The 144,179-nt window shown below is 41.6% G+C and overlaps 4 protein-coding genes and 2 non-coding genes across 10 annotated transcripts; 5 read left to right on the forward strand and 1 right to left on the reverse strand.

Moving 5' to 3' along the window:
- Window positions 1–9,171: 9,171 nt before the first annotated feature.
- Window positions 9,172–9,470, forward strand: LOC146652132 (signal recognition particle RNA). The gene has a single exon (XR_014907760.1).
- Window positions 9,471–9,848: 378 nt separating this feature from the next.
- LOC146652133 (signal recognition particle RNA) lies at window positions 9,849–10,147 on the forward strand. Its single transcript, XR_014907759.1, has one exon.
- Window positions 10,148–14,810: 4,663 nt separating this feature from the next.
- Window positions 14,811–19,846, forward strand: LOC146652134 (angiopoietin-related protein 1). Its single transcript, XM_085382109.1, has 9 exons — window positions 14,811–15,005; window positions 15,286–15,532; window positions 15,930–16,145; window positions 17,162–17,281; window positions 17,390–17,504; window positions 17,600–17,737; window positions 18,556–18,772; window positions 18,867–19,062; window positions 19,135–19,846. The coding sequence occupies exons 2-9, from the start codon at window positions 15,377–15,379 to the stop codon at window positions 19,279–19,281; spliced, it is 1,305 nt and encodes a 434-aa protein (XP_085238235.1). The 5' UTR covers window positions 14,811–15,005; window positions 15,286–15,376; the 3' UTR covers window positions 19,282–19,846.
- Window positions 19,847–21,217: 1,371 nt separating this feature from the next.
- On the reverse strand, window positions 21,218–37,500 carry snx9b (sorting nexin 9b). 4 transcript variants are annotated; one of them, XM_085381765.1, is made up of 19 exons: window positions 37,183–37,500; window positions 35,718–35,804; window positions 33,817–33,891; window positions 32,781–32,906; window positions 32,186–32,263; window positions 31,022–31,184; window positions 27,826–27,964; window positions 27,477–27,561; window positions 27,111–27,236; window positions 26,841–26,958; window positions 26,631–26,761; window positions 25,625–25,728; window positions 25,419–25,522; window positions 25,168–25,245; window positions 24,863–24,939; window positions 23,789–23,878; window positions 22,923–23,037; window positions 22,744–22,835; window positions 21,218–22,550 (listed from the first exon to the last, which is right to left on the reverse strand). In XM_085381765.1, exons 1-19 carry the CDS (start codon window positions 37,192–37,194, stop codon window positions 22,503–22,505), a joined length of 1,848 nt encoding a protein of 615 aa, XP_085237891.1. In that variant the 5' UTR covers window positions 37,195–37,500; the 3' UTR covers window positions 21,218–22,502. The 4 variants fall into 4 exon arrangements, with proteins under 4 accessions (XP_085237891.1, XP_085237889.1, XP_085237893.1 ...); XM_085381763.1 differs by having other exon boundaries at window positions 27,477–27,564; XM_085381767.1 differs by lacking the exon at window positions 32,186–32,263 and having other exon boundaries at window positions 37,183–37,499.
- Window positions 37,501–43,491: 5,991 nt separating this feature from the next.
- moxd1l (monooxygenase, DBH-like 1, like) lies at window positions 43,492–55,189 on the forward strand. Its single transcript, XM_085382071.1, has 13 exons — window positions 43,492–43,792; window positions 45,527–45,673; window positions 49,133–49,285; window positions 49,368–49,451; window positions 49,669–49,824; window positions 50,405–50,507; window positions 51,468–51,637; window positions 51,713–51,801; window positions 51,899–51,995; window positions 52,088–52,147; window positions 53,528–53,646; window positions 53,740–53,818; window positions 54,451–55,189. Exons 1-13 carry the CDS (start codon window positions 43,523–43,525, stop codon window positions 54,604–54,606), a joined length of 1,683 nt encoding a protein of 560 aa, XP_085238197.1. The 5' UTR covers window positions 43,492–43,522; the 3' UTR covers window positions 54,607–55,189.
- A 123-nt stretch (window positions 55,190–55,312) lies between these two features.
- On the forward strand, window positions 55,313–84,671 carry rps6kc1 (ribosomal protein S6 kinase B1). 2 transcript variants are annotated; one of them, XM_085381580.1, is made up of 16 exons: window positions 55,313–55,480; window positions 56,772–56,807; window positions 57,883–58,003; window positions 59,459–59,574; window positions 59,651–59,744; window positions 59,857–59,910; window positions 60,384–60,806; window positions 61,121–61,245; window positions 61,465–61,563; window positions 63,266–63,313; window positions 63,841–63,973; window positions 71,984–73,621; window positions 76,274–76,363; window positions 81,793–81,875; window positions 83,596–83,691; window positions 84,476–84,671. In XM_085381580.1, exons 1-16 carry the CDS (start codon window positions 55,379–55,381, stop codon window positions 84,575–84,577), a joined length of 3,360 nt encoding a protein of 1,119 aa, XP_085237706.1. In that variant the 5' UTR covers window positions 55,313–55,378; the 3' UTR covers window positions 84,578–84,671. The 2 variants fall into 2 exon arrangements, with proteins under 2 accessions (XP_085237706.1, XP_085237707.1); XM_085381581.1 differs by lacking the exon at window positions 60,384–60,806.
- Window positions 84,672–144,179: the final 59,508 nt, after the last annotated feature.

Here is a 144,179-nt window from a genome sequence, read left to right on the forward strand (position 1 = left end):
AACAGGAAATGTCATGTTTTACACTTTGGGGTACAGTATAGTGATGGGTGACATCTGCAGCCTCAAATTTCTCCAGGAAAGCCTTAAGGAGTTGGTCTTGGGTTACAGTGAAAACTGTGAGTTTTCGCGAAAGGGTGTGACCCCAGCAGCATGGCGAACTTTGATGTCACGCCATGAAGAAACAAATTAGTATAACTCAATGAAATCCAGTCTGATCAGTACCAGACTTTACAGTCATGATGTCAGACCCGCACTGAACAGATTGATGTGCCCATTGTCGGAAATACGGACAGCGCCACCTAGTGGCAGCAGGAAATGTCATGGCTTTAATTTTGTTGTACTGATTTTCACAGGTTCATCGTGGCCACCTCAAAAGCGGTGAATATCACCATCAGTCCCTCGTGATGCTTCAGTGCAAAAATTGTGACTTTAAACTGAACGGCGCACCCTGGTGACAACGCGGTCCACCATGAAAGATGAAGTGGCTTTTGAGGGTCTTGGCAAGTTTATAGAGGCTTGAAATTTAGCACACACCTCCAAATGGATGAAGGCTTTGTTGGCATGTGATCATTTTCATTGAATAGCGCGAAATTGCTCCACAGCGCCCCCTACAAAATTTCAAAACCACAGCCCCTGCTCTGTGTTCTATGTATGATTCTGAAACCTGGTAAGCTTATAGGAGATATCAAGATGTACAAAAAAGTCTCTTGGTGCAATATCCCAAATCCAACAGGAAGTCAGCCATTTTAAAATTAATGTGTAATTTTGGCAACATTTTCCCCTCTTTCCAGGCACCATTCTTTGACGAACTCCTCCAAGGGATTTCATCATATTGAACCAATCTCCAGTGTGTGGAATCTAAAGACCTTTGTGATGTTCAATTGCGAAGCTTTTTACGTTCAGTGAAACGGGGTGGTTATGGTGGCACTTAGAGTTTGAATCATTCGCCAAAAAGCAGTAATCTGCTGTCACTCAAAAACACAATGTCCAATCTCTCCCAAAGCTCATAGGCGTGATGAGACTCGAGCTCGGAAATGTCTGTTATGCCATTTGTACATAATGGTTAGAGCGCCACCTAGTGGAACGACTAACTAATCATGAATGAATGAGTTGAAATGTTAGCTGGTGGTTAAATGCATGAATTCCATCAATGTGACATCAGATCAGAGGTGCTGGTTTTAGGTGTTGGGCTTGGCTCGACGCGCCGGGGGTGCGAGGGCCCTCGTAACGCTGCTTGCAGCTTTAATTAGGGCCCGAGCACCGAGAGTGCGAAGGCCCTATTGTATCTGCTCCGTTTCTTATTATTATTATTATTATTATTATTATTATTATTATTATTATTATTATTCACCCCAAACAAGGGCCTTTTTGAGGGCCTAAACATGCTCAAAAACTCATGAAATTTTGCACACATGCCAGGATTGGTGAAAAATTTTGTATTTTAATGGTTTTACATATGAGCACTGGGAAATGGCTCTACAGCGCCACCTATGCCTTGTTAAATGCAGCCCTACGACCACATCGTTTGAGCTACATGTATGAAATTTGGCACACATGTGTATCATGCCAAGACGAACAAAAAAGTCTGTGGGCCCATTGACGCAAACCCAACAGGAAGTCCGCCATTTGGAAGAGAAGGTGACATTTTGGCTCTAATTTTGCCATTTCCATGCCTCGAACTTTAACGAACTCCTCCTTGGGATTTGGTCCTATAAACTTCAAATTTGGACAGTGTCAACTACACCCTTGTGCCATGTTAAATTGCGGAGCTTTTGAGTTTTCACAATACTATGAGGCCGTGGCGCCATGGCGAATTTCGATGACTCGCCATGAAAATCTTATTGCCTCTCATTTTGTCATACATTTTCTGACCTTGACCAAAGTGAACACATATGATAAGGCTCCACCCCTGAACATATTTCAACTGCCATATTTGACCTCAAGGACAGCGCCACCTAGTGGGAACAGGAAATGTTATGTTTTACACTTTGGGGTACAGTATAGTGATGGGTGACATCTGCAGCCTCAAATTTCTCCAGGAAAGCCTTAAGGAGTTGGTCTTGGGTTTCAGTGAAAACTGTGAGTTTTCGCGAAAGGGTGTGACCCCAGCAGCATGGCGAACTTTGATGTCACGCCATGAAGAAACAAATTAGTATAACTCAATGAAATCCAGTCTGTTCAGTACCAGACTTTACAGGCATGATGTCAGACCCGCCCTGAACAGATTGATGTGCCCATTGTCGGAAATACGGACAGCGCCACCTAGTGGCAACAGGAAATGTCATGGCTTTAACTTTGTTGTACTGATTTTCACAGGTTGATCGTGGCCACCTCAAAAGCGGTGAATATCACCATCAGTCCCTCGTGATGCTTCAGTGCAAAAATTGTGACTTTAAACTGAACGGCGCACCCTGGTGGCAACGCGGTTCATCATGAAAGATGAAGTGGCTTTGAGGGGCTTGGAAAGTTTATAGAGGCTTTAAATTTAGCACACCCCTCCAAATGGACGAAGGCTTTGTTGTCATGTGATCATTTTCCTTGAATAGCGCAAAATGGCTCCACAGCGCCCCCTACAATATTTCAAAACATCAGCCCCTGCTCTGTGTTTCATCTATGAGTCTGACACTTGGTAAGCTTGTGTAAGATATCAAGATGTACAAAAAAGTCTCTTGGAGCAATATCCCAAATCCAACAGGAAGTCAGCCATTTTAAAATTAATGTGTAATTTTGATGACATTTTCCCCCCTTTTCAGGCCTCATACTTTGACGAACTCCTCCAAGGGATTTCATCATATTGAAGCATTCTTCAGTGTGTAGAATCTAAAGACCTTTGTGATGTTAAATTGCGAAGCTTTTTCCGTTCAGGGAAACGGGGTGGTCATGGCGGCACGTAGAGTTTCAATCACTCGCAAAAAGCAGTAATCTGCTGTCACTAAAAAACACAATGTCCAATCTCTCCCAAAGGTCGCAGGTGTGATGAGACTCAAGCTTGGGAATGTTTGTTATGCTATTTGTCAATAATGGTTAGAGCGCCACCTAGTGGCATGACTATAATCCTGGTTGAATAAGATGAAATGTTAGCTGGTGATTAAAAGCATGAAATCCATCAATGTGACATCACATCGGACGTGCCGGTTTGAGGTGTTGGCAGTGGCTCGACGTGCCGGGGGTGCGAGGGCCCTCATAACGCTGCTTGCAGCTTTAATTAGGGCCCGAGCACCGAGAGTGCGAAGGCCCTATTGTATCTGCTCCGTTTCTTATTATTATTATTATTATTATTATTATTATTATTATTATTATTCACCCCAAACAAGGGCCTTTTTGAGGGCCTAAACATGCTCAAAAACTCATGAAATTTTGCACACATGCCAGGTCTGGTGAAAAATTTTGTATTTTAATGGTTTTACATATGAGCACTGGGAAATGGCTCTACAGCGCCACCTATGCCTTGTTAAATGCAGCCCTACGACCACATCGTTTGAGCTACATGTATGAAATTTGGCACACATGTGTATCATGCCAAGACGAACAAAAAAGTCTGTGGGCCCATTGACGCAAACCCAACAGGAAGTCCGCCATTTGGAAGAGAAGGTGACATTTTGGCTCTAATTTTGCCATTTCCATGCCTCGAACTTTTGCGAACTCCTCCTTGGGGTTTCATTTCATAACCTTCAAATTTGGACAGTGTCAACTACACCCTTGTGCCATGTTAAATTGCGGAGCTTTTGAGTTTTCACAATACCATGAGGCCGTGGCGCCATGGCGAATTTCGATGACTCGCCATGAAAATCTTATTGCCTCTCATTTTGTCATACATTTTCTGACCTTGACCAAAGAGCACACATATGATAAGGCTCCACCCCTGAACATATTTCAACTGCCATATTTGACACCAGGGACAGCGCCACCTAGTGGGAACAGGAAATGTCATGTTTTACACTTTGGGGTACAGTATAGTGATGGGTGACATCTGCAGCCTCAAATTTCTCCAGGAAAGCCTTAAGGAGTTGGTCTTGGGTTACAGTGAAAACTGTGAGTTTTCGCGAAAGGGTGTGACCCCAGCAGCATGGCGAACTTTGATGTCACGCCATGAAGAAACAAATTAGTATAACTCAATGAAATCCAGTCTGATCAGTACCAGACTTTACAGGCATGATGTCAGACCCGCCCTGAACAGATTGATGTGCCCATTGTCGGAAATACGGACAGCGCCACCTAGTGGGAACAGGAAATGTCATGGCTTTCATTTTGTTGTACTGATTTTCACAGGTTCATCGTGGCCACCTGAAAAGCGGTGAATATCAACATCAGTCCCTCGTGATGCTTCAGTGCAAAAATTGTGACTTTAAACTGAACGGCGCACCCTGGTGGCAACGCTGTTCACCATGAAAGATGAAGTGGCTTTTGAGGGTCTTGGCAAGTGTATAGAGGCTTGAAATTTGGCACACACCTCCAATGTGACGAAGGCTTTGTTGTCATGTGATAATTTTCATTGAATATCCCAAAATGGCTCCACAGCGCCCCCTACAAAATTTCAAAACCACAGCCCCAGCTCTGTGTTTTATGTATGAATCTGAAACCTGGTAGGCTTATAGGAGATATCAATATGTACAAAAAAGTCTCTTGGAGCAATATCCCAAATCCAACAGGAAGTCAGCCATTTTAAAATTAATGTGTAATTTTGGCGACATTTTCCCCTCTTTTCAGGCTTCATACTTTGACGAACTCCTCCAAGGGATTTCATCAGATTGGACCGATCTGAAGTTTGTGGAATCTAAAGACCTTTGTGATGTTAAATTGCGAAGCTTTTTACGTTCAGGGAAATGGGGTGGTCATGGCGGCACTTAGAGTTTCAATCACTCACCAAAAAGCAGTAATCTGCTGTCACTCAAAAACACAATATCCAATCTCTCCCAAACGTCGCAGGTGTGATGAGACTCGAGCTCGGAAATGTTTGTTATGCCATTTGTCAGTAATGGTTAGAGCGCCACCTAGTGGGACTACTATAATCATGATTGAATGAGATGAAATGTTAGCTGGTGGTTGAATGCATGAATTCCATCAATGTGACATCAGATCGGAGGTGCTGGTTGTAGGTGTTGGGTGTAGCTCGACGCGATGGGGTGCGAGGGCCCTCATAACGCTGCTTGCAGCTTTAATTATTATTATTATTATTCACCCCAAACAAGGGCCTTTTTGAGGGCCTAAACATGCTCAAAAACTCATGAAATTTTGCACACATGCCAGGTCTGGTGAAAAATTTTGTATTTTAATGGTTTTACATATGAGCACTGGGAAATGGCTCTACAGCGCCACCTATGCCTTGTTAAATGCAGCCCTACGACCACATCGTTTGAGCTACATGTATGAAATTTGGCACACATGTGTATCATGCCGAGTCGAACAAAAAAGTCTGTGGGCCCATTGATGCAAACCCAACAGGAAGTCCGCCATTTGGAAGAGAAGGTGACATTTTGGCTCTAATTTTGCCATTTCCATGCCTCGAACTTTTGCGAACTCCTCCTTGGGATTTGGTTGTATAAGCTTCATCTTTGGTCAGTGTCAACTACACACCTGGGCCATGTTAAATTGCGGAGCTTTTGAGTTTTCACAATACTATGAGGCCGTGGCGCCATGGCGAATTTCGATGACTCGCCATGAAAATCTTATTGCCTCTCATTTTGTCATACATTTTCTGACCTTGACCAAAGTGAACACATATGATAAGGCTCCACCCCTGAACATATTTCAACTGCCATATTTGACACCAGGGACAGCGCCACCTAGTGGGAACAGGAAATGTCATGTTTTACACTTTGGGGTACAGTATAGTGATGGGTGACACCTGCAGCCTCAAATTTCTCCAGGAAAGCCTTAAGGAGTTGGTCTTGGGTTACAGTGAAAACTGTGACTTTTCGCAAAAGGGTGTGACCCCAGCAGCATGGCGAACTTTAATGTCACGCCATGAAGAAACAAATTAGTATAACTCAATGAAATCCAGTCTGATCAGTACCAGACTTTACAGGCATGATGTCAGACCCGCCCTGAACAGATTGATGTGCCCAATGTCGAAAATACGGACAGCGCCACCTAGTGGCAACAGGAAATGTCATGGCTTTAATTTTGTTGTACTGATTTTCACAGGTTCATCGTGGCCACCTCAAAAGCGGTGAATATCACCATCAGTCCCTTGTGATGCTTCAGTGCAAAAATTGTGACTTTAAACTGAACGGCGCACCCTGGTGGCAACGCGGTCCACCATGAAAGATGAAGTGGCTTTTGAGGGGCTTGGAAAGTTTATAGAGGCTTTAAATTTAGCACACACCTCCAAATGGATCAACGCTTTGTTGTCATGTGACCATTTTCCTTGAATAGCGCAAAATGGCTCCACGGCGCCCCCTACAATATTCCAAAATATCAGCCCCTGCTCTGTGTTTTATCTATGAGTCTGAAACTTGGTAAGCTTATAGGAGATATCAAGATGTACAAAAAAGTCTCTTGGAGCAATATCCCAAATCCAACAGGAAGTCAGCCATTTTAAAATTAATGTGTAATTTTGGCGACATTTTCTCCTCTTTTCAGGCCTCATACTTTCACGAACTCCTCCAAGGGATTTCATCAGATTGAACTATTCTTCAGTGTGTCGAATCCAAAGACCTTTGTGTTGTTAAATTGCGAAGCTTTTTACGTCCAGGGAAACGGGGTGGTTATGGCGGCACGTGGAGTCTCAATCACTCGCCAAAACGCAGTAATCTGCTGTCACTCAAAAAAACAATGTCCAATCTCTCCCAAAGGTCGCAGGCATGATGAGACTCGAGCTCGGAAATGTTTGTTATGCCATTTGTACATAATGGTTTGAGCGCCACCTAGTGGAACGACTAACTAATCATGAATGAATGAGTTGAAATGTTAGCTGGTGGTTAAATGCATGAATTCCATCAATGTGACATCAGATCAGAGGTGCTGGTTTTAGGTGTTGGGCGTAGCTCGACGCGATGGGGTGCGAGGGCCCTCAAAACGCTGCTTGCAGCTTTAATTACAAACTATATTTGCTTTCATACCTTTTTTCATGTCGCTTTACAAACACATCATGTTCACATCACAAAGTCACATACCTCCCAACACTACCTCCTGTCTACCACCACCATATTCAACCATCAACACCTACCCTGCATCCTGTCAAACTGTCACATCACTCAGTCTCAGCTCTCAGCTTCATGCTAACATGCTGGAAAAAGCTTCTTAGCATTATGCCAAATGTGAAGCTGTCTTTGTCAGGTAATTAAAACTGTTTTTTCATGTGTTGTTACTGATATACAGTCATTTTAAAGGCTGGCACATTAGTTTAAAGTTTCGACAAATGAGTGTACTACCTTACAATACAATATGTAATTTATATAGCGCCAAAGGATTTGGCGCTATATAAATATAAAATCAAGCAGCAAACCTTGACCTCTCCCTTTGCTCTTCTTGATATTGTCACAACATACACTTGAAATTTGGTTGAACCACGAGGTTTCTCACAACTTGCTTATCACAGTTGTGCACCGTTCATCCCTGAACTGTAGTGGATTTTATAATGATGTACACTGTAAAAACATTCTACATAATTCTAATAAAATTCACTACAGGAAGCTGATTACTGGTGCACAACTAAATGTGTGCATCTTTGAATGTGCTCACATTGACACTGATCTGCTAAAAACCTGATTTTGTGAAGTCAAAACTTTCAGCAAGTTGAAACAATCTTTCTTATTGACTCCAATTAGCCTAAAATAAGGACTGGTCCCATCCCATGTCATGGCATGAAAATATGACAGGCTGTCATCAATTCAATCAGATACTTGCAAAAATTGTAAACACTGAGTAAAAATTCTTCAACATTTTTATTGTATTTCTGACAGTGTACACACAAAACAATAATATACAAACACACACGTACACATACGCTGTCCTTCGGCTTATTACAGTTTTTCTCAGTCGCTTTGGTGCGTTTCTCAGATCAGAATTGAAATTCTCATAACTATTAGTTCAACCTCCACAACACTCAGTCATTTGTGCACATCATAGTAGCAATTTCTCCTCTCTCTGAACAAACTGCAAATGATTTTGGACATGAATCAGTTGCTTCCATACATTTCCCTGCTGCTTTCTGACATTTCCATTTACTTATGTCATGTCAGTCAAAAGTAATCATACCTATGGATGCTGAATAGTCATTCCCAATAAAACTAATAGTCATACATCCATTGCTTAAGTCATCACACACAAAATTGTTGAACTAGTTATCACATGCCAAATATTGGCCATCTGTCAAGCAAATCCTATACCTTTCTGTATCATTTTTCCTGGAAATGTCTCCGAAATTGAACAATTGATCTCAGGTGAATTACAGCTGTCACTCATGAGGAGGCTCTACCAAATTGGTGATTTTATGTTTACATGTATTCTACAGTGAACAAGTGACTGTAGCATATTTTTCTTTTGCACAATTCTGTAGGATTACAAACACTTCTACACAATGGAAATGTGAAACGTACGTATTCAGTGTCTCAGTTACTCCCAAGACTCCCATAACATCTACAGTGACTTTACTGCACATTTCAGATGGCTGTACAGGTAGGCCATAGTGCTGTCGTCAGCATTTTCAGGTGTCACCAATTGTTTTTGCAATGGGAAACACTGAAATTATAAACTGTCATAGTGGAAACATGACAATGCCATTTGACTATCTTGTTCATAAAGATGGTGTCAAGACTTTTCATTTTGATGGCACTGACAGTTTCATTGACATGGATACTTGCTTTTGAGGTATGGATAATCAATTCTGTGCATGTGACGTGCTTTTGCAGGCTATCCACTAGGTGTTGCAGTTTGCACTAATTGTTTTGGGAAATGCACTAACTGCTGTGCAAATGTTAATGGTGTTCTGAGAAACGCACCAAAGCGACTGAGAAAAACTGTAAAAAGGCTATGTCATGTTTTTGCTTTGTCAAAAAAAAAGAAAAGGCCAACATAAAACAACAACCTGTTATTACTGTGCTGACTTCCTCATTTTGAAATGATTAGGTTTTTTATTTTTACAGCATTTCATCTTGGCTGATGATGGCCACTAACCTGATGAGCTCACATGAATGAAAGTAAAACTTCCTGTGAACGTAGCTGCTTCTCGCCGGGTGCGGTGGCGCGTGCCTGTCATCCAAGTTACTGGGAGGCTGAGGTTGGAGGATCGTTTGAGCTCAGGAGCTCTGAGCTGCAGCAGGCTGTGTCGATCGGGTGTCCGCGCTAAGTTCGGCATCGATATGGTGATCCTGGGGGAGCCCGGGACCACCAGGTCGTCTAAAGAGGGGTGCACCGGCCCAGGTCGGAGACGGAGCAGGTCAAAGCCCCCGTGCTGCTCAGTAGTGGGATCGCGCCTGTGAATAGACGCTGTAGCGCAGCCTGAGCAATTCAGCGAGACCCAATCTTTATACACACCATTATACCTGTCTCTACCTCACACAGCAGCCTCGTCAGCCCTTATTTATATTTTTAATTGACGTCAAAAACACTCACAAACCTGCTGCTCTGCTTGTCCTGCACCACCTCCACCTGCAACTACATCCTCCACCCTAAACACTCCTGCCGCCCAGCAGGTGGAGACAAACTAAATCAATCAATCAATCAATCTATCTATCTATCTATCTATCTATCTATCTATCTATCTATCTATCTATCTATCTATCTATCTATCTATCTATCTATCTAATAACTTATTGCATTACAACTTGGCTAATGATGGGCAGGAAGTTTATGTGATGATGTCACCTCAGACATAGTTAAAATCCTTGTTAACGTAGCTACTTCTCGCCGGGTGCGGTGGCGCGTGCCTGTAATCCAAGCTACCGGAAGGCTGAGGTTGGAGGATCGTTTGAGCTCAGGAGCTCTGAGCTGCAGCAAGCTATGTCGATCGGGTGTCCACACTAAGTTCGGCATCGGTATGGTGATCCTGGGGGAGCCCGGGACCACCAGGTCGCCTAAGGAGGGGTGCACCGGCCCAGGTCGGAGACGGAGCAGGTCAAAGCCCCCGTGTCGCTCAGTAGTGGGATGGTGCCTGTGAATAGATGCTGTAGCGCAGCCTGAGCAATACAGCTAGACCCAATCTTTATATACACCCTTATACCTGTCTCTACCTCACACAGCAACCTCATCAGTCCTTCTTTGTCTTTTTAATTGACGTTAAACACACTCACAAACCTGCTGCTCTGCTTGTCCTACACCACCTCCACCTGCAGGACAGCTGCAAATACATCCTCCATCCTAAACACTTCTGATGCCCAGCAGGTGGAGACAAACTCAAACTAGGAAATTCATTCAGGTAACCTTTGGGTTTAATATTTGCATCTTATGATCACAGCTTTGACTGTCATGTAAAAAGGGGTTTTTTTGTTTTAGAAGTGAACTGTGCACAACTTCAGTACAGGCATGAGTCAGGATTTCAGGGTACATCATTTCTTTGAGTGTATGGTGAAAGATTGCCAGGGAAGGGACTGTGTTGCATTTTACTGGGATAATTTCTCTATTTTTTTAAATAGATATTTCATCTTATAATCAACAGTATATAAAACAGTGTATATATATATATATGTGTATATATATATATATATATATATATATATATATATATATATATATATATATATATATATATATATATATATATATATAAAAACACCCAGCACGCCCCTGCGGGCGGTTTATCCTTCAAGCTCGGGTCCTCTACCAGAGGCCTGGGAGCTTGAGGGTCCTGCGCAGTATCTTAGCTGTTCCCAGGACTGCGCTCTTCTGGACAGAGATCTCCGATTTTATTCCCGGGATCTGCTGGAGCCACTCGCCTAGCTTGGGAGTCACCGCACCTAGTGCTCCGATTACCACGGGGACCACCGTTACCTTCACCCTCCACATCCTCTCGAGCTCTTCTCTGAGCCCTTGGTATTTCTCCAGCTTCTCGTGTTCCTTCTTCCTGATATTGCTGTCATTCGGAACCGCTACATCGATCACTACGGCCGTCTTCTTCTGTTTGTCTACCACCACTATGTCCGGTTGGTTAGCCACCACCATTTTGTCCGTCTGTATCTGGAAGTCCCACAGGATCTTAGCTCGGTCATTCTCCACCACCCTTGGGGGCATCTCCCATTTTGACCTCGGGACTTCCAGGTTATACTCGGCACAGATGTTCCTGTACACTATGCCGGCCACTTGGTTATGGCGTTCCATGTATGCCTTGCCTGCTAGCATCTTGCACCCTGCTGTTATGTGCTGGATTGTCTCTGGGGCATCTTTACACAGCCTGCACCTGGGGTCTTGCCTGGTGTGATAGACCCCAGCCTCTATGGATCTTGTACTCAGAGCTTGTTCTTGTGCTGCCATGATTAGTGCCTCTGTGCTGTCTTTCAGTCCAGCTTTGTCCAGCCACTGGTAGGATTTCTGGATATCAGCCACCTCCTCTATCTGCCGGTGGTACATACCGTGCAGGGGCCTGTCCTTCCATGATGGTTCCTCGTCTCCCCCCTCTTTCTTGGGTTTCTGCTGCCTGAGGTATTCACTGAGCACTCGGTCAGTTGGGGCCATCTTCCCAATGTATTCTTGGATGTTCGTTGTCTCATCCTGGACTGTGGTGCTGATACTCACCAGTCCCCGGCCCCCTTCCTTCCGCTTAGCGTACAGCCTCAGGGTGCTGGACTTGGGGTGAAACCCTCCATGCATGGTAAGGAGCTTTCTTGTCTTTATGTCAGTGGCTTCTATCTCCTCCTTTGGCCAGCCTATTACCCCAGCAGGGTACCTGATCACGGGCAGGGCGTACGTGTTGATGGCCCGGATCTTGTTCTTACCATTCAGCTGACTCCTCAGGACTTGCCTGACCCTCTGCAGGTACTTGGTGGTTGCAGCTTTTCTAGCGGCCTCTTCATGGTTCCCATTCGCCTGTGGGATCCCCAAGTACTTGTAACTGTCCTCTATGTCTGCAATGTTGCCTTCTGGTAGTTCAATCCCCTCAGTTCTGACTACCTTCCCTCTCTTTGTTACCATCCGACTACACTTCTCCAGTCCGAACGACATTCCAATGTCATTGCTGTATAGCCTGGTAGTGTGGATCAGTGAATCGATGTCTCGTTCACTCTTGGCATACAGCTTGATGTCATCCATGTACAGGAGGTGGCTGACAACTGCTCCGTTCCGTAGTCGGTATCCGTAGCCAGTCTTGTTAATGATCTCACTGAGGGGGTTCAGGCCTATGCAGAACAGCAGTGGGGACAGAGCATCTCCTTGGTAGATCCCGCACTTGATGGTGACTTGTGCTATGGGCTTGGAGTTGGCCTCTAGTGTTGTACGCCACATCCCCATTGAGTTCCTGATGAAGGCTCTTAGGGTCCCATTGATCTTGTACAATTCTAGGCATTCCAGTATCCAGCTGTGGGGCATTGAGTCATAGGCCTTCTTGTAATCAATCCAGGCAGTGCACAGGTTGGTCAGTCTGGTCTTGCAGTCTCGGCTGATTGTTCTGTCTACCAGTAGCTGGTGTTTTGCGCCTCTGGTATTCTTGCCAATTCCTTTCTGTGTCCCGCTCATGTATTGACCCATGTGCCTGTTCATCTTAGCCGATATGATGCCTGACAGGAGCTTCCATGTAGTACTGAGGCAGGTTATTGGTTGGTAGTTGGAGGGGACCGGTCCCTTCTTGGGGTCCTTGGGGATCGGCCTTCGGTTAGCCATTCCGAGTGTCTCTCGTTAACTAGCAGCTGGTTCATTTGTGCTGCCAGACGCTCGTGGAGTGCAGTCAGCTTCTTCAGCCAGTAGGCGTGAACCATGTCGGGCCCTGGTGCTGTCTAACTCTTCATACTGGAGACCCTTTCTTGGATATCTGCCACTGTGATGGTTACTGGACCCTGTTCAGGGAGGTCGCTGTGGTCTGCCCTCAGATCCACTAGCCACTGAGCATTGCCGTTATGGGTTGCGTCCTTCTCCCATATGCTCTTCCAGTATTGCTCCGTCTCCAGCCTTGGTGGTGCTGTTCTCTTATTATTATTGTTCCCTTGCCACTGAGAGTACACCTTTGCTGGTTCTGTGGAGAACAGCTGGTTTATTCTCCTGCCTTCTATCTCTCTGGTGTACCTCCTCAAGCGGCTGGCCAAGGCTGTGAGTCTTTGCTTGGCAGTTTCCAAGGCCTCAGGTATGGACAGCTTGCTGTATTTCTTAGGCCCTACAATAATATAAGAAAACAGAAAAAACCCAAACAATCATATGATGATGATGATTTATTTATGTAGCTTTAGGTATTTTTTTATTTATTGTATTAATATTTTTTTTATTTATATATAGTAAATCATAAAAGAATATATGTGACAATTGTGGTACTTGTATCAGCTAGTACCGGTACTTGTGAATGTGTTGGGGTCCCGGTGCCTGCCCAGCTGTCCCAGCGTGGCCACAAGTGGCTTTCCCCCCACTTGTATATAGAGCACTGTGTTGAAAATAAAGTACTGTTTAACTGTTATTCTCAAGTCTGCACCTGAGTCCTTCCTGCCTGCCCTGATAGAATGATTCCTCTTTAATCTTAATCATCCCTGAAGATTAGAGAGCATGATGTGAAATTGTCTGCATTTCTTTCCACACTTTGTAAATCTGCTGACCCCGCACTGTTTGTATGTTGCAAACAAAGAAGAAAAAAACTCCTTTTCAGGGTGATGAATGGACACTTAAAAGCTTTGCAATGCTTAGTGTTCTGTTGTTTACATTACGCTTGTAGCTTATCTCTTTCTTCAGTGCACAGTCCTAATCTCTTGTATATGTTGTAAAATGTTTCCCATCTTGCCCTTTTTTTGTAACTCTGAGTAATTTTTTTTAGTTTGACATGTGAAAGGTCAGTGAGCTCTGGAGAGGCCAGCAGATAATAAAGTGGTTAAGTGGCACCACCATGTGGCCTTACAGACATCATTTTGCTGACATATACAGCAGGGACACATCTAGTTCCTGAGAGTTTCTATGTGGAATTCATTTGCATTTATTACATCTATACTTGGAGGTTAAGACACTGCCTTCTCTTCTGTGTGATTTGCTAAATTCTTTGAAAAGACCAGGTGAATGACTGATCAGACAATTTGCAATGCACGAGTTCTTCAACTGATACAGTATAACACAGTTGCGAAGACTGTTGGGAAAAGATTTTTTCAATTGAATAACAGCTTAATGAAAATGCAATAGAGGGTATGATTTGTAGTTCATTTTCTTCTTAATGAGACCGTGCATGCTGAGCTGCAGTCAAAGGTATAAAAATATAAAGACTTTGATACTGTAATAGGATCAGCACCCATCATACCTCGACGCGCATCATCATTTATTACTAGCTCAGAGCGGGATTACTTGTGGGTGATGTTTGTTTACTGTGTGTGCTGATGCATATTAGTTACATTATGTTCTCTTCTAAAGTGCAAACAGTCATTATGTGCACCTCTTACAGCAATCCTTGACCGTGTGGGTCTATAAGATGATCATTTTTATTTATTTAATAATTAAAAACAAAAATCTATAACCATTAAATGTAACAGTTCAGCGCACATTCTGCTCTGCCACAGTTTGTTTGATGTAATCAGGACAAACAGTAATTTAACAGAAAACATGGATATTTCTAGTAAATTAAAAGACATTTTTTCAGCTCTTGGCACATGTTTGGCTTTTACCCATAATTCCATTATCACTTCCCTCTATGCCTGCCTCCTTCCCACCCCTCAGTCATGTGAATCCTCTTAGAGGTGGATTACTGGACTACGATGTCCACATCGAGAAGGAAAGCGAAGGCGAGAGATGGCGAGAGAGAAAAGGAGCATGAAGCGTCCAGAGTGAGAGGAACACGCAACAAAGAGAAGAAGAAAAAGACAAAGACAATGGAAAGGACCCCTTGGCCCCATGCAAGCCAGGAATGGGGTAGAAGGTGGTGTTTAGCTAGGGTGAGAACATCTACTTTTCCACAGGTGCTACTATTTGTTTGTTTTTTCATATCTTCTTTTTAGTTATAGGTTATGTCTATAAAAATAGTGGATAACTTTATGACTTATCCACTGTAAGTGAGACACTTAATGAGTGGTACACTAAGTTGTCTGACTGTTGCTTGTCTGTCAAAGTAATCATATCTTAGTGAGCTTAAAGTGTCTTTATGGCTTTGTGAAATATATATTCCTTCCTTTCTATATTCTGTTTCTGTTTTCTCGTGGAATGATAATGCCCGTGTTGTCTTTCTTTCGCTCCTTGCAGACAGAGCCTCACATGGTGAAGCGCACAGTCTGGGTGTCCCACGCCCACTCTTGCTGACAAGGCAGGGAGAGACTAACAACCCGTGGCAGCAATGTCGCTCCTGTCCTTAACTGCCCCTCCCGGCTGGAGCATGTGCTCTGCTCTTTATATCCTCATTGTGTTGCTCCCAGAGGCCAAAACAGACAGCTTGAACGCTACCATTATCCGCAACGGTGGGGGCTCCCAGTGTGGGGAGTACACAAACCAGGTGATTACAATAACCATCTTGCAGTGATGTTCTCCAGACAATAGTAGCACAGCCTTATCACTGCAACAGCTTGCTACTTTTACCGTACACCAGAGATCCATCAGCTAGGTTAAGGAGCTTTCCATCTGAGCAGAAATCAGAATAATGTTCTCATCAAGTACATTTGAAATGCATAAAAAATATAAAAAAATAATACACTAAGGTGGCAAGACACCTATTATTTTTTTTAAGTATATATATTTAAGAGATTTTAGGGGGGGAAATCAGATAATTTAAGTGAGGAAAAGATAACACTGTTAAGAGTTGATATAAATCTGAGATTATGTATAAGAGCATTGACAAAAACAAGTGAACAAAGACAGCGGTTGTTTCGGCTGTCTGGACCTGTCCTCAACAGGTGATGGAGAATGGGATGTGTCGCCTGGTGGCCACACTGCCTCAGCTGGACGAGCGTAGATGCCCCGATATGTTTCGCTGCACAGACGAGGTCTCTTACTGGCTGCATGAGAATGAGGAGAGGACGCAGCAGATCATGGCGCTGAAAGAGACCATCTCTGAGCTGCAGGAGGAGCTCAGGAACCATCGGCATCGTATCAAAGTCCTCGAGCTGCAGGTGTGATTTCCATTTTTATACTTAAGTAGGTGGGAGAAGAGGGGATGCTATACTTAGCAGACTTGAGTCAACCATCAGCAGCAACCCTTTTAGCTTTGATAGCTACATGGAGAATATTGTGACAGTGTGAAAACATATTTTCTTGTTTTATTTTTAAGACTATACCTGTAGTGGCTCACTTTTTTTGCGCTATTATAACTTAATATGTTCTGTCTGTAGTATTAAATATAGCCACATGTGATCAAATAAGCCTTGATTGCAGTTTTATTTGAAATAAACATGTCCGCCTACGACAGGAAACGTGCTGCAGTTCTTTACTCTGATGTGGTGCTTGGTCATCAAACTGGCTTCTCTCCCAGCATGCCCTTGACCTTAGTCACTAACAGGATTACTCTACTCTTGCATGTGTTGCCTCATTCGTCTCAGTGTGAGCTTAAACAGAGACACTGGTCGGTGGACACAGATGAAGTAGCTCGTGCCTTGTGTGTTGCACAGGAAGCACAGGACAGGGGAGAGGGCTCTGGAGTTTGTGGTAATGGGAGTTGGTGGTGGTGGTGTGTCTGAGCTCTGAATAGATTAATCTGTCTTTAAGTATTACAAGTGGACTTGCTCCACACGTTTCCTGTGTGTGGTGTTCTGGGCCTGTTATACCCAGAGGAGGCCCTGGGGCAAACCCAGGACATGCTGGAGAGATTATATCTTTTGGCTAACTTGGGAACGTCTCAGTGTTCCCTCAGATGAACTGCAGAGGGTAGCTGGGGAGAGGGAGGTCTGGGCTTCTGCAGGCCCCATGACCCTTTATGGATGGATGGATGGATCTAGATGTTGGTTTGGCAGATATTGCATGTCTTAACATGTGAATGAAGGGTTCCTGTAACAGATTGGTATATCTGTCACAGGAATGTGAATGATTTCTTTCCTTTATTTTTAACTAATTTAAAAATGCACTTGTCTCAGTTGTTGAACATCCTTTCATTCACATGTGAGTCTGTGTATTTCTATTTCAATGATTTCAGAGTGAAGAGAGGGTCCACTTGAACATCTCCTTGGAGCAGCGTTTTCATGAGTTGGAGCTGCACTACGCTGAAGCCACTACCCTGCTGCACTTACAGGGGACTCTGATCCTAGACCTTCAGGTTATTACCATTTGGGGATATTTTGTTAGAATTTCTTCTCTCTTTTTTTGTCATAAATGTTAGCAAAAGTGTTTTTGAGTGTTGGCCTCTGTTTGTATTTATGTTTAGAACCAACTACATAATCTGACACTTTTGGTGGATAAAGTAAAAAGAAGCCCCGGCTGTTTGATCAACATTGTCCGACCCAATCCTCTCATGAATGCTCACGATCGGCTGCACCCAGGTACATACTCAAGCGATGATGTTCCAGCAGAGGGTGCCAAATACCACTTGTTGATTTTCTCTGACACTTTCTTGCCTGTTTTACTCTTCTTTCAGAGATCCAGCATGTGAGGAACTGTCCTATAGACTGTGCCTCTATCTACCACAATGGTGTCAGGAGATCTGGCCTTTACACTGTGGTGCCATCACTGGCAGGGATGCCTGTGGAAGTCTATTGCGATATGGACACAGATGGTAAGTCATGTGCAAGCGGTCCTGATTAAAGGGAAGCTATGGTGGTAATTTTCAACTCCATGTTATTATTCTGGGACTCTACTGCAGTAGCACTGCATGATTTACAATCTCACGCTCATCCTTGGCAAAGTCCCTGAGTTCATTTCCTGTCTAAAACAGTTTGCTTTAACCCCCACTTCCTCCTCTCTTTAAGCCAACTTTCTTCTGATTTGCTGCCCCTCAAAACAAAAGATTCGAACAGCAGGTCTGTGCTGACAGCCAGAGCTGTGTGCCTGAAATGACCATATGATCATGTCTACTCTTAGTGATATCATACAGAGCCAAGGGTAGAAATACCTGACTAAAACAGAGTATTTGGAGCAGTCTAAAGCCTGAGCTTTAACTGTGTAAACCCTCATTATTTGAAAACTTTGGACATGATTAATGTGACCATACAACACCAAATATTGTTGTTCATGTGCATAACTTCAAAAGCAGTGCCATAGATCATCCATTAGTTATTTTCATCCAACACATAAATGCAATACCATTTTTGTGACCAAACCTCCTTTAAAACCAGTTCTACTTGGTACACTTGCATGAAGCCTTCACAGTTTGTCTATGGATTTAGGCTTTCTGAGCTGATACAGTCACTTTATTTAATATCAGACCGATTACTGAGATCAGAAAAATGGCCAGAGTTAAAATATGCACTGCCATTTATAATAGCTACTTAATGTTTTCATCAAATTGTTAAGTATTCTGTACCTGACCTATAGTCATCAGCTGAGCAGATGATAACCCATCAAACATGGAATGAATTTTACACTTTCTCCCAGGTGGCGGCTGGACTGTGATTCAGCGGCGATTTGATGGCTCAGTGAGCTTTGACCGCAACTGGAGGGACTACAGGGATGGATTTGGTGAGCTGCACTCAGAGTTCTGGTTAGGCAATGACCACATACATGATCTGAGTGCCCAGGGAGACTACAGCCTGCGGATTGACCTGGAAGACTGGACCAGCAAGCACAAGCATGCCCTCTACCAGAGCTTCAGGTTAGTGTCAGATAACCAACTGTGCAGACTTACATTGGGCTGGATACTCCAAAACATACACAAGCAACTGTGTTCCTTACATAATTTCTTGCAGTGTGGAAGATGAGGAGCATCAGTACCGTCTCCATGTGTCAGGCTTCAGTGGTACGGTTCAGGACTCTTTCAGTTGGTACCACAATAAGCAGGGCTTCAGTACACCAGACAGTGGAAACATCTGCGCTGAGATCTCACATGGCGGTTGGTGGTATAACCAGTGCTTCTACGCCAACCTTAATGGAGTCTATTACAGGGTAAGGATACACAAATTACCCTGCATTTTACATTTTTAAAGACAAATTCTTATCTTCTTCTTCATCATACAGGGAGGCCATTACACTCCCAAAGGGCGAGGGCCGCTGGGTCCAGATGGAATTGTTTGGCACTCCTGGAAAGACTCTGATTATTATTCCCTACGCAAAGTCAGCATGATGATCCGGCCACGCAGCTTCCAAAGCCGCTCGTCACCATAACAATGGTGAGGACACGGGAACTGGCGTCCTTGGCAGCATTTGTAGGGATGAAGATATCTGATGATCAGGACGATGATGATTACACTTTATTGTATGCTCAGGAAACGTTTTGTGTGTGGAGCAGACCTACCCGGTAACCTCTTTGCTTTTAAATCTTATGTGACTGCGGCTGATATCCATGTTGTATTGTGTGAATATAAACATCATCTTGTTCACTGATTATTTCTTTCCTCCCACTCACTCCTGGTAAGTGAATTCTTCCTTGTTTTATACTTCTTTTTGTACTATAGTTTGTTAATGTTGACGTGTAAAATACCAGCCAAAATGTATTTGTGTGATGACAAGGTTGTCTTCTAGCCACCATGTGGAGACAACCTGCAACTGGAAAGAATCACATGACACAGTTTGCTGAACACTCTGCATGTATGTGCTTATTTGTAATCACTCTATTGCCAGTTTTATTATTTTGGAGTTCTTCTACTGTTTTAATCAATGGGGAAAAAAATCATTGAAATAAAAAGGGTTTGATATTACTAAACAAAGTCACTTAATATCTGATACGTGCTACTGTCTCAAAGTATTAGGTCATGTGCTATCTGAAGACTCCATATAAATACACATTAATGTATTAATTGTGCAATAAACACTATATATACTTAATAAAATGTGGCTTAAAGACATGTTTCATATTCAGAAACTACAAGCAGAGCATCCCCTCTCCCCAACTCTCCATCAAGGTCTTATCTGTAATGCATTATAAGCATCTTACATCATGTGCAGGGCATTATAATACATTTATAACACATTCCACAAGTGTTTAAATTGACAGCTTTTAACGAGGTCTAGAAAAAAAATTTACCATCGTGGGTCATACTTTTTTAGAACTTTATAATGCTTTATACCTTCATGCCAAACATTCTGCATAGCATGCAATAGTGTTATATGGAGTTAGAAGAGACATTACATGACTTTGTCAGCTTTAAGTGACAGCACTGTGTGCGCTTATTAAAAGCTGTCAATAACACAGTTATGAATGCTTACACTTCTTTTTTTGGGGGGGGGGGGGGATGCAGTAATTACAGCAAAAAATAAAATAAAATAATGTAATTGCCAAGTGTTTGTTTTCACACCACATGCCATAAAAAAGTGACACAATCAAATCAGTCTCTGTGGTCATGGTGCCAGAAAGAGGTAGTACTGAGCAGCAAATGTGCAGCTGAGCACATGAGCAGGATGTAGCTCATGCGAGTTGGAAATTAGACTGTGTAATGCAGGACTCAAACTCCTACAGTTGGCACTTTAAAGCACTGAGTACTAAATGCACGGCACTTTCTATGTCTTGTAAGTTATGCATGACTATAGACATATTTTTAAATGGCATGGCATTCATTGCTGTATAATCATTCTACACATAACACATTATCTGTGTTAGTTACTTACATCGTATTGATTTAAACCTGGGGTTTCCACAGACCAATAGCATTTGATGTTACTATAGTATGATAATATGGTATGTGTTTAGCAGATATATTCCCAAAAAGCCTCGGGATTGCAAAATATCAGTTCAATTCTTGCAAAAACTGGAAAATAATTCTGTAAGCTTTCTATATGGTCTTGTGAAGCAACAAACACACTGCGGGTGATTCCATTGATAAGGCCACTGTGGCCTACATGAACAACTGCACCTGATGGCAGCGTGAAATGAGAGCAGGGTAAAAAGGGCTCTTTCACTTCCTTCACAACAAGAATTCACAAAATGCACTCTTCACACAAGCTGCCAGCTCATTCCCATTCCTGTCCATATCTACGCAAGAATCTGCTGCAGCGAATAAAGGCTTTAGTGTGAGGAAATCCGGGTGCGTAGTGTGCCGTCCCCTCCGAGTCAGAACACAAAACACACAAAGACACACACACATACGCAATAAATGACATCCTAATGAGTACAAATCATTGTTTAATAAATCAAACTGAACTTTTGCTTCTTTTTAAATGACACGTGTATTGCAAATAGTTCTATACATAACATATCAATTACAAGAAACCCCTGATAGGTGCAGTAGAATTTATATTTTCTAACAAAGAGTGAACAAGATTACAGACTGATTTGAAAACTGGGCGGTGATAAGCAAAAACAAGAACACATAATTCATGGCTCTTCCAAACTCCTCTAATAGTACGAATTCTTACAGATGACTTTATTCTTGTACCATCATGTCAAACACAATGACTGCGTCAAACAAGGGCAAATATTCTTTCGAAGTACTGAGAGAAAGTTAACTAGTGTGACAGGGAAACACTGATCCAATGACTTTTAGTTTAAATGTCTTAAAAAAGAAAAGAACAGAAAAGGAAAAAAGAAGAACAGAAAAAAGACTCATTCCAGATTCTGTTTCTTAAAATGCAAACTGCAGTGTGTGAGTATGCAGGAGCTTTGGGGTGCCAACCAGGTTGACCACTTCGATTTTTGTCAAAAGGGAAAACAGGAAGAAGGTGGAGCTTCCTGTTCGCTTTTGAGGAAGTGTGGGATGAAGGGGAGCTGGGAGCTGCGAGTGGCGGTCATACACAGGGAGGACGCACACACTGCCTTTGCTAACTCTTTCAAGATTTGAATCCTTAAAGGAATGCTTCTGCTAACAATAGTGAAAATTTCTTTTTACATATAAATACTATATATGGTAACAAAATTATTCAAATGAAGCTACAGTAAAGCTTGAATATATCCTGGCTGTCCTTATTGGCAGAGCGGAGAATAGCTTTGGTATTTGGCGCCCTTTCCTATATGACTATTAACATGGAATAAAAGTGAAAAGCTTCAGAGCGTTACCTTGAGATAGATGGTTATGTTTGCACGTGAAGCTGTACAAAAAAAACAAAAAAACAAAACTGTATCACGTTAAAGAATTGCCAGGGTTTGATTTCATCGCCACTGTAACTACAACATGGATTTTTTTCCCTGTCTGTGTTAAGAATTACAGCTGCTGTCACTCTTGAAGCCTTTTCAGATGTCGTTCGTACTCTTTAACATCGAAGTAGCGGATACCGCAAAGCAGGGACTGCTGGGATGAGTTGTAAGAAGAGGAGATGAGGTAAGAGAAAAACAGAAGTGAAATTTAAATTAAAGAGGACAGGGGTTGAAAAATGCAAAATAAGCAAAATTATTTTGGATCTTGAGCTGGTTTAAATCTTCTCGTCTCTTAGTGCAAGACAGCCAGCGGCCGCTTTCACATTGTAGTGAACTGACTGTGCGCTTGTCTCAGCTTCGCTGCGATCTGGGGGTGGGGGGTGGGGGTGGGGGGGTGCAGAGGAAGACAAACGAGCATTAATACAAAAAGGTCATGTGACGCCTTCATATCGTCACTTTGGTATGAAACTACTTTCTTTCCAGGTAATAAGGAAGTGAAAAGGACAAACTGTTTCACAGTCAAATTTACTGTGAGAAATGCTCTATTAAAATGCCTTTACCGTCTCGTAAAACTTGACTTGCTCCTCCAGGTACAACTGCATGACCCTGTTGTAGTCATAGATACGGTTGCTATGGAAATGGTTCATTTCAGCTGCAGCACAAGACAAGAGAAACCACAGTGATCAGCCTGCATGCAGTGATAAAGCAAATTACTTCAGTATCTGTGACCGTGCTGTACCTTGTAATGCGTAAGACATGGTGCTGGCACGTTTAGCCATGGTGACTTTGTCCTGCTGAGTAATTTTACTGGCGGCTACCAGCTTGTCACCCTCCTTCACTTTGTCTATGGCTGCCTGCAGGGACCAAAAGTAAACAGAAGGCACTTTAGTTAGACTATTTAAACCTTGTATAATAATATGCACACACTGCTACTTGTTAATTTTTGCTTCTATCTGATAAAGGGACAGTTCAACCATAAAATCAGATATGCATGTTTTTCCCCTGCTGTGCTATTTTTACCCTATCAGAGATTGTTTGAGTGTGTGTTGAGCAGTTTTGGGAACTTCCGCTATAGTGATTTCTGCAAATAGTACAGGTCCCAGACATCAACAGTCAGGGGCTTCAGAGTTTTCACTTTGCAATGATAATAACTATGAAAAACAGAAATTGCTCACACTTTAGTATGGAGTGCATAGGCAATTTCCTTCTATATTACTTAGAAAATACTTTTTAAAAAAGCACTGGGTCCCTCAAAAAGACTGTACATGCAAAATGTGTGTGCATACACATTCCCAAGTTTTTTGTAATCTTAGGCAAAGAAAAGGGATAATAATTAACTTGAACACTTGACATATATTGTAAAGGTGTAGTAGTGATATAGAGGCGGTGACATATTTTAAACAGGTATCCTTATACTGTAGTTGAAGGTTGAAAGTGTATGTGTTAGCATGTGTATATGTAAATGTGTAAATAAAGGAAGATGTTGGTATGGTGTCTGTACTATCTATATTGTGGCACGCACAGCACCTCTGTTCCTATCAGATACCCCATAACGGCAAATTATCACATTCCAGCCCATTTCCTGTGGCATGGATGTTAGTGTACCTTATGGACTCCAATGGTATCTGGAAAACATCCAAGTAGTCCTTTGTATTCATTGTTGGTCTCCATGACATGGTGGAGGTCTTTCCTGGGCTGAGAGAAAACAAAAATAGACACAAACATGAACTATAAATGTAAAAAGGTAAAAGTCACCAGTACTTAAAAATAGAAGAAAGTAAAACAGAGCAGGAAGGAATGCAAGAGGCTGATAAGAGAAAATACAATGAAGCCATAATTCAGTGTAGGGTTTTTTTTGTGTTTTTTTGTGTTTTTTTTTTTTTTTTTTTTTTTTAAATAGCAGTACTATATATAAAACATCATGTATTCAGAGGAACATCCAACAGGGAGACACACTGGGATGAGATGGCACAGAAATAAAACAATATTTATCCAAACTATCATTTTAAATTGTAGTGCCAATTCCTTTGCTCACTATTGACCTTATTCTGCAGGGGAGTGCTGTTTGCATCCATTTTGGATAACATCAGATAAATTGGACTGGTTCCTTTTGTGCCCTGAGATGAATCCGTGTCTAGTGATCGTATTTCTCCAACACTAAACCACATCACAGGTTTCACTCAACTAAAATCAGAATTCTACCAAATCACTAACAAAGTCTGCCTGGAGCAGGACGAGCTTACCAGACAAATCCTTCCTCTGGAAGCTGCTAGGACATCAAAAAGGCCAAGAATGGACTTTATTACTTTGCACACTCATCGGGTCATTCAGTCAAAAAAAACAAAAAAGCCACATTGATACATGAGTCAAAGCAAAACTAAGGAAGCACTAGGAATAAGTTTGCCATAAGCCTCTTCCTGCACAGATAGAAACTGACGAGCAGGACGCTGGGTCAAAGAGGTCAGCAACAGGGGAACTGGGAAATGCTCACAGATATTGAGACATGCAGTGAACACAGATAATGGCCACAGAAAGATGTTGCCCCACCCCTCTCTCTTTATGGTCTGTGTGTGAGTTTCCAGACATAATCACAAGAGGAAAAGTAAGGGTAGACACATTTCTCTTACTTTTAATAGCAGTCACATTAGATTATTTTACAGCAGCGGTCAAAGTACGTACCTGCTCTGCAACCAGCTGAGCTATCTCTTCGTATGTCTTCCCAGCTGCTGTCATGGCATCAGTTAGGGCTGACTCACCTGCAGCGAGAAACACTGTTAAAATACATCCTACTGTTTCCCAACAGTAAATAACGAACACTCGATTTCAAAACCAAAGTCCACATTACAGCATAGCTCTGATTGCTCCAGATGTCTCCAGCTGTAACCTGAGACATCGGTGTGACAAACCCAAATCCTTACACCCAGGAAAATGCCTCAAGTGCTCCAAATTACACATGACGCTGAATCGATATTTGTACTCCGTACCTTGGTATCCGCTGCTGGTGAAGACAGAGGAAAGGTTTTGGAAGGCTTTGCCGATTCTCTGATACTCTTTGGGCAGAGCTATGGTAAAACAAATGAACAAAGTAGCAAAGACATTTTCCCCCCAATCTTTCTAAGTTGACAAAATATTCAGAATAATGAACATTTAATGTAAATAGTAATTACAGCACAGACTTAAGGTGTGGCCTAGGTTTGCTAAACACTTATTTAGCTTGAGTGCAGTGTGAACATACGGCCTGTGCATCTCTTCCAATGTTCATGCCCCACTGTGAGGATTTCCTTCACCCCGTCATCCATGGATTTGGTAAACCTGCTAAACTGCTCACATTTCTGTTCTCTGTGAATGAGGAACACCAGTGGCATGAATTACGCAATACAGTACTACACACAAGTTACATAAACACTTTTTGGTGCTATAGTTTCTCTTGGTAAAACTCACACTTCTATCAGGTCCAGGTCTGGAGCTTCAGGCTCCATTGTGGAGAAGACCATCACTCCTACCGTCTCATCCTTCTCTGCTTTTCTCTTGCCCATCTTCCAGTCCTGTAACAATCAATTGTTTTAATTAAAAAAGAAATAGTTAATGCCACAAAATAAGCCCCAACCCTAAACTATTAGTAATAACAATCTTAGTTTTGCTCGGCAACATTTGGCTGAAAGAAAGTAGAATTAACTTCCTGCGGTTGTTTGCTACTGCTTTGCAGTTTATAGTCGTGGCCAGAAAAGGGTTTCTGCGATACTTTATAAAGTCAAACTGAAGCTGAGTTTGCACTTTTTGAACAGACATTTCAGTCTGGTGTTGTAATAATTAGCGTAATAATTATCAAGTTATGGTCAAAATCATAACCGGCAAATTCAGTTCATTTGGGGCACAATTAATATTTGTGACAATTTTAAAGAAATTCCTTCATGCCTTTCCAGAGACAAGACTTCCATACAGAAGGCTGGGCAACCGGACAACTATGGGAGTCCATATCCAGCTGTTTCTGCATGATTTTCATTAGTTTTTGCTAGTTAGGCAGTCTGTCTAGTCTAGAATTTACATCTGTGAGCAATTAACTGATTAAATGCAACTGCTGAACAGCACCACAAGGTGATGCCTTCCTGTGTGGAGGTCCCAATCCTGGATGAATGGGAGGATTGTGTCAGGAAGGGCATCCAGTGCAAAATCTGTGCCAAATCAAACATGCAGATCCATCACTTGGGAAATAAGGGCTCAGCCAAGAGTACCTTTTTAGTTGTACACCAACATGGACACACGTCAACTCAGTCAACTGACAATAGCTAGTTATTCTGTAGTTATATATTACATATTCTTTTGTTACATTAGCTTTAAATAACTAACTGACACCTCAAATCATTCATGTAAGACTGATTTCAGCAACACAGTCTTAGAACACATACTCAAAGACCTTAAAAGATGGGAAGTGGATGTATCAGTTTACCTTCTCATCCTTGTAGGTGACGAAAAGTTGAAATACTTCACTGCTGGAAATAACGGGGTGCCTGCACATCCTGGTCATCCAACCCTGTAACCGCTCCATACGCATCTTAATAAACTCTTCCTCGAAACGGCCTTTTAAAAGAGATCAATGCGTAAAGAACGGAAAAAACAAATATATTCAGCCATACGCATTTATTGGCTAGTTACCTACCTGTAACCTGCTTATCTGGTAAAGAAGGGATGGGAATGGCTGACCCAAATTTTTCCAGAAGCCTTTCATACAACCAGTCAAAGTGTTTATATCTGTGATTGACAGGTCGGTTTGTGGTCTGCATGCCAGGGGGGGGGGGAAAGTACAGCTTCCATTAAAGGAAGTAAAGATATACATTTCAGTCCTTCTTATATTTATTTATGCGTCTAAAGATTAGCTTAGTGCATTTAGTTGATTTGATAACCTAAAAAATAGCTCTTGGATACTTACACTGGGTGTGACTTGGTACTCAATGTAGCTCTTGAGGCCATACATCTTTGAGCCTTTTTTGGGATCAGCTACAACACAGTCTAGCTGGGTTTCTGGGTAAGACCACACTGGACCAACTTCTCCCATCTGAGCACAAAACATGAAGGTTCAGAAGTCTACTGCGCCAGACAAACATATGGCAAGCTGGCAAAAGATGCTACAATACTACTTTATATAAAGGCGAATATTCTGACAGAAATAATTTAGCCATAGGTTTTTAATTATGACTGGTGACTTCTGTGTAATAACTTAATAAGAAGCACGTTGATGTTCTAACAGAACTAAAGAAAAACACACACAAAAAAAACATTTTTGGAGATGACCTACATAAATTGGAAGTCTGTCTTTGCCCTTTACAAGCTGCTTGCAAAGGAGGTAAAGCTCCGGACCCGACTTGGAGAACCCAGGGAACCTGCTCAAAGACACAAGACAAAATTTCCTGATTAGTCTTGTGTAGAGCAGTTATTTGATACGATGTTACCATTATTAGAACAAGATTACTCTGTGCTGCTGCAACTCCGTTTATTATTATCTACAGTAAGAGCCTGAACACACTTTGGCTGAAGTAAATTCTGCTGTCCAAACTCTGATCAGCAGCTCAAACTGTACAGTGCAGCTTATTTTATGTTAAAAGCTGATTTGAAGCCAGGCACATTACTGACTTATTAACTCTTACTTGTTGAGGGAGATTTTCATTGAAGTTGCATGTGATCCGCCCCTCTGCAGTGCTCCACTTTCTCCGGCTTCTGACTCAGCATAACCGCCAGTGGATTTCATGTCATCCCATTCATCGTCCCACTCATCATCCTCTGCCCCTGAGGTAAGATTCGTGTACACCAAGTTGTTTGTTTTCAGATCACATGCACAAAAAAAAAGCACTGTGTACAACTATTATACTGCATTTATAGATGTTCCTACTACAAGAGTTGTGTGAAAATTCACACCTTAATGCTTCACTGAGCTTTACTTAGTGTGGGTCTAAATATAACATAACAGATTTTTCTTGAGATAGAGGAGTCAGTTGTTTGAGCATGAGGGCATGCAGCACACATCTATATCAGAAGCAATGCAAATCTATTAATGGTTCTCATGCTTTAAGATTTTAAGCATCATCACTCTCTTTTTCAATTAAATGGCTAAAAATATTACACACTGCAAAGCTTAAATTTGTCCTTCAGTACGTCTCATTTGTGAAAATAGTGCATGCATACTGAACCAGACATGATATCTAGATCATTGCTTTTGTCAGAAGCTGCACACTTCATTTCAAAACAGGTTTCAAAACGCATTGACACAGTTCAAAGCAAAAAGGGCTGAGCATGATTTGTTAGGATTGGTGCCAGCCAAACCATTAAAGTCTGAATCAGGCAGCAGGCGGTAAGAGAAAATATTTCCACATATACATATAGCTGCACTGTTCCAACACTGCCTTTCAAAGCCAGACTTGGAGACTATATAATAACTTAGTTAAAACTGAAACTGGCATGTAAAATATCATATTATACTAACAAATCACACTGGATAAAACAGCAAAGAAAATACACAAAAATCCCCCATAAATTACAGCAACTTTCATTCTATCTCCATGTTGGCCTGCCGAATCACATTTACTCATTAATTTTCATTTTTGTTTTTTTAAATATATGTGTCCTTGTGTCTGATCAGTTAGTTGAGACGTGTGTTGTGTATGTGTGCCTGTTCACTGCTACTGCTCCAACCCACACAGACAAGCACAGGAGGACAAGCCCAGACCCAGTTCAACTCCTTTTTACTGCAATCGGATCACAATCAAACTGAAAATGAAACACTACAAAAGGCAAAGCAAATGTGCTGCCGTGGTCTGCCACCTGCTCCAAAGCGAGTTGACCAACTAGGGGTAAACACTTGGGGTATATTTAACCTGCTAGTAAGCCACAGCCTCAGCCATTCTCCTCCGCTATCTATCTGTAAATTTAAAATGCCATAAAGGTAAACAATTAAGAAAGGCAGCAAAGGTAGTCCTGCCAAAAGTGTTTTTGTATAAATCTACAAATGTTTAAAAGTTTATTCCTGCACCACTCACCAAAGTCTATAACTGAAAACTATATCTCTGTTTAGTTACTGATCTCTATCTGTGCAGGGCGTCTAACAAAGCTCCTCCAACCTCCTCTTATACAAAGATAATATTGTTAGTGTCAAACTGTACACACATGCTTTAAAAGAAATGTTTCTTTCTTCATATTATTGGCAGTTCACACACAAAAATGAGCAACAGGCTTCCAAAAAGCAATAAATGGAATACCTGTGTAATCAATAAGGTAAGGATATGGGTAGATGTCTTTAGCAAGAGAGAAACAGAGGAAAAGTCTGTTAATTTCCCCTCTGACCATTTTTCCAATGTACAATTTTTTTTATGTATTTGGGGTTTTTTTTTACAAAAGAAAGTGAAGAATTTAAAAAGCAGCTCAAGTAATATATCCTTCTGAGTCATGAGTGAGGCACAATTTTCCACAGTCTAGAGAAAACAGAATCATGATTTGACCGTTCTGTCCCCGTGCTGGAGCTTCTCTCTGTGGCGGGACTGCACAAGTAAGAAAAACCACATCGAGGAGTTACAGTCACTGCAAATCTGTGAAAATCTGAGTCGCGTAGTATTTTCAAATACAGTATGTGGAGTTCAAGATTACAGGTCCTACTGTACATAACATGCATTTCTGTTCATATCAGATAACATGAAGGACAGGATATATATGACGCAAACACCTTTCACTGGCTGCTCAATGAAAAATCATAATTGCAATTTTAAGATTTGTTTCCATAACATCTATTTCTCACGACACGGGAAAAGAAACATCCAAAATATACATCTGGGTGTTCTTCCTACATCACATATTATTGATTTTTCCTCATACACTCAGCCAGAAATCCTTATTCAGTAGCACTTTTTTCACAGTAGGACTTTTTCCATATATAAAAAGCCTGACCTCTTGAACATCTTATCACTGAAAACAAAGAGTCAATGGACTTTTTCCAACTACTGACAGCAGTTTGTGATTTGTGGAGTAATAAAAACACTTGGTATATCAATTTGTCGCAACAATAGTTAAAGAACTTTAAACACCATGTTATCCAATGGCCTGAAAAAATATGCTAAATTAAACACATAAAGCCTCACTTGCATATCTAAAAATGAGATTTTCAGAAAGCATGATTCAAAAACAAAACACTTGATATCAAGCATGAATCAAAAATTTAACACAAAGCTTAATTTATCTTTTGTATTACCACAGAGGCATTCTCAAACTCGCAAGTTGTTGTCTGTTTGTAATTCAAACACCTTTAACCAAACGTCAGCCGAGCTCACAAACTCACGCAGAATCACTAAAAAGCACCAAAGGCTGTTTGAAGCAACAACCTTTATCACATCAACCAATTGTGATTGCAACAAAACAACCTAACTAGTCAACGTGAGCCTGACTGTTTGATGCATTAAGTGCGAGGGACTCTGAAGTCACTCGTGTTTGTAGAACTGCTCCCTCCCCTGCAGCCATATATACAGTACAGCTTATGCAGAAGAACAGTTTAACAAGTAAAGAGTGAGCTAAACTGTTTCACGAGGTAGTGTGATGAGCCAAAACCATTGCATGACTTTACCTTTCCTGTAACCACATTAAGACGTTAAAAATTGCTTTGAAAATGTAGCTTACATACTTCAGAATGACATAAACACAGTCGTATGAGAGTATTGCTACAAAAGAGAAAGTTGAAATTTCAAACTGTCGAAAGATATTACAGTGATTTTTATGATAATAAAAGGTTTACATTATACTTCTAATAATAGGACAACCATGGTTCCTGAAGCTATCTCGGGGTTTTTTTTTTTGTTTTTTTACCTGGGCCTTGGTAAGCCTGAGGGTGACCATGTGATACAGGGGGCCAGGGGTCAGGAGCGCTCTTCCCAGTCTGTGTGCCCTCTGGATTAGATGCCCAGTTGTTGGTGGAGCCCCCTGATGGGTCCGCGTTCCACGCCGACCACGGATCATTACCATTAGTAGCCTGCAAGAGTGAAACAGAACTTGTGAGGAATGGAAGACGGGCGGTAATAACAGATCAAACGCGAGAAGAAGAGAAGGAGCAGAGTCAAGTCCAGTCCTGTATGGAGTCTGTTTAATGAGAAGTTGACAGTAGTTTCAAAACAACATCCTTTTCCAAACATTTGATGAGGACCGGGCTTCTCTGAGGGAATCTGCTGAGAGATAAAGCAGCCCGGCAGTGAGTGTGTAGTTTGCATATGCCGCTGTACAGAAGGGTTAACTGAAAAGATCAAAATAATACCCGATAATCTGGAGAAAGAGGCACATGCTTGCATACAAAAACTTCCATTTGTGTTTTTACACAACCTGTTTTTGTTTTTACAGTATTTAAAAATGCTCAAAATGCAGCATGCCATGCTTGTAAGGCAGGCATATACACAATTCTAACAACTCGAAGGCATGCAAAAACACTGCTGTTGTGCGTTTCTCTTCTGTAGGTTAAAAAAAAACAAATCACCGAAAAAAATAAACAGGCAAACTACTCAAATGACATTAACAAGCAAGTGCATTGAGGAACAACACTCTAAGAGCATGTGCTTTTAAATTTTGCAGCTCTTATACTTCTCATTACAGAGCAGCACTTAAAAAAAGTGATTATTACTGATATTTGCATAATTTTCATCATGATTTCTGGTACAAGCGTGTGTTCTGGCCTGATGATTTGTCAGTGTGATTAGTAAAATACATGTGGGGATCATGAACTCTTTTACCACCGATTCATACAGTTTTTCTTTTCTTTTTTAACAGTGTGTGGGTGCTGATTGGTGGAATGTCTTGTCTTGTGCTGAATTGCAAGGTGAATGGAGAAGTTGAGCTCATGCTTTTTGCAGGCAGTAAGGGTTGCAGGGGAATTTGCCAAAGCAGACCAATCAGAGAGGATCGCTTGGGCAAAGAATGAGTGAGGGCGGGAGGGCTTGGGTTCATGCTTTTAGGCCACTCCCACCACCCCAAACTCACGGTTACCTCATCAGGGGACGAAAGGTAGGGGGAAACTGGGGTGTCGGGGGTTTCCGGCTGGGGGCTCAAGCCCCCAGCATCCACCTTGAGGGGAGGGGGAGGGGGAAACAAAGGTGACATCATCACAAAGCGCCAGATGTGACAGTATACACTGTGCAGTGCTTTTTGTTAAAGTGATATAGATGTGTCAGAGGAACAATAGCCGACACATTTCCTGCTTTACCTCACTTGCTGAGCCGCAACATATTTTTACTGATCCAGCAGTATGTTCACTATTGTGGAACTTCCTGCCTGCTAACTGAAGATTTTGGTGGACTGCATATCGTTTAAAAATGACATGACAAAGATTAATATCTCCCACACCAGCTGGTCTCACTTCTGCATCTCTGGGGTTGACGGGATGCATTAACGTCAGTACATTTTTGCCATCGCTCACTTCTGCTTTTTGATTGTTTTCTGTAGCGTAACCCTACCATATATCATTTTTGAATAGGAGAATGAAAGCACGACAGGTGCACCGCTCTATATTTTGTACACCTACTTACCCAGCATTGCACTAGACTTGTGAAATTGAGAAATCTTCACTGGCTGAATGCATTACCTGGTTTTGTGCAGGTGTTGATGCAGGTGCATATGCATCAAAGAAGGACAGGTCTGAAGCTGCAACATTTCCTAAACTTGGAGTAGGTGCTACAGCTGATGGGAACACAGAAAACTGCTTATTGAGCTGCAAATCAAGAAAAAAAGAAAAAAGACAATGGAAGAGAGAGAAAAAAATTCCCATTAGTGAACAGATCCAGACATTCCAGCATGATCTAATGATTTTTAAAGGTGCATCCTCATGCGGTAATGTGATCGTCTCATTTTTCACTCGTGGCTTTGTGAAACAGGGTTTTAATTTTATCAATCTTTCCAAAAAACAGCAGTGTGATTGAAAAACAGACTGAGTTCTGGTGTTTTTCATGAGGCATTACATAAGCTACAAGTGCAATTGTCATCTGTGGGTTTTATATGATTTGGACACAGAATCAAAACAGTCCGGGAGCAGCTGGGGAGGTAACTCAAGGTCAGACAAACAAGCACGCACCCACCAAAATTTGCAAAGTTAAGCAGATGTTTAATATCAATGCCTCTCACCCTCACACACAATCGTTAGCTCTTGTGTGGCAAGTGTTTACAGTGATGTTAAGTTGTTAACATCACAGACTTTAGTTTTAAACAACTCTTTCTGTGTCTGTAAATTTCTTCAGAGTGAATCATATCCTCCACATGAAGTCAGAGTTACTGGATCGAGCCATACACGCACGCACGCACGCTCGCACACACAAACACCCAAATCAGCAAAACCCTGAATGAGGCACATCCTGTTGTGACTTTAGTTTCACATAAGAGATGGCACCACAGTATGCAGATACATCTTTGTCTGTGACGAGGTGTCTATGAAATGTCTAGCTGATTAATGTTCCACTGCACCCACGGTACATCATGACCTCGGTACAGAATGTTTTGTTTTCGTTTCATTTTTTTCTTGCTTAATTTTATGTGAATTAAAGTCTTTTTGAATATTCTATGGGGTTTGAAAGCTCTGCTGGCATCTCCTCCATACTCTTCACATCAACAGACACAATATAACTCACTTCAATGTAGTCTTCAGGAACCAGTCCCACCTCCCCTCTTGAGTTCTGTGCTTCCACCCAGCCACCTCCAATACTCTGAAAGAGAGACCCAGCTGCATATTAGTTACAGGAAAAAAAAATACAAGGCATGTACTTAGGTATTTCTCCCTTCAGGATATTAGTTTAATAGCCAATAATCAGATAGATTTTTCATTTTACTAAGTCAGTTAATGTTTTAGTTACTTACTTTTTAAAATTTGTATTAAGTTACTGGAAATTATTTGAATCACATTTACAAAGAAATGTTTCAAAGTACAAAATGTTTTGTCTACAATTTTTCTCTCCGACTACTACTTCTTTAAATGCCACATATTTGTGTAATATGTCCAGTCCTATGGTCAGTTGTTACACTGAGGCCACAATACCACAACATAAAGTTCTGAAGAACATTATGTTGTGGTATCAACATTTAAGGAAATTCTGCTTCACATTTTTAAGTAACCTCAATGCCAAAAACTGAAAACGAAGGTAATAATGTAGCACATAGCTTCTGAACGGCTTCTGATTTACTTTTCTTGCAGAGGTCGTATTACTAAAAAAACAAAGAGAACCACATCTTTCCTTAAAAATATCCTTTCAATGCAACAAATGTTGCTTGGTTGATATGAAGCTCGCACATTTTTTTCAGTCCTGCTCGACCCACAGACAAAACGTGTACTTTTAACTTGGAAGTCTAACTCTCCACTTACCTTTGCGCACTGGATTAAGGAGAAGTTATTTTATATACAAATGGAAGAATCACTTACCCATAAACCAAATACTCCAGATAGATTTAACAGGTGACCGGGGCTTTCCTTTAAAGACACCATATTATCTCTATATTTTCTCTCTGCTCAATAGTGTGTGAAACTTTATATTGATTTATATTTATTTATATATTTGAGTTATGTTTTCGTAATGTCAATACTGTCATTTGCATCATCTTCAATTCCCTATTTATATTTTAAGCCTGGTAGCCTCCTGCTTATTTTTTGTGTTTGTGTCTATTGTGGCAACATATGTATCCTTAACTTTTTCTTTTTTTAAATTGCTTTGATTAATATCTTCATTGCTTACAAAGCTGTCCTGCAAAAACTTTATCCTGTACCTTACATTTTTAAGGGAAGCTGTATGGTAACTAAAACAGGCTCAGTAATAACTTGTACATATGTGATAGCCTATACACAAAAACTACATGTCACCTGTGGGAACCCAACAGATTGTTTATCAGTCACACTTGGATTTGACTCATTGTGAGTCAGATCTCGAGCTTACCATTTAAACATCATTTTAATGTTTAGTACCAAGCAAAAAAGAAATAAACAGGTAAGCCAGGTATGTATGTACACACCTGAGACAAATTCCTCATCAGTGAAGTTGATGAAAAATAAAAGTTCTGATACGCTGAGTCCTTGATAGCCATGACAGAGACATCGATTGGAAAACTATGTAGGACAGCACTTAACCAGTGACCTTTGAACTGTTTGTGGCTGGCAGCAATGACATCATGTTTGCTTTCTGGTTTAGTTTTTTTTTTTCACCTCTTGTCCTTCCTTCTTTTGTCCACATTTGTGACATACATGACAACGTGAGGTCATGTGCTTTAAGTTTTTTGTTTTTAAATTGGAAGATCCGCACTAAACATTTGATCCTGGACTAATGTCTGCAATGTTGTTGTAGGCAAAGTAATTAAAAAATGATGGTATCCACAACACAAGCAAGTTTTATGATTTAACGATTACAGGCAGATGCAAAAAAAAAAAAAAAAAAAAAAACTCATATCGTACACGTCACATCTAGACAGCTTCTTTACAGCTGAGAGTGTGAGACTTTACCCCTGATGCTAAACAGATGAAAAGTAGAGCAGTGTTTGTATTATTTACCTGATTGGTGATGGTAATTGTCTCGCCTTCTTTCACTGACAACTCATTGTTTCCAGGCTCAGCAGTGAAGTCGTATAAAACCTGTGCCTGCAGACAACAACAACAACAAAAAAGTTCTAAGGTTTACTATATAACTGATTAACAAACTTCAGACTTATATGAGGCCATAGTGAAACAGGCCAAACTTGTTCTTGGTATGGTATGCTTACTCTCAACTAAATTCTTGCATCAACCAAAACACGGGCAGACCCACAACGTTACCCAGTTCAGCTTAATACAGGAGCCAACAAGGTCTCTCACAGTGACCCACATGTACTAATCTGTCATTCCTCCATGGCCCCAAAGAAGCTCAGACACAGACAGACACACACACACACACACACACACACATTCATCTATACTCAAATGAATTTGAGACAGTAGACGGAAACCTTTCCAGTATGTTGAAAGTTAAATAAGCACAAACCCACAAACAAAGTGTGTGGGGAAATTGTTCATTAACCATTGAGATGGAATGCAAGGCTATTAGGAAGCCATCAAAATAACATTTGTTTCAGTGTCCACCAACCACCACCCTGCAGTCCAGGAAGCTGAATGAGGTTTTTGAACAGAAGCATATTACCAGAAAATGACAATAAATGTTTTCATGTCTACTGATGATCTTAAAAAAAAAATTAAACTGAATTATCAGGTCGTTCTGTCGTTGGTCCCTCACATACATGTTTTTTACTGTGCTGACTGCTGCATTTTTTATTAACACCATTTATTTTATTTTATTTTATTAAGGATTACTTAAAATAAAAAGCAGACCTGTGTTATTATTCTCAGTAGGATTTTTTGCATATCATAAACCATATCTAGAGTAGAGGGGATATTTAAGTTCTTAGTTTTACGTACGGTTTATCTTTATACACACTCTGCTTCACGTACCATTTCCGGTTCCCCTAAAAGAACACTCATTAGGTCCAAATGCGAACAATACTATGAGCAAAATTATCGTGTTTGCAGTGCTGCAGCTACATTTATGGCCCTGTAGTCCTCACCTAAGGTAAACAGTAGTCACATATGGTACGAACAGTGTTTTGAGAAAAGACTACATTTCCCAGAATTCCGCGGAGGCAGCTATGACCCACAGTGGAAAGGTAGTAAAATGTCACAAGACACTTCGTTAATGAGACACATTTTCCATGTATAGCAAAAGCATTCGTTTCTCGCTGAGCGCATACAGATGTGCGACAAGCGGCCATAACGCTTTTAAAGCAGACTCCCTAAATGCTTTCAGCCTTAATGCGGAGCTCACCGAGTGAAGTCTTCACTGTAAAACTAATGCGAGAAACTACACTTCTGACTGTCCAAGTCTACAGCCCTCAGTATTGGTGGAAAAACAAGCTCCAGGGGGAACCCAAGAAGCCAGCGTAGTCGTGCTGGGGCTTTAAGAGAAGCCCAGGAAAGTTGTCAAACCCACCTTTTGCGCCATTATCGAAGCATTGATCAATCATTACAAAAACAGGCCCTGTAGTTTTCAGGATTTCCAGTCCTCAGCTGGACATTTCCTCCGCGCTTCTCTTCAACTGGAGGCGAAGCAAACACGATAACTCCTCCCGGTGGAAAGCCGCCGCGACAAATGCATTAACACATGACTTAAAAACAGTAGGTCGTTTAAAAACTCAAAAATCCGAGAAAACGAAAGGTGGGAAGGAGACCAGCTGAGTGCGACTACCAAGTTTGAAGCGCGTAAAGAGCTGCTGACAGTAAGGAGGAGGGAGTGACCTGCAACGCGCACAGAAACCGGAAAGGTAGTCCAGGTCCGATATGGTGGCTCCTCCAGAGAGACTACACGACTGTTTAAAATCGCAAATAATTTTTTTTCAATATGAAGAAATAAAACACTTCATAATTAAACGATGATTAAAAAAAATACAATACAAATAAAACGTGGTAACTAAAATTTTTAACTTGTCGGAAAAAATAAGTAATAACAATAATAATCAAAATAGTAGTAGTAATAAAAGAATTTCTACTATTTGCGGGATTTTTTTACATTTTCCAGTGCGTTTTTTAATTGTGTGTTTACTCACTATGGGCCTGACAGCTCAGAGGGAGTGACCCTGAACCTAAACTTATGTTTACTCTTTTGTTTAAGTCTCCCTCTGCTGGCCTCATTGTGCAAGTGCGTTTTTATTGTTGGTGGGGTTTTTCTTAATGTTTTCAATAACAGCTCAAACGCCTAGCACATGCCAGCAGCATGACATCTGTAGTCCTTCTCACCCATTATCACCTTCTCATATATCAAATATTTATTCGAGCCAAAATAATTCCGTGGTTCAGGACTGTGAATAGTGTGGTTGTTCTCTGAGTATTGTATTAAAATCCTAATCTCTGAAGGCCACAAAGAGTTTTTGTTATTCAAAATTTCAGCTACAGTAAGTCTTCATGTCTTTATTTTTAATATCTGAGTTTCAGCTTTAATAGATTTTCAAACAAATCCTAAACCCATGGTTTGTTCTTTTTGTCCAGCTGATGTTTTGTAATTTGAGCTTGAGCTAACCTGAGGAGGGGCATCAGTACTGCCAAATCAGAATACAAGAGGAGAATAGAGGAACATGTTAACGACCCCAGACAGGTGTGGAGGGGCATACAGACTATTACCAACAAAGGATGTCCTGTGACATCTGTCCTGTGACACTCAGATGCAGGGCTAGCAGAGGAGCTGAACAGCTTTTTTGCCCGTTTTGAGTCTCAAACACTGCACTCAGCCACACCATTCCAACAACCACTACAACCCACACCAGACTCTAGCAACCCCCCACTGACTCTTGAGACACAGGATGTGAGGCATGTGCAGTAAACCCCAGGAAGGCTGCAGGTCCCAATGGAGTACCTGGGAAGGTGCTCAAGGCATGTGCCAAGCAGCTAGCGCAGGTCTTCACTGGCATCTTCTTCAACCTGTCTCTGGAACATCCCACCTGCTTGAAATCTGCCATAATCATCCCCATCCCTAAAAAGTCACCCACAACCAGTCTCAATGACTGCCGTCCAATTGCACTAACCCCTGCCATCACCAAGTGCTTCACGAAACTGGTTCTGGGGCACATCAGAACCTGTCTCCCCCCCGCTCTGGACTCACACCAATTTGCATATCAGACTAACAGATCCACCGAAGACACCATAGCCACTACTCTCCAAACAAGTACTGAGTCACCTGGAGCAACAGGAGAGCTATGTCAGAATGCTCTTCACTGACTTCAGCTCAGCCCTCAACACAATAATACCGGACATTTTGATCACCAAGTTACTCAACCTGGGGCTCCCCCCACCCACCTGCTCTTGGATAAAGGACTTTTTAGTCAACAGATCCCAGCGGGGGAAACTGGATCCTTGCCTCTCCTCCTCCCACACTCTCAGCAACGGCTCTCCCCAGGGCTGTGTACTAACCCACTACTCTACTCCCTCTACACATCTGAGTGCAGTCCTGCCCACCCAGAGGACATCATTATTAAATTTGCTGATGACACAACGGTGTTGGGGCTGATCACAGGGGAAAATGAGGTGGCCTACAGAGATGAGATCCTGAAACTGGGAGAATGGTGTGCATTAAACAACCTGGCACTTAACATCACCAAGACCAAGCAACTCATCCTGGACTTCAGGCGGAACAAAGCTGCCCCTGCCCCCCTGCCCATCAACGGTGAGCGAGTGCAATCCTTCAAATTCCTTGGCATCCACATCTCTGCAGTTCTCTCCTGGTCAGTCAGCACCACGGTGCTAGTCAAGAAGGCCCAGCAGTGGCTACACTTCCTAAGGGTGCTCAGGAAGGAGCAACTAAACACCCCACTGCTGGTGACCTTCTACATATCCATCGTCGAGATGGATGCCGTGTGGCACGCTAGCTCCACGGAGGCAGACAGGAAGAGACTGCAGAGGTTGGTAAACACAGCACAAAAAATCGTCAGCTGGCCTCTGCTCTCCTTGTCTACCATCTATAACTGCAGTTGTTTCAGCAGGGGCAGAAACATCTTTAAGGATATCACCCACGTCGGCTACCATCTTTTTAACCTGCTGCCCTCTGGCAGGCGCTTCAGATCCATATGGGCCAGAACAAACAGACTCAGAGATAGCTTCTTCACCATACTCTGTCTCGGTGCTGTGTATTTATATTATGTGTATAGTTATATTATTGTATAGTTTTTTATAATATGCTAAGCACTTGTACACTTTTATGGAGCTGTTTTAAATCTCATTATACTGTGCATAATGACAATAAAGGCTTTCAGTTCAATTCAATTCAATTTTTGATACCTGTCAGTTACAATTATCTTTTATTTTGTCTCCTGATTTCCTGGGTTATCATTATTGGTAAAGACTTACCATGGTTCTCAGCCGGAAAAGGGTGGAGTGCCCACCCCGGGTCGGGGATGAGTTCCTGCCCCAAGTGGAGGAGTTCAAGTATCTCTCTTGTTTGCAAGTGATGGGAGAAGGGAGCCGGAGATCGACAGACGGATTGGGGCTGCAGCTGCAGTAATGCAGACGCTGCACCGGTCCGTCATGGTGAAGAGGGAGCTGAGTGTAAAAGTGAAGCTCTCAATTTACCGGTCGATCTACGTCCCTACCCTCACCTATGGCCACGAATTGTGGGTAGTGACCGAAAGAACGAGATCGCCGTTACAAGCGGCAGAAATGAGCTTCATCCGAAGGGTGGCTGGCCTCTCCCTTAGAGATAGGGTGAGAAGTTCGGCCATCCGGGAGGGGCTCAGAGTAGAGCCGCTGCTGCTCCACATCGAAAGGAGCCAGCTGAGGTGGTTTGGGCGCCTCCTGGGTGAGGTGTTCCAGGCATGTCCCACCGGGAGGAGGCCCCGGGGCAGACCCAGGGCACGCTGGAGAGATTATATCTCTCGGCTGGCCTGGGAACGCCTTGGTGTGCCCCTGGATAAGCTGGAGGAGGTGGCTGGGGAGAGGGAGGTCTGGGCCTCTTTGCTTAGGCTGCTGCTCCCGCGACCCGGCCTCGGATAAAGCAGATGAAGATGGATGGATGGATGGACTTACAGCACTGTGTAAAAGTCTTTTTTTTATATATATTTTTCTCAGAAATTGCAGTGAAACAAGTGCAAGCATACATAGAAATACAGGACAAAAGACAAAAACAGAGCTTGTACAGTTCTAATACACTTGAACCTTTATTCTTTAACACTTGTGTGGTGTTCATATTTTTGTTACTCAGCCAGTGTTCATGGGTCTGGTGGACCCGCTAGAGTTTTGGCTTTCCAAATTAACACTATCAAACAATTTTATGTTAAATTACTCAACAGATGTTTACTTCATCCCAATTACAAGCCATATGAACAGCAAACATGGTTATTTTTTTCCCTTTACCTTTGTTAGATCACATTTATGAATTAATGTGCGTCTCGTTTTTTTTGTGGTTTTTTTTATAAAATGTTATAAAAAAAATAAATCAGTTATAATCAAGTGGAGTGAGTGGAAAGACACAGCACATTTACACGTGAAGCAATATGTTTCACAACTAAATGGGATCAGCAGCTCATCAATGGTGACATTAGGCCCAGGGTTGTAAAACAGGGGGAGGCGGTGCACACACTTATCCCACACTGTCCTGATGGCAGCTAGCTTGTCTCTCTGCCGTCGAGCTGGTCTGTCGTCTCGGTTATCAAAACGGATAATCCTGGAAATTTGGTGGAAGACATTGATGCATGGAAAGGTTCTTGCCGGTTTCTGCATCCCACAGGGATTCTGTGGATTCCCCTTTGGACCTGAAAACTCCTGCAAGGATAAGAACCCCAAAGTAGGCCTTTGGGGTTCTTAGATGAATTTGGTCCATCTCCTTCCACCTCTCTCCAAAAACACACCTTCCTTCTAGATTACTGCAATCCAGAATAATTTTCTGGATGGAATCTGGGATGAAAAGCTCAAATGAAGACTTGATGTCCTGCACATGAGTAACTGTCAGCCGTGTTGGCCCTGGCTTATCACAGTAGCAGCTCTGCAGGGTGGCTCATTTCTTGGGCAAGAATGGTAAATGGTAAATGGCCTGTATTTATATAGCGCTTTACTAGTCCCTAAGGACCCCAAAGCGCTTTACATATCCAGTCATCCACCCATTCACACACATTCACACACAAGAAGACCATTCAATTTCACCAGTTATTGACATCCATATTTCTTCACTTGCTGTCTGGTGGGCTTGTTCTGGTCCTGGAGCTGGCTGCTGATGGGGCACTCGTCTTCATTTTGTTACTAAATGGTGCTCAACCTCATCCTCTTCTTCAAAGTCACTGTCAGACTGAATTTTCAGAAATGTGAAATATTCTGAAACCTCTTTGTCAACATCATCATCCGAAGCCCCTCTCTCTTCCAAAATCAATTGGATGGCCCTCGCAGCAGATAATCTTTTGCCATCTTGATCAGTTGTGATAAGGAACCACACTGGCAAAGTCTTATTTATAGTATTATGCCCCTAATTTGCAGGTGGGACAGGGTATGAGAAAATAAAATTTGGATCCCTCAAGAAAGAGGGTAAAATGTGCGGGAATGTAAGAGCAGACGGTGTTGATAGTTGAACTTTCAACAATGTTGCAACTTTGTGCGGGAGCAGAAGGGGAAGAAAACACTATCAGCAGCACCAGAGAGGAGGAAGACAGTGTGGGAACACAGGACCTACACTTTCAACACTTTTATTAGACCTGGGTCCAGTGGACCCGAACACCTTGTATGTAATGTAAATGCGTGGGGGGAGGTACAGAAAGTCCAACAAACAATAAATTCTAGCATGCAAAAACTTCTATGAATATTTGTTTGCAATGATCATTGCTGTCAACCAGTTTATCACTGACAATGATGACGATGACTAAAGAAATCTTCCTCTCTCCTTATGTGTTCAAGATAAGAAAACATTGCATATGTTGGTAAAAAACCAAAAAAAACCAAAACAAACCTAGACTGTGCAACTGAACCTGTGAACAGGATGAGTTGCACAGTAAAATGACCAAAGAAGTGTCATGTGTAAGAGCACTCAAGTCAGTTGTTATGTAAGTTGTAACTCTACTTGAAGTGAAGTGCTTTTCCTTAAAATATTAGATATTTGTTCAGCCACTGCATAGAAGAAGAATCTCTCTGAAATGTTCGCTAAAGAATATGAGACGGTTAAAGATTGCACACTGTAAAAAATAACACATGAACAAGGAAATAAACCTAAAACTTTTGTATCTTAGGATCTGAATGCAGCACGCAGAGACTAACTACACAATTCACATTCCTGCGCCATGAAATTCTTTTGACTCGACTCAAGCCTTTGACATATGAGAACGTGACAGTAGGTGAGAAGAAAGTATTATACATTTCACTTCTCCTTAGCACCCATTCATATGTCAATCACCTGAGCCTGGCAGTTAAAAAACAAAACAAAACAAAACAAAGTGTAGGTGAAATCTTCAGCCTACCTGTGGACATTTTAGTGCTGTATGAAAAGCACTGTGGCTGGAGACTGCTAGTACATAAAAGATTCAATTACGGATTTAATACTAAGACTTTAAAGAAGTTGAGTTTGAAACTCTTGTGAGGTTTTACAAGGATGAGAATGTGACAGGGAGCCCAGTTTTTATTGTTCAGCAAGGGCAAACAGTAAATGCCTGAGCACTTTACCCCCCCCCCCCCCCCCCCCCCCCCCCACTATCACTTGAGCTGATCTCGAAACGCAGGTGTGTCTTTGGATGGTGGGAGGGAGTTTGGCAGCCCCGCTAGTATTCAGCTCAGTTTGAAGAGTTTCAGCTTTGCAGCTTTGCAGAGGCATCATGTGCTCTCCGCTTCCCTTTTTCTCCCTGCTACTGATCTGCGCAACAGGGTCATGGGCGATGGATGTCACAATGCCCTTTATGGAGTACCTGGACCAGGAGCAACTGGTGTGCCTGAAGTGGGGCTTTGACAATCCAGCAGGTGACATTACATTCCAGCTGGCGGTCAACACCACAGGCTGGGTGGGTTTTGGTTTGAGCCCGAACGGAGACATGAAAGGATCAGACATCGTCATAGGAGGAGTTGGATCCAGTGGAAGCTACTTCTCGGTTAGTTATGAAATAATTATAAATGAGCAGCTGTTGTATTTTTACTTATTTAGTATAAACAGCTGGAAGCTTTCATCCTCATTCATCTTGTTTAATTTAATTTTGTGTTTTGGTTTTCTTTTCAGTTTCATATCAGTTGTTTTAGTTTGGATTCTATTGAAAATTATTAATTTTTGTTTAGTTTTTAGATTTGCATAGTTTTAGTTTTTAGTGTTACGGTGTCCTGTTTGGTATTTGTCAAGGACAGAAATAGAAAAAATAGATACAGCGGTGTGAAAAAGTGCTTGCCACCTTCCTGTTTTCTTATTATTACATGGCCCTGTGTGAAAAAGTGATGGCCCACACCTTGTTAAATCACAAATTAACTGTGATTAACCACATGTTATACAAAGCTGAGTTCAGTGTCACTGCCACACCCAGGGATGATTACTGCCAGACCTGCTGAATCAAGAAATCACTTAAATGGAACCTGTCTGACAAACTGAAGCGGGCTAGGAGATCTCAACAAAACATTTCATGATCCAAAGAAAAAGCTGAGAAACAAAGTCACTGACATCTATCAGTCTGGAAAGGGATATAAAGGAATTTCTAAGGCTCTGGGGCTCCAGTGAACTATGGTGAGAGCCATTAGCCACGAAAGGAGAAAACTTGGAACAGTAGTGAAGCTTCCCCAGAGTGGCCAGCCTACTAAAATTACTCCAAAAGTGCACTGATGACCCTTCCAGGAGGTCACAGAAGAAACCAAAACAACATCTAAAGACCTGCAGACCTCACTTGCCTCTGTTAAGGTCAGTGTTAAGGTTAGTGACTCCACTAAAAATGGGGCTGGGCAAAAGTGGCCTTCATGGCAGAATTCCAAGATGAAAACCACTGCTGAGCAAAAGGAACAGAAAGGCTCGTCTCAGTTTTGCCGGAAAACATCTTGATGATCCCCAAGATCTTTGGGAAAATATTCTGTGGCCTGATGAGTCAAAATTAAACTTTTTGGAAAGTGTGTATTCTGTTACATCTGGTGTAAAAGTAACACAGCGTTTCAGAAAAGGAACGTCATACCAACAGTAAATTCTGTGGTAGTAGTGTGATGGTCTGGGGTTGTGTTGCTACGTAAGGGCCTGGAAGACTTGCTGTGGTAAATGGAACCGTGAATTACAGTCATCTGCTCGTGACCTCAAGCTGAAGCACACTTGAGTTTTGCAGCAGGACAGTGATCCAAAACACACCAGCAAGTCCACCTCTGAATGGCTTAGGAAAAACAAAATGAAGACTTTAGAATGGTCTAGTCAAAGTCCTGACCTGAATCCGATTGAGATGCTGTGGCATGACCTTAATAAGGCATTTCATACTTGAAACCCCTCCAGTGTGGCTGAATTACAACAATACTGCAAAGATGAGTGGGCCAAAATTGCAGTTGTTGCTGCTAAGGGTGGCCCAACCAGTTGTTAGGTTTATAGAGAGGAATCACCATGCAGGTTTTGATTTTCCCCTTACTAATAAACAGCTTAATTTAGAAACTGCATTTGTGTTTACTTGTGTTATCTTTTTCTAATATTTAACTTTGTCTGATGATCTGAAACAATTAAGTGTGACAAACATACAAAAAAAAAGAAAAGAAATCAAGACGTGGGCAAACCCTTTTTCACACCACACAACTTTTGTAAGTGATCTTTCAAAAGGACACACCTAACAGTGCCAGAGACTAATGTCTGGCTTTCTGCTGTTGTTTTTTTCCATTAGGATCGATACGCCACGGGCAACTCCATGCCTCTAGAGGATGCACAGCAGAGCTACACTCTCCTCTCTATGCGGGAAAATGAGGGGCAAACCGTCATGACCTTTAAGAGGCCTATTAAAACGTGTGATGATAAAGACTTCCAGATCACTGTAACTATTTTGTTGCTTGTTTCTTTTCTTTCTTTTTTTTCTTTCCCCTTATCACAGTCTGCATGTGTGGGATTAGTGTGACACAGCCATCACAATTATTATTTTTATTTTGTCTAATGAAGGTTTTTTGGTTTTTTTGTTTTGTTTTACAAAATAGTTCCCATAAAAACAAACAAGTGAATCATGCTGAGAAGAGGTGCAACGTTTCTCTCTTCATACCACATCTATAGGTCTCATATGACACCACAATTAGACTTTGTTGTCTAGGCCTGAAACACAAGTTAAGTCTCTTTGTTGTACCCTTTTCTCTGTTTTCCTTCTTTGTTGCCATAGATGTAATTCTCTGGCTAATGCTCAAGTTTCACAGTCTACAATCTGCAATTCCAGTTCTTTTGTTAGGCTCCCCGGGCTTTTTTTCCTCCACACATTGCCCTGGGTTTCCAGAAGAATACAATGGCACACAGCAAATCACTGGAGTTAAATATTCTGGAGTTAGGCATAAAAGTGCGCAAGAGTTACATTCCGGGAGTTTATTTTTCACCTTATACTACAGTCAGTGTTGGGGAGTACTCTAAAGCGGTGTAATATTTAGGTGTTCATTCACTGGGTGCTAAGGAGTCTAATTCAACACATTGCTGGTGTTGTTTGTCTGTCGACCGTTACAGCGCCTATCTGTGTTTCTTTCTTGGACTCCGACATGTAGGAGGTAAAAATACTTTATTTACTTTGGAATTTTCTGTGAGTGTAGTGATGTTATTTATATATATATATTCAGTTACATGGATGCACAAGTAAAATATAAAGTTAACTAACTAGCACTACATGTGTTTTCTGTATGTTATGCTGATTTGGAGATAGCAGCTAGGCTAATGCTAGTCAAAAGTTAGCTAACTTACTTATCTTACTGTATTTTAAGATACACATTTCACGTTGTCAATGAAAACGTTTATTTCTATTTCTTAATTTTAACACCAACGTTTAATTTAACGTTAGCTAACTACAGTAATATTCTGTTTAGACTCATGGTAATGGCCGTATTTAACCAAAGAGAGGTGCAGCCTGCACTGATGAGATGTTGAGGTACCATTAACATCAGTTAGTTAGTCCTGCTGCACACTGAGACATGCACACAACCCTGTCTCCAGAACTGTAAAGACAAGGACACAGCAAACATGCAGTCACATTGTCTGCTAAACCAGCCTAGCTAAATAGATTTTAAGCAATATTTAGTGTGGACAGGCTAACTCAATGTAAGACAGTGTTCGTTGATTAAGTTATACACAGTTTACATAGAGTTACCATAAACAACCTCTTCTTCTTGTGTTGTGTTTCATAGTAGTAAAGGTATTTTTTTCCGTAGGTGGCCAAGATGTTGATAAAAGTAAAACACAGAGAGACAAAGAAATATGCAAAATTGGAAGAAGTCAGCTTCACAGATTTTGTGAGAGCAGGTAAGTTATGGTTTGTACTAAGTCATTAAAGAAGAAATGATAATGTTGTTATTAACTAAGTGATGATTTTACTTCAGTGCAGCAGAAGTTTCTCATACCAGAAAATGCAGCACTGAAAGTCACGGATGAGCAGGGTATAGAGGTGGATGAGGATATCTTTCCTGAACTTGCAGCAGTCAAAGAGGTGTGTTTTGTCATCTATACAGCTGAAGGTAAGTAAATATATGCTCTGATAGATTTTGAAGGATTTGATTTGTACAGTTACTCTTAAATAAACATTTTTAATTTGTCTAATATCCTGTGGTAACAATCACAAAATGCTGTTTTCATGGCTCAACAGTAAGTTGGATTTATCACATGCATTTCAGACATCCTGGAAACACAATCATCCAAGAAGCTGCGTGACTGCTCAGACCTAACACACTATGTGACACTCACACCTTGTGGTATGTAAATTGTATATTACCATAATAAAATACAAAATAACCATCTGTTCTCCTGGGAGAAAGTATAATTTAATCAAACCGTGCAATTTACTGGCCCTGTGTGCATAAATGGTATCTTTGTTGTGTTGTGTTTTTGATTGTATATACCTTGTATTCTAATATTTTTATTTGTCACCCTCAGATTTGACTGTCCTGAAGCAACATGTGGAAGAGCCCTCCTCTCCAAGTCTAACAGATACATTGTCTGTCTCAACCACCAGCAGTCAGAGCAGTGACACAAGTGATGCCGGACTTCAAATGGTTCAGCCTCTATTGGACAGCATACATGAAAGAAATGTAGATACAGTACTTAATTGACTTATACTTGACTCTTTAGTTGCCATTACTTGAAAAAGCTTAAACACGAAGATAAAACAGATTAGAGAAAAATAATTTAATATAGTATTTCATGTAGTTTGCTCTGCAACTGTAGTGTGTAATAAGACTTGCTCTCTCTCTCTCGCTCTCTCTCTGTTTTTGTTATGCATGTTAACCATGAAACGTGTTTCCATGATCAGTGTCCTGCTTTTCAGGTAAATGAAACCATTTTTAAGAAGATACTGGTCCTAGAAAGGGAGAAAGTAAGACATTTCAAATGTTTTGATGCCCAAATGTCATATGGGTGTGATTCACAATTTTATGTTCTGTGAGAGAGTTGCATTACTTAATTTGTTGGCTTGATGGAGACTTTACAGAGTCTTCCTCACGTTAACACTGCATTACAAGAAGTGCTTATTCTGTAGTCATTTTTTTCCTTTAATTCTGTTTTTTTTTTTCTTTTCGCCCAATGTTAGGCCTTTCTGACCTCAACTGTTTAGCTGCCAATAATGGTGGATATTATGCTATTACAGTACTGTTACACAGAATGTATGTTAATCCATGCAGCATTCATATTTGAATATGTTATTTTTGATAAATAAAATCCATACATTCATAATAATCACTATTGTGTTTTTGTAGTAATTTGCACCAAAAACCTAAAACTTTTTTCAATTGATGAGTAACACTACAAAAGAGTTAATATCAAACTTAACTCTAGTTATGAGTTAAATTTTACTCTATATGGTAGTAGAAATTTCACTCCGTGAGAGTTTAGTTTTAACTCCTATAAAGAGTTGAAAAATCAACTCCCGGAAAAGAGTTACTCTAACTCTGCACTAGAGTTCATTCGATGGTCACGCATGTACACTCAAATGTAGTTAATCTGAACTCCCTGAGAGTTTATTCCAAAGACCAGAATTTGCTGTGCATGATTTCATTTTGAACACATGAAATGCTACACAGTTCCTAGTAACAAGACTCAAAGACTATAGTACACCTTTGCAGTAGCACAGAAATCTACACAGTCAGCGCATTAAACCACTTTATGTAACATGTTAAGTTATTTTACAAGGTATAAAAAGATATTAATAATCAGAAATGTCTCACAATATCACCTTCCACAAGAATGTATATATTACTGTATTGCTTCTATGTGTAAGGGATCATATTGCCTGACCTAAATTACCATCTCTCTCTCTCAGGCTCAGCCAATCAAACTCATCTTTGCCTATGGGAAAACAGATGAGATCTCTTACCACGTGTCCAGACGAGGCACCAAAGAAGTAAATCTACTGAACTATATGCCAAAGTCCATCCCAACCAACTCCAGCTATCTTAGTGCTACGGTGGACAACGTAAGAATTACTGACAATAACAGTCAGATCAGAAATATCGTATTGTTTGTTGTTTATTTACCTTTATATTTGTTGTTTACAGATCATAGTCCCTTCCAACACTACCTACTATCACTGCAAAGTTATGCAGTTCCCAAAGTTAAATACAAAACATCATATTTACCAGGTAAGCATTATTTCTTTATGTTTCTGTCGTCACTGTTCTTTCATTTGTGTCTGATTGGGTAATTAAAATGCATATAAAAGCACACCCACATTGATGTATGTGTAAGCATAAATAAACTAATAAAAAAAGTGTCACAACCAAGTAGACTTTATGAATTTATATGCTGTCATTGTGATTTTTATGTTTATTTCAACCTCGTTCTCCTAATTTACCTCAGATCGAGCCCGTGATCGAGCACCTTGACCTCATTCATCATATGCTGCTGTACCATTGTCCCCCCAAAGTGACAGAGCCTTATGACAAGCCATGCTACATTGGAGACATAGGAGACAGCTGCTTTGGAATAGTGGCTTCTTGGGGAGTGGGAGGCGGGGTGAGAGAGACTGTACACTGTAAACCTAAAGAAGTTAGCAGAAGTTTATTAACTTAACAGTTGGACCTTATCAGAACTCCAATATTTTGATTGCATTTGACATGTACCTTTTGTCTAAAATAAAAGTAAAATTGTTTAATAATTGAATTCATAAATATTTAGTAACAAGAACTTAGTTTTCGTTTATGACTCCCGTGTGAATAAGCTGACATAACTTACGAGGAACGAGTACAACAGAGTCACTGTTTCAGTTTAGCAAAACTCAATATTTATTGTTCACTTTTATAATCGTTTTTTTAAATAAACAAAAGTCAAACATCAACTTTGAAAACTCAAAAACAAGTCAGACAAAATGTAAAGTTTATTTATATTTTTATATGTAGCGGGTACTTAATATCCAAAATAGTTAAAGTTCATCTGAACTGACTAAAATGAGAGAAAATATTGGATTAACTTGAGTTTGTGGGACTGTTTTTTTTTATTTTTATTAAATTTACATCACATCATTTTTTTTCTTGTGTGTGTTGTTTCTGTGCCAGTGTTACATCAGTTCTCCTACAATTCATCTCTAAATCTTCAGGTGTACGAGCTTCCGGAAAATGTGGGAATTCCCATTGGAGGAGAGAAGAGCGATGCATTCTATAGGCTGGAAATCCATTACAATAACCCAGAGAGGAAAGAAGGTAAATAGTGAGTTCATTAAAACTAAGGACAAGTTAAAAGAGAAATATGACCCCTTGACCTCTGCAGTGAGGTTGCCGCATTGATCTGGATTATTTTAAAGTGTCACTGAAAATTAATCCAGAGTTGTTCAAAATGTTCATCTTTCACTATGATGAAACATTTCTGGCCTGATAGAAGCCTTAATTTTTGCCACAAACCCCTTCAAACACCATTTTTGGTTTTAACCTTAATTTAACCAGAAAGGAATAATTTTGAGATTTAGAAATTATTCTGAAAGTGTCTTGGACTATGTGGCACGGTGGTTAGCACTGTTGCCTCACAGCAAGAAGGGCCTGAGTTCAATTCCACCATCAGGCCAGGGTCTTTCTGTGGAGTGTTTGCATGGGTACTCTGGCTTCCTCCCACAGTCCAAAGACATGCAGTTTGTGGGGATAGGTTAATTGAAAAATCTATAATAATGCCCATAGGTGTGAATGGTTGTCTGTCCCTGTGTGTTGGCCCTGTGACAGACTGGCGACCTGTCCAGGGTGTAGCCCGCCTCTCGCCCCATGACAGCTGGGATAGGCTCCAGAACCCCCCGTGACCCTGAAAAGGATAAGCAGAAGCAAATGGATGGATAGATGCCTCAGACTAAAACGGGTAGCATTAATCTTAATCTTACATACCAACGCTGGGAGAAAACCGGCTCCCAGCTAGAGTGGGGGGCACCTGGGGAGCCATGTTTAAATACTGCGGCACAGATGTGTTATGCTGTGCTTTCCATTGCCACCACCAAAACACCCAGTTAGGTTGGCGATCTAGTTAAAGTGTTGAGGCACTTTGACACCCAGTATCCAACTATGTTTGTCAAAAATTTAATATGCTTCCTATGATCTTGAATTTATTTACTTAACTTTAATATCATTATTATTATTAGTAGTAGTAGTAGTAGTATTTGACTGTTCTTTTTCTCTCTACAGGCATTAAAGACAGCTCAGGATTAAGATTACACTATACTGCAAAGCTACGGCAGCATGATGTGGGCATTATGACTACAGGTGTCTTACCAGGAAGCGTGAAGTACGATATCCCTCCAAAAGCTAACCAGTTCCACACCTACGGCATATGCAACACTGCTTACTTTTCAAAGGTATGCACCTCTGCAATATGGATTCCAAGATGTATTTAAAAAGTCTGTAAAAGTTTTTTTTTCTCCTTCCCATAGTTTTTGAACCCTGTGCCTGATCTTCAAGTGTTTGCTGTGTTCTTGCACACTCACTTGGCTGGGACGAAAGTCAGAGCTGGCCACTTCAGGTAAAAAACAAAAAAAGGCAGACTCTATGCAGCTCAACAGCAATCAATGTCGTCTGCATGAATTTAGAGTTGATTTTCCCGGTGCATCCCACTGCAGAAATGAACGACAGATAGATTTTTTGGGCATAGATGAAAACTACAACTTTGATCTACAACAGGCTGTCAGTTTGGGAAGCATAAAGACAATCAAGCAGGTAAGGGTTCATTACTTCCATGCACATTTATGAACACAATAGAGAAAAATGGAAAACAATTAGCTGTCTATGGTTTTTTCCTTCCACTACAGGGGGATGAAATTGTAGTGGAGTGCACCTACAATACTACCAATCGTGCTTCAGTCACTAAGGTGGGTTAGTAGTGTATGACCTTGTGTCATCATATGGCTTGAATGAAATCAAGACTGCCTGAGTGAAACCAGAAAAAAATGTAGCACAAGTAATCTTAACCCTTGTATGGTGTTCGGGTCTGTGAGACCCGTGTTCAGTTTTTTTCAAAAGAAAAATTAAACAATTAATTATTTTTTCACGTGTAAATGTGTTGTGTCTTTCCACTCACTCCACTTGATTATAACTGATTTATTTATAACATTTTATATAAAAGAAAAACGAGAAGCACATTAATTCATAAATGTGATCTAACAAAGGTAAAGGGAAAAAATTAACCATGTTTGCTGTTCATATGTCTTGTAATTGGGATGAAGTAAACATCTGTTGAGTAATTTAACATAAAATTGTTTGATAGTGTTAATTTGGAAAGCCAAAACTCTAGCGGGTCCACCAGACCCATGAACACTGGCTGTGTAACAAAAATACGAACACCACACAAGGGTTAAACAAACAAGTGGTTTACTAGTTTTTGCATCCATATCTTAGAAATGACATGTAATGCACAATGTTCAGCTGTGATTATGACTGTTAAATATGTACTGCTTCCCATAGCAGCAAAATCCTTGTATCAAGAAGCATACAGATATGAACACAGTGTTCCTTCCTATTCATTATAATAATATCAAAAGATATGTGATCTGTAGTGAGGATAGGGAGTCAAGCGGAGACCTGGAGGTGTGCTCTGGAGCGAAGATGAATAAAAAGAAAAAATATCTGTAAATGAGAGGGAGACATTTGTAACGTGTGAAACTGCAGGGAGTAGAGGTAGTGAAAATGAACTAGCTTAAACACCTGGGGTTAACCAGGAATAGAGGGCAAGTGGGGTGGAGATGAGTGTCAGGAATGATTTGTGATTGAAGCAACAGTGAAAGGGAAAGTTTACAGGATGGTAAACCTTGAAAAGCACAATCTTCAAACCATACATCATAATGAGGCCTGTTGTCATGTATGGTTTGGAGATCGTGGCTCTGACAAAAAGAAAAGAGCTGGAGCTGAAGATTCTATTATTTTCATCAGGAACCACACTGGACAAGATTAGAAATGAGTACATCAGAGAGGCAGCTCAGGTTGAACAGTTTGGAGACAAGGCTGAGATGGTTTGGACATGTGCAAAGGAGGGACAGTTGATTTATCAGACAAAGGATGCTGAAGATGGAGCTGCCAGGAAGGAGAACAAGAGAAAGACCTCAGAAGAGATGCAGAGGGTTGGTGTGACAGAGGAGAATGATCCACTGTGATGACTCCTAAAGGGAGCAGCTGGAAGAAGAAGATCTCGCAATCATTTTACACCATGAAAGCAAGTTAGACTGCATTGAATCTCTAATGCATGCTCCTTTCAGATGGGGTTAGCAACTACCAATGAGATGTGCCTTGCTTTCCTGTTCTACTACCCTGTGATCAACATCACCTCATGCGTTAGCATTCCAGATACCAAAGGAGTGCTGATAGACGCAGAGAAGTAAGCTCTGATGCAATGCTTCAGCCACCCTTTTGATTTTTTTCCCCATACATATGCATTTGAGTAAACTAGCTATATACTGATTTTTGACAGAATACCCATGGATAAGATCACTGAGTATGAAATGATGTTAAAGAAGGCACCGCAATATCAAGCAATCATAAACAGTAATGTAAGTATCAGTCTTAGTTATTTGATACTGTTCTTTTTTTCCTGTGGGATTTAATCAAATGTTTTTGAAGATTAAAAGATAGATACTGGCACCGACAACACGTTATATTTTATTATTTATAGGTTATATAAAATGTTTATATCAATAAGCTTGTTTCTTTACAACTTCAGACATATAGTGGCTGGGTTATTAAAGTACAGGAAATAATATGAATGTGAACGTGATCCCATCATTAACATTTGACCTATTGTTTTTGTTTTTTACATGTATTTATTTTTATCTAACATTGTTTCCTCCTCTACATCTGTTCTGTATTGTTGCCATTTTGCATTTATGCTAAGCATCTTTGGAGTGTTAATTTTTATAATAATATTTGACTGGCCAGTAAGCCAGGCTTCTATACTGTCACACACATCTATGCATGCGTATTTAAGATTTTATAAATGGTTCTTATGGTTTATGATCAAAATATGATAAACACAGCATAATCACAAAGTTGGAGCTTTTATTTGTCTTTCTCTACAGTATGTGGCATTTAAGTGGAAGTCACTGACAAAAAAAGCAAGATATTTCATTGTTTTTTAACTGCAGAAAAAAAGTGTTATTGTGATTATCTTTTTTTTTATTTGCAGCACAATGCAAACCTTTTCCCAAATGGCACTGTAAGGGATCTGATGAAGACACCTGCTGCTTGCCAGATTAGAAACACTTCAAACAGATTCAGCACATCCTGGATTGTGAATCTTGCAGGAATCATACTTGTGCTACTCTGGATTATATTAATGTAGCCCAGGCATTGGCAATAGAGCCAGTTCCAATCCCTATAAAGGAAGACAGAGTTGTTCAAATCTTTACTGTATCGACATTACATCAGATTTTCCAAGCTTTTGGTTTCTCTTTTTATGATATCATTTATCTTTCTTGTTAAATTTTAATCACAGTCATTTTCTTTAGCACCTGATTGATTTTCATACTAAGCACAGGGACAGGGATATTTACATTACACATATTAAGCCATTAATACTGAAGCACAACTTCAGTTTGTAAGCTGGGATACTGTCTCTACCACAGCAGCAATAAAAACATTTATTGTTTCTGAAATGGCAATAATAAAAGTTTGCATGATTTTCAGTATGAATGCAGTTTTTTTTTTCCTTTATTGCATTACTATTTGCTAATTGAGTAGATCAGAACTTTCTGTATTATTAAATCCAAATGTTGGTTGTTAAGATTAACAGTTAATTACAGATCAAGTGTACATGACATAATATGCTTCCCATGTTGCACAAAAAATGACTTTCTGTTTGGTGACATATATTCTATTGATTTAATGTCTAATTGTTAATTTCTGTGTTTAAAAAAAATCTGATCACTCACGGAATAAAGAAATTCACCGGTAGCAAATTGAACTGCCATTCCCGTAGACAAAGATTACAGTTCAGTTGCTTTCCTAAAGGGGGCGCTCTGATTTATTTGTCTGCATGTTACTGACTGTGCAGTCAGAGAATGAATGTGTACGGCTAGCCGGCTGGTAGCTTCGGCAATGTTGTCAATATCAGAATGATATCGCAGCGGGACAGAGGAGAACTTGCTCGGTTTTATACTGTTACAGATCCCAAGAAGCACCAGAAAGGCTACACTGTGTACAAAGTCACTGCAAGGGTAAGTAAATAGACGATGAGCACTGGGAAGGCTAGGCTAATGCTAGGTGTCAATAGCTAGCAGTGTTAGCCAAGCTGTTATGATTATAAAGAGACCCAAATAAAAACGTCAGGTTAACCGTGTGGCGGTGAATTAAAAGTGGCGACAGCTTTTGAGAACATATGTGTAGCTAATGGGCACATTCATACCCTCTCTTGTTTCAAAATACATGCTTTCTATTTGCTAACTTACACTGTCGATTTGAAGCGAATTGAATGTGACCCAGAGTTAACCCGGGTGTTAATGGTTTGATGCTAAACTAAGTTAATGTTATGTATAGTGTTGTGATACACAGATATTCAGGAGGTGGCAACTCGTTCTTTTGTTTCGCTACATTTTCAGCTAACAAAACTATTTAACACTTCTGTGTTAAAGCCGAAGTACTTTATGATCCGCATGTTGAGCAGAACCGAAACACAATACGTGTGTACGAATGAGGAGGAGGCAAGTGTAACAGTGAAGTAAAAGGTGGATGAGTTTAAATACCTGGGGTCAACCATCTAAAGCATCTGAGTGCAGAGTGGGTGGAGAGTGCCAGTGGAGATTTCTGGCAGGAGGATAGCAGTAAATGTCAGAGGGAAGGTTTAGAAAGTTGGAGATTAGGTTTAGGTTTAGGTTTGGAGACAGTGGAACTGACAAAAAGAGAGAAGGCAGAGCTGAAGATGTTAACATTTTCATTGGTAGTGACCAGGATCGACAAGATTAGAAATGATTATATCACAGGGACTGACTAGCTTGGGTTGTTTAGAGGCAAGGCTGAAATGGTTTGTACTTATGCAGAGGAAGGATAGTGGATATATTGGGCAAAGGGTGCTTAACTTAGAACTGCCAGGCAGGAATAAAATAGGAAAACTACAGGAAAAAATTAATGGATGTAGTGAAGGAGGACATGCAGAGGGTTAGTGTGACAGGAGGATGCTAGGAATAGGGTGAGATACGTAGAGCAGCGTGCCTACTGATGATTGAGTTTATCTGATTATTAATCAGCACTTATGCGATCACATTGCTACATTCGCATTGTAAAAACTGGACTGGGGCAGGCTGAGTGTCTTTGTCTGGCTGCTGTCCTTGTTATGACTCTGGGTGATGTCTCGTTCTAACACTCGAGACTTCCGTCACTGTACATAATGCCGTCATTGTGACACTCAGAGCCTTGTCCCTGCTCATACTTGTGACAGCCCTGCAAGGAAGTTGCTCTAGCAAGAGATTGGGATCACTCACATGGATTTTCTCTTCTCCCTCTTTTACACAGATAATCTCCAGGAAGAATCCAGAGGATGTCCAGGAGGTAAGACATGCAGCTTTTTTTCAATCCATTTTTTGAGTGGTCAATGCTTCTTTACCTTTGACAACTGAGAAATACCAAGACAAGGGCTACTGTATTTCTCATCCAAAAATAATGGCAAGGAGATATTTCAGTTTCAGATATTTCGTTTTACTCGTTTTAATTCATGAATTTCAGAATCTGGCTTTATGGCTTCTTTACACATTATATCCTGAAACCGAAGCTTAGGTCTTTTAACCAGAAACATTGTGAAATGTAGTTTACAGATAATTAGGCCTACACCTGGAAACTTGTTCATATCTAACTTTTGCACTATTTATTTTAATCTAAATGCTTACTATCTATATATGCCTTGGTATGGACAGAAATCCACCGAAGTTACTCATTAATTATTCTGCTCATTTTACACGGTTTTACAGAGTATTTAAACCAACCATACTTGTCTGTGTTGTGCATGCATGCTGTCTTACATTTCAAACACACTGAGGAATGCAGTTAAGCCCACAACCAGTGCTAATGCAACAGGCATGATGTCAATTACTGTATGTGTTTCTAAGAGACAGAGAGATGTTTTGCCAGAAACACACATACCTCCATTACTGAGTAATCTTCCTGTTTGGAGGATGTGATTGGCCTAGTTTTTCCCCACACCATCCAGCAGCCTAAAATTTCCGCACACCACAGTAGCATCTCAATATGTGGCCATTATGCTTTTCTTTATTCCACTAAGTAACTGCTTCATTCTGGTTGTTGTGGCTTGTATTTAAAGTTTCGAAACACAAGATGACAGCAAAATGTGGACTACATTGATTTATGTTTTGGCCTAGTAGCAGTCACATGAGGGAAAAGTCTCTGGAGTTAAAGGCTGTGGAGTACTCTGGTTGTTATGTTAGCTATTTTTGAGTTTAACAAGATAGCATTATCGGTGACAATGAGCTTGCATTTACAAACAAGTAGAAAATCAGCTGCTTTTGTTCAGTCAACGATAATAATCATAATCCATTCAATTAAAGATAGATAGATCTTTAAACCCCAAATGATTGATTTATCTGTGTCTTCTGTGTCTGTCTTTCTGTAGATAACAGTGTGGAAGAGATACAGTGATTTCCGGAAACTCCATCAGAATCTCTGGCAGCTGCACAAGAATGCATGTGGCCAATCAGAGCTGTTTCCTCCCTTTGCTAAGGCCAAGGTCTTTGGTAAGAAGATGACTTTCTCTATTCCCCTGTGTCACACATTTGCCCTAAAATTATCCAGAGCGAAAGCTTGTCTTGATTGACAGAATTACTCCTCTACAGTTTTGTTCTTCTGTGAGATTTCTTTCGATTCTACAGTACCTCATCTTTGAGTTGTTGAGATTTTGAACAAAGAAAAATGTGAATGTTAGACTCTGTAGTAGGCGTGCAACTAAAGATTATTTTGTTAGTCGACTAATCTGCCAATTTTTTTTTTGATTAGTTAATCGGTCAACAATTATTTCAATAACTCTTATTCCCGCTGTTACCCTGTTGTCTCGTCCCAAAGCAAATTAAAATAATGACACAGGAAACAAAGGATTTTGAAAATAATCAAATGTGTTTAAACATTACTCAAGAGGAACTCCGTGAGAATAAAAATTAAATAAATAAAAAATTAGGTAATACAAATTAAAGTGTTAGTAGTATTTTGGCAAAAAAAAAAGTTATGTGCAAATAGGAAACTAAAAATGGCTTCTGTCCATAAGTTTAAATAAAGCTTAAAATTAAATCATAAAGATTTTTTTTCCAGTCCAAAATGAAAAAATTTTGCAAAGTTCACAGATGATTTAATTCATGAATGCACGATTGCAGTGAAAATGCTCTGGACTGTTATCTTTGAGATGATGTCCCCAGCTGCTGATAATCATGCTGAGGATCCTCTCTGTCATGACTTCAGTCATTTGAGAGGTGCAAGAGCCTCTTCTCAGGACAAACTCATCTATACGCCTTTGCTTAATACTAGGAAAGCTGAACAAAACAGAATTGGAAATAAAACCAAATTTGTGATTTGGTTTTATTTCATAGTTTCTCAGATGGTGTAGTGATCAATACCAATTACACTGTTTAATCCTGATATTGATGTGAGAAAGAAACTAGGAGACAGTGTAGCTACTGCTGTTTAATGGTTTTCTATCGCATTTCACTTACTAGCCAACAAAACTGAAACAGTGTTCGCTTAGCAAGCATCATCCATGAAAAGTTTCCGACAGGTAAGCTAATATAAACATTACTGTACACACATGAACACAAACAAGGTATTAACGCAATGCACTAACTTGACTGCTTAAAACTGACCCATTCAGAGTCGACGTCACAGCTCCAGGGTGCCGGTGTTGTGTCAAAAACTGATTTCCAGATTTTTCCATGCGTTTTATATGTAACGTCTTTAGTGCATGGTTTTAGAACATGATGCGTCGAGAATAAAATTCCACGGTGACAAATTTTCATAGTTGAAGTCATCAATTATATCGACGCATCGTTGCAGCCCTGCTTTGTAGAGATGGATTTGCCCACTTCAGATAGCTTGGTGTTATTATACTGTAAGCAGGCACTAGTTATAATAAATACAGTATAATCACTTGCGTAATGGAAGCATCACTTATGTATGTTTTTTGCATCTGTGTGTGCCTGTCGTAGGTCGTTTTGATGACTCGGTGATTGAGGAAAGAAGACAGTGCTCTGAGGATCTCCTGCAGTTCTCAGCTAATATCCCTGCTCTTTACAATAGCCAGCATATCCAAGATTTCTTCAAGGTATTCTAGTACACATTGACAGAAACACAAGAATAATCGCAAAAAACTTTTGACTGAATTATTTTTTATTGTCCAGGGTGGTGAGGTCCATGACGGCTCAGAGCTCATTGGACCAGCGGAACCCTTTTCTGAGTTCCTGGCTGACACTCTATCAGACTGTAGCTCTGATGGTAGGGTTGCACACAGAATGTCTTTCCTGTTATTAGTCTTCCTTTCAGCTTAGGTGCTGATTAGTAGGTGCTAATTCAAATTTGCTTTGCGATGTCTGGATATGTTTTTCAGTTCAGAGAGATATCAGTGGGGCAGAAGATTTGACTCTCACATCAGAGTATGGAGGTATGTACAATAAACTTGCACACTTTAAATATTTTGGGATATATATGGATCTAATAAATGGTGAGTGTAAAAAAGAGTCAAGACAGGATGGAGAGGGTGAGCATGGGTGATTTGTGACAGAAGAGTGAAACTAAAGATTTATAAGATGGTAGCGACCAGAAGAGACAGGATTAGAAATGAGTACGTGAGAGGAAGAGCTGAGATGGTTTGAACATGTGCAGAGAAGGAATAGTGGACATTTTGGACAATCAATATAGGGCTGCCAGGCAGGAGGAAAACAGGAAGACCACAAAGAAGGTTCGTGGATGTAGTGAAGAAGGACATACAGAGGAGGATACTAGGGATGGGGTGAGATGGAGAGACAGGTGATCTACTGTGGCTACCCCTAAAGAGAGGAAGATGATGATGTAGTTTTGTTAAAGGTTTATGTTTGTAGCTGTCCGTTATGACTGCGGGATTCCTGTTATTCCTAGGCCCATCCAGTGACAGCGACTTGACCTCCCTTGCGGTGGACACAGACTCTTTGGCTGAGTTGGATGATGGCATGGCCTCAGGTCACACCTCCCCAAACCAGCCACAAGGGGGAGCCACCAACATTAGCAGCAGCTGCAGCCCTCGCTTGCCCTCCCTGCATGTACATCGCACTCCATCACCTGCCCCGGTCCCTGCCTCCTCAGCCCCTAACCCAGAGGTTAGCTGGCCAGGTCGAGCACCGCTCTTCCCCAGCAGTCTGAAAAAATCCACTGGCGGCAACCTTAAGGACGTTAATTCAGACTACTTGGACAAAGCCAGTGAGCTCATTTGTTTTGCTGTCCAAAAGGAGAAGGAACAGGACTACCAGGCAGCTTTTTCATACTATCGCAGTGGAGTTGACTTGCTGCTGCAAGGCGTGCAAGGTTAGTTTGACCAAGAGCTCAATAAATTTCTATATGGTCTCATAGTAGTTGAGTGACACTTGGGCTCAGGAACTTACCTAGAACTCTTGCTTTGATGTTGTAGACTGGCAGTTATTGAAATGCAGAAAAAGCATTGTCCAGAAACCGTCCAATTTGTTAAAATTTCACTACAAATGTACCTTAAAAAGGATCTATTAAGCATAAATGCGTCATTTTTACTTTGTAAGCCATTTAAATTCCATGCTTTTAACTTTAGACTCCACTCTATTCGATCTACTTTGTTAAAAAAATATTAATTACATTTTTTTCTTTAGGTGAGCCAAGTGCTACACGGCGAGAGGCCGTGAAAAAGAAGACTGCCGAATATCTGATGCGTGCAGAGCAAATATCTAGTCAGTATCTGAGAAGCAACATGGGTCAAGGGTCAACACAAACAGTGGTGAGTGGGAGTGAAATGCTGGTTCATAGGCTTTCTGTATTGTATTACACAAATGTTCTTTATATGCATGCATCTACCAGGTTCCTCACACGCACTGCAGTGAAAACATCATAAGTTTGTGAATGAATTGATTAAATGATTAAAGGAAATAAGTTTATCTTTTTGAATGAATGATTTAATTGCATATGTATGAAACACTGAAAGGTTTTTCTTTTCAAGGCCTTTGGGGTACAGTGCTGCTCTTCTTTGAACAGAGGAGGGCAGCAGAGTCCATCTGAGGAGCTGAGAGCTTACAGGGTGTTAGGGGTCATAGATAAGGTATGCTTTCAATTTACAAGTGTTGCATCCTCCAAGCTGACTGTATGACTTCATTTAAGTGTTGTTTCATTCACCCAATCACCAGTTTGCCTTTTTTCTACCAAGTAATTTTTTAATGAAAACACATTTCATTAAAATACACATTCATGTAATTTGATAGCAGAATTCTCACAAAATAATTACACTCAGGGCTAGCAGACATTCGTTAATTTAATGATGACTTCGACCCAGAGTATGGATGTTATCCAACTCCAGATTTCTCTTCCTTGTGTGTCCTTTACTTCTTTGACCATCTCTTTTATCAGGGGTAATAAAACACAGTAGATTTACTGGATGTATGGTAAGGGCTGAGTGTGTGTATGTTTAGCATCAGTTATGACTACCACAAGGTCAGTTTGGGTTGCTGGTCCTCTCAACCAGCTGCCGGCGAAGCAACTTCTCCACTCAGCCATGAAATGACTTGGCAAGCAGCTCAGAGAGCGACACACAACACTGAATCAATGATGCTCATCCTACACACTCACTCAGACACACGCACACACAACAACAAACCCTAAGGAAAACGTTGACACAATACCAACATGTATAACTCCACTGAGGTGCACTCAAAATACACAATATGTCAGAAGTCTTTGAGGCGTTAAAACAAAAAAAAAAAACCTCAATCAAAGATGAAGTTATCCAGCAGTGGTGTTTTCTTTCCTCTTATCTATTTCCACCCCCTCCTCCTTCCTCCTTTTACTTTAAATGGGGACAGCGGGGACAGATAGAGAGAGGTCCTCACCCTGCTGCCCCCACCAGCACCGCCTCACCCACCCCTCCTATCTATCTCCCCCCTTCCCTGATGTTTGTTTCTTAATTATATTAGCACCCTGGCTAGCACCGCCACTCTGTTTACTCACTGCTCCATTCATATCCATTTAGCCTGCACCTGTTTGGTCCCAGTCAGGGTCACATGGAGAGAACGCACTCTCAAAACATACACATGCACCACACACACACACACACACACACACACACACACTGGGTCGCACACATATGCTCAAGCTCTCCCCTGAGACAGGGAGGGAGTAAACGAGCGATGGAGATGTCAGAGAGGAAAGGAGAAATGAGGAAGAAGGGAGAAAATGAAGATCTCAGGAAGGAAAAAGGGGGGAAGTGAAAAAGAACAGGGAAATTAAATGGGGAAAAAAAGGATTTGCTTTCCCTTTCTGTTGACATCTGACAGTTTAGTGATGACACTGCTAGTAATTACTGCCTCTGTCATGACAAATTGCATAGCTCTGTGGTGACATGTTTTAGACAGCACATGTTCTCTAAAATTGATGCTCAGTCTTGTATATAAACAGAGTTATAAGTGACTCTCACTTTGTTCTGAATGTTTTTTTAAGGACCAAGGAATGGCCAGATTTGCTAGAATATTTCCAAGAATATTTAGGTCTTTTATATCCTTTAAAGCTCTGTTGATTCTTGTTTTTCTGTATAATATCACTGAGACTGTTTGGTTGGCACAACAGGATCTGACATAGTAGTGTCAATTTAGTGTAATTTAGGGGCCTGCAATAATCTCTTAGTAAACCTTATGTGTGTCCTGACCCGGTCATTAAAAAAAAAAACTGCTTTGGAGGACATAACCACTACATCATCTTAGTCTGCATATGTCTCTTCGTGTCCTGCAATTAATGGTACTCTTCTATTGCAGGTTCTTCTGGTCATGGACAAGAGAACACAAGAGACTTTCATCCTGAAAGTAAGTCTAGTGTGTGTGTGTGCGCGCGCGTTATGTTGTGGTGTGGGTTTTTTGCCCTGCATCCTCCTCGTCCTGACTGTAAGTGTGAAGTGTGCCAGAAGCCCCTGTGTGTGACTGGTGTAATTGATTCTAATGGGCCTGTCCCTGTCAGCTCCTCTGCTCTCAGGTGTGAGACGTGTGCCAGATGCCAACGCACCGCGCAGGCATAAATGACTACACACACGCGTGCGCACACGTGCATGCATGCATACACACTCTCACACCCGATGTGAACTTTACATGTAGCGCTGATAGATTTGTGTGGCTCTTGTGCTGTATGTAGCTTGATGAATCCGGTGACTTTGGGTTGCCACAGGGCATAACTAGCACTTGGTTAATGGGAAGTTTCTCCTTTGCCACATTTTTTTTCCTCCTATTCATGCATACTCTTTTCTTATCTTCTACTTAAATGCTTGTTATTTGAATCAGTGCATATGTTCCCTTTAATGACTCACCTCTCATCTTTTTTTTCTTTTTTTTTATTGCAGGGTTTGAGGAAAAGCAGTGACTGTGGGCGGACGAAGACGAACATCATGCCTCGCTCTGTGCCCCACATGGTGCAGCTGAGAAAGTTTGTTGTCTCAGAAGACACAGTTTTTCTTCTGCTGCAGTATGCTGAAGGTAAGGGACACATTTCAGTCTCATCTGTTTCATCTTCGCTCATTTGTCTTCTTTACCTCCACCTCTCTTTTCCCCTCCTTCTCCTGACTCTCCGGTCTCCTGCCCCTCTCTGTGCCCTTGTTCCAGACAGATGTTTGATAGAGATGGGTGTGTGTCACAGGTCATTATTCTGAATACCAGGTGGCGCCATGCTTCATTAGCTATGCCAACACCTGGGCATCCTTACATCCCACTCACTCTAGGATGTGTGTGTAGACTGTGTGCGTGGGTGAGTGCATACTATGAATGGCAGCCATATTTTTTAACGCCCTGTAACCTATTCAATCTGGTGTACTCCATAACCATCCTGTGCTAATATTAGTGGACAGTATTGAATTTCATATGGGATGTTCAGCAGGATTTGATAAAGCCAATCAGAAACCGTTTCACTCATTATGACTCACTCCTGTTACACGAAAAAATCCCGTAGTAGTCCTGCTTTTATAGTATTAACATGGAGGTAGTTGATAGGCGGAGGGCGGTGCACTGTTGGACGGACCAATCGGAGTCTGCGCTGCGGGACTGTTTTGATCACGCGGACTGGGAAATGTTTCACGTGGCCGCCAGAGACATTGATGAATACACAGACTCAGTCTGTGGATTTATCAGGAAATGCGTGGAAGATGTCGTCCCATCCAGAACAGTCAAATCCTTCCCAAATCAAAAACCCTGGATTAACGGAGATGTTCGCGCGGCACTGGCGGCACGGAACACCGCCTTTGCCTCCGCGAACACATCGGACTACAAACACGCACATTACCAACTCCGGAAGACGATCAAAGCAGCCAAACGTGAGTACAGGGACAGGGTGGAACAACAGTTTGACAACCCTCGGAGTATGTGGCAGGGACTAAACACGATCACAGACTTTAGAGGGAAAACCAGCACACCGCAGACCACGGCCTCTCTGTGTGAGGATCTAAACGTATTCTACGCTAGATTCGACACAGCGAACACCATGAGACCGGACAGTGTGCGCACCGCGGATGACGTCAGTGCGCACACTGTGTCTGAGGAGGATGTGCGGAAGTGCTTCAGGAAGGTGAACGCACGCAAAGCTACTGGTCCGGACGGGATTCCCGGCCACGTCCTCAGGTCATGCGCGGCTCAGCTGGCTGGAGTGTTCACGCACATCTTCAACCTTTCCCTCTCTCTGTCTGTAGTCCCAGCCTGCTTCAAAATGGCCACCATCGTCCCTGTACCCAAATCCTCCACCATCTCCTCATTGAACGACTGGCGACCTGTAGCCCTGACCCCCATCGTAAGCAAATGCTTCGAGAAGCTGGTCAGGGACTTCATCTGCTCTGCACTACCTGACTCACTGGACCCTCTACAGTTTGCATACCGCCACAACAGGTCCACTGATGATGCCATAGCCCTGACACTACACACTGCCCTGTCACACCTGGAGAAGAGAGACACGTATGTGAGGATGCTGTTTGTAGATTACAGCTCAGCATTCAATACCATCGTTCCCTCGAAGCTGGACAGGAAACTGCAGGATCTAGGACTGAGCAGCTCCCTCTGCAGCTGGATCCTTAGCTTCCTGTCTGACAGACGCCAGGTGGTCAGACTGGGCAGCATCACCTCATCCCCCATCACACTGAACACTGGTGCTCCACAGGGGTGTGTACTGAGCCCTCTCCTGTACTCACTCTACACCTACGACTGCACAGCCACTAACAGCTCCAACATCATTGTGAAGTTTGCGGACGACACTACAGTGGTGGGTCTTATCACCAACGGTGATGAGACGGCTTACAGGGAGGAGGTCAGCGCCCTGACCCACTGGTGTCAAGACAACCATCTCACCCTCAACGTCGCAAAGACAAAGGAGTTGATAGTGGACTTCCGGAGGTGCAGAGAAGTACACACCCCCATCACCATCAACGGCGCTGCTGTGGAGAGAGTGAGCAGCTTCCGGTTCCTTGGCGTACACCTGGCTGAGGATCTTACGTGGTCAGTACACACAAACAAAACAGTGAAGAAGGCCCAGCAGCGCCTCTTCTTTCTCAGGAGACTGAAAAGATTCGGCATGAGCCCCCGCATCCTCAGGACCTTCTATCACTGTGCCATTGAGAGCATCCTCACTGGATGCATCACCACCTGGTATGGCAACAGCACCGCCTACAACTGCAAAGCTCTCCAGCGAGTAGTGCGGTGCTCTGAACGGATAATTGGAGGTGAGCTTCCCTCCCTCCAAGACATCTACAGGAAGCGGTGCCTGAGGAAAGCGGGGAGGATCATCAAGGACTCCAGTCACCCCAGCCATAAACTGTTCAGACTGCTTCCATCAGGAAGGAGGTTCTGCAGCATCCGGTCCCGTACCAGCAGACTGAGAGACAGCTTTTTCCATCAGGCCATCAGACTGCTGAACACGTCATAGACACCTCAGCTTCACTACTGGAACTTCAACATTTTGCACTCCACACTGTATATAAATGCCACTTGTTTTGCACATATTCAACTCTGTATATTTTATATATTTTATTATTATTATTATTATTATTTTATTTTATTTTTTTACTATTTAATTTGTAAAAATGTGTATACACACACACACACACACACACACACACACACACACACACACACACACACACACACGTAGGAAAATATTTAGTATACACATCCAGAAATGCATACACTATTATATATTGTACATATATTTATTAGTTTCAGGTTGGCCATTCTTGTATTTTGCTCGTTTGTGTTGTTGTGTTTGCACATCTCTGTTGCTTGTGGGGCTCGCACACAAGAATTTCACTCGCATGTGCTGTGCCAGTGTGCCTGCACATGTGATGTGACAATAAAAAGTGATTTGATTTGATTTGATTAGGCTGAATAAGGATAGACGGGCAGACGGAAAGAGGCAGTGACCTGAGTGACATTGGACAAAACAACATGTGGATGGTTTTACTTTCTAAGCCATCGAGCTGCCCCGCTATCATTATCATCACTGTGAACTTCGTATTCATTCTAATTGCACACAGCAGATGCTAGCTCCCAATTACTTACACTACAGCTGCGTGTGATACGTATGTATGCCTGTGTGTATGTAGCCACTCTTTTTTTTTTTTCTTTTTTTTTTTTGATGTAGCATTTTCAGATTCAGAAAAGTGAGATGCTACGGAGCCCCGCAGGGGACATAGGAGGAAAAAAAAAAACTCGGGATCTCGCAAAACTTTCTCGCGAAAGTTGAATTCCAACAATGGCGGCAGCTACTTAGTTGTAATATTACTCTTTCTGGGTCACAAAATACACTTTTAAGATATTTTGAGGCGTGAATGTAGTTGTGTAAACGTCAGATACCTGCTCGGTTTACAAGACATCACATATTTGCAAAAGTGCTCCAAAGTTTTTGGAGATCTGACACCCACTAGCTCGAAGCTAACGGGAGGTCGAGACCTACTACAGCCGGGAGGAACACCGCTTTCCCGGCACATCGTGCCTCGACCTCCCGGTCGGCTTCGAGCTGGCGGCCTCCGAAGAATGCGGCTAAAACTTTTGCGAGATCTCGCAATACTTTTGCGACATCCCGAGTTTGTTTTGCGAGATCTCGCAAAAGTCCGTCTTAATTTTTTTTTTTAACTAATTTTTTTTTCTCCCATGTCCCCTGCGGGGCTCCGTAGATGCACATCTGGAAAATGGTGTCAAAAAAATGGGGATTTCTACCTGCATGGAAATCCCCAAACTCTCAAACTCATTTGTGTGCCAATACTTTGTTGTACTTAAGTCAGTTATTAATTAATCAGAATCAGAATACTTTATTGATCCCTGGGGGAAATTATTTTTTGTTACAGTGCTCCATTTTAAACCAACATTAAGACAAGACAGACAATACACTAACTAAGAATAGTACAATATATACATATATATACATACATACATACATAAGTCACTCATAGATAAATAGTTGGAAAAGAAACATGTGTAGTTGTAGCAGCAAACAGTGTGTTAAGTGGATGCGTTGTACAGGGAGATGGCCACAGGCAGGAATGATTTCCTGTGTCGTTCAGTGGTGCTTTTCGGTAATCTCAGTCTCTCACTGAACGTGCTCCTGTGACTGACCAGCATGTCATGGAGTGGGTGGGAGGTGTTATCCAACATTGTCTTTATCTTGGACAGCATCCGCCTCTCCGACACCACCTTGAGGGAGTCCAACTCCATCCCCACAACATTGCTGGCCTTACGGATTAGTTTATTAAGTCTGTTGGCATCTGCGACCCTCAGCCTGCTCCCCCAGCATGCAACAGCATAGAGGATCGCACTGGCCACAACAGACTCATAGGAAATCCTCAGCATTTTCTGGCAGATGTTGAAGGACCTCAGTCGCCTCAAAAAATAGAGACGACTCTGGCCCTTCCTGTAAAGTGCTGTGGTGTTTTTAGCCCAGTCCAGTTTATTGTCAATGTGTACTCCAAGGTATTTATAGTCCTCCACAATGTCAACACTGACCCCCTGAATTGAAACAGGGGTCAAGTGTTTCCTGGTCTTCCTGAAGTCCACGATCAGTTCCTTGGTCTTTGCCACGTTGAGCTGCAGATGATTCTGCTCACACCACGTGACAAAGGAGTCGACCACAGCCCGGTACTCTGTCTCATCATCCCTGCTGATGCATCCAACCACCGCAGAGTCATCAGAAAACTTCTGAAGATGGCATGTCTCTGTGCAGTGGCTGAAGTCTGTGGTGTAGAGGGTGAAGAGGAAGGGGGAGAGGACAGTCCCCTGTGGTGCCCCTGTGTTGCTGATCACCTTGTCAGACACACACCGTGGGAGACGTACATATTGTGGTCTTCCTGTCAGGTAATCAACAATCCAGGACACCAGAGAAGCATCCAACTGCATCGCTGCTAACTTATCACCCAGGAGGGTCGGCCTGATGGTGTTGAAAGCACTGGAAAAGTCAAAAAACATGACCCTCACAGTGCTCGCCGGCTGGTCCAGATGGGTGTAGACACGATTGAGCAGGTAGATGATGGCGTCCTCAGTTCCGAGACGAGGCTGATAAGCGAACTGAAGGGGATCCAGGTGTGGTCTTACTATGGGTCGCAGCTGGTCCAGGATGAGCCTTTCCAGGGTCTTCATGATGTGGGAGGTCAATGCCACGGGCCTGTAATCCTGGGGGCCACTGGGACGTGGCGTCTTTGGTACAGGGACGAGGCATGATGTCTTCCACATCACCGGGACCATTTATGAAAGACTCCACACAGCTGGGGGGCACAGGTCTTGAGGACAAGGGGACACACTCCGTCTGGTCCAGCAGACTTGCCTGAGTGAAGTCTCCTCATTTGCATCTCAACCTGGTATTGAGTGAAGGTGATGGGTGGGGGAGGGGTGTCAGGAATCTCACAGGAGGCAACAGCGCCATGTGAAGAGAGAGGCTGGCACAGTGGTGTGGTTCTGGATTCCAGGCTGACTACAGGTGAGGTTGTGGGGGTAGGAGCAGACACTGTGGTGTCGAATCTATTGAAAAACAGATTCAACTCATTGGCTCTATTCTCACCTCCCTCAGTTCCCCTGCTGTTGGTTGGCCTGAATCCAGTGATGGTCTTCATGCCCCTCCACACCTCTCTCATGCTGTTCTGCTGGAGTTTCCACTCCAGCTTCCTCCTGTAATTGTCCTTAGCCTCTCTGATCTTGTCCTTTAGTAACACCTGGATCTTCCTCACCTCCTCTTTGTTGCCCCCTCTGAAAGCCCTCTTCTTGTTGTTGAGGAGGGCTTTGATGTCCTTAGTCACCCACGGCTTGTTATTTGGGTAACAATGAACAGTCTGAGCTGGAACAATGGAGTCGGTGCAGAAAGTTATGTAGTCTGTGATACACTCAGTAAGCCCATTGATGTCCTCGGCGTGAGGCTCACAGAGTGTTTCCCAGTCGGTCACCTCGAAACAGCCCTGTAGTTCTGCTAAGGCCTCCTCTGACCACCTCCTGACAGTCCTGGTGGTCACAGGTTCCCTCCTCAAAATTGGCACATAGCGGGGGGTGAGGTGAATCAGGTTATGATCTGACCTACCAAGTGGGGGGAGGGAGGAGGAGCTGTATGCATCCTTGACGTTAGCATACAGTAAGTCTAAAGTTTTCTCTCCCCTGGTGGGACAGTCCACATATTATTTGAATGTTGGTAGTGTATTGTCCAGTGATACATGGTTGAAGTCACCCGAGATCACAATAAAGGCACTCGGGTGCTGAGTCTGTAGCCGAGCTATGGCAGAGTGGATAGTGTCACATGCAGCTGTGGGGTTAGCAGAGGGGGGTACATAAACAGCCACCAAGATGACGTGAGAGAATTCCCTGGGTAAATAATACGGCCTGAGTCCAACAGCACACAGTTCAGTGTCCGGGCAGCAAATCCTTTCTTTGATTGTTATGTTGGCAGGGTTACACCACCGGTTGTTAACTAAAACAGCAAGCCCACCTCCTTTCCGCTTACCGCTAGCGATGCTGTCCCTGTCCGCCCGAACAGTGTGGAAGCCTTCCACGGAAGCATTCTCATCGGGAATGTCCTGGTGCATCCATGATTCGGTGAAACACATCAGGCTACACTCTCGGTATTCCCTCTGACTCCGTACCAGTGCTGAGAGCTCGTCGATTTTAATTGCCAACGATCGCACATTACCCATCACGATAGACGGCAGACACGGTTTAAACCTCCTCCTCGCTTCGAGCCTCCGCTGTCTCACCGTCACCTTTTTTCTTCTCTTCTGTCCTTGACCTCTGCATCCCCGATGTGTTTTCCTCCAAATTTCAGCTGGTACTTCTGCGGGCCTGGCCAGCGAACCGGCCGGCATCAGGGCGATCAGCTGATCTCTGGAGTAAACAGTCCGTGCGTGTAGGAGATGTGCCGCGGTCCCGTTCCTTGATAAAAGTAACAGTTCCACGGCCACCAGAAGAACAAAAACTCTCTCAATCCACATGATTGAGTAAGAGATAGAAAACGGAGGATACGTAGGAAAAAAAAAGCTAAACTAAGAGAAAAGCAGGAGCGACTGTAACAGGCTGCACGCTGGTTGGCGCATGCGCACTAAGTACTTGTTAAGTAGTTAACAAGTACCAGTAAATTTTAAGTGAAGAATGGAAGAAGAGTGTAGAGGCGTAGAATCAAAGGTGTTTCACATCCAATGTAAAATTTGATGTTATGGTTAGCTTAGTCACCTGACCTCTCCACATAGACGATCTGTAATGTGTTCTCTAGAGCAGTGGGCCCCTGTTTTATCATGAACTAGAGGGTGGCAGCTTGTAATGCAAATATAACTATCGCACTTTATATTATGCACTGTCAATAATTATTACATGATTATCACATCAATACCAATTCGCCATAATGCAGAATCAGTGGGAGCCCAGAGCTTGTTTCATGGCTTTATTAGCTAGCTGGGCAATATTATACAGAGTAGATGTGGAGCGTGTGAATCACCTGTTGCGAAAGTTGCACCTGAAGCTGCAATTTAAATGGGATTCTTGACATTTTCTTTTAAATACAGTTTTCTTTCCATTGTCCTCAGCTTTTTGTGAGGGTTAGCTTTCAGAGTTACTGATGCATGGGGGCAGAAAAAAATCTCAGAACTAAGTTAAGTGCAGGAGTTAAGTCCAACTCGAAAGTGGCATTGTTTGGAAAAGTAAAAATGTCTGGAAAACTGATAAAAAATAAAATACATACAATTTTAAGCAATTTTCTTCTGTCTTTGCGGCCTGGTAGCAGTCCTCAGGCCAATGGTTGGGGAATTCTGGTCTACAGGAAGATAAGTTGTTATTGTTAACGCTGGAGCAGAAATGTTTTAGATAAAGAAAACTGTTTCCTAGGAACAAGATTATGTGTTCATGATAATAATCACAAAGAAAAACAGGAAAGTGATTATCTAGCTAATATTGGCTCATTTGTTTCTGTCTGCTCCCTAAGTTCTACTTCTGATACCTCTGGTTCTCCCCATATTGTGCACTGTTTTCTTTTTAATGCTCTGCTTTTTTCAGGTGGGAAACTGTGGTCTCACATTGGAAAATACATGCATAACTCCAGCCCAGAGGACAGCTTTGACATCCCTTTCATCCAGAAAAGTCACACAACTGCCGTGCGCTCTCCTCAACATACCATGCCACAGCTGGAAGTAGATTCAGCCAGCTGTGGTTCGGTGCCTGTTGCTGATTCAGAGTCTGTCTCTGGGCTACAGAAGGAACCCGAGAGCCTCTTTTCTCCTCTTAAAAGCGTTCTTCCTCCCAGGCTTGTGGAGCAAACTGACTCTGGAGCCACTTCTGAAGAAGAGTGCACCAACAGCTATTTGACCCTTTGCAATGAGTATGAACAGGAGAAAGTAGAACCGGATGCACTGCAGGAGGAGGAAGAGAAGAGCGAGCAGGAAATGCTCTCATTAGAGGTACCTAATGCAACGACCACCACATCGTCACGTAGCCGCTCACTTCTCAGCAATGAAAGCCTTTCTTCACCAATCAGTTCTCAGGAGCTTGGCTTCTTCAGTGAGTTGTCTGATAAAAGCGGTAATGCCCAAGACAGCGATCAAAACCGCGGTGAGGGACAGGATCACAATGAAGTCTTTAGTCCTTTACGTTCCCCCGCTGTGCCTCTGTCTTTAGATGAGTCCAAGAACACGCCAATGGAGTTTTTTCGTATTGACAGCAAAGACAGTGCAAGCGAGGTTATGTGCCTTGAACTAGGAGAGCAGCGTCCCTCTCATAAACAAGTCCCTTTCTTTTCTACGTCCGACCTGGACTCAGGTGTAACTGAAGATCTTCCAGAGCTGGCTCAGGAGGTCAAAGGTCCCGGGTTGGATCTTTGGGGTTTGGACTGTAGTGATAAAGCCTCCAATGAGTCAGTGCCAGTGATCTCATTTAAAGAAGCAGTAGTGGAGGATGAGGGGCATCCACCAGACCTTTTGGTGAACCTCCCTGTAGTGAGCGGGACTGCAGACTCTTTACAGGAGGAATTGGAGACTTCAGGAGTGTGTCTGGGCCTCGAGGTCACGGCCTCTCCTCAAAAGTTCATCCAGCCAGATGTCTTACAGCTTCATACTCAGCCTGAGGAAGAGGAGGAACAGCCACTGGAGCAGGACCTTTCATCTTTATGTACAGCCTCTGCAACTTGTGACACGAGTGTTGCATCTCCATCTCCATTCAACTCGCTTTTGGATGACTACAGTCTGGCATTGGGACAAGAGGCTTCTGACAAAATGTTTATCCACTCTGAACGCCAAAATAATGACCTCCCTCTTGACACAGGCATTCCAGACACTGATTCTCATAGTGAGAAACTAGAGCCCAGTGCAAGAGTAAACACAGACTTGGTTCCAAACAGCACAGGCTCTGACTCGGCCACAAATGGCACAGAGGCCTGTGGAGCGGTTGAGAATTTATTAGGACTTGATGACGAATCATCAAGAGTTATTAGTAATACAGGTGGCAGCGAATTTGATAAAGAAGTATCCCGGCTGTTTGCCGAGCTGGACAAGCTGTCGTTGGCTGCTTCCCAAGCTCGTATCCCGGAGGAGTTTGTACGGTGCTGGGCAGTAGAGATGGTGACAGCCTTGGATTCTCTACACCAAGAAGGGATCATCTGCCGGGACCTAAATCCCAATAACATCCTGCTTGACCACCAAGGTCAGACTTTTTTTTTTTTTTTTGTCCATACCCTTTATAATTGTGTTAAGGGTTTTGTTTTTATTCTGTCGGGCATTTAATCAGTCCTTAAAGGGGAATAAGATCAAAATTAATATTTAGTTATGTTTGATAAGTAAAGAAAGAAGGATATGCAGTTTAATGACAGAATGTTAATAATTAGTCTAGTTTACCATACTTTTCCAACCTTGGTAATAGCTACCCCAAGTCATCATTCCCGTCACTTCTTGGTGGATTACTGGGTACATGGGTAACATGTATGTTAAGGACTTTTACACATGAAACTAGGGCTGTTCAATATGTGGTGTCGCAAAATAAACAGTTTACGGCAATATTTTTCATCGTTTTGATGGTCACTGTAGTGTAGGGCTGCTCAATTAATCGAATTTTAATCTCGATTACGATCTGGGCTTTCAACGATCATTAAAAATGACTGAGCCGATTATTAGCCCCTCCCTCGTGCTTTACTCTCGCGCTGCTCCGTGTGGAAAATCGAGCGCACCTCTCTGCATTTCGAACACGTGTCACAATAATTAAGAGCAGCGGTCCCCAACCCCCGGGCCTCGGACCGGTACCGGTCCGTGATTCGTTTGGTACCGGGCCGCGAGAGTTGAGGCTCAAGTGTGAAATGTATAGTTTTCAGGGTTTTTATCAGTTTTCAGCGTTATTTTGTTATCGCTTTTATCGTTAACTCGGTTTCCCTGGGTCTTTTCACGTGTGTTATGAATAAATCTTCTTTTTTTCGGTACCGGTACTAGTTTTATTTTGTTGTATTTATCCGCGACACCTTAAAGGCGGTCCGTGAAAATATTGTCGGGCATAAACCGGTCCGTGGCGCAAAAAAGGTTGGGTACCGCTGATTAAGAGGACCCGAGGGAAGCTCGGAAAGCTAAGCAGAAGTTATTTGGAGAGGAGAGTGACTGCCGTTGGTTGAAAAGAGAGGTAAAAAAAAACTAAAGTGGTGTGGAAACATTATGGGTTTGCGGAGTCAGACGTGGATCAAGTAGACATAGTGTGTAAACTTTGCTACGGTGTCGTAGCTGCACCACAGAGCAACAATGCAAAGTTTACTAAACATAGATGTTTACATTTTTCATTTATTTTTTATATTGCAAACATTTGCACTGTTATCAGTATTTGCACACTATTTTATATTATTTTTTGACAATCTTTAAAGTCATTATTCAATACATTGTTATTGTTAAATAAATATCGTCAAATAATCGAGATCTCAATTTCAGTGAAAATAATCGTGATTATCATTTTTGCCATAATCGAGCAGCCCTACTGTAGTGGCTATATTAATTTCTTAAAGTTCTCTCTTTCTCTTATATTTAATATAACCACACTACTGACGGACAAGCGCCTGTTTTTATGCATTGTCGTTAGCAACAACGATGGTAAAACCATGGCATGTCCGCTTGTTTAGTTTCCACATAAATCCTTCACAATAAAGCTCAAGATCCTGTTGAGACTTTTCAAAATAAACGAAATCACGTGAAAAAGTATGCAGAGTATTTACGGATGAGAAGCAAAAAAAAGAGCCGTCAGGTGCTAAAAAATAAACCTTAGACTCAAACGTTAGAACAGGCTTTTCCCTGCAGCACGGCGTGTAATAAATACTCACAAAGAAAACAGCGGCCGTTACAACCTATGTCTAAAAATGTGTAGTTTCTTGCATCATTTGAAACAGTCGACTCCAGGTACACGACGCCCAGCTGGAAACACTTCAGCTACCCGAGATTCACAGAATTTACAGAAAATGTGATTTTTATCGTTATCGGGACGATAGATGTTTTATATCGGGATATGAGATTTTAGTCATATCGCACAGCCCTACATGAAACGATAAAATGCACTAAAACAAGAAACCAGGGAAGCAATTTAAACCTCTAACAGTCAATATGAAAATTAAATGCGCACTTGATTAATCTAATCTTGATTAAATTTACCAGAAGCTGGACAAAACCAGGTTTAAAAAGAGATAAATAAATCACCATGAAGCAGCTACTGTATATAACAGTTGTCATGTTTAATTTGCCCTTTTTTCCCTCCCCAAACTGGATAACTTGCATTGTAAAGATACAGTCCACAGCCTTCATCAGTCAGCCGTGATCTAATCTGTTTAGCAGAATGAAGTCTCTCTGAGAAGCGAAAGCGTTGTTTTACCATGAGGTCACAGATTCCCCCTCAACTTCTTCTTTTGTCGTCCTACAATCATCTCTCTCCACCTCGTTATCAACAAGCATCTAATTAGCTGAGTGGCTGTTTTCGTCTCCCTGGTGGTAATTATTGTTCTAAAGGGCCCATCAACGGCCTAGTGTGGTGCATCAGTCTGGCTAGCCCAGGCTAATGGCCATGGCTACCTAATGACACCATTAGTTCTAATGATAGCGTTAACGGGTACCCGCTAAACAGGAGTAATCGCTGGGGCTGTGTGCTTGAAAAGTTCAGAGGGATGTAGAGCGGCAGAAAGGAATGGAGGAAGGAAGTGCTTTAAAGGTGGGGTGAACAGTTTGAAAAGTTGAGTGTCTGGGTGACACTAGACGTGTGGGTTTGATGAGAGGCAGAGCAACAGATTTATGTTTAACAGACTCCAAGCTGAACGCTTTCTGTCTTTTCTTCTCATCTTAGGTCACGTTCAGCTTACCTACTTCTGCAGCTGGAGTGATGTGGAGGAATCCTGTGACAAACAGGCCATTGCCAATATGTACTGTGCGCCAGGTGAGACATATGCAAAGGTTTCAGTACATTTTTCTATTGATTTCTTTCATTTTATCAGTTAGTGGGTATATTTGCAGTTAATTATATGCTGACTTTTGATAATTCCCACCACCATAATACTCAAAGGAGCTTGCAAAAAAAGCTCCTTTTTATATAAACTAATGAAATATGAAGTATTGAAAAACTAACAAAATAAAATAAATGTACATAAATCTTTCATGGGGTTAAAATACTTCTTATTCATTTTATTTACCTGTCTAATTGGTCAGTATATTAAGAATAAATAAGAAACGCCATTCATTTTTAACTCTTCCTCCACAAATGTGAGTTGCTGAATCTCGTTGTAGTTGTTCTGATGTCCTGTAGAGTGCGCTGTTGTGCAGCAGTCAACTGGTAGCACGGCGGGCCTGCTTGTGGCAGCTCTGGCATGCTGTTTAAAAGCTGCCTAAAACAAACTGGTGCTAGACTACAGCACCGAGTCCCTACTTAGCCCTTCAGCATGCGTGGTTGGGCATTTGTACATGTATGTGTGCCGTCTAATGTATTGGTCCTTTAAGCAGGTGGCTTCACACTAAGGCTGTCAGGCAGAGTGTGCGTGATGTGTTTAATCTTCTCAAAATGTTTTAGCGGCTAGTTGAAAACACTGGATGCATTCTGAGACACTCACAATGACCCTCACACCCATTCACTCTCCCACACACTTATATTTAGCTATTCTTTCATATTCATCCTCTCGCTCAAGTCAGGAAGGTCACTTCAGATTTAAATCCTCCTTTTGTCTAGAACGTACAGTGTCTCACTTTTGTAATAAATCTGAAAGGAACAAATGCTCTCTTTAATATCCAAAGTGTTCATTTTTATTCCCTTGGCAGCAGCTTGTTTAACAGCTTACTAATAGAAGTGCATACATTTTGAGACATGTGTTGTGAGTGATGTGGAAGCTAGCTTAAACTCTTAAATGGTGAGCAAAGACATCCCACTTGTTTATTTTTCTTCAGTTATTGTAAGCAGTGGTAATTTTTACACTAGTCTCAAATGCGTGGTTGATGAGTAAACTGTAATATGCGGATGATGCTTATCCAGTAAATATAGCCTCATTAAAAGATTTTTTTAATGCATTGTATTTTATGCAAGCTTTTTAAGTTCTATCCTCATGTATTTTTGGTACATGTTTGGTACCCATAAATATATTTCATTTAAAATGATATCAAAATGTTTCAGTTAAACCAAAATTTACAGTTTTTAGTTCAATGGAAGTCATCCTTGACAGCGTGTTTCAATGGTAAGAGGCGCAGGAGACAGCAACATAATGACACCTTTACTTCATCTAAGCCATCTGCAGTTCCTCCTGAAAAAATTATGTGTTTGGCTCACATTAGTATAATTCATGCCGTAGCATCAAAAACATTTTACGACAATATGTGACCGGGAAGAAAATGTGGTTCTGTGATAAAAGGCAGATGACCTGTGAACTGAGCTGAAACTGAACCCACCTCGGCCTAAGTGTGAAAGGTCTAGTTAGTCAAACAAGTTGATCCCATGTGAATTTAAGGATGTAATGCATTTTAGCTGCCAACAGGGGGTGTGTTACGCTGCTGTTAAATGAAAAGACTGCTTCAACATATATCGACTGTCCTACTCAAACGCTGGCAACTTTCTCTCTCTTTCTAGCGTCTCGTTCTGCCTCATCTTTATTTAAAATTCATCCATAAAGACACATTAAAATGTAGAAGCTGTCACACACTTTGTTTATTTATTTATGTCACACCAGTGTGTGTGTGTGTGTGTGTGTGTGTGTGTGTGTGTGTGTTTGTGTGTTTGTGTGTGTGTGTGTGTGTGTGTGTGTGTGTGTGTGTGTGTGTCCTGCCCTTGTTATGCATTGCTGTTTATCCAGACAGGGTCAACTCATGCAATGGCTTCATTCCTGATGACAGATTTATGAATGTTTGCCAGAAAGCTAGCAGGGGGCCTGCTGTGACTGTGTGTGTGTGTGTGTGTCAGAAGGAGAGAAACATGTTTTTAAATAACACATATTCACACCCAAAAAAACACAGGAGTGTTCTTGGAAAATGCATCGGCAGCAGGGCATTAATCCGTTTGTCCAGCACTTCTGCTTATTTATTTTCTCACCATTTTTTTTCTTTACTGATAAACATCAGATGGCTAATGTTTTGTTCCTGGTAAGAAAAAAAAAAAAACGCCTTTGCGCGAACACGACCTGATTTGAGCAGAAATGGGAATTGTTTATTGTTCTGCTGAGAAGGAAGCACAGCCAAAACCGATTGTCTTCGATTTCTAAGAAAAGGGAAATTAAATATTCTTCCTCTCTGAGGTGACAAGGCAGTTCCTCAGGACACGATCATCATAACCACTGTTTGTTTTATTGTTTTTGTTTTGTTTTGTTTTTTTAAGTCCTTTTACCTACTCAGCCACGCCTGATCTGATTGAAGTTACAGTTTAGTTCTCCTTTTGACACAGAGCCATCATCTCATTATTTTTTGAAAGGTTATACAAAGAAGAACATGTACCCTGAAGCCTTAAAGTACTTCTGCTTTACTATTTCAGTGTGTTTACTCTGCTTGTAAATATGCCAGGAATCTTGATGTGGACATGAACTCTGAGCTACATTAAGGCAACTGCAAATTTATCGACCAGTCACCTCTAGATTATATCATGATTTACCTTATCTTGGTATGTCACTCTAACAAGTCAGATGAAAGACCAGATTCTGAGTGACACTGTCATTGCTCACATTTTTTATGTATGTCAAATAATTCAGCTGCTAATGTTTCCCCAGGCTGAGAGGCTATACATGTACATGCAGATGGAAAAAGAAATTCACCCCCTGCCCCCTAGAGTGGAGGTGATCTGGTGTCTTTGTTGTGATATGGGGTCATTTTACTGGCAACATTTGAGTATATCTTGTCTAATTAGAAGAAACCTTCACTACAAATCAATTCAAAGTTGTTTGGACTTCACAGCTACTGGTTCCAAATGTTGGTCGGGGCTTTGGACCCGTGTCATCATAAAATTAAGGGTCAGATTTACTAAATGGCGCAGTCAGTTCATTTCATTATCAAGTGCAAAAAATAAGATATCCTTTTTTCCCAATGTTAAATGTATTAATGGTAGTTGCAAACGTTAGTAGATCTTTTTGTGCGTTGATACCTTGAGAAAGGAACTCCCAGAAAGACATCCTAAGATTTGTTTGCTTGTTAGTCAGATTAGTTAAAGGATTTTATCTGCTTGGCCCAACTTACACGTGATTAGGAGTTTTCAATTAGTTTATCATTGAGATTGCAGGCAAAACTGGACACTGGTCAAAAGTTCACAAGTGTGTGTATATTTGTAGATGTTCGTGTTGATCTAAAGTTCCTTCTTAATCCAGAGATTCCATTCATGCACGGTGTAGGGTCTTGGCCTTTTCTTTTCTTTAGTTTTTCCCATAAACTTGAAGTTTATTCACAGTCTCTTTGTGGTTTCGTCGTATCGTTTTTATAATGGAATCTTTTTATACAAATGTATTTATACCTTGCATGTCTTGTGTAAATCTCTTTGTTTTAAATTGTCGAGAGATCCTTTACACACAGTGCTCGCCTTGCCTTGGAACAGCAAACATCAATCCTTCCTTACTTCCTACCTGCATATACTTGACTTCCTCTTTTGGTAATGACTGTCGGTTAAGTTTTTAGGGAAGTCAGACCGAGAGGAGAAGAGAGAAAGTTCCTTATGGCCCCCAGGAGGGAGGAGATGAAGTGTGATTAAGATACAAAGTAGGAGGGAACTTCATTGTTGAGGGGAAAGGGAAGAAGAGGCCATGAGGTGAACACACTGTATTGTTGTCGCGTTGGAGCTGAACTTGTCTGTATCCCTTTGTTGTCTTAGAATTCTCGTGTGTTTTTTTTTTCTTCTTCTTCTTTGAGCTGTTGAAGAAATACAATGCAAAGTTAGTTTAAGTATGCTCAGTGTGGAAAATGTGCACATCGTGTAGCACACCGTAACACTGGGCTTTGCACGACCCATGGCCTGTGGATGCAGTTAATTCGCCCATCCTCTCCTCTCTTTCTGCATCTCCCTTTCTCCTGCCTCGCTCTGACAGAGCGGTAAGTGTAGCCAGCTCCACTGTACTCTCCCTGCAGCTCCTTAGACATTAATCCATTGTGATGACATCGACCTTGCTCTGAGACGTTCGCGTGTGTGTGTGTGTGTGTGTGTCCAGTATTTTCCCTCCAGCTTATAACTACACAGGTATCACTGGTCCATTCAATGACGATCTTCTCTCCTTGGCTGTCAAAACAGTAGTCCTGGGGAGCCCTGAAGACTGGTTGCTCAGTTGGCCGTGCGCGCGCGTGTGTGTGTTTGTGAGTATATGAAACATGCAAGTCGTATCATAGCCCTCTCTAACCTTGGCTGCAAGAGAGCTGCACAGTCCCCTGGAGTTCTCAGCAGCCTCCAGGAGACGAGGGGTCTTTGTCTAATATCCTCCTCCAGCTGAGGAGCCAGGTCCCTGGGCGCACACAACCATGACCCTGGGTCCCGGCCCAGTGGGCGACCAGACCCCCTCCCTCTGGACAGGAGAGGAGAGGGACACTAAGCGGCACAAGAGGCCATCTGGTACCCAATGGAGCTGCCGTACACGCTTGACTTTTGCAAACAAGTGTCACTCTTGTTCTCTGTGTCTTAGTTAGACTTGTGCTGCGGAGCCTGCCAGATGGGTTGTAGATCAGTTATTTCTGTCAGGTTTTTGAACAAAATACATAATTTTGGGATGTAAGTAAAATAGGAAACTAGTTTCTGACACTTTACGGAGCAAAGAAATACTTGAATGAAGAATTTTTTTTCTTCAAACAAGCTGATGTCATTAGTTTTAGCCCTGAGCTCAACTAAAAGAAAATGTGGGAGTAAAGAAAAATGAACAACATATTTTACTCTTTTTTTTTTCCTCAAGTGTTCCTGCTTTATCTTTCTTGATTTGTGTGTGTGTGTGTATGTGCTGCCTGAGTGTCTGTGTGTTGCATGAGTGTGTGTGTTTGTGTTTGAGGTCAGGTCATGCAGATGGCGTGAAGTTGCAGCACAGACGGTTTCCTCAATTTAACTGCTTTTTATTATGCAAATCACCCTTTTATGAGACACACACTTTGTGTGTGAGTGTGGCCACGTTTTTGTGCTCATTTCGAATTGATTGCAACAATTCAGCAAAATATTAATCCAAGTTGTTACTCTGAAACGGTGGCACAAAAGCAAGATCCTTAAAGTTTATCGTAGGCTTAAGATCAACGACTCCACGTCTGTATGGTTGATCATATCCCGACTTCACATTTGTCACTAGTTTATTATTGCTACCTGGGTTCCTCTCCCACACACAGATGATTTCTCTGCTTTTTAATTTATTGATCATTTCTGTCTCTCTCCTCTCGCTCTCGCTTCAGAGGTGGGAGGTATTGGTGAGGAGACTGCATCGTGTGATTGGTGGAGTTTGGGCGCCATCCTGTTTGAACTCCTGACAGGCATGGTGAGTCAAAAAGTACAAAAACTGTTTTGTTTTGTTTTTTTATCTTTGTTGCGAAGGTGTTGTGGGATGTCTGTAGGTGTCTTGGCTTTCAACTCTCTCACACTCTTTATGGTCGTGCCAGGTTGTGTGTGATTCTGCGCGCGTGTCTGTATGTGTTTGAGTAGGTGGAGGTTGTTGTTTTGGTGTGTGCGTGTTTGTGCGAGGTGCGTCTTGGCTGCAGTCTCTTACTCTGGTTCTCAGGGAGTGCCAGGGGTGTCGGTGTGACTTTCTCCCCCAGCCTGAGCTCCATCTGCTGGGCCATGGGGTCAGCTCTCACCGGGCCTCTTTGCTGGCTCCTAGAGCAGCGCTGGGCTTGGAGCACACCGACCTTAGATCGCCGTGGAAGGTGAAGACCAGGGCAGCTCTCAAGGTGCTGCAGCTCGGCTGGTCCAGGATCAGAGGGGACCATCTTTTAAGACCAGCTTGGGAGAAAGGGGAGAATCTCAGAGCCTTTTGTTTTGAAGATAACGGATACATTTATAGCTGTTATGCATGTACACAAACGCATGCTAATTATAACTTGCTGCTCTCTTGAAGGACAAATTCGCACACGGATGCAAGCACAAACGGCCAGTGCAGGTGCAGAGCGTCCCTTCAATTTTTCATTGTCTATTAAATTTCAATAAATTCTAACTGATTGCCAGTGGGCACATTTTCATATCAGCCATCAGCGCTTCTTTTCAGTGGCTCAGACATGAGTCGGGGTGTTAGGTTAGGGCCATTGTGTTGGAACAATAAACAACTACTTACCTGGGTAAAAAAAAGAAAAAAAATCCCAAAACAAATAAATAAACAAAAAGCAAACTGAGTGACACAGATGTCTCCTTTGATGATTATGTCTTGGTACAGTCCTGGCAAGGATACACTCACACAGGCACACATAGTGTCTCTTGATCCTTGCAGGATAAGATCTTGCCTGGAGCAGTCTTGACTGCGGCTAGGAACGCAGCCAGAACTCCTGCAGCACGTATCAGGAGAGAGAGAGAGAGCCAACCGACCTAACTGATGGAAAAAACACACAGCCCCCCCCATACAAACACACACAGTTTAAGGCTTTTGCTTGGTGCACACATTTTGCTCTAGCATTTCCAGCCTGTCAGTGAAGATGCACTGAGAAAAGTGCTTTTACAACAAGCTGCAATTACACTCATTATTGTCAATTATTTCAACAATTGGGCTATATACTGTGGTTAGGAAAGCATTTGGAGGTCTTACTGCTTACTTTTTCTCACTTGCAGGATTAGGTTTGCTTTATTTTCCTCTGAGTGAACTGATAATTTGACCTGATCAGGTTTTACCTCTCAAAATATAAAAAAACGTTTCGCATTTACCGGTGATGAGCTGCTGTCCCTTCCAGGAAGCTTTCTCTGTGTAAGCGAAGAACAAACGAACCAAACACAATAATGTTTTTGTCATTCTTTCTTTTTCCTGTGATTTTCACTTCATGTGACACACACAGAGGGACGGCTCCAAGAAAGAGCAACAGTGCTGAAATCATTAGCTTGTTGCAGTTGGTGTGATCAGTGTTGTTTCAGGTGCTCTCGCTCTCTGATCTCCTCCCTATTTGTCCAGTCCTGGTGCTTTAACATTGACTTGTGCTCTGCGGGTGTCCGTATATTCTGTGTGTTTACATGATGGTTATCTACCTCTCTTCTTTCCACTCCTCCTTCCCTCTGCACAGTCTCTGCTGCGCTGCCATCCAGCAGGAATCGGTCGTCACACAGCGCTCAACATCCCCGAGTCTGTTTCGGATGAGGCCAGATCTCTGCTAGAGCAGGTGAGAGTCTAGTGTGATTACTACTAACTTAAATGCTGTACACAGAATTAGGTTTCCCTCCTAAACAGATATTGAGTAGGGCTTTCCCAGGAACAAAGGAAGAACAACTAATAATTTCTTATAGTAGTGCTAGTGGTTAGTATGCAACAAATACAGTGGAAGAAATGGGTTGACATTCACTGATGTTTTCCACCAGACATGTTAGTAATCTCTGAGAAGTGCAATGACACAACAGTGAAATCTTCAAATATATTTTTAAAAAAGCCAAGCTTCACTTTAACGTCATTAAATGATAAGGAATATACAGTATGCATTTGTCAGTCAGATTATGGCAGATGAACATGCACTACTGATGATGGACATGTCCTTAATAACACAGCTGGCACTGTGCTAATATCTTAGAGCTAATTGCAAATCCTCAAAATTTGGTAATCTTTGGATATATATATTAATGTGGTCAGCCTGGATTTCTCTCTGCTTAATGTAGCATGAAGCTAACAGTAAGCCAGTGTGGCTATGCCTACAAGGTGACAGCATATACAGACTGTATACCGTATTTATTGGATCTGCCTGATGTCTTGATTTTGGTATCATCGTATGCAATACAGTGCTTATACTTTCATAGGCAACAGCTAGTGGTAGTTTGAAACTGTCAGATGTACTGTTTTTAACTCAGACGTTGAGAAAGGCTTTTGGAATAATATGGTTTATTTGTGTCATTTAAATTATTAGTTTCATTAATGTTTTTTTTTCTCTTCAATTTCTGTCTTGTGCTCCTGTGCAGCTGCTCCAGTACAACCCGACAGAGAGACTGGGGGCAGGTGTGGGAGGTGTGGACGATATCAAATCCCACCCCTTTTTTGCCACAGTGGAGTGGCCCAAATAGACTCACCCCATTGTGGAAAGCAGAGTCGCTTGTCGTCAAAAAAAACCTGGCTGTTCTCAGTTAACTTCCTTCTGACCGAACACACAAATACAAATACAGTAAACTGAACTTTGACCCCCTTTTTTTCCCTCTCACTACAGCCACGCAGCCCCCATGTCTGAGTTTTGCCAAGTGAGAGTTTGCTCAGTGCTCATTTCTTTATCTCATTTACTGTGTAACGTTTGGTGCAGGGAACCCTTAACACGTGTGGTGCAATAATTTACGCAGTAAGTGTTTGTACAGAGCGATGATCACTGCAACACTGTTGCATTTCCACTCTGCGCATAGTAGCTGTAAGCCAAAATGATCTAACTGAGAGTGAGAGGTGACATTTTTGTTCCCTCATTGAGTACTGTAAGCTATTCAGTCACTTGAGTCAGCTTTCTTAAAGACCCATGTGCAATACGCTCGGTTTGTTTCCATAGACGACACTTACATCATTCCTCATGGAGCCCACTGAGATTAGCTGACATGAGGCTGTGTGTTGTATAATATATGATTACCTACTTTTTTGTGCGTGTGTGTGTGTGTGTATGTGTGAAATCCTTTTATTGAAGACCAGCCCAAGAACAGTAAATGTAAAATAGACTGACACTATGCAAGGCGAATGAACAAAATAGTTAAGTGATATGAGTTGAGTGGTACTGTTATATGGAGAATTTAGTTACCATGAGATTAAATTATTTGATAGACTGTAACTCTGTAAGGGCCGGTTGGCTTGAGCCTCCTCCCTGTGTGGTCAGTAACGCTTTCAGTGAAGAATGAAAAAGGGTGAGGCGTGAGCTACACATTTAAAACCAGCCCTTTTGCAGAAGGTTGTTTTTATGATTATCAGAGAAAACTCTCTCTGTGTTGTACAACACTGCATTTTGTGCATGTAGGATTAGGATATTTAATACTATAAAAAAATATATAAATAATGCGTATCATGTAAATATACATTTTTAAGGATCCACTGATAAACAAAAGGACACCAGGTGTCAAAGTTGTGATTACGTTCAAGCTGTCAATCATTTTGGCTCAGTTAAATCCTTTTTCTTTGTGTGCGTTTTGTGGTTGAGCAACACGTCTACTAACTTGCCACAGATACGTTAGCGCTGCCTATGTTGACAGATTTACATTTTTATGGTCACGTGCCATGTATCAGATATAATCATACAAGGCTTTATTGGAGCATTTTCGATACATTTAATACATTTGTCTAATCAATATTCGGATAATCACTCAGCTGTTAGATGCTGCACTCTGTTTTTGCAGTATTCATCCATCTATTAACCATTTTGATGAGACATAAACATAAATGTGACATTTTTTTTGTTTTTCTAATGCTCGCTCTTGTCTGTGGTCAGTGTCGTATCAGTGCACTCTGGAAAACAATAAACATACCTGGATGAGCACATGTACAGTAGTGGTGTGTTTGTGTGTGTACACAGTCATTAAGTGCAAGCAGCTGTGTGTGTATTTCATTTGTTTTTTCCTGTTCTGAGGCTACAACCTGTCTTATCTGCTGGACGCATGATACTCCTAGAAAGCTGATGTCACGCCTGCTGAGTGTCATGTTGAGCGCAATATGAGACGGCACACAGACATGCCAACACACACACACACACACACACACACACACACACACACACACACACACACACACACACACACACACACACACAGTATGGTAAATACCCAGCAGTCACTAATGCACAAGGGACCTTTTTTTTGGGTCCAGTTACTATTTTTCTGCCCTCATTTTGCTTCTACGGCTATTTAAAACTGCCACTACAATTTTTCCAATAAAATTAATATCAGAGTCTTTGTAAAGCAGGAGTGTACATAGAGGTACACTTGGGACAACAATGAGCAGTTTTCACAGTAAAAAGGCAAACTACTGAGGTTGCACCTGTGTGGAAATCAGGCTCCAGGGCTAAAGCACAACAAAAACATTGAGCCAAAAAGCTGCAGTTTCTTGAATGGCCCCTTAACGTTGAATTTGCATGACAATCCTCACAGACTCAGCACAGATATTTTAAACTGCCAACACTACAACATAAATGAATAATTTTCTTCTTCATAAGTGCATGGGAATTATTGTTTTGATTAAGTTATCCATATAAACTGTTAAGGCTCAACTTTGGGGATGTATATAGACTCAAAAGCATTAAATCATAAGGAAAATTGTCACTAAGGTCACATGCAGGGTGAGAGCTTAAGTTTATTTTCCCACAGACTCATCCCTTGATAAAAGAAAGAGTACAGGTTTAAGGCACTTTCACATTGGCTTCTCTTTACAGACTTGACCCCGTGTTGAGATATGCCAAGTTTTTGACTAATAGCACTTTGGGAATCACCTTGTTGGTGCAGAACTAAATAAATGGAAACAAATTGTACATTTTTGTGACTGGCTGCTAAAATTGGTTGTTTGCTAAGTTGTCTGTTATCTGTAGACATAATTGGGGTTCATCCCTCGAGGTAGGTACCTTTTTATGCTTGGATGATTCATAGGTCAGTATTACTTGGCTTTAAAAAAAAAAAAAAAAAAAAAAACTAAGAAAGAAAACAAAGCTCTGAAAATGGTCAGGTACAAGGATGGAACTAAAAATGAGTAATACAAGAGCCAATGTCCAAAGAAAAACTGAAAGACTTGATGGGTGGCTCTAGGTTTTTGCACAGTATTGTACATAATTACTATAAACATACCTCATGCAGTTAATGATTGGATTATTTTCAAAAGGCCCACAAGGACTGTGATGAAAGAAGGAAGTAATTTAGCTACAGCATAAACTCTAGCTAAAACAAATGAGAGCAACATCAGTGTCCTTAACGTGCCTTGACCTGAAAGGTGGAGAAGAAGAAAACTAATTAATCATAAGTTTAGTTTAAAATGTGAGTTGAAGTTACATATGTATGCTCAAAGGGATGCTTTTATTAAACATCTTAAATCAAAGAGAATTCTCTTAGAGATCAATATTCTGGCTTTTTCCATGTTGAGGAAAAAAATTACAGTCTAAGCGCAGTGACCTGAATGCGAAGCATTTCCCGCTTTGTCTCCATTACCTGACGTGCCACACGCTTATCCACGCACAGGTCGCAGGAGTTTGTTAGCAGTGTCGTAGTGCATTCCTCTGTGTCAGCTTAGCCGCCACGGGGTCAAGAGTCTGGGCTTATTAGTGCTTGTCATAAGACCTGTCTCACATTACACACACACTCAGGGCAAGAGGTTCACTTCAGTTCAGAGAAGAAGCCTGTCAATCTTATTCAGTGCAGATGTGAGTTATGCCTTCAGTGGGTTCGCAATAGCTGCAGGATCCCTCCAAGCATATTTTTATGATTTCTCTAGTTCCTGGTTACATTTTCATCAGATTGTGTGATCGGTGTTAACAACTGCTACAGCTCAGAAATGACTCCTGTTTGCAGTGAGACACTTTCACTTACAAATGTAAAGTTTTAGTGTAGTTGAAGTTTCAGCTTCAAAGCTTTCTTAAGTTCTTGGTGGTTCAGTCTGATCATTAGAGTTCATGTTTGGTTCTGGTGATTGGACTGACACGTTAGTCTACCTGCTCGTCTATTTAAAAGCTCTTCGGTTGCTTCAGCTCTAAGTTTAGAGTTGTTGTCCAGTTAGTTTCGACTCAGCTGTCTAAATCTGAGCACGCAGAAAGTGCCTGTATACGTCTGCATTCATGCTGTTGCTTCCGTCAGCAGTGAAACCATCAGCAAATGCTGGCGTGCCAGTTTCATTAGCAGGCATGCGTGTCCAAGCCTTAACATAAGCACCACCATGTTTGACAGATAAAAGGATGATTCTTTTTTGTTGTCACCACGCTTTTTGCTTTCCATCCTGTTTGATATAAAAGGAAGAATTTTTTTTTCCATTGTAGAACTTTGTTCCAAAACTCAACCAGTTTATTTTTCTGTGTTTTCTGCAAGCTGCGACCTGGCCTTTCTGTTTTTAAGGCTCACCGGGGGGTTTGCATCTTGTTGTGAATTCCCTCAGGTTCTGGTCATGAAGTCTTTCCTGGGTTGTTGACAAGGAAACATGTACGCCTACGTCTTGGAGAACATCCTTGAGCAGTCTTAGAGGGCTCGCTGGTCCACCGGGTCATTTGTCATTTTCTGTACCTTTTCAACTTCTTTTTTTCTGAGGATTTACCCAACTGTTTTACAAAATCGACGATAGTACTGTGCAAAAGTCCTGAGCCGCCCATTATTTATTTGTACTTTATTTGTAGAAAAATGTGAGAGGAGTGCAGTTTTTGTGTTTTACAGACCGCTTTTGACGCTCACTGTGTACGACCTATTGCCACTGATTTTCAGTCTGGTTCTTGTGTAATTTGACATATGTCAGACTTTTCGTCCTGCGTCCCTTCCTTATCAATGGCTTCTCGACAGCCACTTTTTCACTGAGAAAATTTCCCATGAGTCTTCAGTGGATCCAGCAGGGCGTAATTGTTTTTCCTTATTGCTTCAGAACTTTCACTTAGTGTTTATTTTTACTTCACTTTTATGTGTAGACACAATGCTCGTTCATGTTTTTTTATGCTTGTGTTAAGTGTCTTAACAATAAAAAACGTTATCCCCAAATGGTCAGATACTAGGAGTAGATTGAAAGTGAGAAGAAACACAGCCAATGTCCAAAGAAAAACTTTGAAAGACCTTCAGAAAGCCTGGAGAACAAGACCACTTTAAAAATCACAAGAAGAAAAAAATACTTTTCAGATGGAAGCTTGTAGCTGATAAAATAACCCAATATTTCATAAAAACTGAAAGATTAAAGAAAACTCCAAATGATTTATCTAGGAGAGGTTTGTGTCTTCTTTCCCACCTCATTAATCATTTTTCAGTCCTTCAGATTTATCTGTGACCTAGTTAAGGAGGACCTCACACCTCCAGTTGCTTATTACACCTTAAGTACACAGTATTTTAAAATTGTTGTACTTTGACTATTCTGCTCTCTCTGTGTTGCTCCCAACATACAAAGAACCAAGGTGCATGTGCTTTATATGTGTCTTTGTGTGTGTGCAAAGCCACAGGGAGAGACCCGTCTGGTCAGAGGCAAGATTAAGAGGACACACCAAGGACTCCCGTGATGCAACAGAGGCCTCTTTTTCTGAGCCCCGAAAGCATCACCCTGGCCTGCAGGCTGAATTGACCCCTGAACCCATTCTGCAACTTCCTGCACCTCCCTCTCTCCCTTTCTCTCTCTCTCTCTTGTCTTTTCCCACCTCTCTCTTTCCTTAAATGTACCTCCCTTCAGCTCTCGCACCCATGGCTTCCACACAGAGGCACCAGTGTGCGGGCAGCAGCCAAATGGCCTGCCCTCTGCTTCATATTGCTGGTGGTCAGGTTTTGTTTTTGTCTTTGACGGTTTGACTTTCGTTCACAAAGCCCAGGAGGACTCAGATCGCCCGGGGATGGACACACACACGCTCACACTCTCTCACACATACACTTACACCGAGCTGAAGAGTTCCGCTCCGAGACCTCAGGCATCTTCTCCAGCTTCTGTCAGAGCCATGATGTCATTATGAGGAGACACAATGCCTCTTCATTATCCCCCCCCCCCCCCCCCCCGCAAACACACACACCCTCAACATTGCACAGACACACATACACTACGTGGTCAGCAGCTATAGAAGCCAAGGCGCAGGTGAAAACAGGTACAGGTGGTAAAAATTAATAATTTATTCAATTTTAAGGGGCTCTTTTAAGAATTTGCGTTTTCTAGGATTAAAAACAATAATTAAAATGCAGACGGCAAGTCTGTGTTCTCTGATATGTACATTCTCAAATTCAAATTAGCTTTATTTTCTGATGGTACTGCATCTGTTGGATGATGCATCACAGGTTTAGTTTTTATTATATTTAGATCTAAATAACAGAAAAGTTTCATACCCCAACAAAGCATGTCTATTGCTTTTTATCTATGGAGAAGTGAATATAGATTCGAGGTGCCCTGTAATAAAGAGTAAACTACGATGGTCTCTAGTGTCGTCCTTGGGGAGGCCATCACCAATAAAAGCAAAAGGCCCAACAAACAGAGGTGTGCACAGCTATCATTCAGTTATCAGCAGAATTTTTTTTTTCCTTTCAAAGTTCTATAAAAATTATACAGATGTGTAATCATAAGAACAGGATCTTATATCTAAGAAAAAGATATTTCAACTTTGTACCATCTGCTGTAGTTTACAGTAGCTGGGTGGCTTTTAGTGAGGTTATTTCAGATAACACAGAAGGTGAACTCTGATTTTACCGAGTTCAAAAAAGGCAAAAGTGGTCCACTAAAGATAAAAATAAAAAGGTCTAACTTAATCTGCTCCTGGTCTGACTTTAATTAACTGCTGTAATACTACTTGTTAAAGCGGGGTCACTGCCCTTCTGCCTTGGGCTGTCTCACACTTTAATCTGATCAGAAAGCACAAAGCAGCTCTGTCTCTTACCCTAGCTCCTTCACTAGCCTGAGAAAAAGAAGCTCTGCAGTAGCAGCGTTCTAACTGTACAAAACATTTCCTGCGCCTGCACACAATCATGATTTCAGTTCAGTGTAGACACAGCCACGAGATTAACCACCAATTGGCCTTAAGGCTTTTGGAAACAGATCATTGACCCACTGTGTGCACCACTACCACCACTCCCTCCACCTGCAGTGGTCCTTCATTAGCTGTATTGCTGCAGATTTGAATGATCTGGTTTCTGCCTTAAGATAATGACCAGGGTCAGTGAGAGGCCACTGGAAACACTGTAGGTCTGGTCATCAGGTCATCAGACACCACCTTGAAATATTGCATCCTTTGACTTTTGACTCCTGAGATCCTTTTTTTTTTTTAAAGATAAGATAAAAGATTTTCAAAGATAATCCCAAATCGCTGTAAGAAATAAAACATTTACCCCAAAGAAGAGAAGACATAAACTGTGGATGTCAAGCATAGGTCCCATAGTTCTGTGGACTGAATGAATTTATAAAGTGTGAAAACTGCAGAGAAACAATTAAAGATTCTACCCTTTTAACAAAATTTCTATTATTACTGTCATGCCAACATTACTACACAGGATTGAAAATGTATGGAAAGTTGCAAGTATTTCTGTCAATAGTAAGACGTCTAGAGATAGGACCGGAGATGCATCTGGCCCTTTATTTGATCAACCTACTGTTCACAATTCTTCTTAAGGAAGGAGAACAGGGCTAAAGTATGTAATTACACAGAATCTGGACTAAAAATCAGTGGCAACAGGTCTTACGGAGTGATGGAATTTTTGGTTGAAACCATCCTCAAAGTACAGAGGTCATCAGGAGGAAGGAATAACACAAGTGTCTACAACCATCTGTAAAACTGTGATGTTGTCAAAACTGATGGAATTATAAATGCAAAAAGTACCATCAGATATAAATTGATATCATCTAGAAAGTATCTGATAGGCAAAAGTTTAATGTTTCAGCACGACAATAATCCCAAACATATTGTCAATATGATAAAAACATCCCTGGATAGAAAAAACACAAAATGAAGCACTATCAGTCATGGGTAGGCTTTCTCAGAGCCTGAAACTCAACGATATTGAAGCAGTGTTGGGTTGGATCATCTCGACAGAGAACACAACAAAAGTCAGCCAACTTCCAAAGAAGATCTTTGAATGTCCTTCAAGAAGCCCGGAGAACTATTCCTGCAGACTACTTAAAGATATGACAAGAAAGCTTGCCAAAGAGTTCAGGTTGTGCTGAAGAATAAAGTTGGTCCAAATACCAAATATTGACTGTCACGTTTCAATAAATCATTGCACCTATTTACTGTTTTCATAGCAAAATATGATGAATTGAAAGGTGGGTAAATTGGGTACTACAAAACCTAAAAAGAAAAAAAACCTGTTACATCATGAAATCAAGTTTTATGTTTTTTTCTTTTTTTGTTTTTGGGCATTCAGGCTTGTTTGATGTTTGATTAGGATGGAGGCATTTTCAAATTCTATGGAAGAACAAAGACTGTTAGGTCCTTACTGTTCGTACACTGTGGGTTTAATGGCGAGAACAGAAAAAACCCACTCCTTATTCACATATTTCTCCAAAGTGGTTAGCATTAAGGCTAACCTTTAGGGCTAATGCTAACTAACAAGTTAAAGTAGATACATTTCGTTCTTTTACTGTGTGGCATATTGTTGTAGCTGGTTGTTACCCACTGAAATTGAGAGTCTGGTAACATGTCTCCAGTTCTTTTCATTAATGGGATGTCAGCAATTTCCAGTAAGTATCTCTGACTTACAAGCTGAAACACGACAGGAAAAGTTTGTTCTACCTATGTCACTCATAGTTAACGATTTGAACAATATGGCATGAAAGCAACATCAGACTTGTACGTTTTGTGTTATATCAAGACAGCATACACTCAGCTGGGTAAGAGAGCAAGTACAGCCCTGGGAAATGTCTGATCTCGCTTCAAGTCAAATTACTCAGAGTGTCTTGCTGCATAAAGCCTTTTCTGTATACCTCGACTTGAAGTGCCAGTTAGTTTTACCGCTCTGAGCATTGTTCTACCTCACCTTCGCCGCCACATTAGATTTAGGGGTCTCTTTATCTAACCCACATGCCTGCATGTGAGTCATGGTACGGGAGGCTCAGATGGTAAAGGAGTCCCAATCGGTGCCCAAAAGATGTGTCACTAGTAATACTTCCCCTCGAGACCCGAGGTGTCTCTTTTCATTGCGCTTTGGGCCTCTGTGATCTGTGTGGAAGGGCACCGTGCCAGGGCCCAGGCATGCCGTTAGCAGCTCACTAACATAGCATTAGCTCTACGGTCATCTCAGTGGGCCTGCGCTGTCTCAAATGTTTCCTCACGCTCGACTACACACACCTTCTGTGGCTCCACGCCGCTTGTTAGCCACAGACCCCCTCTGTCATAAGACCACCCTCCTCTCTCCCCCTCCCCCTGACCATGTCTCCTCCTAGGCCTTTATACTCTTTCTTTTTTCGCCTTTCATTCTCTCCACTATCGCTCTCTCTCTCACGGGCTAAAGAGGTCTCAGCGGGGGCTCCTGTTAGTGGCGTACAAACATCCACAAACGCATGCAAAAGCATCTTAGGGATGTACCGTGTCAGGGGGGTGAAATTTGTTTGACTATCCAGTAAAGAAAAAAGAGATAACGAAAAATAAGCAGGAGAGTGCCATCAGATTACTTTCTGCGCTCCTTGTATTTGGGGTGGAGGGGATTGCCACAGGCCACCTGGAGGGGAATTTGATGCTTGTTAAGGAGGAGACGTTCCTGGGAATGTAGCTTGAATGGCACGCTGGGAGCAAGACTCTTCTCGCTAATCTGTCTGTTCCTCCAAGGCGCAAGTCTTTCTGGCGATGAGACACATTTTGCTACCACACACACACGCAGTTGAAGTTAGAGTCCTGGCCAGATGATGTCTCGCTCCCCCTCGGGGGAGAGAGGAAAGAGCAAAGGAGGAGATTTAGAGGAGGGGGGGTGGGGGGGCGGGTTAAGGGAGGTAGATGACATCTCACACATCTTGGGACAAGGGGGGCAGAAACAAGGGGAAGGGATCTGAGGGAGATGGAAAGGAAAAGGGAGGGGGCAGAAGCGATTAAAGAAGGGGGGGAAAAAAGAAGAAACCAGGTGGGAGGTTTTACTTTGATGTGCCAGAGGCTGTGAAGAAGATGTAAGTCTATAGTGATGAGTAACATCTAAGAGGGGAGAGGAGAGCTAATTTTATGAAGCACTGAGCAGAGGATTTAGAGTTAACTGGACATCATGATGCGAAGGTTGGGGACGAGAGCAACATCTGAGGGTGAAGTGTAAAAAGGGTGATAAAGGGGTGAGGTTAGCAGGACATAGAGCAGTGTTCTTGAGGGAGTGCGGAGGATCCTTGGAGTCCTGGCACCTTATGGCATGGCCTCCAGTCAAACAGATGCTGCAGGCCTTGCCAGCCTTGAGCAGGGCACAAATGAGACCATTAGTAGCAAAGGAGGAACGTGCCTTGTCTTACCGAGCAGTGCAGGAGCGTGTCTGTGAGTGTGGACCTGTCTAAAAAGAAGAGCGTGAGCTGTTTGCTGATGTTATGCTAATGAGCCCACTTTTCTTCACTTGTATATTTAGCAGCTTTATTCCATGCTGTCCTCGCAGTGAGCTGCTAACAGGAACTAGTTTTCATAGAAGGTTCCAGTTCACTAGGTACACATATTAATATTGTGCTGTTATATGTTTAAATTGGCACATTTATCTTATGCATGTCTTCTGTTTTGGGGTGGCTAAGTCAGCAGAAAAGAGCAGGATAAAATTATTCTGTTGTACTGAGTTCTTTTAAAGTGACAACATAACACATCATTACCCATTTGCAGGTCACCAGGAGTGCAAACTAAAGGCTGAACCTTTATGATGTCTGAGAAAAACAAACATCACCACTGTTACAGTTAGCTGTGTGCTAGCTTAAGCGTCCTGCATGGTTGTGCATCAGTATTTATAGTTGCTACTGTGAAGTGAGCTTTGCTTACTCGGTGGTGAACTTCATTGTCGGCCTTTGGAAACACTACACCCAATTGTGTCTCCCTAGCTTCTGTTTAACTTAAATCCGCACAATCCCTCTCTTCCTAGCCAAAGTGTTATGTGAAATGCAAAAATGCTGGATTAGCATCTAGAAACTTTTCTGATGGAATCATTAAACTGGCAGTATGCCATGCTACTAGTGGCCAAAGGCTCGAGTATTTGCGGAATTCTTGTCAAATCATCGTTTCCTCTGACTTCTTAGTGCCACTTTCCCTCCTGTTCCACAAAGGAATTCTCTTGGTCAGTTTGGTCAGATCTTACAGCATGGCAGTACTTTTTCATCGTCTTTCTCCTCACTCTTGTTAGAAGATTTTCACATGGACCTGTGTGTGTTCTTCATTAATCCTGCAAATCCTGCAGTATTACTGAGTTTCAGCAGATGTGCAGGGCAAACCACTTGTTCTTCAGCTAGTCTCTTCATCTGCCTCCATCTCACCCTACCCATAGCATCCAGTTTTATCAGACCAACCCTCTGGATGTCCTCCTTCACTACATCCACCAATCTCAAAAGGTTGATTCTGTTCATCTGGACATAGCATTTTCAGTGGAAGAAACTTTTGGTGTCTCCTTTAGTCAATCTCCCAACCGATTTAGTATCAAATCTTATTGATAATCCAAAAGTTCAATTAGGCAATAATTTTATGCCCTTTTTTGACATAACTCTACCCATTTATCCGGCCTTGGGACCAGACCCAGGAGGATGGGTTTAGTCAGTTTTTACAAATGTAGATAAAATTGTAATAAATAAAAAAATTATGTTGGATGATAGCCAATGGTTTAGAGAGTGGATGCTGGCAAGTCCCTCTTTTGCTTGATGATTGGTCATCTTGGAACTTGGACTTCAAGAACCCAATAGGAGTCTGCTACTAAAAAGCATATCACTCTTTAAGTATATTTATATGCTGACTTTGATTTATAGAGATTACTCAGTTAATTCATATCAGTTTTCAGTTTTTTCCCTTTGTCAAATCTAACTCTTTGAGCCTACTTTTGAAATAACCTCTATTAACAAAACAAAAAAAATTGGCAGCGCTGTCAGAGGATTTGTAACATATATTAGTCCTAACCATTCTTGATTCCCTTTGCAAATCACACCTGCATGTTTAAGGAAGGCAGATGAGTTAGAAAAAAATATCTTAACTACAGACTCTATGCCTCTGTTTTGGAAAACTACTGACTCTAGTGGGTGGAAGCACAAAGTAAGTGGAAGAAGAGCAGCGCCAACTCTCTCCTCGCTGTCTATTTTCTCTCCTCCATCTCTAGTTTTTTCAAGTGTAAGTGATAATATCCTCCCTTTTTTCTACCTCTCAACGGCTTGAGTGATTTGCTAAGGCGGTGTGTTCATGTGTGTGTACGTGTACATGTGTGTGTGCATCTCACATTAGCCTTTTTCCATTAAAGCAATTTCGACGCCCATTGTATTCCTGAAGAGGACCTGGGAAGTCACTAATGGTGCCTTGCGTCCACACTTGCACGCTAGCACACACACCCGCACACAGCAGAACATCTCTGAGCGTGTGCTATCATCACCTGTCGCCTGATAGCTGTAAAACACACACATTAGCATAGAATGAGACACATTATCACTCCTGATTATGGGACGCTAAGAGGTTTCACAGAAAAAAAAGACCTCACACCTTTTCTCCACAATGCCTGCTGCTAGTGAGATAAATGCATGTTGTCCAACATCTCTGACGCTACTGAAACAGCCTGAAGACTCTGCTGATGGATTTAATGGCCTCTTGTTGTTCATGTTCATAACTGCTCAGATTTGTCATGTCAATACTAATTTTTTAAATTCAGACAGCGCTGTGATCCAGCTGCCACCATCAAAACATGTACAGTACTTTGTGTGTTTACGGCTGTTTTGAAAGTGGAGTGAAAAGCGCCCGGCTGGTGGTGATTTCAATAGGTTATTACTTATTTTAGTGAGATCAAATCTAAGTAGGTGCAGAGCAGACAGACACACAAACACACAGTGCATCCTTTGTGGCCTCCTCTTCCCTGTCTTAATGAGTCCAGGAAGTGTTAGCCTTGTACAGGAGAGGCAGCGGACACTTGTTTGAGTCAAAGGGCAGCCCTCTGATATTTTGCACTGGCTTCTAAAGTCCCGGTACTTTTGACACCCTTCACTTATTTCAGATGTATAGGAGGAACAGGAGGAAGGAGGACAGATGTTATCATTGAGTTTTGACTATTTTCTTTAGTCTTTCCTGTATTTTTTCACCAGCAGACTGGAAATGAGGGGTGCATCCTAATATAGCTTAGAAAAGGTCACAGGGTGATAGGCGGTGGGTGCTAAGATGGGGATTCCCTTGTAGTCAGGTTTGGTTAATGGTATATTGTTTTAAAAAAAAGGAAAAAAAAGAGGGACTTTCCATGCTGGCAGAAGATGTATGCTCTCTGTTGAATATATACTTTTTGGTATGAAATCAGGAATCAAGGTCCCGGAAGTAGCTTGACATTTTGTGTTTTCTTGTCAAGAATGTCAAAAAAAGATACCACTTTTCATATATATATATATATATGTGTGTGTGTGTGTGTGTGTGTGTGTGTGTGTGTGTGTGTGTGTGTGTGTGTGTGTGTGTGTGTGTGTGTGTGTGTGTGTGTGTAAATGTAATAAATGCATTAAGAATAGGTTTAAAAATTATACATCGTGATTTTACTGGGTATCACATGATGAAATTGTTACCTACTTTTGGTCTTCTTGCTAAACAAAGCCCTATAGCTCGAATAGACACAATTTTTTAACAATGTTTAAAACAGTGGTTCTTAACCTTGTTGGAGGTACCGAACCCCACCACTTTCATATGCGCAGTCACTGAAAAATAAAATAGGATTTTTTTCAAATTCAAGACATAGATATGTTTTTACTGGTGCACAAAATGAGCCGTGCATGTCACGGTGGAGGCTCTGCCGAACCCCTGAGACCGACTCGCCGAACCCCAAGGGTTCGATCGAACCCAGGTTAAGAACCACTGGTTTAAAACAATGTTTAAAACAATGTGGCGTGGACATTATTCTTATTCTCTAGTTTTGTTTTCACTGCAGTTTTATTTTCTGTGTCTACACAAACCTTTAGATTACAGTTAAAGTAAAATCAACTCACACAGTGTATGTTCAGTTGAATTCTTTTTCATTCGGTTCTAACAGGACCTGCGTTTCTTTCCAAAACTTGAGCAGAGAAGCTTGAAGTTCACTGTTTGAATCTCTCTGCACACTCTCAGCAGCTTCTAGCAGGAAGCCAAATGAAACAAACCTGAAAAACCTTAACAATGATCTAACACACATAAAACAACTAGGACCAGATTTACTATCTGGCTTTAAAACATTTTTCAAAATCACTGGTTTTTACAAACAGAGCGCAGTGACAGGATTGTGTGTAAGAGGTAGAAACCCTTGTGACTGACCCTGTTGCAAAATATATGTTGGAGAGTATACTGCTAATTGCTCTGATATTTAATGCTTAGAAAACGGTGCAACTTTTGTAAATCACCTATTAAACTAACCAAACCCGTGAGCACTTTTTGGGGATTGTACTTACACACTATATTGTGGCGCTACATGCAAACTATTTTAGCTAACACGTGCAAGCTTTGCTACTTGGAACTTGCAAATCCGGAACTTTCCAGACCCACCCATTCTGCACTACCGCATTAATGACAAGCTGGCAAACATGGTGTTGGTGGGTCTTCACTTTTCCTCACCTCTCTCCTGTCTTTCTGGATCATAGCATAATCTATAATTGCATGCTAATACTCTCCTGACAAAGGCTAACACGAGTACTTTCCTATAATGCATGGCCACATGCATTAACATGATGACACAACGACACACACACACAATTAAATACTTCCAAGTGCTGCCTACTTATTCAATACCAATCTATTTAATTAATTCAAAAAAGAGTCACGAAAACTCAAAATTTTGAGTAAGTAGAATTGTAAATATTAAAGTTTGCACAGCTTAAACTATATAGCTTTGAACATTCAGGTTTACAGTGTGTAGTCCTGGCTGCCACATCGCAGCTAATCTCTTCCTGTCTGTGCGCCACCTAACATTCAGAAAGAGGGCCCAAATACATTTGACGCTTACTTTTAGCTTAGCAGGAGCACTCACTGCAGGAATTCCATTTACTGAATGAATGAAATTAGTGAGAAAAGATTTCCGAGTTAAAAGAAAAACCTGCTGAAACAAACTGAGAACATGCTATTAAGAGATTTTAACAGGCAACAGAGAAAGTGAAAGAGAGTGAGTTCAGATTTCCTTGGCACTTAGCTTCGTTTGCCCACCTGTCACCCAGCACACACACACACGCACACACACACACACACACACACACACTCACAGAGGTCTGTGATAATGACATAATTGTCCCAGAGCACACAGCCATGCAAATAGGGAAGATGGCTTGTGTTGCCATCCGTAGGTCTCTGCCATCTATTTCCATTATTCTAATGCACTGCTACTGATGACCTGCTCTCACACAATTAACAATCAGCGAGTGAGAGGCAGAAGCAGAGAGAGAGAGAGAGAGAGAGAGAGAGAGAGAGGGGAATGTGTGGTATTTGGGAAAAGCATTTTTCTGTGCTCGTCTTTCTAGCCTGATCTTCTGGCCTTTAAAAAAAATGGCATTACAGATGGAACATATGGTAACTTTTTGGCTCTCATTTTTGTTTGACTTTTGTCATCTCGTCATTCATCCCCAAAAGGCAAAGCTGGAGTTCACTGAACTTAGAAAAAGAAAGAAAGAAAGAAAGAAAGAAAGAAAGAAAGAAAGAAAGAAAGAAAGAAAGAAAGAAAGAAAGTAGCTGGAACCATAGCTCGCTTTTCTGTCCATGCTTTCTACGCCATTCCTCTCTCCATATTCTTCCCGGCGTTTCTTCTTGCCCCCATATTTTCCGTGTGTGTGTGTGTGTGTGATCTTGAGAGAATGGGCTGTTGATTCTGGTCTGTTCCTTGGCTCCCCATCTCATGGTCTTGGCCCGGGTCTGATCCCTGTGATTGGATCGGGGGGCTTTTGTGGTGGCTGATGGGACAGAATTAAGCCAAGTGGCACACAGTGAGCACGCTCCATGGCGGGCAGATGGACGAAAAGTGAAAGAGCTGTGATTTCTCATTGTGTCCCACCGTCTTTTGGGGTGTGTGTGATACCCCCAGAGCACATCCTCCATCCAAGAGCTCTATTCTCAAATCAGTGGCCACCGCTTCCTGGATCCAGAGACACGCCTCTCCAAGATTTCATCTCTGTATCAGACCACAACTGGGTTGTAAGCAGCTTAGAGAAGAATAATGCAGGGCAAGATGTAGCTGCTCAGTCTTTGTTTAAAGCGCTGTCAAAAACTGCAGTACAAAGTCTTATTTCACATTATTTCAATCTATTTATCGCTGACGTCTCACCATAAAAGTTTCAACTTAATCACATTTGCATCTGCGCTTATTGTCGCACATATGTTCTTGATCATTTTAAAACACAGTGCTTGTGTGAAGTCAATGGATCAGTGCACTTGCAGCCGTCCAGCTGTTGACAATGCACTCTGCATTTTCCAAAACCGATTATAAATACATAAAGGGGTTAAATGACTGAGGCGGTAAAAGTTCCAGCAGTTTATATTTAACCTCTTACCTTTGGAGCCACCCCCGAACCCAAGCTGTGCAGCTTAGCCTCAGTGGGATTTGCACAAGTTTGTGCAATGGTTATTTGACCGACAGCTTTTCTGTGCATACATATGTGAGTGTGTCTGGGTGAATTTGCCGATTACAGCAGATTACTTACACCCGTGGAAAAACAGGAATTAGTTCCCAATAAGGCATGCTTAAAGGGCCTAAAAACATTAAAGATAATCATTAGGCCAAGGGGAGCATCACTCATCGCATCACGCAATCACACATCCTCACTATTACATGTTAAAAAGGAGTAAATATCCAAACAGCACCTTTTTTTCCCAGACCCCCCACCCCTTCAGAAAGCAGCAATCTGAGCTGTCAGTGGTGGTGCTTAACTGCTCCTCTGATCTGGACATTAGCGCAGGAGCTTTGGAGTTTTATTCTGAGTAGGGAATAAATCACATGAAAGGTACTAGGAAGCATGGACAAAATGCTTTGCCTCAAGCCTTTCCCCTCTCTAGGACTTATTCAGGCAGAACCTTTTGTAGCCCTTTCTGAGAGCTGACAGGGAAAAGGAAGCAAGACTATAGGAGACAACAGCGGTAGCATGGCATCTCCAATAAGGGTTGAGTGATCTACTTAGAAGGGCCATGGCAGGCCTGGGCAGCAGAAGCCAGATAGATGCCTGAGCAGGCTGGCAGAGGACCAGACAACCCTTTAAATCTGCTACTATGGCTAATCTCTAATCTGGAGATTTAGTCTATCTGTTCCCCTCTCCCTCTGTTTCTCTTCCTCTCTCTGTTCCTACTCCTCTACATCTATAAATGGAGCAATCTGTGAGTATTTCAAAAATGCATTTATCTGCAAAATGTGTTATTAAAGACCGTCTAATTCCTCGCGCATCTCTCAGCTACTTCAGCCCCACCCCCCAAGGCCCAGCAAAACACACACACTCACACATGCATGCACATTCTCGCAGTTTTTTGCAGATGGTCACATAATGCACAATCAGCCAAACAAGACGGCTGATTTTCGGGTGGAAAGTTGGACTCCCTCTCCTTTGGAGGGCATCCTTGGTGGACATTGCTAGCTAGAAGCCATTAGATGCTAGCCGTATGCAGTGAGCCAGCAGCAGTCACAACCAATCCTAAATCTTCTTGTAACTGGAACAAGCTGCAGTCCAAAAACTGGATCGAAGAAGAGCTCGCCTGCTTGAGTTAGTGTAGCTGGACCGCAGGAATAACGTGCCGAGCGCCATGCATGTAGCAGATGATTTCTTGCACAGCTCATGCTAATTAGTTTTTGGTGTTTCAATGGACATTCTGCTTGCTTGGTAGGTTTTCTTCCTCTGCATCTAACACTGCGAACAAATGCACCTTTCCCTCGCCCAAAGCACTAAAACATACGGTGGTCTTGAAACTTGCATGATGAAGACATGTTGTTTCATAATAATTAGAAGGTGGACAAAGGACCTGCTGTTTAACATGGTAATTTATGCAGTCCCCTGTGCTTTCTGTGAAGCTAAATTTGAGCATTAATTTATTTATTTATCGCCTTCCAGCTCAAGTTAATTTTCCACTGCCTGTCCACTGAAGACTTGCAGTGGTCAGTGACACTACTGTCATGCAGGTCAACATAGGAAGGGTTCTACATAATGTGCATCTCCTTCTATGCTCTCTTCTTTGCTACTGGCAAAAAAAAGAAAAAAGAAAAAAAAACAATGCATCCCTCCTCCCTCGTTCTCGTTTCTCCATACTTAGGCCCTCGCAGCAATTATGCCCAATCACAGGGCCTCAATAGGAAGCAACCAGGGCTTGTTTGTGCCTCTGCGGTCATTAAGAGGGGGGCGAAGAAAGGCATTAATGACTTAATTGAGGAGGAGAGAAAAAGGGGGAAATCACACAGACTCTGGGAGCGGAGGGGAGAGTATGAATGGGGTGCCTGGAACGCTCCTGGAGCAGGGGATTGTGGGATTGCTGAAGTGTGTCAAGATTTTGGTCGTCCTCCAGAGCAGATGGTGGCTTGTCGTTCGCATACCATCTATTCTCCTCTTTGTCAACCCAGAACGGCTTCTTTTGTTCCTCCCCATTGCTTTGCTGCAAAAGTTCATGGGCAGAGAGAAGGAGGAAAAAAGAAAAAAAACAACACAACAAAACTGAAACATTGGTCCAGTTTGCTCCAGCTCAACAGTCTCAGCATCTCTCTCTCTCTCTCTCACTCGTTCTCCCTCCCTCCTAAAGTTTTGACCAAATCAAAAAGGATGCTGTGTCTACAGTGTCTTGTGTGCCAGGCTTGGCACATTGCTATTCATTCCTGTCTAATGTGGCAGTGTCCCCCTACTGCCAAGCCTCCGCTCCTGCTCCACAGACTCCTGATTACTGTGGATAAACACGCAGGAGGAGATCCCCCCCCCACACACACACACATCCCTCTCTTCTATCCACACCAACTGAGACTTGAGAGATACGCTACCTCCAGGAAATTCTGGCTCGACCTGCTCTCGCAATTACTCTTCTTATCCAAGATTTCAAAACGATAAAGTAATCAGGAGGAAAGTGAAAAACAGCTTGCTATTAAAAAAAACAAAAAAAAAAAAAACGCAACAAGGTTGGATGAAGCACTGTTAAGCCCCAGGGTTGACAGACCTGATGATAGCAAGCTGAGGTGCTTTTAACATTCTCCTTTTTGTTTTTTCTTTTATGTGTCCTGATTCCTGGAAGCATTCTTTCTGTAAACAGCATCTGAAAAACCCTCCCAACAACAACTGAGGCTTATTTGGAAAATGGTTAGCACCTTTGCAGGGTTGAATAATTAATGTATGCTAATGCTAACGATGTATTAGTTATTCAAATGTAATCCTTTTAGACAACAGAACTGTTTACCCCCTATTACACCCTCTGATCGTCCACTCCAAAAGGGAAGCGCATAAAGAGAAGAAAGCAAAGGAAGAGAGGAGCAATGAGTGTATGTGACACTAGCAGACACCAGCCAACACAACAAAGAAAAGCAGTGAGATTAGCATGACAGAGAATACCAGCGCTTCACACATTAATACACAACATGAACTATAGCCATAACCCTCAGGGGCCCGATCCAATATGCATCTCCTCTATCTCCTCCTTCATTCTTTCTTTCTCTCTCTTCACATCTCTTTTCTTTTTTTTTTAAAGAACATTTTCACCCCTCTCTCCGGTCTCTTCTGTTCTTTGCTCAGCTCCTGTCCTTCTCTTTCCCACCCCTCTGCTCTTTCTCAGTAGACGTCTGAAGGGCTCTTCAGTCCAGAGGAGATGGGGACTGGTCTTACCAGGGCAGGGGCCAAAGTGTGTGTGGAGGGGTGGCACAGGAGGAGAGGAGAGAGCTTTCTGTCTGGAGGAGGGAAGGATGGTTCAGTGTCTGAATGTTGGGAGAAGAGGGCCTCCCATTGATAGATTAAGGACCAGGTTGGCTGTACTTGAGAACTATGGTGCTCTATCGCAGGAGGTGAGACTCGAGAGCCAGGTCACGCATTAGCATGTGTTTTGTTTTCGGCTCGACCGTCCCAGAGTCCGTTACTCGGTTGTATCACTGACGAACAGGGGGATGTAGAGCAGGGTAAAGCCGTCTTGTTTGTAGAGCCGTATTTACACAGCGTGTTAGGCTTATGGAAATCTTTAGAACACACATTTACAGCACACAGCCAAAAGACTGGTTTAATGTCGCTACGTATAAATATAGTGTATGCTGTCAAGCTTTGTCTCTTTGTAGCACTTTTGTAGCTGTGAATTCTAAACTGCCACCTTATTCAATATAGTTCTGATAAAACTGTAAAAGAAAGTTTAATGACTGTCATGATAAAACCATCAAGCTTTGTATTCTGACCAATCTAGTGTATATATATATATATATATATAACTAGCTACCTATAAGATCAAGTGGTTTCAGGTACAATTTGGTGCATAATTTCTTTTCACATTCCTTGTGGACACTGCTTGGACCCTGCAATGATGATAGGCAGTGTTGTAGAGAAGCTGCGTTGAAACCAAAAGGAAATATTAAAGAAAAGGACATATTCAGTCCTTTTAGCTTACACCAAGAGAACTGAATAAGATAAGATGTGCACCTGATTTCACCAGGTCATTTTAACTGCAGATAAAATGTCTTGTTACCCAGATCAGGGTTCTATTATAATGTCCTGTTTAAAAAGAACAAATATGCCAAAACCTTTTAATGGTCTTGACTATTAATTAAGGTAGGTTTCCTTTAATATTTATCCATGCTCGCCCATTACTTGGGTCTGGTCAGCGCAGCCACCAATGTCTTTCAAAATGAACCTCAACGCTTTGTTCTCCACATGCAAATCCCTACATAGATTTGATGCTGATGAATGACACAGTGCCTCTGTACTAGAGTTGTGCTGAGTGGTCACAATATCTTTTAAAGGTTCTTTAAAACATATTTTCATGGCAGTTCTCATTCATGTGACACTTTTTTTATATGCTAAGACCACCAGAAGCAAGATCCTCAAGGTGATTCAGTCTGGGAATGTCTTTGAAGCTCCCCGAAGCCACTCCTGCCTGCACAAAAGATCAATGCGTCTGCGAAACTGCGAGCGCAGTTGAGTTTACCCCTCGCCCCCCTTCTTCTCATCAAAGATAAGCTTGAATTAGGTGCAATTAAGGTATTTCCACAGCCACCATAAAACAAAAACCGCATGACAGCGGAGCTGCGGCTTCACTATTAACAATAATCGCCCACTAACTTCACACATTGTCTCTCAGCAGCAACAAGGTCAAAGATGTGAAGCTGACCTGTTTAAAAAAAAAAAAAAAAACGTACACGCCAATCACTAAAACAGTAAAATTCGACTAAGGGGCTGTGAAACAAAGTCATTTAAACACTGAAAGCTACAGACCCCCTCCTCCATTTCCCTTTTTGATAATGATATCAGTAATAGAGTCTTTTGTTTGATAATGAGAGCTGCTATTTCTGATAGGAAATAATAATACATAGCTATTATAGTTTCATCTGTTGGGATTGAATGAATAACAATGCTTGGTGCAATATTAAGCATCACACTAAAGCACACATATTCTGTGTGTCTGTAATTGAGGGGTTGATATTAAAGTGGCCAGCCACCTCAGTCCAGCAACACAGGGAGGAAAGCAAAGGTCCTTGAAGTTATTGTTGCCTGTGTAACAATGTAGACGATTTGGAGTTTTTTTGTCATGCGCTTTCGTCCTGGCTTTCTTCACCTTGCTATGAGATTGTTTTGATGCTAATTGTACAGCGGGCTAATAATTAAGTTAATAGCGCGGAGCTCTTTACCTGCGAATTAAGGGAGTATGTTTGTGGTACTGGGAATGCTTGGCACGCATAATAAGTGACTCAGGCCCAGCTGTTTACAAAAGTTGGAGAAGTCGAGATCGTAATTCCCTGCGATAATTACAGTGCACATTGTGAAGAAGAGTCAATATAGTTGAATCTCTGTACGGCATGTGCAAAATTCTCATGCAAAAACCCCAAAGCGAAATCACAGTTTTACATCCAAAATCCATCTATGGTTGAAGCGTAACCAGTTGTTTTGTTTTTTTGGTGGGGGTTTAATCTCTTTTGTTTTGCTTTTTTTTTTTTTTTTTTTGCTGCAACCTGTGAGAGCAAAAAACTGAAAGATGAAAACTGCGACAAACTGTCAACTTTCCGCTGCTCCTGCTTCCTGCCAACTTCAATGACTCCAGCTGCAACTGCCAAAACACTGATTCACAATCTGACAAAACTGGATGATGACAAAAAAGCACATTCTTAACTCAAAACACTGTGCCGATGCTTGAGATAGAATTTCTCTCCTTTGTGGGATGGATGATAATAGGTGAAAACAAAGAAGCGGGGTGTAAAATGCTTCAGCTGAGCGTGATTACAGCTGTGGCCGTCATTAGGCAGCCTCTTTAATGTAATTGATGGAGTGGATTCTCATAGCAGACCTCAATAGACTGGGCAGGGTCTCCTCGTTTATTTGGACTCATCTGCATTTGGTGTGCGTGCGTGTGTTTATGTGTTTATGTGTGTATGTGTGCATGCAGGCATGAGGTAAAGCCAGAGTGTGCTATAATTACAACTTCACACTCTTCAGACACTTAGAGAAAAGAGCAAAACAAAGCCCAGTAATCAGTGTGTGCGTGTGTGTGTGTGTGTGTACATGCTTGCACAGTTTGCTACATTCGGAGTGCAAATGCAGTGCGTGTGTTCGTGCACACATGCCTGTATGTGTGCGCAGTCCCGTGTGCTTGTGTGTGTGCAAGAGCGAGAGAGGGAGAGACTGTTTGCATTTGCTCAAGGATCCTGACCCTTCAGAAATGACACGTTTTCTCTATCTACCCCATCCTTTCCCCACACATTAGGTGCTTACAAAAGACAGAGCACTAATGCATCATCTAATTGGCCTAGGCTCCTGCCTCTGCCTCTCCCTCCATCACTCTATTAGCTCAGTAATTACCCATATGCCTCGGCGAGGCGGGCGTCCAGATAATGGCCGCCTCAAGGGCCCTTGAGCGCGGCAGAGAGGGGCCGCAGTCTGTCGCCGCGGGAACAGAGCAACCTCTCCAAACTATCCCAGCACTGCACTGGGAAAAACACAATAGGGAAGAAGTTTGGCAACACCCTCTCCCCACCTTCCACCAGAACTACCCCCACTCCCACCCCCCCACTCAAAAAAAAAAGTTTTGAGTTGAGTGTGTGGTGGAGATTCGAATTGGTGGCTTTTCAAGTTGGATGCTGTCTGTTTACCTAATATTTCTGCACTTGTGTGAATGAGCCCGAGACGTGCTTTTGCGTGTCTTGAAATGAGAAGTATGGAGGGTGGTGAGAGAGCATCTGCACAAAACTCCCACACACACTCTGATGACAAAGTTCAGTCATTTAGATCTTCATGAAGAAAAAATATAGCATTGGCACAATATCAACAAGGACTTATGTTAGCGGTGGTGAGTTGTTTGCTATTAGGATTTCATAGCAAATATGGATCAAGTGCAGTTTGATTACCAGGTTTGTAATACTCAAAAATCTTCTGTGCAGTACTCCTGTTACAACATAATCAGTAAAATGCAGTTGCATATATGTGTGAGTGAATGAGAAATTCTCATTTCATGTTTCTCACTTGAAACCATGCCACAGTTAATAGTTCTGTACAAAGCATGAATATGTGAATACAAAAGCATGATAAAACATTTCATCGGCGTTGTTGTGCATTTTGCAGACTTGTCCAATGTCAGTGTCTAGCAGTTGATTTGAGTACTCAGGTAGTGCACACGTAATGCATTAAAAGCGTGACTATTCACCATAATTATGTTTCCCTCTGCAGTCCTTTTTAAAATGACGAGTGACAGAAAACACATATTCGTGTTGATCCAAAACTTAACCAAAACAGTATTAATCCCCTGGTGATAATGTAAAGGTTTACAGAAACTACTGCTTCACTGCAGCTAAGACACTCTTTGGAAGACCACATGAGCCCACATGAACTTAGACCTCTTTTGGCGTTAAAAGAAATGTTTTGATTTAGTCCTCTGTTTCTGGACAGACGCTACAGGGCAAAGAGCTCCTTTGTCAAATACATTTCGATAACTAAGATTCTGGAGTATTTTAGCACATTTGAAAGTAACTAGACTTGTCCTTAAACTGTTGTCTTTCCGCCATTCTCTTCCAATTCTCCCCCTACATCTCATATCTTTTTAAAATGGAAATTATAATTCTCCAATCTTCAATCTTCATCCTCTTAATTGAAATCACATAATCTGTCACAGAATAGGACTCGCCATCCTCATCCCTTCCCCAAACAACACTTTGAAAAAGAGTACAACAAAGAGCTTCTTAAATAATTCCCCCGTTCTCCACAGCATATAATATGGATTACAGAGCCCTCTGCCTCTTTTCTCTCTCCCTCAATCTGCGATATGGTCTCATCTCTCCATCCTACGCAAGGCAGATTTTGTGACACTCAAACTGACCAGGCAGCATTATCTGTTTTTAAAATCAGATAAAGATATAAATAAAGCATCCAGCAGTAATGCTAATATATGCCCTAAGAGGGTCTAAGGCTTCAGATCTGTGGACTTAATCTGGGTTTTGGGGAGGTATCTTCCCTTGGCCGTTCAGAGATTTGTGAGATCACTGTCAGTCCTGGGCTGGCTGAATTATCTTTGCGTATTGTGTTAATCTGTTGGCATGCAGATTGTGGTGGACTAAGGTTCAAGTGGGAAGGATTAGGGGAGATCTGAGCAAAGCTGATGCAGGCAGCCTTCTCAAAAACGGCCCATGCGTTCAGGCTCCTCTGTGGGGGGTTTTGCACGCTGACCAGCGGGACCACTGAAGCATGTTCTCTCCCTCGCTCTCACATACACACTCACACACAAATCGCCTTCATTCCACCCTCTCCATTCCTGATAATTCCCCTCTTAAAATCTCCCCCTCAGACCAACCACTGCAAGTGCAGGACCCAAAATGCAAAAACCAGCAGCCATGCCCACTCCACAAATCCCAAAACCTTTTAGAGCTACTTGACAGAGAGAAATCCATCTGGAGAGGATATCCACCATCCATTACTTAGAGACTAATGTCTAGTTTTAACTCAGCGGTATTTATTTACATCATAGCATCTAAATAAAGCACATTTTACACCACAAACTCAACCCGGTAATGCCTTATTAAAATACTCGTAACACACAGCCAGTACACGGACAAGGTTTGTAACTTTGTTAATTGTTCGTTGTCAGTTCAATAACCCAGCACTTTGTGTCAGACTCTCCATGATTATCTCTGGAGAGTGATAAAATCACTTCAGGTAAATGAGTGATTGGACTGGAGGACCGCTGAAGTACAACTTAGCAGTCCTTTAGCAGCTTCTGTTTGCTAAATGGAGCCATGGAGTTGGGAGGATGAGGAGGCTGGAGGGGTCAGAGGGGTCCATACGGACCAGCAATTGGACGACTCTCGGAGGGACGAGCAACCAATCACGTTCTCTAAAAATCCTCGACCCAGGGACCCGGAGATCCAGCGGGAGAGCCGGGATTTCATTTCCACCAATCACTTGGCTTCAATGAAAGCTAATTGAACAATTCTGATCTCTCAAATAATTTTATTTGGTTTAAGTTCTCGGTGACAGAAATAACAGTGTTGGAGGTGCACTTGTCTTTATGGAAATGTTAGAAAAAAAATCTCTTTGTGTGGAGATGACTGTTGAGTTGTCCAGAACAAATGGACTGTTATGATTCTTGGGAAAACCAAAGGAACCACAATTCATCTTGTTCTGACTCTGACACAATTTCCAGAGTTAACTGGAAAAGAAGTGACCTATTGATTTAAATCTGGCTCAATTAATACATACCTTTGAAAAACTTGTATTCATCCATTCAGATCTGGGGGTCGGAGCCTATCCCAGTGGAGAGGTACGGCAAACCCCGGACAAGTTGCCACTCTGTCACAGGGCTAAACCTTCAGAAATTTACATTTTAAATTCATGTATGCATTTTACATAGATAGAAATTAATGAGTGCATAAACCAAGACACAGAAAAAGAGAACTGATGATTGCACTTGCTTAGTTTAATAAACCAAATGTCTTCCATTGCTCATCTCGCTTTATTAGAGACAGAATCTTCTGAGTCCTTCTGCCTGCATTTACAAGGTTAATAGGGCTCTAATATGGCAATCGTGTGGTCAGGGCGGAAGGAGACCAAAAAATTTTAATTAAGGAGCGAGTAGGTTTTTTTTGTTGAGACTTCAGAAGCAGCTGTTTTGTCATTTCTCCAATTAAAAGAAGAGGACCGTCAGAGGAAGTCACTGCCTAATTTCTTTCTGTTTGTGATTCATGAGTGAACAATAAGGACACTAATAAAATCTGATTAGCGGTGGCAACAGGACTCCTTGATTGATTCTTGTCCGATATTGTTTTCCACAGACATAATTAGACTCATGTAGCTCTGCATTTCATTGCCACTGCATTCGTTTTCCATCTTAATATTCTTTCCTAAATATTCTGTAATTAGTTCCCATTATTAATTCCTTCCGCTTTCCAAAGAAATGTCGAACAAATCTTTAAATGCCACGAAAAATATCAAGCAGAACAGAGAGCAAATGCGAGGCAAATATATGTAAGTCGGGCAGAGAAGTTACAAAGAGAGACAAAAGCTTGCTTAGCATTAATGTCAAACAATTAAAGCAGGAGCATTCATAACGGGAAGGATCTTATTAGCTGGAGAAAAACAGAATGAGACGGACCGTTTCTCGGCTGCTTAAGCCTCAGGATTACTCAACCTTTGGTGGCGGAGACGAACAATGTGGCTTTTAAAAACCCATTCTGGAGAGAAACGTCTGGTTGACAATTATATGCCTCTAAGCTGTTTAATAGGTGGTTGGGAGAGGTCTTTAAGATCCTCATTCAGGACTAGTGATCTGGCCCACAGTGTTTTAGGCATCTCAGTGTGTGTGTGTGTGTACGTGGGGAATGAGAAGGGTTTTACGGAGAGCCTGACATAAGAAATAGAGAAGCGGCAGAGGAAGGGAGACAGTTTCAAGCTTGCTAAGCAGATCAGTGTCTTTGTGTGCGGTCAACAGAGGCACTTGAAACTTTTCGTGAGCCCCAGCTGTGTGGAGCTTATTCTTTCTTTTTATTGCTTTTGTACAGAGATGAGGGGGGTAAACAGAAGAAGGACATTTTTGAAAAACTTGCAAAGCTACTTTGTTGGGGGTCTCCGCACTTGTTGAAATATTTTGCCGCAAAATGTTACACATCGAGGGATGATTGTCGACGAAGCCAACGGATCCAACAAATCAAAGACTTAAAATACAACCAAAAATCACTTTTTATTCAGAAGACTTCTAAGCTGAGGTGAAATCCATGACTCCTATTGGCTCCTTAAAGCAGCCTATTTGTGTTTACACATTGACTTTTTTTTTAAAGAAACAGTCAATAATCTGTTTTCCCAAACGATTTTTAATCACCCTTTCAAATATTTGTGCCGTCGCTTGTGTGTGGAGTCATGTCCTTTAGGATTTCAGATGGCCACAAACAACGGGGGGGGGGGCAGGAAAAAAAAAAAGATCAACAAACAGGCGAAGCATAGAGACAGAACAGTTTGAGGATGAACGCTGCTAATCCTGACCTCAGCTAATGCTAATGCAAATGCATGTTTATCAAATATGTAATCGACATTAGTTAGAAAAACAAGGATCTGCCAGCACTCTGCTCTTTGTTCCGTGATTGTGGAAGAGGGAGATTAAGATGAGCTTTAGTGATGCTCAGATGAATGGAAGGAAAGAGGGATGGACGGATGGATGCACTTGTGCTCACTGTCAAGAAAAGACGTGGACCTGTGCAGCTGAATCTGCTCCATGCCTGAGCTGTGTGGAGCTTCATGTTAATGTTGATGGCTGATTTAATCTTTGCCTTCTGACCAAAAAATAATCTTTTGTTGTTGTTGTTGTTTGTTTGCTTTTGAAGATTCCCATCTATGTCCATATTCCCCACAAATCCAGTAAGTTTTACTCATGTAGGTGATAATGTATATATTGCATTAGCCAGTATATGCACATTCTGTAAGCATGGAATGTCTTGAAGGCTGCCGAGGTAACAAATGCTCAGTTAATATTATAACTTTTAATTATTTCTGTTGATATCTGTATTGTGTTAATTATTCATGTAACATACCATTGAAAAAAGGCAATATCGAACCTGGATTCTCTTTCTACTTAACACTGGTTAGCACTGTTTCAACCAATTATCATACAGGCCGCCTGAACTTATTTTGTAATTTTGGCTGTAAAATGACAAAATATGTGTCATCTTTCAAGAATCTTTTAATTTTGTCTGTCTCTAGCACAAACGGTCTTTTAAAGGTAGGTTGTAGCTGATTAAAAAAAGAAAAACGTTAACACTGGTGAAGCTTTGGATAGCTGTCCACCTTCACCTGCCATAACAACATAAAAGATAGACAGCCAGCTGAAAATCCACAGCGGTCTATATTGCCAATAGCTTATTTTCTTTATATGACCTTTCAGTAGGTGCGCAGGGTCCAATTAGATAGATTCACAGGTCAAAAGTGACAAGTTAGTGTAATGTCTGTCACGAGAGAATACCTGCACAAGATCCACCTCCACAGCCTTTGATGGCATGATATTTTCTGGTTTGCTCCAGCTGTTTTGTTGCTGCTTCTTGTCTAATTTTCAGACAGTTTATAAATGAACTTAGTTCATATTCTGCTTATGTTACTTTTTCCGGCTAAATGTTTACAGGATGACACAGGGGCACAACTCTTGCCAGTTAGTGGCTCCCCTGGGCACCCAGAGAAACAGAGGTAACCTATTTTCTTTGGCAAGGTTGAGCAGTCACACGGAGACTGTGTTTGTGTTGTTTGATTGCATTGCTCCTTTAGGCTTCTTTCTCTTCTTTAATCTACCTTTTTCTTTTTTCCTTTTTGTCTCTTTGCCAAGATTTTCTCAACTTTTACCTCCATTACTGCTTTTCTTTGATTTCTCTTAGAATTTCCTTATTGCTTTGTCTTCATTTTCCTCCCTTCCCGTCCCTCTTTTTCACCATCCACTGTCACACAGCGACAAAGGGGAGAGGTATTGCTTTGCTGTGTGTTTGCCTGCTTGGTTGCAGGGTTTGTTGTCAGTAAATGAGGTCATTAGAAGACACTCTGACCTAACCAAAGGCATTTGTTCAGCATGCTGTATTTTTTTAATGCTTTTCTTCTTATAAATATACACCTCTGATGGAATGGCCAGATGCTGGGATCATTAACATGTCATTATATCACCCAACAAATTAGCATGAAAAATTTCTTGCCGCGTTCCCTTCACCTCTCTAAACATTACATACAGTACAGAGAGGTGCAGATAACTTTCAATCTGTATTTCGGGATTGGCTATCTACTCTCTCTTTCTTTTTCGGATGTGCCTACTCCTTTTCTCCATCCCCTCCTGACTTCTTTCCTTGACGTATTGGTACATCTTGCAGCAGGATGACACCTTTATGTGTGCCTCGGGGCCTTTGGATCATCTCTCTCTGTGGCACGAAGCCAGATCCCCGATGACACCTGTGAGCCTTGGCAGAGCTCCTGGTTTACAGTAGTTGTTAGCAGGCTATTATGTCAAACAAAACACCAATACAATGTGTTCTCTCTCACTATACCTCAACAATTCCCCACCCCAAATGACTCCAGCCCACTTTCTCCTGCACTCAACGTGACCAAAGCTCTCCGTGCAGTCATATGCTACTGTAAACACTGCCAGTGAATCAGCCTTTTTCTCACCATGTCAGCGAGTTTTAATTATTGGTGAATGTCAAGGATGTCTACTGGGTCCATCTCATTTCTCTCAGAGCCAAACCCATTTCTTGTGTTGTGTAACACTGTCCCCCATTGTCTGAGCGCACTCATAAACATACTTCATATGCAGCATCTCTGAAGTGTATTCCATTGTTCCTCAAGTGGGGAGACGAGTGTTGCTGCTCTCCAAATGGACATTGGCGCATCTCCTGAAACAATGCGGCTCCCCCACACCACATCACTCGCATGCGTTTAAAAACGCCAGACCTTGACCACTTACGCCTGGAAAGAAAATTACCTGAGCACAAAGCGGGAGCTCTTATCTCCACCCTAAAACACACCATAGCACTCTTGTGATTGCAAGTGGAGGGTCTATTATAAACAATTATTTTAGCCCTTCACGGACAGTTTGGTCTTTTTGATACATTGTGTGTTTGAGTGAAGAAGTATAGGCAGTAATCAATGGAGGAGCCGTACGGTCAAGGTAAGGCTGCTGTGTGATCTAAACACATGCAAACATGGGAGGGAGAGGGAGGCTATGTTGACTCAGATACTGATGTTTGATATGTTGGACTAAAAAAGCTGATTATGACACAGAATACTGGGTTCTGATTGGCACCAATACTTTTTGGACTGGCAACACTTCATCCACAGTCTCAGCTGTAGTGACCCTAGCTTTGTGTTTCATCGGCTGAGACTGTTACTTACTGTTTCTATATGTGGATTTGAGAGAACTGTAATGCCTGGTGTGGCCCTACGACATGTAAAGATTTGTTGCCTTTTCATAAAGGTTGTGATCTGCTGACCTGTGCTCTAAAGTTTACTGCTCTTTGTGGATTTAAGCAGAGAAATCATCTTTAGTTTAAATTGTTTGCTATCCTTTATGCAACCCCACAGGCTGCCCTGCATCAATCCAGCACTGCAGACTTCACACAGTATTAAACTGTGTAGTATTTTCATGAAAACTTTGAATAAGACAAATGATTATGCTTAAAATTTCAATATGAAAGACAAATTTGAGCAAAATTCATATATAGCTATAGAAAATAATGCATTGCTCATTTGCAGCTTATTCACGTGAAACACTTCAATAAAATGCATTTCTCGCACATAGTTTGAGAGATAATGGCAGACAGTAAAGTTAAGGCAACAAACACAGAAGAAGCTATTTTAAAGTTTGGATCTTCTTGATCGCATCATTGCTTTGCTGTTTTTGTGTCACTCTCAGTTTGTGTCTCTAGCCTATATGACAGAGGTACCTTCTAGGTAAACTGACTCCTCTAGATCAGCTCTGTTACAAGGCACTATAAAAATAATTACTCCAGTTCTATGAGTATTTAAAGCCTCCTAACACTTCAGCAATTCTGGGTGGTGGTTGTGGCTACCCTCCGCCTTCGCCCCAGTTTGTGCAGACCTTGTACAAGTGGATTCCCATTAGAGCATTTATAGCTGCTGCTTGGAGTGTATATCATAACAGACGATTGATTTACGTTCATCCGGCAGTAATTAAAGCCATAAGAGTATCGCTGTGAGACAGGTGGCATCACAGGAGAAAGGTTAATTATAAACCTAAAACAATGAGATAATCAAATCAGGGTCAAAAATTATGATTAACTTTGAAATGTTATTCAAAGATAAAATGAAGAGTAACTGACCGCATGTGATACTGTCAGGTAATGTTGCATTCGTCCCCATAATGTCTGTAAACCATGAGAGAAGCCCTGTGCACATGCACACACACAGTTGTGCAATGCTTACTCTGTTTTGTCCGAGCTATATGCAAAAACTCAAAGGATAAAATGCCAGGAAAGAAGGATTCAGTTTTTCTTGCTACTTTCTTGCCACAATATTTTTTTACTACAGTGACGATCTGCAGCATGAGGAGAGAACAAAACATCAGTTAAATCTTGTCCAGGTCCTTGAGTCCAGGTATGAATTTCATGGAGCATAACTAAAATACAAAAAAGAGAAAGAAGGATAGAGATAAGAGACACACACACAAAAAAAAAAAAAGTGAGGTGTTAGACGTGTGGGTGGACATTGGGCATGGTGGCAATAGGCAAAAGGGGCTTAATGAGAGGTGAGCCAGAGGAGAAACAGAGCAAGGACAGACGGAGAGAAGGTAGCAGAGAGAGGGAGAGGTGAGAAGGAGGGAGTGAGTGATAGATGGTGCAGAGGGAGAGGGGGAACAGAGGAAGAGGGAGGGAGGACAGGACTTTGGAAAAAACAGAAGCAGTAAACAAAAAGCCAAGAATAGAGTCCAGGTGTGAAAAGTGAAGAAACAGGTGGGAGGCAGGGATAGAAAGGACGGTTTAGAGGAGAACACTGAAGGAGCAAGGCGGGGTCATCCGAGTTAAAACCGTGTATCAGAGGAGAAGAATACAAAAGGAAAACCCGAAAATATTTTACGCTTTTTCTGTACATAAATCCATAATCATATCAGTAGATGATGAGCTGCATGCAATAAGAGAAGTTAAAGAAATGTCCTAAACAGGAGGCAAGCACCAGATTTCAGTGACTTTTATCAGCAGGTGGCACAAATTCATCCACGTGGCTTTGTGAAATACTGTCTCATTAGGCTGGATAACATATATACTTGGTAATAATTTAGATGGCCATAAAACCTCAGAAAGTTAGGACAGTGGTGGCTGCCGTTCACAAACAGATTCACCTGGTTTCGCAGCCTTGCATCACCTCTTGAGTTTGAAGGATTTACTGATGGGTGTGCCAGACAGCCACCAAGGTTCCAGTCACCATCATCAACAGAGTGATGCAGCGGCAGATATAGGCACAATGATAATAAGACATGACTTAAAAAGTAAATTTGTACTCACAAAGCAAATTGAATGCAAAATGACTGTGGAAGTAGATCCCATAGTTTCTGCGTAGGATCAGGCCCAAGACATTTTCTCACCACTACATTAGTATTTCACTTGATTTCTACTCTTATTTTTTATTTTTTTTAAAGTCTCATAGAAATTCCTGCTGATTGGTTGATAAGTTAGTCAGAATAGAGAAGGGAGCAACAGCTCCCAACTCATTTTCACTTCAGCTCTTCCAATGTTATAACTTTGCTTTTCTCCACGGCAGGCTGATTAATCGACAACTTCAGAAGCAAGAGTGGCCCACAGACCCGTTGTACCACACACTTTGTACACTGCCTTCATCTGGCAACAGAGCTCTCTGCAGGCTGACAGATCATCTCCCGACTGCCAGCTGACTTCAAAAACGCTTCTTCTGCTGGACTACAAAATTAGGTATAATAGCTCACATGGAAAGCTTCTTTTGTAACTGTTTTAAAATATATCTCTATTTCTCATACGCTATGACCAGCGGACAGAACAAGAAGTCTTGGTCTGGATATTCACTGGAAACACCGGAAGCCCTCAAAGAGAGATGAAAAGAGAAAATAAAAAGAAAAGTTTAAGTTGTCTCTGAAGAAAGAAAATCAGTATTCTGATGCAAAAGAAAGGGGAAAGCGACAAACAGAAATCTGGCACTATCCCAATTTGTGAAGGAGTTTGGGACATCACTGCTTCCCCCCGTCTCAATACCCCCCACATAATCCCCCTAAAAGGTGATGTATGGCCAGGGAATGGATGTGCCCTTGTCAGAGCCCTGTGTCTAAAAATGCTGATGGATGGGGAGGAGGCGCAGGAGGAGAAGGAGGAGAAGGAATGCAGGTGATGGGGAGATGACAATGATGAAACATCAGCGTGCCACACCACCACATCTCAGACAGCTGTTTAGCAACAGGGGCTAACGCCCTGTATGTGTGTGTGCGTCCAGGCCTATCTCTGTGTGATTTTTGGGAGTAAGGGACAAGAGACATGTCTATTTTGTAACAAAATCTGTTGACTTAAAGTCAGAGGCAGCTTCTCTTCTTTCTGTATCTCACGTCCTTCAAGGCCTGGCTGCAGCCTCCAGGCAAGCCTCGGGCTCCGAGGCCTCTCTTTGTGTGGCAGGATACCAGATCGGACTCAGACACACACAGCTGTGGCCCAGGGGCCCTCACTCCTCCCGGAGTGACATTCAAACTCCCAAGAGCTATATTTAAGTGCAACAGTAAGTGATTATGTGTGTATTATCTGTGTATTTTGTGTGGTCGTGACTTTTAGCCTCCAGACGGCAGGTATCCAAGGGCTTTTTCAAATTAGAAATGGGGGGGATTAGCCAATTCCCCGAGGAGACCAGTGGCTTTCTGAGCAAGGACTCAGGGAATATCACACATATCTGTCACAGCAGAACATGGTAAAACATCACAGCAGCAGTCATAAATCACTCAGCTGCTCCTGATCATCATCCACCAACCACAGGTTGCTTTGTCTGTGAATAGAATAGAATAGAATAGAATAGAATAGAATAGAATAGAATAGAATAGAATAGCCTGAAGCAGTTGAAGTTTAAGTCACAAATAGCTGCTATTCTCTTTTACAAGCAAGACTCTGAATCACTATCAGTTCTAGAAATGCTCTTTTTTAACAGACTGATATCCATCTGGAGGTAGGGTTGCCAACTCCCTGAAAAATAAATAAGGGACACCTCGTGGCCAGGGCCGGGCAACCCAGTTCACCCTTCCCAGTGTGGTGAATTTTGTAGCTCTTTTTTTTTGTGTGAAATTATTTTTTAACCATTTGACTTGAATTTGATTTAAGCAGATGCATCTTCTTTGTGATATGACCATATGGGAAACAAATGATCATTTAGCCATTTATTTTTAGCTCAAAATGACAACATTAACACAGTAAAACAGGTCTCTTTCTTAAACTGACTCCTTGAAGTGTGCTGAAATAGAACTGAACACGCCACAAGCCAAAATGAAGCATGCCTGGTACTCAAACGTGTTTCTTATATAGCTATAAGCTGTCATAGGATTTAAATAAATACGTTTTGTAAAAATCATGGAGGAAAATCATAAATGTGCAGGCCTTTAAGTTCAAGTTCCAGGCTGTTGTCTCAGACCAAAAACCTGAGCTGAAGTTGAAACTTCCTATTAAAGTTCTTTAAACTGATGACAGTTCTTTGCAGTGGTCATCAGGTTACAAACAGCTTCTTTCAAATGGCATCATTATCGCTTTTAGACAAGCAAGCTTTAATTAGACTGCATTACCTCCCACCAGTTGTGGCAGATGGGCACCCCTACTGAAGGTTGCTTCCTGTTAAAGGGAAGTTTTTCCTCCCCACTGTTGCCAGAGTACTTGCTCATTGGGGGCCATCTGACTGTTGGGGTTTTCTCTGTATTTCTGTAGGGTCTTTAACTTACAACATAAAGCGCCTTGAGGGAATTGTTGTTGTGATTGGGTTGTGATATAAATGAAACTGAATTAAATTGAACTGTATTGATAAAGATGCGTGTAATCCGTCTGTGATATTACAGCAACGAACTGTGAAAAATTTGTCTTCAAAGAAGTTCACATTAAACAGAAATCCACATGGCCTACTTCCATTCAATCTAGCCAGAATCTCATAGATTTGAAACAGAGGTTTAGAAATTGCTTCACAAATAGCAATGTAGTTGCTGCAGGACAGTGATTTAACTGCAAAATTAAATAGGTGCTCAGTCAACATGCTTTTATTTAGGAATCTAACCAGAATACAGTAAGCTGGCACCCAGTTGAGTTGACTCCCCTTTTGCAAAGAGGCAGATGAGCTGCAGTCATTGACACAGACTGACTCCAAATAACTGCAACAAGCTGGCAATCGGTCTGCATTTGTAAATTAGATAGCAAGTATTTGCAAACCTTCACCAATTTGACTGAGAGTGAGCGGAGTCAGTTAGAAGTGCAATGTGATTGTATGGAGGCAGGTTGCCTCCCACCAAGTGATCGGTGTGATTGCCTTGTTGGCCTTACAAATGAAAGTGGTCACCGAGATGTTGAATTTGTTATACTCTTTAACCTCTGTGTGACCAGTTGGTGATTTCAAATGCTTACAATCAGTCTACAAATGCAACAAAACAAAACAATTAAATGCAAATCACCAAGCAACAACTGAATTTTTCTTAGTTGCAAGGAAATTACTCTAATGTGACTGAGTCATAGCAAAACATTAACTAATCAGTGCTGATACACTCCTGTAGAACTCCTGCAGAATGACAAATCAAGGTAGAAAGAGAAAGGAAATGAGGACGAACGGAGGAAAAAAGTGTGGGCCAAGTTTTTTGTTTTTTTTAAAAAGGAATCTAGTTTCCATTCCATTCCTGAGCGCAGCGGGTGATGCTGATAAAAAAGACAGGATGTGAAAAAAGGGGAAAATGGGGCAAGTTTAATTGAGGACTGGAAGAGCACCAGAAGGGATTTGTTGAGAAGGGAGAGGTCTGGCTTGGGAACAGGAACTGGAAGTGTTTCTGTGTCTGCATGTGTGTCTGCATGTGTGTCTGCGTGCACAAAATGCACTTGTGACACAAAGCAGTATTGACAAGTGGGGCCGATGCCCCTGAGAAAACCTTCAGAATTCAATCTCATTGATTCCCACAGAAGAGTGGAGGACGCCGCCTCTGGTCCATGCCCTGAGTCGCATTACATACACACACAATCACACACACAACCACACACATGCAAAAAAACCCTTACAGTACTAGTGCAAATTACCTAAATCCATGCACAATAGTTTGATACGTGTGAAACTTAAGAATTAAAAATAATTATTTAGATACATTTTCCAATTTAATGTGGACAGAACCATCCGAGAGTATCAGTGAGCCATCACTGCTTTCGTGATCAGCTGCAATTCTAGAGATATCAATAGCTCCCAAACTTAAGACTTTATTATATTATTAATGCCTTTCCCTTTGAGAAAGTTTATGCCCGATAAACAGAATGCATGCGTGAATACATCCAAATGCATTTGCACATACATCTGCTCACAATATGTGTGTGAGAGAGAAATGAAGTGGAGGAAGAGATTATAGTGGGTATAGAAGGGGTGGTGGTAGTGGTGATGGTGTTGGGAAGGGGGGGTGGCACAGAGTCCATGTGCTGTATGACCTTGGTCACCACTGAGGGGACCTAGTTTCTTGCCAAGCCAATCAATAAGCTAAACAGGCGGAGGATGGCTATTTGGAGCATGGGAAGCCAAACTCAAATACTGATAGTTTATCTGGCTGTCCCAGCACCACTTCTGTGCAAATATTGGACCAGCACATTTTTCACGGTGACTTGAATTTGGAAAAAAAAAGAAAGAGAGTTAGAGGGGGGTGGTGTTGAGAACATTTATGGTTGAGTGCATACGTTTGAGGGCAAAATCTCCCTCCTTCCTCCATTTCAGTCAGTCACAACCCTTCACCCAACAAGTCAACAAGTGAATCTCAACCAGAACAAACACCAAGTCTCCAAATTTTATTGCTAAAATTTAAAATGCACTAATGAGGTACCGTGCAGCGAGGCTGTAAGAACATTTTAAGATATTTATTAAATTACAAAAATATTTAAAAACTCTAATCCCTCCAATACTGGTAAATGGTAAATGGCCTGTATTTGTATAGCGCTTTACTTAGTCCTTAAGGACCCCAAAGCGCTTCACACTACATTCAGTCATTCACCCATTCACACACACATTCACACACTGGTGATGACAAGCTACATTGTAGCCACAGCTACCCTGGGGCGCACTGCCAGTTGAAGACACTTCGTCAACTGTGTTTTACCATGATGTCAATTCTTATCTTTCTATAGTCCAGACCATCACATTTTGTTATATTTGTGGTAAATAGATAATAATGATATTATTATAGTCAGACCATAATTTAATCATAAACTGTAACAAGTAAAAAAATATATATAAATACATTATTCCCATTAAAAACAACTGTATTATCTGTTTAAAAAGTAATAAATTACTTTACTTTTTGTACTCCTTGTAGAGATGTGCTGCGATGTATACATTTCTCATTGTTTAGATTATAAAGGACACCTGTGATGTCTTGTCACGTACTTGTAGTTAACAATATAAAAATTAAAACGTATATATGCCCATAAATCAAAACTATCCTCATAAGGCAGACAAAAGCAAAAACTATTTCACCATTACCACAAATCTAACAAAAACCTCACAGCTGGTGACAATAGTAATTCTGCTTTTAAAATGGGCTTCATTTCCTCTTCCCCATATGATGCAACAGACCTTTTTATCGGTCTTTTTGGTAACTGTTGAAAATTGAGCTTTGACTATTTGCTCAGGGTCAGCTTGCACTCCATCTGGACACCACTCTGGGTCCTGGATGTTTTTACATCTAGCTTTATGTTAGCATTTTGGATTTGCAGATGCTTGAAGGGATTTGGTGTCTTGCTGCTAGTGGGCAGTTATTTCCAACCTGGACACAGTTCAATTATTAAATAATAATAATATAAATCCAAATGCAAAACTTTACCTTATGAAAAGCCAGATATTTTCAATTTATTTTTTTTTTTTAAAAACAGGTATTATCTGACAGCTTAAGATGAGTTGAGCGTAGTGAGTTTAAGAGAGCTATTTTGGCTCAATGACTACAATCCAAAGTGCATTTTTGTTAACTTTCAGGACAGACCAGAGCTGCCATTACAAAGTACACACTGTTGCATACCTTTGTCATAAGACTGGCCCTTTGAACTTGATTGAACTTGGATCCTCTTCCAATAAGTGTAGCTAGGGCAAAGGATTGTGTGTCACAATTTCCTGAAAAGTATTCTGGTTTGCATACTTGCTGGTTTGCATTGAGAAATAATGGTATTTTTGCCATTTGACTAAAGAACGCACCAATATTCTCTGATTCATCATAACAAAGTCTCCCCAGCCACATTTACTATTTCACACTTTGCACATAAATGTCTACCCAGTAAGGCAGCTTTTGATTGGATGAGAGAGCATGAACACAACTGCCAGGCACTCATCTAATCAAAACAGTTGAGTTCATCTATGGAGATCCTCAATTCTATTTGTATAACACATTTCATTACACGTAACTCAATGTGCTTAACATAAAAGATAAATACATAGAACCTATAGTTTTACTCTGCCTTAAAGCAACAAATACCATAAAATAAATCATTACTACAAATAAATACATAAATAAAAGTTAACACACATCCACAAACACACACACAGCTAATAAGTGTAAGTTTAAGAATAAAAAAGTTTGGTTTTGAATGGGCACATGGTTGTAATTGATTTCAGATCAGCCCTGTTTTAAACAACAGGACCTCAGTAACTAAAAGCCCCTCAATACACGCAGATCGAATTCTGGGAATAGTTAAACAATCTGCACCTGATGACCTGAGAGGTCTGACTGGTTTATACACACTGAGTAAGTCAGAGGTGGCATTGGGGGGCCAAATCACTGAGTGCTTAATCTAATACAAGGATTTTAAAGATAATTCTGTATTGAACTGGGAGCCTATGAAGTGACTTCAGTACCAGAGTAATATGGTCAACTTTCTTTATACGTTGCTGACAGAATATATGAATTCATTGAGCAATTTCTCAGACTCAGTTTGAGATAAGATTTTATTATTTTTTTCAAAAAGTAGAAAGCAGTTCTGGTTATTTTATTAATATGATTATCAAAACTGAGATCATTGTCCAAAATGTCAGAGATCATTGTCCATAACTTGCTTACTGTGTTCCAGCAAAAGGGATGATAAATATAAACAAGTATTCTGAATTTGACTTTTTGGAACAAAATAAAATATTTCCATCTATTTAGTTCTAAAATGTTTTGAGACATCCAGCAGTTAATTAGATTAAAACAGCTCATTAATTTGTGAACAGAGCTTAGACGATCAGAGGAAAATGATAAGTGCAGCAAAAAATCATCTGCATTGGGATGACAGGATTTACTGCGATAGTTTTTGATAGTGGGAGCATGTAAAGGTTAAAGATTAATGCACCAAGAACAGACCCTTGAGGAACCCCTGATTGATTTTTTTATTTCTCTATATCAAAAATTGAAATAATTGAGAATCAATTGCCTTTTAATTAAAAAGTCATAATCTTGAGTGTTGAAGGCAACAGCGAGATCAACTTGAGGCCAGTATACACTGAGCATGGTGCAAAAAAGGCGACATGAAATTTCAATTTTTTTTGATGCAAACTTGTCGTGTAACATATTTACACTCTGAATGCATTACGTTTTTGTAGAAAATTCATTTTAAAAAGCAGTGGAAAAAAGGAAGTCAGCATCAATCGATGAAGAGCTGGTCCTGATGTTTCTAAACAAGAAAAGGAAAAAAATATTAGATTTTGGTTTGATCTATTAATCTGCTACCTTTTGCATTTCATGGTTTGAGGATGAACCTGTATCACGGCCACTTTCGTACATATTTCAGGATGTCATTTGGGCAGTTTGAGGTCTTGTTGGCATAGCTGGGAACAGATCTGAGGAGGCAGAGAGATCATTTCAGAGAGCCGGTTATTACAGAGCATCTCACTGTGTGTCTGAGGTAAAACAGCTTGCACCTTGCCAGATGCAGTGATTTGATTGGCCAGATCTGTTTGTTTGCGTCACAAATCAGAAATATCGAGCTAGGTTAGAAAAAAATAAATGCCGCAAATTTGTTCAGTAAAATTACACAGTTGGTGTGAACAGTTGCATTAAGAACAGGTGAGTCAGAAAAATATTCACCAGTTTGCAAAGGCCTTAAGACTGAAAGTTTCTGTAAGTTGCCTTTTCTGTTCAGGTTATAAGAGCGTTCTGATTGTGTTCTGATTGGTTTTGAAATCTGATTGGTATTTATCATAAATACTGTGAGTTAAAAGATATTTATTGGATTGTTAATAAACATTTTTGGGGGATTTTATTCTAGGACAGCGGTCCTCAAACTCCAGGCCGGTCTGTGAGTCGTTTGGTACAGGGCTGTAAGTGTTGAGGCTCGGGTGTGAAATTTATGGTTTTCAGGTTTTTTATCGGTTTTTATCATTATTTTTTTAAAATTGTTTTTATTGTTAACTCGGTTTCCCTGGGTCTTTTCCCATGTATTAGGAATAAATCTTCTTTTTTTGGTACTGGTACTGGTTTTATTTTGTTGTATTTATCCGTGACACCTTAAAGGCCGGTCCGTGAAAATTCTGTCGGACATAAATCGGTCCTTGGCGCGAAAAAGGTTGGGGACCGCTGTTCTAGGACATATTAACTCTGTGCCAAGCAGTCACTTGTGAGCTAAAGAAAATACACCCCTAGTTTAAACAAAAAAAGTAAAATTAGATTTTACTTGTCAAAAATGCAGTATTATTGGCTTTAGGTCAGAAAAAACAATGAACAAATATGAAAAGTTTTAACAGTACAGTAAAAAGGTACATTTTGTCCAGAAAACATTAGCATTCTGCTAACATATGCTATCTGGTCAGTTAAGTATTTATGATGGGACTTGCTACCTTAATACAACACATCTCCATTTATAATGACAAAAGACACTGGGAGTGCAGCTAAAACAAAGGGTGGCCAAGAAGACTGTTGCTCATGATCCATGAAGTTAAAACAGTGAATGCTAATGGTACTGGAAGTTAATATCGTAATATAGCTGAAAACCCCATAAATATAAAGGTGTTGTTTTTTAAGTAAACATGAGATACCCATGTTGTAGGTCCATTCACATGATTAGAAGCTAAACATCCACATGGCAAGATGGCAAGTTTTTATCATGGAGGAGGAATTATATCAGTATCTTGTTGATGACATGATATCTGTAGGTGTTAACGGTAGTTGATAAGAAAAGAACACCAACAAAAAAGATGTGTGCTGACGGTGTCAAAATATCAACAGCAGAAACCCACACCCAAGCAGTTGTGTGTGAGAAGGAAAGAACAACGGTGGTTTATCTTTAAGTGAGCCGTAGTAGATGACGGCATCTGGATCTGATCAATAATAGATGAATGACACATGCCAACCACTGTATCCCTACCACTCTGGAGAGACACCAGTCAATCCAAATGTGTGTGTATCTAAGTATTAATGTGTGAATGCAGCAGTGAGATCCCTCTGAGACAATTCAAAGCTAAGAGAAAAAGAGAAAAGTAATAGAGAGATAGATAATTAGACAGACAGAAGGAGGGAGGGTGAGGTGAAGTGACGGGGAGAGTGCCGTGATTTTCCCATCAGGTGGAGAAGTCAAAGCCAGCTCGTGTTGGTGCAGCGGAGACTGGAACAATGACTTCAAGAGCAGCGCGCAGCAAAACCACATTAATTATTAGAGAGGAGCGATCAAAGCACAACTGTGACATGAAATAAATGAATTAAAGCTGGAAAAAAATATCGCCATCTGGACGAAGGGTTTCACATCCCAGAAACAACTCACTGCTCAGATGCCTGCCTTTGTTTTTTGTCCCTTTTTTAAAATCCATTTTCACTCATCGGTTGAATACTTGTACAATATGTAGGCTGAACAAACATTTTCTTGTTTTCATATCGCTCACTGGTTGGAAATGTTGTAGTTCATTTTAGTTTCATAAATAAAATACACTTTGTCTACTTAAAGAATTGTTATTTAAAACGACCGGCCTTTTCGTGTTCACTTTTAGCTCACGGCTGGAGTCAGAGCAACTGTTGGCCTACTTTAACATAAAGAAAAGCAGGTGTTGTCTTTGTCCAGATTTGAAAGCAACCACTCCAAAGGTTATTTACACTGTGCATCTTAAGCTCACTGTGGAACAGCGGATCTCATACACTTATGGAACTGGTATGAGGGTCATGGGTGTTTATGCATCCAGTCTAGACATGTAATGTGGAATTGGAGGAGGCTTATGCTCATGTGCCCTCAGAGACCCTGCTGAGGGAAATTTGGGACCGTGAGATTTCAGGGCATGTGTTACATGCTATCCAGTCCTTATATGAAGTGTGTATGTTTTCAGTTGGTCTTGGGCTCAGCTAAGTTGCCCCTCGCTGGTGCTGTTTCTGATTTTCATGGATCTCAAACCCAGGCTAGGTGGCAGAGAGTTGCTGCCCCAAGCAAAGAGGTTTAAGTACTTCTGTAGCTTGTTCAGAAGTAGCGTAAGATGAACAATATGATCTGTGCAGCATCAGTAATGTTAGCAATGGTGTGTTATAGCAAATAGCTGAGAGCTGAGATGCAAGCTGAAGCTTTCAATTTACCAGTTCATTTATGTTCCATTCGCTATGAGCTCTGGATAGAGACCAAAAGAAGATCTTTGAGGTTCCTGTACAAGGGGCTTAGGTGCAGCCTTAGACATCCAGCAGTAGGAAAAAAGTACAAGCAGAACTTCAACAATAACTTGTTGAAGTTCTGCGCAATCTATGATCCCTCCGTAATCACGGTGCTGTGATTTTTGGGGGGAGGAGTTTGTTTTGTTTTTTGCATGCATGCATAGCTATTTGAATACAATTCAGCATACAGTCTAGTGTATTGGTCGGTTCCTTTTCCTTTTTTTTGGGACATGAAACTGCTATTTCCTGTTGTATTCCGCTTTTGTGCACAGTATCAGTATCTTTACTGGTATTCACCTTCCGTGTAACTAATGAAAATAAATTAATTAAATTTTTAGATAATGCTAAGCTCTTCCTTTAAATCCTTTACTGTTGCCCTAAAGACCTTAAAGGCTGCAGTTTAGCAGAAGCATGTGATTACAGACTGTGTGTGTTTGAAAACATAGATGGCCCCTTTCTCTGTCTGCAGCTCTGGCTGGCCAAGCTGGTGTGATGTTGTCTTCCTGTTTCAGCTCCTCCACTTGGTTCTGGCACGTGTCCCCTTGCCTCTTTTTTTCCAGCTATTTCACTCTTTCCCTAGCTCGCTTTCTCTCTTTTCTCTCTCACCGACATGGGCACTGCTCCCTTCCCTGACCATCTGGGCCTCTCCTCCGCAAAAAGTGTCTGTGTTATTATTATTTATTGTGCACAAACCAACAGGCTTGTATGAGGTGGAGTTTCAGCACTGTTTTCTCCTCAAGAGGGCATATATGTCTATGTCTCTGTTAGCGTGTTTGCGATATGTGTGTGTGCGTGAACTGTTTGCGAGTCTGTGTCAGTAGAAGCTTCTTCCTTCGCCAGGTGGACAGCTGCTACTTAGTAGCCTTATAGCCCAGCCAGAAAAGTCAGGGATAGAGAGATGGCAGCCTTAACCCTTAATGTGCCAACACATTGCTTAAAGTAGACGGTTTTACTCTACTTTACTTTACTCACTAAAACTTGCTCAGTAAACAAAGGCATTGTAGCTTTGCATATATTGTAGATGCACATATATATACACATTGTACAATGCTTGAATCCCTGTGTGTGATTGTATACACTGTGTATGATCTACATCTGTATGTTTCTGAGCCTGGCAGTCAGATTTAATACTCTTATTCATCCCTGCGGCCCCGTCTTTGTCTAGTCCTTAAATGGAGGTTAAGTCGCTTCAGTACAAGCCTGGATGAGCTTAATCAAACCATTAGGGTCCTGAGCCCCAAGGAGCATCTCATCACCTCCTACTGAGATCTGCTTTAAGACATGGTGGCAGTGGGAAACCTCCGGATTAGATAGGCTCTCAACGACTTAGCAATCTCCCTCTAGCTTCCACCCCTATCTCTGCTCTCTCACACTTTATCTGATTCGGTTAAAAGCACTTTCTTCTTTCCTTTTAAGAGTCCTAGAGTAAATGCAACCAAGCAAGTGCAAAGTACAAACATAGCATAATAAACTTCATTCAGAACCACTGTAGACAACAGTGACTGATTTCCATCTGTAGTCATTTATATTTGGTGCCAAAGGGCCACTGACCACTGGCCAGAGGAGGGGAGAGCAGCAGCAGCACCACTGACAGCTGATATGGCACTGACAGGAAAAGAGGAGATGGGGGATGGAGGTGGGTTGCAAAGTGGTTTGCAGATACATTTGCCAAATGTGTTAAAGGGTATCTGCAGAGCCATCACCTGAGGTAACCAGGCACTGACAGTGGACTGATCTACTGAGACTGAGGCTAAGCGTGCCTCAATAAACGTTATGCTTTTTTATCATTATGTTCGCTGCTTACCATTAAACTAGACTTTAATGCTGGTAGACTGAGGAGAGACTTGTTATATGGAATGACCTCCAGACATCCCAGAAAGTATCCTCCTGTCCTTGAGTATTCAGTGTTCCCTCTTTCCAACAATTTGGAACAGTGAGCTTACCCAGAGTGATTCTCTGCTCCAGTTTTCCATGGGCCCTAACCTTAATTGATTTCACGTACTACATAGAACAGTGGATTGTCTTCCTGAGTGTTCTTTTATGGTCAGTGTCCAAATAAGGGACAGTTACAATGCTTGTTTTGTCCCTGGCCTCTTTACTTGGCTGCTTGCGTTTCAGTGTTCTTGCTTTGATAAGCAGCATCAGAACACATTCTTCCATGTCCCCATGGGATGATGGGTATTAGTGTTTTCCGAAGAGTCTGGAGTCCACTTCCTCTGTAGCCTTCGTCCAAGGGGGAGAAGCGTATCAAAATTCTTCCCCTCAGTCCGACTGACGCTCCATGTTAAAAGATTAGAAACAGTGGCTTAATTTGAAGGGAGAGCTTTGGAAATATCAAGAAGAGGCCATCCTCCCCTGTGTTTAGCTTGTAGGAAGTGGATAGAGATATACTCCATTGTAAATCTTTCACCGTGACATTTGTTTAAAAAAAACTGGGAGAGGGAGAAAGAAGGAAATAGGACATATTCTAAAGCCTTTCTGTTTTGCAGGATTTAAACAAATGCAAAAAAAAGGGATAAAATCGGCTTAGACTGCTGAGACAAGTACATCTAAGAGAATGCACAAAAGGAGGGGTGTAAATGGCGGATTCTTCCCTGCTAAAAACTTATCAAGCACAGGCTTTGTGCTCAATCCATTTAAGTGAGTCCCTAACACGCCCCTATTGTATGCCTTTAATGGTCGAAAAGTGACTTGTGCAGGGCTATTGCCTCTTCATGGGGATTACAGCTAAGTGCTTAAGTTGTAGTGAAACCCGGATTTACTGATGGCAAAGAGAAAAGAGCAAGAGAGGGAGGGCAGGAAAAGGACCCTTACCAAGGATTTGTGTCAGGATCGTGCTGTCTGTGGCAGGACAACTGCTCCATGCAAACCAGCACGCAGGCGCACACATGTAGCAATGCTTTCGCACAACACCCTGTTATTGTGCATGGTTTTATTTTTCTTGTCATCCCTTTCCATTAGTCCCTCTCACTTTCTCTCTCTTGCCCTCCCTCTCTTTCTCCCTTGCCCTCTCTCACTGTCATCCCTTTTTAATTAATTTCTAGCTGTGCTGCCGTATGAGACTTGGCCCTAGAAGTGTGTACTCCTGCAATTTCAGGCCTCATCTCCTATGGCTGCCAGAAAATGACTCAATGCTACTTGCTTTTCAAGAAGTAGAGGTAAATAAGGACCATCAAAAAAAGGCATAGAGATTTTGTCTTTAAAATGCGCACACTAATTACATTTAACGATTCTTAATTCAACTTGTGGCACAATAAGACAATAAACAATGGTTTATAGAAACTGGGTGAAAGGTACTGGTTTGTGCATTCAAAAATTGACAGCAGTAGTAGTTTAAAAAAATCTAAACGCTGTCTTGGGAAGAACTCCATCATAAATATGGATCCGATGGTGAAACAGTTGGAGTTAGGAGTCTGTGTCTGACAATCTCAAAACCAACTTCACAGAGCAACTGGCCAGATGTGCAGAAGTATGAAAGCTGGCAGGGTTTGAACTTCACTCTCTGGCTGTTTTTTTTTTTCAAACTGTTTAATATTTCTGCTTCTTGTCAAGTTAGCAAGTACAGAAATATGACTTAATTTACTGCTTTACACAACCTGTTAGTTGTTACACAGAGTTGGCGATTTTCTCAAATTGTTTATTCAGATTCATTGTAACTGGCCCAGCAAAGCCTGAGATGCTGCTGACTTTTTTGTACAGTATGGTCCAAAATCGTGGAATCTTACATGTTACACAATTTAAAAAGTGTGTCTTTTAATATTTGTACCTTTCATGCACTCCAGACTTTAAGTTCTAACCAGAAACACTTAGGACATCTTTGCAGCTGTTTTTTGACATATAAACCACTGAGTGTCACTTCAAAACATTAAATAACCTGATTTAACTTGCATGTATCAACAAAGAAAATGAGCTCCTGTCATCAACGGTGAAGCTTAGAAAGCACTATCACTTTCAGATATGAGCAATATGATACACATACATTTCATTTCAAAAGGAAGAGGCCATGATGACACAGACGACAGACGAATGTCCAAGAGAAAACGCGTCTCCTTGAGCATTGTGTGTTTGTGTGTCCTTTCCCTGAGCTAACAAACTGTATGAAGGTAAACTCAGGAGCACCTGCCCCTATTGTCATGCTCTCACCCACCCACACTCGCACACCTTTCCCTTGAGCATACAACACCCAATACTGAGTAAAGATGAAGAAAGGGCCAAGCCCTGCATGAGGCAAAGGCTACCTATTCAAATAAAGACAGTGAACGTTCTGTCTTTTCTCTCACTAAGCCTTGATATGTTCCTCAAAGCCACTGGGGCCCATTGTGTGCCTCAACCTTTGTTGTCTTGTGTTTAAGCGGGGTGATTATAAAGATGATGATGATGGTAATGATGACGGCGATGGCAGAGGCTTAAGGAGAAGCAGCTGCCGAGGGGATGAGAGAAGCGCAGACAATCAGCCTGTTTACTCAAGAAAAGGTACACTTTGGACGTTCAAAGTGGTGCCTGCTGAATGGTGACTGACTTGCGTGTGTGTGTATATGTATGCCTTCATGTTCGTCTCACACACTCTGCAATTACTGCTTCAGGTGGATTTCTCTTCACCTTCTGTTTGCCATTTAACTGGGGGCTTGTATATAAAAACAAAACAAACTAGAGGACTATGACACAGTAACTGAAGTAATGTAATTGCTTTAAACATATTAATACATGCAGTGGGGCAAAAAAGTATTTAGTCAGCCACCGATTGTGCAAGTTCCCCCACCTAAAATGATGACAGAGGTCAGTAATTTGCACCAGAGGTACACTTCAACTGTGAGAGACAGAATGTGAAAAAAAAATCCATGAATCCACATGGTAGGATTTGTAAAGAATTTATTCGTAAATCAGGGCGGAAAATAAGTATTTGGTCAATAACAAAAATACAACTCAATACTTTGTAACATAACCTTTGTTGGCAATAACAGAGATCAAACGTTTACTATAGGTCTTTACCAGGTTTGCACACACAGTAGCTGGTATTTTGGCCCATTCTTCCATGCAGATCTTCTCGAGAGCAGTGATGTTTTGGGGCTGTCGCCGAGCAACACGGACTTTCAACTCCCGCCACAGATTTTCTATGGGGTTGAGGTCTGGAGACTGGCTAGGCCACTCCAGGACTTTCAAATGCTTCTTACGGAGCCACTCCTTTGTTGCCCGGGCGGTGTGTTTTGGATCATTGTCATGTTGGAAGACCCAGCCTCGTTTCATCTTCAAAGTTCTCACTGACGGAAGGAGGTTTTGGCTCAAAATCTCACGATACATGGCCCCATTCATTCTGTCCTTAACACGGATCAGTCGTCCTGTCCCCTTGGCAGAAAAACAGCCCCATAGCATGATGTTTCCACCCCCATGCTTCACAGTAGGTATGGTGTTCTTAGGATGCAACTCAGTATTCTTCTTCCTCCAAACACGACGAGTTGAGTTTATACCAAAAAGTTCTACTTTGGTTTCATCTGACCACATGACATTCTCCCAATCCTCTGCTGTATCATCCATGTGCTCTCTGGCAAACTTCAGACGGGCCTGGACATGCACTGGCTTCAGCAGCGGAACACGTCTGGCACTGCGGGATTTGATTCCCTGCCGTTGTAGTGTGTTACTGATGGTGACCTTTGTTACTTTGGTCCCAGCTCTCTGCAGGTCATTCACCAGGTCCCCCCGTGTGGTTCTGGGATCTTTGCTCACCGTTCTCATGATCATTTTGACCCCACGGGATGAGATCTTGCGTGGAGCCCCAGATCGAGGGAGATTATCAGTGGTCTTGTATGTCTTCCATTTTCTGATGATTGCTCCCACAGTTGATTTTTTCACACCAAGCTGCTTGCCTATTGTAGATTCACTCTTCCCAGTCTGGTGCAGGTCTACAATACTTTTCCTGGTGTCCTTCGAAAGCTCTTTGGTCTTGGCCATGGCGGAGTTTGGAGTCTGACTGTTTGAGGCTGTGGACAGGTGTCTTTTATACAGATGATGAGTTCAAACAGGTGCCATTCATACAGGTAACGAGTGGGGGACAGAAAAGCTTCTTACAGAAGACGTTACAGGTCTGTGAGAGCCAGAGATTTTCCTTGTTTGAGGTGACCAAATACTTATTTTCCACCCTAATTTACGAATAAATTCTTTACAAATCCTACCATGTGGATTCATGGATTTTTTTTTCACATTCTGTCTCTCACAGTTGAAGTGTACCTCTGGTGCAAATTACTGACCTCTGTCATCATTTTAAATGGGGGAACTTGCACAATCGGTGGCTGACTAAATACTTTTTTGCCCCACTGTATCTAACATAGTATTATGGTTTCTGTGGTTTTACAATATTATGGGAAAATTACCTGCAGTGTTGGTCAAGTTACTTGAAAAAAGTAATCAGTAACTAATTACTGATTACTTCCCCAAAAAAGTAATCCTGTTACTTTACTGATTACTTATTTTTAAAAGTAATGAATTACTTAGTTACTTAGTTACTTTTTAAAAACACGATTTACAACCTGAATAGGTGATAAAGCGATAGATCTTTCAGCCCAATTCTACTTTTTCTACATAATCCATCATACAAAATGTAATCAAATGGAAAAGTCCCTTTTTAAAACTTGTTTTATTAGTTTTAATCTTTTAACTTTATGCATCAAGCAAAAATGTAATTATATGCAACATTCACTGACTGGAAGAAATTTGTTTAATATTTAAACCTATTTTCTGCACATTCCAGCACATAATTTATTTATTTTTTGTGTTTACACTCAATCTTTCAAATAGATGCAAGTAAAACACAGCAGAAAATAAATAAAATCAAAGACTAGCGGTCCTTTTGCTCTATTTTCACCTGTAAAGCAGGAGTGGCGTAGGCGGAGGTTTACCCTGGTGCAGGTGTGCCGGTCAGTGGAAGAATCCGCAGTTTCTCTGTGAGTTTCCCATTACGTTGTTGCGCAATCGGTGCTTGCTTGGAAGTTTAGGGGTTTTTTTCGCTGTAAAAAGAAGTTTTCTTCCCACGCACAACGGCCACTAATGTTTTTGTCACTTTTTATGGACTCAAACTCAAAGTAAGGTCAGTACTTCCACGCTTTAAACGCTGCACGCTCATACTCTCTCCCGCACTCGATATGTGATCCATTGTTGATCTGCACACAGCTGTTGTCAGGAACGTCGCACTCGCTTACGTCACTGTCATGAGACATTCTCGCAAAAAAAATCATGGTTTTAGTAACGCAGTAACGCAGCGTTCCTACGGGAAAGTAACGGTAATCTAATTACCGTTTTTGCAACAGTAATCCCTTACTTTACTCATTACTTGAAAAAAGTAATCGGATTACGTGTTACTGCCCATCTCTGATTACCTGTTTCACGTATTACATGCAAATAAAAGGTATGTTGACAAGACATAGAACTTTTACTCAGTTATTGCTTTGTGTGATTCTTAAAGGAGAACAACTTAATTTTTCATTTTGTTTGTTTTCTCACTGTAAGCTGTATTCTGCTGCTGCTCTACTTTTTGAAATTAACTAACACTGTGCTCGATTTTAACGCTTCTTAAAGTGACAACTGTCACATTGCACATGGCTTAAAGGTACAGCCAGTCCTTTTTTGATACTGTTTAAAAGAAACAAATTGTGTTAAACTTATAAATATACAATACAGCATACAATTATGTCTTCCAACAAGTCGATTGCATTATCATAAACTTAGAATTAATCCATTAAAAATCCATTGAAGTGTGCATCAGTTCATACAAGATGCATAAAAATGCTTATTTATTTCCAAAATTATTGCAATTGCTTATTGACAGCAGGTTAAACATGCGATCCTCCCTTCTCCAGGCAGCTGTCAACAAGCTAGCTTAGCTAAACAGTTGGTTATAAAATAACATTATGCCAGCTAATGTTAAGCTTGAGCAAAAAATAAAAATCACACTTTCTGTCTGATAAACAGTTTTTCATTATGTTCATTAGATTCTCACATTGTATAAGAGTTTATTTAAGAGTCCAACAACATCACATTCACGTCAAAGAAAGCTTCTCTGATGCCAGCTAACAGCAGCTAACAGAGACTAACAGAAGCTAACTGAATCTAAAAGCAGCAAAAACAGCAGCGGTTACCAAGAAAAAAGTTCAGCATATCCTTAACAACTCACCTCAGTATCACTGCCAATGGAGAGAAGTGAGCTTCACTGACTCATAGACTCATATCAGACTCCTTTCAACACGTTTCACAGAATCCTCCACAGTAAATAGACGTGAACAACAGCTCAGGTAAACAGCAGCCTGGCAGCCTACACTCGCTACAGATGAACAACAGCCAGAGTTGTTTGTCTTACATGTTTATAGTTTTAAATGTTGATAAAAGTTATTCTTTTGTTTGACTGTCATTGTCTGACTTCACATAAAGCCCATTCCAGGCACTGAATGTATGGCATCAGTGGATTTAGTGGAAACCATTAATGAATGTGACAAGAATCTCGATAACCCTTCAACACCTTCTGTCACATAGACAAGTTCTTTTTTGGGGCAATTCTTTTTTCTTTGTCTAGCTACATGTTTGTAGATGTTTCTCTATAATGAAGCAGTACAACGAAGCCTGTTTAAATTTTGAAAGTGGTTTTTTTTTTCTTTCTTTCTTTTTTTTGTTGTTTGTTTTGTGCAAATGCCTATAATCCCATGTTAAGACATTCATCAACCTGCTGTGACTTCTCCGTTTGTGGTGGCATGACCCACTCTCCTATCTTAGAGCCTGTTTCCAGGATTTGCTGTCCCCTCACCGTAGCAACAGTGATATTTTCACCCTACTTAAGCTCCAGATGCTGAGAGGTTCCTTGTACTGGCACTGCTGCAAAAAGGCCAAAGAGGTTAATGCACCCAGGGAGGGAGAAGCAAACAGCTGTTGGCCTTCTACTGTTTAAAACCACCTCCCCTCCATCTATCCATCCCCTCTCTCTTCCCTGCTATCCTATTCTCCCTCCCGCCACCCCTCAAAGGAAGAAAGTGCAGGCAATAAAAAGCGCTCAAATGTTAAAACATCTGCTGGGAGCATTTCAGGACAACCAAGAGCATCTTAACTCCTCCTGAGTAACAATATGAGAGCATTTTCTGGGCATGGGCGACAGGGACTTAGAAAGAGATAAGAGGAGATAATGGCTGGATGGAGGACTTGGGGGCTGCAAATGTACAATCAGGAGGTCCGGATGGAGATGGGGGTAGGGAGGGAGGTGCAGGACGGAGAAAAGGAGGGAGGAGGAGGGTCTTGGGGGGGCAGAGGAAAGTGGTTTGGTAAACAATGGCTTTGCATTAGCATGATAATCTGAAACATGCCTTTATTTAGATAAAGATGTAGGTTACACTGGGGGAGGAGGGTGTTTTTATTAACAAGAGTGTGTTCAGCTGTATGCATCTCTGTAAACATATGTATGCATGTTGCAGACATGAGAAATGCACTGATGTACAAAGGGACTCCTGTCCATGGATGTATGGACATGTAGCTAACACTTGCTATTGCAGAGTTACTACAACTCACAGCAGTTTACCAGTCAGTGAAACTGTAGTTTACAAGTGTTACAAGAAAAAAGACTGTTGAGTTTATGGTTATTCCAAAAATAATATTTAATGCACACACATAACCACAATAAATGTCTTTGGTTTCCCACTTGCTGTTCTATTCATCCCACTCTCAAACTTATGTTTATGAGATTTATTTGCATGACAACTATGATTCTCACAAGTGAGGTGTGTGTTGTAAACATATAGAAAGTACCGTATAAAGATTTAAAATATCATGTCACATTTGACCTCTGACCTCTCTTCAAGGTCAACAGATTGAGCTGAAGAGCTAACTAATAATAATGCTATTTAGCACTGTTTAAAACTATGTTTCTTACTTCTAGTGTTTGTATTGACAATATATATCGCCATATGAGGATTAATATATAGGGATTTTAAATTTCAAGTTACTTTGGGCGTCTGACCTCTTCGTCAAGGTTAAAGATCAAACCTTCACATAATGTCTTTTAAGTTTAAAACTTTGCTTAAAATTCTACTGACTTCATTTGTATTGGAAACATTTATGAAATTTTCCTGTTATTCATGTCACCTTTGACCTCTGATCTCACTTTTACATTTCACATCTGCCTTTCTTTCAAGTTGATCCCAAGATGCATGTATCTTTTAAAAAAAAAAAGTATTGTGAAAAGATAAAAAATATACTGCTGTGTAATATTATAGAATCAGCTCAAGTTATTGAAGTCCAGTTATCTTTAAATAATACCGATTATCCATTACCTACTCCTGGAGAATGTTTGTGTGATGAAAGTAAAAAATCATTTTTGAAATTTGGGCAGTTTTTATAAAGATCAAACTAAACACTGAGACGGTGAACTGGAAAAGCAGGAACTTTTTTTGCAGTGTAGCCACCAAGCAGTGACACTCATTTTAAAGCCTTGTTACATTTAATAATAAGGCTTTAAGATGGCATACACACATGCACTGGTGTTTCATGTCCTCATCACATGCCCTTGTCATGTACACTGAAAGTGAGAAGTAGCAACAACTGGCTTTACTGTGTCTTGGACGTACAAGACAGATGTGGAATTTTGAGGTTGCGTCTTCTCTTTTAAGTATCCGTTCCGTCCACTCTGACGCCTATGTGGCGCGCGTGTGAGTGTGCATATGTGCTAATGGAGTCTAATTGGATAAATCTGTGTTATACTTTAATGTGTGAGTGGTGTGAAAAATGTGTGTGCATGTGTCAGTCAAGGCGCCACTCACCCTGATAAAAGCCCTTTGACACTCAGCTGTTTAACAGCTCAAACTGTCTTTGCTCAGTGGATTAATCGCACATACACACTGACACACATACACACACAGCTTCGGTGACCTCCACAATACCTCCAACACACCCCTCCCCAATTTAACAAGGAATAACTCGTGAGTATGCGCGCGTGCGTGTGTTTATGTGTGTGCATGTGCAAACTGGAGCATTTACACACAGATCCACTGGCCTGCTGAGGGCGTCCTTCTCCGTACAGCCCCGTTCTCTCTGCATTTTAACACTGTGGTGACAGGTGCTGGTCCAAGAGACAATGGAGCTCCTCCAGAGCTGGCAGCCAGCACACCAGAGACAGAAACAGAAGAGGCAATTGTAACTCTGTGTGCAGGAGAAGCATAATAGACACTTTCCAAATGTATTCTTTCTCTGCAGTTTTGCCTGAATTCAAAGGTGAGAATAAGAGGTTTGAAAAAGGTGAAAAAGGAGTTTAAGACACCGTGGCATTGAGAAAGAGACTAAGTGAACTTTAAATCCTACAAAGAAAAGGAGAGGCAAGTAAAAGAAAAAAGGAGCATGAAAGATACGGAGCTACACCCTGCTCACGGTTCTTTCAACTCAAAAGGAGACAAAAAACTGTTGAAAGTTTTCAGCAAGTCTTTGATTCCACCAGTTTGCAATGTGACTCCTCGTGAGCACAAAAACGAGATGTCAAAGCACTTCTCTTTTTTTTAACGCCTTAACCACACAATACAATCTGCTGTTGCCAAATTGGATTTGAGTCAACATGCTTGGTGGTTTCTGGAGTGTATTTTTAGTAATAGTGTAATGTATGTTTCCTGGGTGAGCGCATATACAAATATAAATTCCCATTTGGCCCGTGGTCTGCCCCTGAATAAAGTTCAGAGATGCGACCCCTCACCCATTAAAATCCTTGGAAAGCATTGCTCATGCACAGAGGCACTCGGCATTTGTTTTCAAATGTGAGCCATTTTTTTTTATTTCCATGTGTTTTGGTGAGAGTCTAACATGTTTCCAAAGCTGATAGAAATTTCAGAAGCGCAGCTCCTTTATGGACTCAGCTAAGACTCTTTACCTCCTGCTACTTGCATTTACCACATTTACTGACAAATGTCAGAAAATGGGTACAAACAACAAAATGAGTAGCTGGTATCCCTATTTATACAGCTATTTCTATAACCCTCTAAAATTACATCTTATTCTGCCTAATACTGAGCAATGATGTACTAAGAGACCTGGACACAAGATGGAAAAAAGCTCAGTGACACATACTCTGAAAATGTTTTCCAAACTTAAGTGAGGAAATAACTGGATGTTCCACATAACTGCAAACAATTCAGCTCATAGAGTTGTAATAGTAGCATCTTTAATCACTGACGTCATAGGGGATATAAGACCAGGATTCCAGTCAGCCGAGACAATTTACTCTGAGTTTAAATAAAATATCAGTAAATACATAGATCTTCTAGATTTTAAAAATATTATTGAATTAAAAAGATCAAATTCTGACTGTATAAAAATGTAATTTCTGTTGTGTTAGCCCTGCGACAGGCTGGTGATCTGTCCAGGGTGTACACTGCATCTTGCACTATAGCAGCTGGGATAAGTGCCAGCTTTACTGCGACTCTGAATTAGATAAGCATAAGAAAATGGATGGATGGATAATTTAACTAGGTATTTATCCCCATTATATAGCCACTGATGATTCTGATGATTTTGTGCAGTAAAAATGCTTTTGGAGCCAATATGATGAATGTGGAACTTAGTAGTAATACATTTGGCTGACAAAATCGCAGTAGAGCATAGTACTATTCTTGAGGGCATTATGAACGGCTTACCATTTAAGGCTTGGACAATAATGATTGGATCTAAAAGAAAAAATGAAAAAGATACTTCAAAGATTTGTAAAAAATTAGTTAATGTTTATTTACGTGGTGGCAAATCACAACAATAGTTGTTTCAGTGCTAGTTCTACTGCAAGGTAAAGACCCAACAGTTGGGGACTGGTGTTCCCAGCAATCAGATGATCCCTGAAGAACAAGCACTTTGCAACTGTGGGAAGGAAAAACTCTCTTTTAACAGGAAGAAACCTCCTGTTAAAAGAGAATTTTAAAATATTTCTGGCAATACAGAGAAAATTATTCTAAAATTACAGAGTGGTAAAATAAATCAATAAATACAAGTCACAGAAAAAATGTTATGTTATATACAGCAGTAAAACCTTCAAATGCTTTCTTAAGAATCTTGTATATAAGAAAGCTACTTTCTGCTCCCTTATTCACAAGGGGTCGCCATAAACTTTCTTAAAATGTAATCGTTTTATTACATGTAGCGCGTGGGATTCATTGTGTATTTTCTATTTTTGTCCATCTTGTGATATTAACTGTAGCTTGCATGCGTGTGTGTGTGTGTGTGTGTGTGTGTGTGTGTGTGTGTGTGTGTGTGTGTGTGTGTGTGTGTGTGTGTGTGTGCGGTTGAGGAGGATACCAAAGTGTGTGTACTTGGCATGTCAGTGGGCGCCAGGTGCAAGGCTGGGTTGTAATCACGAGTATGACTTCTGCTCATGACAAACAGGGTCTCTTTCTCATCTCTCCAGGGGCCACTGTTTCCTGGTACTCTTTGTAATGGGAGGAACACGACATCACAACAACAAAGCGGATCAAACAGTGGTCATTCGCTGAGTCAGGATTAAGAAAAACCACCAGTCAACACAAAACATGCGTGACTGAAGGAGGTCATTTAGCGGCGCGAGTTCTGGCTAAAGGTAGCAATGGAAAGCAGGTGTCGAGAATATCGTATGAGATCATTTTCTATGTGGAACACCTGCTTTATAGCTTGGCAATGTAACACTTAACGATTTCTTGCTCAAATCTGGCATGCAAAAATATCCACAGATCAAATTTTTTTCTGCCATTGCTTTGTTTGTCTGTTTTCCGACTTTAGCTCGGGAAAACTTGTAGATAAGATCTGACTCAATGCATCTGACCGTAATTTCAATCGTATATCTAACACCAAAGCCTGTACTTTTTTGTTTTCTTTCCAGAATTCCCCGTCCAGCCTGTGATAACCTACCATCAACCCGCCCCTACCCCTGCCTTGTGGGACAGGAAGTGAAGCAGCTCAGACGTACTGTACGGTCCCTCGCGTCTGGGCCGGAACCAGGATGTGTTGCTAGGCGCAGGGATGATTGTGTCAGCACTTGCTGGCCGCTTCGTTTCCTTACAGGTGATCTCCTGAATGGACAATGACAGATATACGTTTCCTGCTATTTTTCACTTCTGCAGGAGGGGATCAGACAAACACAGGACTCTGTGGCCATGGGGCCACCTACATAAGCAAGAAAGCAGGCTCCTAAAGTTAGTAGAACTTCAAACCAGCAGAGACAAAGACACAATCAGCCAACCAGCCACGAGACCTCGCAGTGACCCCGTGACCTCAGATTGTAGGTGGGTGTGGGGCCTGGTCAGTGTTGGCTTTAAATCCGGGAGATGGAGGGTAGATGATGAGGAAATATTGAGGAAGCCACTCTTGATTTCTGACGCGTTTGATGAACTCTGATGGATAGAAGGTCGAGGAGGATGAAAGGGGTACGGTCTGGCAGGAGGGGGGGGGGCAGGGGATGTGATGAGGAGTGGGGGGGTTGTGATGGCGTGTGGCAGGATAGCCGAGGTCATTCATTTGATTTATGAATTTTCAACTTTTTCTAATGGTGATAGACTGCAAAGTGTGCGGCAGGGAACGAGGAGGGGGGGCTCAAAGGAGGGACGGTCACGCTCTTCTGATTGATGACAGGGGTGATTAATGCCAAAGGATATTACCCCTTGGAAAAAGTGCTGGCCCCTCCACTAAAGTTGTGTTTTGCTACATGTCTGGCAGACGAGCGATTTGGCCTTCTTTGTTTTGTGATGACATTTTAAAGAGGGGTCATCTCTTGTTCGCAAGCAAGGAAATATGTTTTTGACTTGTGAAGAGTATTTTAGTCTAACCGGACTACATCAAACTTACATAAAAATTGCAAGCTGGTTAGAAAAATCAAAATTATATCTTAAAATAATCTATATAACGCAGAATCCTTTATTAGTTTACTATAATAAATATAAAAAGTTTTGTTTTGATGAGATTATCATTAAAATTGTTGTTAAAATAAAAATGTTACAACACCTTAATCTGCACATATCTGCTCCCTGCTGAAAGGCTGTGGTTTAAGATTAGTGCAAATCATTGAAATTATGTTAAATGCACAACAAGCAGCTAAATCAAGCAAACAAACAAATAAACAGTTTCCCTTCATTCATGCTGCAGCTCTTCAGGCTAGACAGTCAGTCTGGAGTCTCAAAATACAAACAATGCACCAGATTTTGTGATTTCTTCTCTTATTATAATAATCATGATGCTTATCTTGAGTGGCACAACTCAACCTTAATCTGTGCTTTCTTATATTCTTAGGAACATAATCCCTTTTTTCCCACCTTTGTTGTCTCCCTTAATAGCATTTACTCTTCATGACATATGTAAAACATTTGTAATCCTTAATGTACATGAGTTTGTTTTTGCAAGCCAGGGCAATGCATGCAGACACATGAGGAAGCAACAGGAACCCCTCAGGTCAACCATGGTCTGGGACCTCTGCTCAGCCATCTTGTTCTCAGAGATCATAAATCATATGAAATCTACCGGTTCCGCTCTTCTTCAAAGGCCTTTGTTTTACAGCTCCGGCGCAGAGGTTATCAGCAGGGCAGCAGCAATAGTGTGTATAATAGACCTACTTACACCCCCTGATAAGATACAGTGACAGTCTGCGACTCTCACTTTTGGCTGTCAATAAAACAAGGGAATAAGGGTGTTTTTTCAGGCTTTGAATTATATCTCATCAGTGTGACAGCAGCACCGCTTTCTGATGCCGACGTGTCTGCCAATGTAAACTGCAGAAGAATCGTTTGGGTTCCTGTCTGTGAGTTTCTACGACTGACCCTGTCTGGGTGATTAAATAGCTCTGTGCTGCAGGCTTCGGCTCCATCATCCTTGGCTGGATCAGAAGGTTATACACGCGGCCGTGTACAGTAGATATTGATGCTGTCAATAAAAGTGCCTTGGAGTTATGTCACCCGACCAGACGCTCCAAGGTTAAGCGGTGTTAAGCACACCTTCTCCTCCTTGTTAGACACTGTTGGTCTCAGTGTCAATCACACCATATGTCAGCCTCATTTATGTTTGCTTGTTCACTCGCAATGACAACTTTTCTTGCTCTCACCACTGTGCCCTCTCCTCCGCGCTATAACACACACAACTAATCGTAGGTCACCCTCACGGTTATGCATGTGTTGAACCAAGGAGGAGAGGAGGGGTTGGGTTCAGGGCATCAACTATTGCTAATCACTACCACTATGGCTAACATTAGCCCTGTGGAAGTAGTAGCCTAGCAGCCGTGTGATCTCCAGCTAACCTTGCCCACGGGCCTCTTTTGTCTGCACGCCGCACACGGCTGGCTCTATCCTCTCTCTGTTATTGAGCGGGTTGGAGGGGGGCTAAATCAATGGCAAATCGCTGGCACTGTTCTCAGGACAGTGACCGAAGCCCAGTCTGTTAGCCCCCTTTGCTTCCCTTCCACCAAACTCCCCCTTTCTCCTGCCTCCCTCAGCCAGTCCTCCACCCCTCAGTCACCATCCCCCAACCCCTCCTGTCTGATTGACACTTGAAAGGTGGCCGAGGACGGGGCCGGAGGCGATGTTCCACGCTCTGGAACCCTCCGTGCAGGGGAACAGCTGGTGACATCTGCAGCGAGGCCCACAAAAGGCAGTTGAAAGCGTGCAATCGCGCCCCCTCCTTCTCTTCGTCCCTTGTCTCACTCACTCTCTCCTTCTCTGTCTCACCCTCTGTCTCTCTAACCCTGCTCACCCTCCTCGTTCTTTCTCTTTCATTCTCGCTGCTCCTGTCTCCCCCTCTCTCACTGCCTCAGATGTCCCCTCTATCTCCTAAGAGCTAGCCCTTTTGTCTAAAGCACTGATACAGGCACCCAAGCGCCTTTGAATCTCATGCTTTAAACTTGAAGAGCTTACGCTGGAGCATGTGTGTCTGTGCAAAAATAAAAAGGGGGGACGGAGAGAAAAAGAGGAAAAAAGAGGGGATGGAGAATGAACGGCTGTATGTTGTACAACAGCCAAACAGCAACACTTTTTTGCTCTTTTAAACAAACTCCCTCT

The sequence above is a fragment of the Rhamphochromis longiceps genome, linkage group LG15 (assembly GCF_057381845.1).
Source record: "Rhamphochromis longiceps isolate RC_006_pf linkage group LG15, R_longiceps_female_GT1.1, whole genome shotgun sequence".
Taxonomy (NCBI): domain Eukaryota; kingdom Metazoa; phylum Chordata; class Actinopteri; order Cichliformes; family Cichlidae; genus Rhamphochromis; species Rhamphochromis longiceps.

Bases quoted from the DNA above. Each gene is read 5' to 3' on its own strand.
- LOC146652134 (XM_085382109.1), top strand. From the start codon at position 15,377: ATGTCGCTCCTGTCCTTAACTGCCCCTCCCGGCTGGAGCATGTGCTCT. The intron at 16,146-17,161 runs GTGTGATTTCCA...CAATGATTTCAG, and splicing joins TCAAAGTCCTCGAGCTGCAG to AGTGAAGAGAGGGTCCACTT. The intron at 19,063-19,134 runs GTAAGGATACAC...TTCATCATACAG, and splicing joins TTAATGGAGTCTATTACAGG to GGAGGCCATTACACTCCCAA.
- snx9b (XM_085381763.1), bottom strand. The intron at 27,565-27,825 runs GTAAGAGTTAAT...TGTGTCTTTGAG, and splicing joins ATGAAAATCTCCCTCAACAA to CAGGTTCCCTGGGTTCTCCA. The intron at 23,879-24,862 runs GTACGTACTTTG...GTTTTCTCTCAG, and splicing joins CTCAGCTGGTTGCAGAGCAG to CCCAGGAAAGACCTCCACCA.
- moxd1l (XM_085382071.1), top strand. From the start codon at position 43,523: ATGTGCTCTCCGCTTCCCTTTTTCTCCCTGCTACTGATCTGCGCAACA. The intron at 45,674-49,132 runs GTAACTATTTTG...TCTCTCTCTCAG, and splicing joins ATAAAGACTTCCAGATCACT to GCTCAGCCAATCAAACTCAT. The intron at 49,286-49,367 runs GTAAGAATTACT...TGTTGTTTACAG, and splicing joins TTAGTGCTACGGTGGACAAC to ATCATAGTCCCTTCCAACAC.
- rps6kc1 (XM_085381580.1), top strand. From the start codon at position 55,379: ATGATATCGCAGCGGGACAGAGGAGAACTTGCTCGGTTTTATACTGTT. The intron at 59,575-59,650 runs GTATTCTAGTAC...TTTATTGTCCAG, and splicing joins ATATCCAAGATTTCTTCAAG to GGTGGTGAGGTCCATGACGG. The intron at 61,246-61,464 runs GTGAGTGGGAGT...TTTCTTTTCAAG, and splicing joins AAGGGTCAACACAAACAGTG to GCCTTTGGGGTACAGTGCTG.